This window comes from Eumetopias jubatus, unplaced genomic scaffold, assembly GCF_037043125.1.
Source record: "Eumetopias jubatus isolate StellerSeaLion01/CBP00866 unplaced genomic scaffold, mEumJub1_p1.0 scaffold_15, whole genome shotgun sequence".
Lineage (NCBI taxonomy): Eukaryota > Metazoa > Chordata > Mammalia > Carnivora > Otariidae > Eumetopias > Eumetopias jubatus.
Window position 1 is genome coordinate 1,729,469 of NW_028274821.1, and position 144,179 is coordinate 1,873,647.

Here is a 144,179-nt window from a genome sequence, read left to right on the forward strand (position 1 = left end):
AAGTTGAACCTGTATCATAAAAACAGGGAGTCACAGTCCCTGAATTGGGCCAGATCTAGAGCTCCTTGAATGAAGGGAAGGGTGGGTTCCTTTGAGGAAGAACACTGGTATACTGCCAAAATGTATGTTAGTTGTTCTCCCAGCCTTTCCCAAAGGAACCCATAGCCTTTACCAGAGTGTCTGTGCACTGGGGAAAAGGGAATAATAATAATAGACCCTTTGGTGACTGCTGGGCACTGGATCTGAAATGACACCAATTCCAGGAGATTCAATGTCACTGGTGTCCACCAGTCAAAATAGGGGCTTATGGGGTTAACATGATAGATAAATGGAGTTCTAGTTCATATCCCTCTCACAGTGGGGCTAGTGGGTCCCCAAATGCATTCTGTGGTTATTTCCCCAGTTCCAGAATGCATAATTGGAATAAATAGACTAGTAACTGACGAATTCCCACATTGATTCTCTGACCTGTGGAGTAAGGGCTACCATGGTGGGAAAGGCCAAGTGGAAGCCACTAGAACTGCCTCTACTTAGAAAAATAGTAAAGTAAAAGTAGCACTGAATTCCTGGAGGGATTGAAGAGATTAGTGCTACATCAAGGACTGGGAAGATGCAGGGGTAGTGATTCACACCACATTTCCACTCAGGTGACAATACCTTGAAGGAATGAGACAAGATGCTTCAGAAGGCTGAATATACTCTGAATGGGCACTCAGTATATGGTGCTCTTATCCCATAGCCAGGATTCACAGGTCTGGGAATCAAGGGGTGGAATTGGGAGTGGCCACTCATAACTATCCCTACTAAGATGCTAACAATATTTTTGCTTCCTGTACCCATAGTCTTATACTCTGCTAGCCTAGAAGTCTTAGTTCCAAAGGCAGGAATGCTTCCACTAGGAGACGCAATAATGATTTTATCGAACTGGGAGTTAAGACTGTCATCTGGCCATTTTGGACTCCTTCTGCCTCTGAATCAACAGGCAGAGAAAGGAGTTGCTATGCTGGCTGGGCTGATTGATTTTGACTACCTAGAGAAGCTGAACCCTACTCCACAATGGAGGTAAGAAAGAGTAGGTCTGGAACAGAGGAGATTCCTTAAGGTGCCTTAGTATTGCCATGCCCTGTGGTTAAAGTCAATGGAAAAGTGCAACAGTGCAATCTAGGCAGGACTGCTACTGGCTCAAGCCCTTCAGGAATGAAGGTTAGGGTCACCCCACCAGGCAAAGAACCATGACCAGCTGAGATGTTTGCTGAGGGCAAAGAGACTATGGAATAGGTAGTGCACAAAGGTAGTTATTAATACCAGCTACAACCATGTGAGCAGTTACAGAAATGAAGACTGTAATTGCCATGAATGTTTCTACCTTATTTTGTTATGAACATGTTTGTGTGCTGTGTGTAAGCATGTGTGTGTGCACATAATACAGTATACTTTGTTTTTGTCACTCTCTTATCCCCTTATCATGCAATGTAAGATGCATTGACTTTACATTATAGTATTTAAATACTGTTAATTTTACATTATGGCATTTCTTAAAAATTTTTATTATGTTATGTTAGTCACCATACAATACATCATTAGTTTTTGATGTGGTGATCCACGATCCATTGTTTTCGTATAATACCCAGTGCTCCATGCAATACGTGCCCTCCTTAATACCCACCACCGGGCCCACCCCCCATCCCCCCACCCCCTCCCCTCTAAAACCCTGTTTGTTTCTCAGAGTCCATAGTCTCTCATGGTTCATCTCTCCCTCTGATTTCCCTCCCTTCATTTTTCCCTTCCTTCTCCTAATGTCCTCCCTGATATTCCTGATGTTCCACAAATAAGTGAAACCATCTGATAATTGCCTTTCTCTGCTTGACTTATTTCACTTAGCATCATCTCCTCCAGTCCCATCCATGTTGATGTAAAAGTTGGGTATTCATCCTTTCTGATGGCTGAGTTATATTCCTGGCTTATATATTCCATTGTATATATGGACCACATCTTCTTTATCCATTCATCTGTTGAAGGGCATCTTGGCTCTTTCCACAGTTTGGCTATTGCGGATTTTGCTGCTATGAACACTGGGGTGCACTGGGGGCCCTTCTTTCCACTACATCTGTGTCTTTGGGGTAAATACCTAGTAGTGCAATTTCTGGGTCATAGGGTAGCTCTATATTTAATTTTTTGAGGCACCTCCACCTTGTTTTCCAAAGTGGCCATACCAACTTGCATTCCCACCAGCAGTGTAAGAGGGTTCCCCTTTCTCCACAACCTCCCCAACATTTGTTGTTTCTTGCCCTGTCCATTTGCCATTCTAACTGGTGTAAGGTGGTATCTCAGTGTGGTTTTGATTTGAATTTCCCTGATGGCTAATGATGATGAACATTTTTTCATGTGTCTGTTATCCATCCATTCGTATGTCTTCTTCAGAGAAGTGTCTGTGTCTTCTGCCCATTTTTTGACTTATTTGTTTTTGGGGTGTTGAGTTTGAGAAGTTCTTTATAGATCTTGGATACCAGCCCTTTATCTGTAGTGTCATTTGCAAATATCTTCTTCCATTCTGTGGGTTGCCTCTTTGTTTTGTTGACTGTTTCCTTTGCTGTGCAGAAGCTTTTTATCTTGATGAAGTCCCAAAAGTTCATTTTCGCTTTTGTTTCACTAGCTTTTGGAGATGTATCTTAAAAGAAGTTCCTGTGGGCGATGTCCAAGAGGTTACTGCCTATGTTCTCCTCTAGGATTTTGATGGATTCCTGTCTCACATTGAGGTCTTTCATCCACTTTGAGTTTATCTTTGTGAATGGTGTTAGAGAATGGCTGAGTTTCATTCTTCTGCATGTGGCTGTCCAATTTTCCCAGCACCATTTATTGAAGAGACTGTCTTTTTTCCATTGCATGTTTTTTCCTGCTTTGTCAAAAATTATTTGACCATATAGTTGAGAAGCCATATCTGCATTCTCTATTCTGTTCCATTGGTCTGTATGTCTGTTTTTGTGCCAGTACCACGCTGTCCTGGTGATCACAGCTTTGTAATATAGCTTGAAATCAGGCAACGTGATGCCCCCAGCTTTGTTTTTCTTTTTCAACATTTCCTTGGCGATTCGGGGTCTTTTCCGACTCCATAAAATTTTAGGATTGTTTGTTCAAGCACTTTGAAAAATGTCATTGGAATTTTAATCGGGATGGCATTGAAGGTATAGATGGCTCTGGGTAGCATAGACATTTTAACAATGTCTATTCTTCCAATCCATGAGCATGGAATGTTTTTTCCATCTTTTTGTGTCTTCTTCAATTTCTTTCATGAGTGTTCTGTAGTTCCTAGACTATAGATCCTTTACCTCTTTGGTTAGGTTTATTCCGAGGTATCTTATGGTTTTTGGTGCTATTGTAAATGGAATCGTTTCTGTAATTTCTCTTTCTACCGTTGCGTTGTTAGTGTATAAGAAAGCAACTGTTTTCTGTGCATTGATTTTGTATCCTGCCACATTACTGAATTGCTGTATGAGTTCTAGTAATTTGAGGGTGGAGTCTTTTTGTTTTCCACATCAAGTATCATGTCGTCTGCAAAAAGAGAGAGTTTGACTTCTTCTTTGCCAATTTGAATACCTTTTATTTCTTTTTGTTGTCTGATTGCTGTTGCCAGGACTTCTAGTACTATGTTGAACAATAGTGGCAAGAGTGGGCATCTTTGACGTGTTCCTGATCTTAAGGGAAAGGCTTTCAGCTTTTCCCCATTGAGGTTGATATTCGCTGTGGGTTTTTCATAGATGGATTTTATGAACTTGAGGAATGTTCCCTCTATCCCTATACTCTGAAGAGTTTTAATCAGGAAAGGATGTTGTATTTTGTCAAATGCTTTTTCTGCAGAAAAAAACATTATGGTATTTAAGTTATAGGATATCAAGGAGAACAGTGAACATTATTTAAGGTCTTTGCATCATTTTCTGGAAAAAGGGTTAGTGTCTTCATTTGTATTCAGGATAACTGTATGCTGGGGGAAGTATGACCATATTATTTCATATTTATGCATGTCTGAGATATAAATTTTCTAAATATTGTTATTTTGATAACCCAAAGCTGTTTTGCTACTTCTGGGCTCTTGTCCTCTCCAAGTTATACAGTGAAACCCATGGAATATAGGAAGAAACTCATTATTGGTTCCTCCCTCACAGTCCTCACTTCCTCCACTCCTTCCTGAACTATAGTTTTCTTCACCACATGGTCCCACTATGTTACTGCTGCCACCAAAATGTCCACTCTTCCTTGGACAAGAGTTATAAGGTTGTTAGTTATATTCAAAATCATTGTAATTTCCACTTGCATAATTTCTTCCTACATTGTTGTCAAAACCACCTCTGTAGCCCCCACCCTGTTTCCACAGCCTGTATCTCCACCACTGTATCTTCATTCTTCTCCTTCATAACCATGCTGCCTCCAAAAATGCCACCTCCAAATCCTCTTCCATACCCATTATAGCCATCTCCAAATCCATGTCTTCTTCCATACCCATGAGAACCTCTTCTAATCTTGCCTCCTGATCCACTGCCTCTGCATTAATCCTTCGCAGCAAAATACCTTCCTCTGCCACTCCTAGAACTTTTGATTCCCGGCATTTCTTGCCTGCACGAAGACTTTCTTATTTCTGACCACAGATGGTATGGTATTTCCACAGTACAATTTTATCCACAGGATCATGATCATCAAAAGTAATAAAACCAATGCCTCTCTTCTTTCCAGACTGCCTATCAGTAATGATCTCAAATGGTATCAAGTTTTCCATATTCCTTGCATAGTTTCTTAGGTGATGTTCCTTAGTATCTTCTTTAATTCCACCACAGGTAGCTTCTTCATAGTTACATGAGCACCAGGTCTTCCAGATTTCTCTTGCTACAGTACATTTTGACTCAACCACTCTCCCATCAATCGAATGAGATCTTGCAGCCATGATAGCACCAACCTCTGTCATGTATGAAAAAGTTACAAAACCCAATACTCTTGAGCTCTTTCATGAGGGATTTCTTATTACCACACAGTCTGTAAATTTTCCCCATGGCTTGCAGTAGTTCCTCAGACTTTCTTCTGTGGTTTCAAAACTTAAGCCACCACTAAAGAAGTTCCAGAAATGTCCCTTCTCTTTCTCCATAGCAGACTCAGTAACTTCAGCTGGACTTCAGCCAGAGAGATGAGAGAGACCTCTGCCTATGAGCATGGGCACACTTATCCTGGTGCTGCTGTCTGGAAGCCTTCTTTTCTTGTCTCTGCTTTGGTGTAATTCATACAAAAGCCTTCCATACCACAAGATAGTTTTCAAAATCGTTTATACTTCATCATGTTATGTCTTTGATTTCTTTTTACATTTGTTTTGTGAGCTAGCTTACCTTCCCACAAATAACTATTTTCTCAAGCATTTCAAACTGATTTGAAACCATTCTCTCTCACTTTTCTTCTCTTTCTGCTTCTCCCATCCTGGTTGCTTTACTGACTTTCCCTTTAGTTCTGTTCTGTTGACTTGCACCATCATCACACTGATTATTTTAGTTTTAGATTAAAAAGCTAATAATACAGGAAATTAAGCTTTATTGTTTATCACCACTGTACTGATGAATATAGTCACCTAGATAAATATTAGAATTACTTTTGGTGTTGAAAAGTATGCAAATGCTATTTTAATTGGATCATATTAAGTGTACAACTCACTTTATGGAGACCATGAATTTAGGCTTCTTTAAAATTTTATTTATATAAGACTGTGTAATTCTGCATACGTAATTCATGCAAAAATGAAAGCGACTTTTAAGATTTCTGAGATGTATGTTTTCTCCCCCAAATTTAATATAAAAATTATCTCTATTAAGCATTCAGGCCTAATTTTGCCCCACTATTGAGGCAAAACCCTTTTGAGTAGTTTTCCTCCATGCCATGTGAATTATGAAGATTTTTCAGTCTGTCTGGTGGAAACAGGCACTATTCCTGGCCTGTGTGAGCTCACAGTATTTCCTTCTAATCCTGTCCAGTGGTTCTTTCCTCTGGGTTGCACAGGCCTTTGTTGCTCAGCAATCAGCTGATACTTGAGGGGGAAGATCCTCCACTTGGGTTTCCCTTCTCTGGCTTATGACCTGAACTTTTTCTCCATCCGGGGAAGTTCAAGGGCTTACCTGGTTTATTACTCATCTCTCAAGGTTCACTGCTCTTCATTGTCTTATATCCAATGTCTTCAAACCCATCTCCTTTTAATATTTATTATAGGCAGGAGGCTAAATCTGGTTCCTGTTACTTCATTTTGAGCCAAGGCTAATAGGAATTTGAAAACACTTGTCAAATTCCTAGAAAAACAGTGTGTGTCTCTTTATAAAGGCCTTGATGTTTCTGAGCTCTCTATTCTGTTACATCTAAACTGTGATTTTTGTACTAAAATAATTTTAGTTTTAATTTTTACAGCTTTAAGTGTTTTCACATTTACTTTGTAAAAATTAATAAAAGGAAACCTGGTTTAGCGTGGAGTCAAGAGGACAGCAGGGAGCACTCTCACACTCTCCCACATTACCACTCATGGTCAGTTGCAGACCTAACAGGAAAAGATGCACCTTGTAAATGAACACCACTAGCTACTACTTTACTAACCCAGCAGGAAGAAGGAAGATTTCTTCTGCCGGGCAACAGGTCAGCCAATGACAGACTCTCACCGCTCAGCCAATGAAAAGCCAATACACTTTCAGCTCCCCATTTACTCCAGTGGACTTTTAGTTTACAACAACCCCTCCCAAATTCCCCTTTCCTCTATAAAAGAACCTTTCAATCCTTTGATTTCTGCATTTGCCTATGGTTTGCCACAGCTTTCTTGTCCCAGGTTGCAATCATCTGCTGTTCCCAAATAAACCTATATTTTACTGGTAAAATAACCGGTAATTTTATTTCTAAGGTTAACATTACTTGTGATCAGAAACGAGATCCAGCAAAGACCCTCAATTACACCAAGGCTAGTGAGCAAACAGGTGCTGGTGCCCACAGAGCCAACTGGGCTCACTGGGTCCTGCTGACCATTTAGTTTGAGAGTAAATTTTCTCCTGGGTTTTGAGCTCTGCTCTCTTTGTGTTCCAGCTCTCCAGGCTTTATTCAGGATCTGTTTTAAGGCTTTGTTTTTTTCCAAGAGTACCCATTTAGCCTCTAGTCTGGCTCAGTTTTGGAATTGGACTGTTCTTACTGGAACCATGCTGGCCTTTGGTTTGATTCCTCCTGGAGCCAGGCTGTTCCTGTTGAAACTGTGTTGTTTTGGTATTTTTCTTTATGTTCTAGAGAAAAACCTCTAAGAAATGGCATCTCAGTCATCAAAATACTTTGATGGTCCCCCCGCCACACACATATATTGGGACTCCAGAGGATTTTATGTTTAAAAAGACTATAGTCCTTCCTCATGTGCACTGACTTAACCAAAAGTAATTTTTTAATTTTTTTTATTTGAGCATAGTTGACACACTCTGTTACATTAATTTCAGGTGTACAACAATTTGATTTAAAAAGTTTATACATTATGCTATATTCACAAGTGTAGCTACCATCTGTCACCATACATCACTATCACAATATTACTATATTCCTTATGCTGTACCTTTTATTCCCATGATTTATTCATTCCATAATTGGAAGCCTTTATGTCCAACTCCCCTTCACCCATTTTGGCAATCACTTCACCCTCTTTCTCTCTGGAAACCATCAGTTTCTTCTCTGTATTTATAGTTCTAATTCTGCTTTTTGTTTATTCATTTTTTTAAGATTCCATATATGAGTGAAATCATACGGTGTTTGTCTTTCTCAGTCTGACTTATTTCATTTAGTATAATACTCTTAAGGTCCACCCATGTTGTTGTGAATGGCACAATCTCATCTTTTTTATGGCTGTGTAACATTCCATTGTGTGTGTGTATGTATGTGTGTATGTATATATACCATATCTTCCTCATCCATTTATCTATCGGTGGACTCAGGTTGCTTCTGTAACTTGGCTGTTGTTGATAACACTGCAACAAACATAGAGATGAATGTATCTTTTCAAGTTAGTGTTTTAATTTTTGTTGGGTGAACACCCAATAGTGGAATTATTGGATCATATAGTATTTCTATTTTTAACTTTTTGTGGAACCTCTGTACTGTTTTCCACAGTGGCTGTACCAGTTTATATTCTTACCAACAGTGAATGAGGATTCCTTTTTCTCTACATCCTTGCCAGTACTTGTTATTTCTTGTCTTTTTTATTTTAGCCATTCTGACAGATGTGAGGTGATATCTCATTATGGTTTTGATTGGCATTTCCATGATGATTAGTGATGTTGAGCATCCTTTTGTGTGCCTTTTGGCCATATATATGTCTTCTTTGGAAAAATGCCTATTCAGGACATTTATTTATTATTTATTAAATGGATTGTTTTTTTTGGTGTTGAGTTATATAAGTTCTTTATATATTTTGGATATTAACCCATTATCAGATATATCATTTGCAAATATCTTCTCTCTTTCAGTAGGTTACCTTTTTGTTAGTGGTTTCCTTTGCTATGCAAAACCTTTTTATTTTTTTATTTTTAAATTTTATTTTATTGTTATATTAGTCACCATACATCATTAGTTTTTGATGTAGGGATCCCATATTCATTGTTTTCATAGAACACCCAGTGCTCCATGCAGTGCGTGCCCTCCTTAATACCCATCACCAGGCTAACCCATCCCCCTACCCCCTCCCCTCTAGAACCCTCAGTTTGTTTCTCAGAGTCCATAGTCTCTCATGGTTCATCTCTCCCTCCGATTTCCCTCCCTTCATTTTCCCCTTCCTTCTCCTAATGTCCTCCCTGCTATTCCTGATGTTCCACAAATAAGTGAAACCATATAATTGACTTTCTCTGCTTGACTTATTTCACTTAGCATCATCTCCTCCAGTCCCATCCATGTTGATGTAAAAGTTGGGTATTCGTCCTTTCTGATGGCTGAGTAATATTCCATTGTATATATGGACCACATCTTCTTTATCCATTCATCTGCTGAAGGGCATCTCGGCTCTTTCCGCAGTTTGGCTATTGTGGACATTGCTGCTGTGAACATTGGGGTGCAAGTCCCTTCTTTTACTACCTCTGTGTCTTTGGGGTAAATACCCAGGAGTGCAATTGCTGAGTCATAGGGTAGCTCTATTTTTAATTTTTTGAGGCACCTCCACACTGTTTTCCAAAGTGGCTGTACCAATTGCATTCCCACCAACAGCGTAAGAGGGTTCCCCTTTCTCCACAACCTCTCCAACATTTGTTGTTTCTTGCCTTGTAAATTTTTGCGATTCTAACTGGTGTAAGGTGGTATCTCAGTGTGGTTTTGATTTGAAAACCTTTTTATTTTGATACAGCCCCAATAGTTTATTTTGGCTTTTGTTTTCCTTGCCTTGGGAGACATGTCTAGAAAGTACAGATTTCCCAGAATTGAAGCAGACAACATCTGACCAGACAGCTTTTCCATGATGTCTGGACCAGGCCAGTATATCTTCTTCTCACTGTTGTTTCTTCTCTCTTTTGTAGGAAGACAAATGCCCCTTTCTGCTTTATCCAAGTCCTTGTGAAAGGGGGACATCTCTTCTTATTGTGTTGTTTTTTTTTTTTTTAAAGAAACCTCATTATGATCCCAGGACAAGTAAATTTTCACTTGTGTTCTTCCAAGGGTTAGAAGGTTCAGAATTCACAAAAGTCTTCTTTCTTCTGAACTATTAACTGACTTTGAATTCTTCTCCAAATTCATGATCTCTGAATTTACAGGCTTATAAGCTGTATTATCAATAGCAGATTTGGTCCCAAACTGTTCTTTTGAGATAACAACACTGTTTTAGAATGTCTTTGAAGTTGTGCTGTTTTTGCAAAAAGTAATCAGCTGTTGTTTCATATTTATATCTGCACTGTATCTTCCCAAATGTACTTGGTTAATTCTTTCAGTGTGCTCTTGCAGTATCCACTAGTCAGCTTTTGTGGTTGCCTTTTTTTTTTTAAGATTTTTATTTATTCATCTGACAGAGAGAGAGAGAGAGTGAGAGAGAGAGAGCACAAGCTCTCTCAGGGGGAGCGCCTCTCAGGGGGAGCTGCAGGCAGAGGGAGAAGCAGGCTCTCTGCTAAGGAGCGCGACTCAGGGTTCTATCCCAGGACCCCAGGATCATGAGCTGAGCTGAAGGCAGACGCTTAATTGACTGAGCCACTCAGGCACCCCATTGTGGTTGCTTTAAGCAGAAACTTCCAGGAGGTATACATGATCCCAGGTTTGCCTTCATGAGAACCATTCTCCCCTAAGTTGGAATAAAGGCCAATAGGTTTTTTAGTTGGCTACTTTCAGACCTAGATTCCTGGTTTAGAACCATTGTACAATTTGGAATTGTTATGTTACTTCTGTTGTATATAATTAAGTTTCATATTTTGTTGCCTGGTCAAACTTAAAAAAACCCTTCATGTACCCAAAAAAGCAATGCTGGCTCAATGCTTCAAGATGATCTCCAACACTTGTGATTTTTTAAAAAAAGAGTTTATTTATTTATTTGACAGAGAGAGACACAGTGAGAGAGGGAACAGGAGCAGGTGGAGTGAGAGAGGGAGAAGCAGGCTTCTTGCTGAGCAGGGAGCCTGATGCCAGAACCCTGGGATCATAACCCGAGCCAAAGGCCGACGCTTTAACAACTGAGCCACCCAGGTGCCCCGTACACTTATGATCTTGAGAAGATAATGGACTTCAGGTTAGAGTACCTGTGAGTTCTCTCTCCTAACCTTCTTTGTTAATCAAATGTGGCCTTAAGTGGTTTCCAACTGCTATGCATTTTCCCTCTGATGTAGGTTGTCATAGCCTATGGGAAACATTTTTCCTGGCACGGAGGGACAAAACCACTAAACATAAAAAACCTGACTCTTGATCAGCAGTGCTTTTGAAGAAAGATCTTGATTGAAAAGGGGAAAGGTGAAAATAAAAGGAAACCTCATTTAGAATGGAGCCAAAAAAAGAAGAAGAATGGAGCCGCGAGGCCGGCAGGGGGAGCTCTCAATTCCTATCACTCTTGGACAGTTGCAGACCCAATAGGAAAAGATAGGCCTTGGGATACTACTTTACGACCCCGGGAGGAGGGAGGTAGTTTTCCTCCTCTCCCCCACTGCCCTGCAGCAGCCCAGCCAATGAGAAGCCACTACACTTCCAGCTCCCGGTTCTCTGCAATGCCCCTCCCAAAGCCTCCTTTCTTTGTTAAAAGAACTTGCTCTTCTTCGCTCCTGAACTTGTTGATGGTTTTGCCAAAACCTGCTTGTCTGGGATTGCAATTCTCTATTTCTCAATGAAGCTGTTTTTGCTGTTAAAATAACTGGCAGTGTTATGTTATTAGTAGGCTCCACCCACAGCAGGGAGCCCAGCGCTGGGCTTGAACTCACAGGCTGAGATCAAGAGTCCCACACTTAACTGGGCCACGCAGGCGCCCCTGGCAGTTTTATTTTTAAGGTTAACAAGTTTTTCCTCACTTTCCTCTAATTATTATTTTTTTAAATTAACTTCAGTATCTTTAAAAAAAGAACAATACCAGTACCTTTGGCATTTTTTTAGAAGTTCGTTAATTTTGCACTGTTATTTAAACGTAAACACAGGGCTGAATCTGAAGGATGGAGGACAAGTACACATCCAGGTAACCATTTTTTTTATTAAACAAAAAATACAAGGGCCCTATAAATTAAAACGATTTTCTGCTCACCTGAGTCACCCTTCTCTTGTACGGGAAAGTCAGTTTGATTTTACTTGCCTGATTCTTCACAATTTCTGCAGAAGCCCAAGGGACTGTAGTTGAAGGGGCCAATGGAGTGCGGCGGGCAACTACCACATGGGGTCGCCCAAGGCCCAGCGCAGGCGGGAGGTGTCAGCGCAAGCGCGCTGCGCTCTGTGGCATTGTGGGTATTGAAGACCCTCGCCCAGCGCACTGTGGGTAGCGCAGTCCGGCGCCCCGGGGCACTGTGGGTAGTGTTGCCCCGCGCCCGCCGGAGTGGCTGGTCGCTGGTGACAGTCCTTGCGCTTTTGGTGAGCAGTCCGCCGCGGAGGGGAGCGGGGCGGGGGGCGCGGCGGAGGCGAGCGGGGTTGGTTCGCTGTGGCCGCGGGTTCCCGGAGGGGTCTGGTTTTTCCGGCGGGGCTGTGGCGGGAGCTCGGCGCGCTCTGCGCGGTGGGGCTGGGGTCTCGGCGTCGGTCCCGGAGCGGCACGCGGCGAGGCGGGCGCCGCTTGGCCCCACGCGCCCAGGTCTTGGCGGGGAAGACCGGCCTCGGGCGAACAGCCAGCTTTGCCTCAGTGGCGGGAGCAGCCGGGGCGAGGGACTCGGGTCAGTGGCCTCAGGCCCGCGGACCCCGGAGGGCGCCGAAGGGCGCGGCGAAGTCAGACCTCCCCGGGTTGCGTGCGGCGTCGTTGGGTCCACACGCGCGCCTGCGGTCTGCCGCCTCGACCGGGCGGGCCCTTCCCGGAGCTTGCGGCGGCGCGAGTGCAGTGCAGTCCGCCGGGCGGGGCACGGGCTGCGGGCTGAAGCCCTGAATTACCGGCGGTGGGAGAGGCGATGGAGGGGAAGACCTACGCGCTTAAGGCCTTACTTTTAACTCTCCTTACGAAAATGAAACCCCCGCGTACCCAGAAGTCGCCGTGAGGTTCGTGGGTTCATCACTCACATTCACCCGTGATCAGTGGGAACCCTGCCTGTCCTTTCTCCCCCAGTCGGCTACCCCGAGCGGACATGCCTCTGTCCAAGGGGCCGGTGCCGGGCCTGCCGTGGGAGACACCCCCTCCCCCTCGGCCAGGGGGCCCCCCGCATTGTCCCATTGGGAGAGTTCAAATCCCGCCCTGCCCCCTTCTCACGGACTCGTCCTGAGCAAGGTACTGACCCTCCTGGAGCTGGTGTGGGCATGGAAAGAGTTCAAACTTGTGTCTGACCCGTACCAAGTGACGAATAACGTTCCTGTGTGTGTTTACTGAGCCCCATGGGCATGTAGAGGATTAATACACTGGGTGTCAGCCTGAATTCAGCGCAGGTTTGCACTAAAATCCCACCCTGACTGTTCGTGAGGAGGTCCGTCCCTTCCCTGCCTGGTTCTGATGCCTTCGTGCAGTGGCACCCAGCTGCAGCCTTGCAAGTTTCCAGCCTGTCTTCTGGGCGGGAGAGACTGCCGAGGTGGGAACTGCTTCTGGTGTGTGCCCAGGTGGGCCCGGGAGCAATCTGCCCTCGCCCACCACACCCAAGGAGAACTGCCCGTTACGGAGGGGAGAACTCTTAAGGGCCTGGCAGCCCATCTCAGGTGGGCACCACCTCCTTGTGTTCTTGTGGTGTCAACCTCGCTGTGTGTGTAATATTCCCTGTGGGGCTCAGAGCTGCGGATGGATTCCCAGGAAGCCTGGCCTATTCTTGAAAGGACACATTCCTGCACAGGTGTCCTCCTGGGGCACGTTTCTCTGCCTTCATTCAGCTTTTCAACCTCTCCATACATTCACTCTGTATTCTCAGGGCCTCGGCAGTGCTGGCAAAACAAAGATGGGGAGAAATGCTGGTTTGAGAACAGTAGTCTTGTATTGGCCACATTTTTATTTCCTCAGCCATCTTGCACATTAGGTGGTAGAATTTTCATTTTGTAGAACGGTAAATGGTGCAGAAGGGGATTAAATGACTTTTACCTTGGAGCTAGCTGTTCTTCTTTCACTTTCAAAGTTGATGAAAATTTAAAAAGAGGTGCTCTATTTTTAAAGATTGTCTCATACATCTAATGCTGATTAAAAAAACATTCATTTCCTCCTGATCCTTGGTCTCAGCCCCTAAGGACATTAACAGGAATCAGACCATCCAGTGTTTGCAGTCGGCATATCCCCACCCTTTAGAGTTTTTTCTACTTTCCTTATTTTGAGGGGTGTGGAGGGAGATGGGGTTATTCAATTTAAAATTTATTGTGGAAATTTTACAAATAGAGCCACATGTAGCAAGAATATTGAAAGAACATCTCTGTACCCCCTCACTTGGCTTCAGCAATTGTCACCATTCTGCTCTTCGTCTTCCTTTTTGGCTTTCTCTGCTGAAGTATTTTGCAGCAAATCCCAGATATCATTTTACTTGTGGATACTTCAGTATGCATCTCTTATGAATAAAGAATTTTTAAAAATATTTTTATTAGAATTTTTTATTATAATTAACATGCAATGTTAATATTAGTTCATGTACAATATATTGACTCAACAATTCTATACATTACTCATTGCTTACCACGATAAGTGTAGTCACCAAATGTCACTATACAATGTTATTACAATATCATTGACTATATTCCCTATGCTGTACTTTTCGTCTCTGTGACTTATTTATTTTAAAACTGGAAGTTTGTACCTCTTTTTTTTTTTAAGATTTCATTTATTTATTAGAGAGAGAACCAGAGAGAGAACACAAGAGGGGGGAGGGTCAGAGGGAGAAGCAGACTTCCTGCTGAGCAGGGAGCCCGATGTGGGACTCGATCCTGGGACTCCAAGGTCATAACCTGAGCCAAAGGCAGTTGCTTAACCAACTGAGCCACCCAGGCCCCAAGTTTGTACCTCTTAATCCCTTTTTTCTATTTTGCCCATATATCCAACACCTCCACTCTGACAGCCACCATTTTGTTCTCTCTATTTAGGAGTTTTGTTTTTTGTTTGTTCTTCATTCATCTATTGATGGAGACTCAGGTTGCTTTCATATGTTCACTATTGTAGATAAAGCTGTAATAAACATAAGGATCCATGTATCTTTTTGAATTGGCATTTTCATTTTCTTTGGGTAAATACCCAGTAGTGAAATAACTGGATCATATGGTAGTTCTATTTTTAAGTTTCCTAGGAAACTCCATACTATTTTACACAGTGGTTGTACCAATGTGTCATTTTACATTCCCACCAAGTGTGTGAAGGTTCTTTTTTCATCATACCCTTGACAACACTTGTTATTTATTGTCTTTTTAATACTAGCCATTCTGAATGGTGTGAAGTGATATTTCATTGTAGTTTTAATTTGCATTTCCCTGATGATGAGTGATGTTGAGCATCTTTTCATGTGTCTGTTGCCATCTGTATGTCTTCTTTGGAAAAATGTCTATTCAGGTCTTCTGCCAATTTTAAAAAATGTTTTTTGGTGTTGTATAAATTCTTTATATATTTTGGATATTAACCACTTATTGGAGATATAATTTGCAAATATCTTCTCCCATTCAGTAGAGGTTTTCTTTTTGTTTTGTTGATGGTTTCCTATACTGAGCAGAAGCTTTTTATTTTGATGTGGTCTGAATAGTTTATTACTGCTTTTGTTTCTTTTGCCTGAGGAGGCATATATTTTTTTAAGATTTTATTTATTTATTTGTCAGAGGGAGAGCTCAAGGAGGGGGAGCGGCAGGCAGAGGGAGAAGCAGGCTCACCGCTGAGCAAGGAGCCCAGTGCGGGACTTGATCCCAGGACCCTGGGATCATGACCTGAGCCAAAGGCAGACACTTAACCAACTGAGCCACCCAGGCCTCCCTGAGGAGGCATATTTAGGAAAATGCTGTGACAGTTGATGTCAAAGAAATTACTGACTATTTTCTTTTAGGAATTTTATAGTTTCAGGTTTCACATTTAGGTGTTTAATCCATTTTGAGGCCTTTTCTCTTTTTTAAATTCTAGTACAGTTAACATCAGTGTTATATTAGTTTCAGGTGTACAGTGTAGTGATTCAGCAATTCTATACATTACTCAGTGCTGATCAGGATAAGTGTATTGTTAACCCTCTTCACGTATTTCACCCAGCTCCCCACCCACCTCTTCTCTGGTAATCATCACTTTGTTCTCTATAGTTAAGAGTCTGCTTTATGGTCTCTTTTTTCCTTTGTTCATTTGTTTCTTAAATTCCACATACAAGTGAAATCATATGGTATATGTCTTTTTCTGACTGACTTATTTCACTTAGCATTATACTCTCTAGATCCATTCATGTTGTAAATGACAAGATTTCATTCTTTTTTATGGCTAAGTAATTCCATTTTCGTGTGTGTATCAAATCTTCTTTATCCATTCATCTATCATTGGATAATTAGGTTGCTTCCATATCTTTGCTATTGTAAATAATGCTGCAGTAAACATAGGGGTACATATATCTGTTCAAGTTAGTGTTTTTATATTCTTTGGGTAAATACCAAATAGTGAAATTACTGTTCTGTTTTTATTTTTTTGAGGGACCTCCATATTGTTTTCCACAGTGGCTGCACCAGTTTGCATTCCCACTAACAGTACAAGAGGGTTCCTTTTTTCCCACATCCTCTTCAATACTTGTTGTTTTCTGTATTTTTTATTTTAGCCATTCTGACAGGTGTGGGGTGGTATTTCGTTGTGGTTTTGATTTGTATTTCCCTGATGATCAGTGATGTCGAGCATCTTTTCGTGTGTCTGTTGTCTTTGGAGAAATGTCTGTTCTTCTGCCTATTTTTAATTGGATAATTTGGGGTTTTTTTGGTGGTATTGTATAAGTTCTTTATATATTTTGCATTCTAAGCCTTTATTGCATATGTCACTTGCCAATATATTCCCATCCAGTAGGTTGTCTTTTAAGTTTATTCATTGTTTCCTTTGCTGTGCAGAAGCTTTTTATTTTGATGTAGTCCTAATAGTTTATTTTTGTTTTTGTTTCCCTTGTGTCAGGAGACAGATCCAGAAAAATGTTGCTCTGGCTGATGCCAGAGAAATTACTGCCGGTGCTCTCTTACAGGATTTTTCGGTTTCAGGTCTCACATTTAGGTTCTTAATCCATTTTGAGTTTATTTTGTGTATGGTGTAAGAGAGTGGTCCTGTAGGATTCTTTCATGTGTAGCTGGCATTTTCCCAACACCATTTGTTGAAGAGACTTTTTCCATTGGATATTCTTTCCTGCTTTGTCGAAGATAATTGACCATTAGTCATGGGTTTATTTCTGGTTGTTCTTTTCTGTTCTGTTGATCTATGTGTCTGTCTTTGTGCCAGTACAATGCTGTTTTGATTACTACAGCTTTGTAGTACATCTTGAAATCTGGGATTGTGATACCTCCATTTTTGTTCTTAAGATTGCTTTGGCTATTTCTGGGTAATTTTTTTTTGTTTTTTTGTTTTTTTGTGTGGTTCCGTACAAATTTTAGGATTATTCTAGTTCTGTGAAAAAAAGCTCTTGGTATTTTCATAGGCATTGCATTAAATCTGTAGATTGCTTTGGGTAGTGTGGACATTTTAACAATGATTGTTCTTCTGATCAGTGAGCATGGAATATATTCCCATTTGTGTCATCTTCAGTTTCATCAGTGTTTTATAGTTGTCAGAGTACAGGCTTTTTACCTCCTTAGTTTAGTTTATTCTTTAGGTTTTATTATTTTTCTGGCAATTGTAAATGGGATTGTTTTCTTAATTTCTCTTTCTGTTACTTTGTTATTAGTGTATAGCAATGCAATGCAACGGATTTCTGTATATTGATTTTGTAACCTGTAACCATATTGAATTCACTTATCAGTACTATTAGTGGTTTGTTTGTTTATTTATTTATTTATTTATTTATTAAAATTTTTTTGTGGAGTCTTTAGGGTTTTCTATATATAGTCTCGTGTCATCTGCAAGTAGTGCAGGTTTTACTTCTTCCTTACCAATTTGGATGCCTATTATTTCTTGTCCAATTGCTGTGGCTAGGACTTTCAGTATCATGTTGAATAAAAGTGGTGAGGGTAGACATCCTTGTCTTATTTTTTATCTTAGGGGAAAAGCTTTCAGTTTTTCACTATTAAGTATGATGTTAGCTGTGGGTTTTTCATATATGGCCTTTATTATGCTGAGGTATGTTCCCTCTGAACCTGTATTGATCAGGGTTTTTATCATGAATGGATGTCGTTCTTTGTCAGATGCTTTTTTTTTTTTTTTTTGCATCTGTTGAGATGATCGTATGGTTTTTGTGCTTTCTCTTGATGTGATTGATTTGTGAATACTGAACCACCTCTGCAGCCCAGGAATAAATCCCACTTAATTATTGTGAATGATTTTTGTAATGTATTGTTGGATTTGGTTTGCTAATATTTTTTGAGAGTTTTTGCATCTATGTTCATTAGAGATACTGGTCTCCAGTTCTCTTTTTTGGTGGGGGGGGTGTGTTTATCTGGTTTTGGTATCAGGGTAAATTTGGCCTCAAAAATGATTTTGGAAGCTTCCTTCCTCTTCTATTTTTTGGAATAGTTTGAGAAGAATAGTTATTTACTGTCCTTTAAATGTTTGGTAGAATTCGGTCCTGGACTTTTGTTGGTTGGAAGGTTTTTAATTAGTGATTCAGTTTCACTGTTGGTAATCACAATGTTCAAATTTTCTATTTCTTCATGCTTCAGTTTTGGGAGGCTATATGTTTCTAGGAATTTGTCCAGTTCTTCTGGGTTGTCCAATTTCTTGGCAAATGATTTTTCATAATATTCTCTTTTAATCCTAATTTCTGTGGTGTCAGTTCTTTCTCTCTTTCTGATTTTATTTGAGTCTACTCTGCTTTTTTTTTTTTTTTTTTTTTTTGAGCAGTCTACTTTTTATCAACTTTATTGACTTTTTTTTTCAAGGAACCAGATGCTGGTTTCATTGATCTGTCCTATTGGGTTTTTGCTTGTTTGGTTTGGTTTTGTAGCTTCTATTTCATTTATTTCTGCTCTAATCTTTATTATTTCTTTACTTCTACAGGCTTTGGGTTTTGTTTGTTCTTTTTCTAGCTCCTTTAGGTGTAAGATAAGGTTTGTTTACTTGAGATTTTTCTTGCTTCTTGAAGTAGGCCTATATTGCTATGTAATTCCCTCTTAGGACCACCTTTGCTGTTTCCCAAAGTTTGAACCATTGTGTTTTTATTTTCACTTATTTCCATTTATTTTTTTATTTCTTCTTTGATTTCCTGGTGGACCCATTCATTATTTAGTAGCATGTTATTTAACCTCCATGTATTTGTGCTCGTTCCAGATTTTTTCTTGTGGTTGATTTCTAGTTTCATAGCGTTGTGGTCTGAAAAGATGCATGGTATGATTTTGATCTTCTTGAATTTGTTGAGACTTGTTTTGTGGCCTAACGTGATTTCTTTTGGAGACTGTTCCATGTGCACTTGAAAAGAATGTGTATTCTGTTTTAGGTTGGAGTGTTCTGAATATATCTGCTAGAGCCATCTGGCCAAATGTGTCATTCAAAGCCACTGATTCCTTATTGATTTTCTGTTTGGATGATCTATCTGTTGATATAGGTGGGGTGTTAAGGTCCCCTACTGTTATTTTATTACTATTGATTATTTTCTTTATGTTTATTATTAGCTGCTTTATGTATTTGGGTGCTCCCATGTGGGGGTCACAAATATTTAAAATTATTATATCTTTTTGTTGGATTGTTCCTTTTATGATTATATAGTGTCCAATCTATTTTCTCCAGTTTATATATTGCTACTCTGGCTCTCTTATTTCCATTTGCATAATAAGTGCCTTTCCATCCCTTAACTTTCAGTCTCCATGTGTCTTTGGTTCTGAAGTGAGGCTCTGTGGACAACATATAGATGGGTCTTGCTTTTTTATCCATAATGGCACCCTGTGTCTTTTGATTGTTATATTTAGCGCATTTACATTCAAGGTGATTATTATTAAGTATGTATTTATTGCCATTTTGTTACTTTTACGGTGTTTTTGTGGTGCTTATCTGTTCCTTTTTTCTTTTTGTCTCTTACCAGTTTGTTGGCTTTCTTTAGTGATATACTTGGATTACTTTCTCTTTGTTTTTTGTTTATCTGTTATTTGCTTTTCATTTGTGATTACTATTAGGCTTATAGATAATATCTTATGTATATGGCAGTTTATTTTGTTTATTTTTATTATGTTCAATTATTCAACTTATAATACATCATTAGTTTTTGATGTAAGTTGATGGTCACTTAAGTTTGAGCCCATTCTTTTTTCCTCTTCCTGCCATGTTTTAGGTATATGGTGTCATACCTTACATCCTTTTATTTTGTGAATCCCTTGACTGATTTTTTAAAAATATTTATTTATTTATTTTGAGAGAGTGAGAATGAGAGAGAGAGAGTACATGAGAGCGGGGAGGGTTAGAGGGAGAAGCAGGCCCCTCGCCGAGCAGGGAGCCTGATGCAGGACTCGATCCTGGGACTCCAGGATCATGACCTGAGCCAAAGGCAGTTGCTTAACCAAATGAGCCACCCAGGTGCCCATTGACTGATGTTTTTTAAATATTTTATTTTTATTTATTTGAGAGAGAGTGAGAGAGATTGTGCCAGTGGGGGGAGGAGCAGAGGGAGAGGGACAGGCAGACTCTGCACTGAGTGCAAGATCCGATGCAGGACCCAATCTCATGACCTGAGCTGAAATCAAGAGTTGGATGCTCAACCAACTGAGCCACCCAGGTGCCCCTCTCTTGGCTGATTTTTATAAATATACTTAATTTTTACTGCTTTTGTGCTTCCTGCTTTTCTCACTTCTGCTTATGGTCTTTTGTTTTCACTCATAAAGTCCCCTTTAACATTTCTTGTAGGGCTGGTTTAGTGGTCATGAATTTCTTTAACTTTTGTTTGGTAAACTCTTTAAAATATATATTTTTTTAATTTGATTTATTTTTGAGAGAGAATGACGGAGAGAGAGAAAATGAGAGGGGTGAGGGTCAGAGGAAGAAGCAGACTCTCTGCTAAGCAGGGAGCCCAATGCAGGACTTGATCCCGGGACTCCAGGATCATGACCTGAGCTGAAGGCAGTCGCTTAACCAACTGAGCCACCCAGGCGCCTCTGTCCGGTAAACTCTTTATTGCTCCTTATTCTGAATGATAACCTTGCTAGATAGAGTATTCTTAGTTGCCGATTTTTTCCTTTTAGCACTTTGAACATAACATGCCACTGTCTCTGGCCTCAGAGTTTCTGCTGAAAAATCAGCTGATAGCCTTATGGGGTTTCCTTATATGTAACTGTTTTCTTTTTTCTTGATGCTTTAAAATTCTCTATCACTGCTTTTTGCCATTTTAATTACTATGTGTTTTGGTGTGGACCTCCTTGGGTTTATTTTGTGGGAAATTCTCTGTGCCTCCTGGATCTGGATTTCTGTTTCCTCCCCCAGATTCAGGAAGTTTTCAGCCATTATTTCTTCAAATAAATTTCTGCTCCCTTTTCTCTCTCTTCTTCTGGGATCCCTATAATGCAAATGTTACTACTCTTGATGGTGCTGCTGAGTTTTCTAAGTCTGTTTTCATTTTTTTATCACTATTTTTTCTCTTTCCTGTTCAGCTTGATTGCTTTCCATCCCTCTGTCCTCTAGGTCATTGATTTATTCTTCTGCTTCCTCTAGTCTACTATTTATTCCCTCTGGTGTATTTTTAATTTCAGTTATTAAGTTCTTCATCTCTGATTAGTTTTTTTTATGTTTTCTATCTCTGTTAAGGGTCTCATTGAGGTCCTCCAATCTTTTCTCAAGGCCAGTGAGTATTTTTATGACCATTACTTTAAATTCTCTATGAGGCATATTACTTATTACCATTTAGGTTAGCTCTTTTGCTGTGATTTTTTTCTGTTCTTTCATGTGGGACATATTCCTTTGTCTCTTCATTTTGTCTAACTCTTGTCTGTTTCTCTGTGTTAGGAAACTCAGCTATGTTTTCTGGTTTTGAAAGTCATGGCCTTATTTTTTTTTTTAAGATTTTATTTATTAGAGAGAGAGCACATGTTATTATTAGCTGCTTTATGTATTTAGGTGCTCCCATGTTGGGTCACAAATATTTAAAATTATATCTTTTTGTTGGATTGTTCCCTTTATGATTATATAGTGTCCAGTCTATTTTGTCCAATTTGTATATTGCTACTCTGGCTCTCTTATTTCTGTTTGCATAATAAGTGCCTTTCCATCCCTTAACTTTCAGTCTGCATGTGTCTTTCATTCTGAAATGAGGCTCTTGTAGACAACATATAGATGGGTCTTGCTTTTGTCCAAATTATATATTGCTACTCTGGCTCAGAGCAGCAGAGGGAGAGGGAGAGGCAGGCTTTCTGCTGAGCAGGGAGCCTGATGTGGGGCTCCATCCCAAGACCCTGGGATCATGACCTGAGCTGAAGGCAGACACTTAACTGACTGAGCCACCCAGGTGCCCCAGCAATTGATTTTTGTATATTAACCTTGTATCCTACAGCTTTGGTATACCCATTTGTTAGTGTCAGAAATTTCTTGTTGAATCTTTGGTATTTTCTAAATTAGTCAATCGGGTCATCTGCAGACAAAGATGGTATTGTTTCTTCCTTCCCAATCTGTGTACCTTTTATTTCTTTTCTTATCTTCTTATATTAACTAGTACTTCCAGTGTGATGTTCAAAGGAGAGGTGAGAGGGGACATCCTTGCTTTGTTCTTGTTCTTCAGGGTCAGCATCTGCTTTCTCAGCACTAAGCAGGGTATATGAGTGGTAGCTTTTCCACTCTTTGTTTAAGCACACCCACAGTTATCTGCAGAGGCTGTCAGCACAGCTTGTTCCTAACCTGAGCCTGACAAAATTAATGTTACTTCTTTACTGTTCTCTAACATCCAGCCAGTGTTCTTATTTCCTGGATTGCTCAAAACTGCTAAAACAGTGTCCACACGTTGCATTTGGTTGCTGGGTCTCTAAAGCCCCTTTTTATTCCACAAGTGCGCTCTCTTTTTTTATGCTGTTAACTTATTGAAAGTTTCACATTTTAAAATGATTACACATATGTCATTTCACCCCTCAGTACTTCACCATTTCTTAATAATAACTTGTTTTCCCCATGTGCAGAATATCATGATCACAGCTAACAGTGTTCACAATAGTTCTGTAACACCCAGTTCATCTTGAATTGTCCTTTGTAATCCCCAAAATACTTTCTAGTTCATTTGTGCGAAGTGTATACTCACATCTGAAGAATGGTTATCTAGTCTTTGTGTTAAGGAAAGTCTCCCCTCTTTTTTATTTTGTATTTATTTATTTGACAGAGACACAGCGAGAGAGGGAACACAAGCAGGGGGGAGTGGGAGAGGGAAAAGCAGGCTTCCTGTGGAGCAGGGAGCCCGATGTGGGGCTCGATCCCAGGACCCTGGGATCATGATCTGAGCCGAAGGCAGATGCTTAACGACTGAGCCACCCAGGTGCCCTTGAAAGTCTCCCTTCTTAATTTCTTCATGACATTGGCTTGTCGAAGACCTGTGCCATTTGCTGACTGCGCCTTAAATCTCAAGTCACATTTAAAATCTTGGGAACTCAGTCTTGGACATTTAAGTGATGGGGCAGCCACAATGATGGCACCCACCCTGCTTCAACCCCTCCCCCCCAAAATCTACATTCTTTTGGAGACCTGTAGCACTCTTTCTGTTTGGATTTCCTGGGACTTGTCCTTTGGCTTCAGGGCAGATGTGGATGGGGAGTTTCTGTTTCCCTCTGAGAGGTGACTTTGGCTCTCAGTGTGAGTGCCCTCCTTTGGGTACTCTGAGGCCCTTTCCCTCTTAATAGAGTCCCCACAGTGAGAAAAGTCTCATCTACCCTCAGGGGGCTGAAGGCTTCAATTTTTAACTGGGGATTGAGACAGCCTGTTGCTGATCTGGCTCTGGGGGCCTTTTTTTTTTTTTGGACACTGGTTAAGAATGGGCAGCTCTGATGCCCCCTGCAACCTGCCTTCCTTATCTCCACTCACCCATGCTGTACTGGGAGGCTAATGGAAGGGTACTTCTCCCAAGCGCCCCCCTTACTTCTGTTCTCTTTCCCCAGCTCTGCCCTACAACTTGACTCTTCTCTAGGAAGAGCACGCAGCTGACCAGGAATATGGCCCCAGGGCTCCTGACAACCAGGGATGAGGTGAGTCCTTAAGTTTTTTCCTAGCTCTTGCAGGATGGACTCATTGCCTTTCCTTGTCCTAGAGCTGCCCTCGTGGTGTTAGGTCATATCTAGCCCTGAGTTTGGAGGTGTGGCCCATTTTACCTAGAGTCTTTTCTTAGACTCCTCTGTTCCATTCATGACTTAGGCATTCACCAAGTAGTGAACTGTAGTCAACACAGTTAAAATACAAATACAGGACATTCATGCTTATGTGCCCAGTAATTCCCCAAGGCCTAAAAAAGTGAAGGAAGGCTTTTAGGAGAAAGCTCTTTACAGAGCTGCCTGAGCTGCCCCTGATGGACTTGGGAAGTTGAAGAACTTCCAGTAGGAGTGTGACAGGAAGTCTAGTGCATCTCAGAAACTGGGTGACTGGCAGGCTGTCCCTCACCATATGGAAAGCTTGGAGCAGCCAGTGGCCTTTGGTCACATCAGTTTTCTCTGTGTAGTGGTGAGGATGCTGACCTGTTGTCTGCTTGTGTGTAACTTGTGGATACATTTAGTTTGGCCAGTCCTGAGCTGTATATATATATTTAAGATTATATTTTACTTGAGAGACAGAGCGAGCGAGAGAAAGCACAGAAGGAAAGGGAGAAGCAGACTCCCTGCTGAGCAGAGAGCCCAACACAGGGCTCGAAGGCAGATGCTTAACTGAATGAGCCACCCAGGCGCCCCCTGTACTTTATATTTAAATGAGTTTTCCACACTTAGAAATTGGAAGATTATGTCTGAAGGTCTGGATTGCCAACTTCTCTGAGAATAGGCTGAGGAGTCTGATTCACTCACTTATTATTTTCCTGGCCCCTGAAGGCTTTGCTTTCACCTGCTCTGAGCCTGGATGGACAGTTCAGCCAGAATCTGGAAAGCTAGGTTGAGGACTGTGGGCTTGAACTTGGGAGTAAACTGGATTTTGAAGGATTTATGAGAAGGATTTGCCATGTTGAAATCAAGGATTAGGAAATAAACAGTATAGCTGATCCTTGAACAACATGGATTTGAACTGTGTGGGTCCATTTATGTGTGGATTTTTTTTCAGTAAATATGGGACAGTACTATAAATGTATTTTCCTCATGAATTTCTTAATAATACCTTTTTTCTCTAGCTTTATTTTAAGAATATAGTGTGTAATACATAGCATACAAAATATATGTTCACTGACTTTATGTTATCAGTGAAGTTTCTGGTTAATTGTGGGCTATTAAGTTTTTGGGGAGTGAAAAGTTATACACAGATTTTTGACTGTATGGTGGGTTGGCAGCCCTAACCCCTGTGTTGATCAAAGGTCAGCTGTAACTGAGTGAATATATGTCCTAAAGGAAAGATTTTCTAATCCCTAAGATTAGGCAGGATGTGAGTTTTACATAATTGGATAAAATTAACATTTACTAACCACCTAAATACATCCCAGGTGGGATACTTTTGTGTTGCTTATATCAGTTACACAAAATAGTGTCGGTTATATTCAGTTTTTGATTGCCTGTCATATCAAGTGTAGAATTTTTTTACAAGAAGATCTGAACTTGATCTTAATACTGGGCTCATATGGTGGATATTTGTCTCTTACTGTACAAGTTAAAAATGATTGGTTATCAGAATCATTGAGAGCTGTGTGTCCCTCAGTTGTCAAATATTTTATACCTTTGAGGGAAAATGTTTATGTAGTGCATGCAATTCAGAGTGTTCCTTAGGTAAGAGAGAAAACTTTTGTATGTTTCACTTTACCATTTATGATGTTAATAGAGCAGCATTCTTGGCCAAAATGTAATGTAGCACTGGCTCACTTTTTCTGTCCCTACTCTGCCACTTCCTGTGCGATCCTTAGCACACCCTGTATCTCATCCTGTCTGTGACGAGTATCTCTCAATATATATTTTTTTCTTTTATTCATTTCCTTGTGAAAAATTGATGTGAGGGCCTAAGTATCTGAGGGGCTTAGTTTTTTAAGATGAAGTTTCCATACCTGGAAGAGTGTCAGGCATCCAAACCTACTTGTTTCATAAAGGGACCATGGTGTGAACTTTTTTTGTTTGTTTTTTCTTTTTAGAGGAGGGGCAGAGGGAGAGGGAGAGAGAGAATCTTAAGCAGGCTCTACACCCAGCATGGAGCCTGATGTGGGGCTCAGTCCCACAACCCTGAGATCATGACCTGAGCTGAAATCAAGAGTTGGATGCTTAACCAACTGAGCCACACAGGAGCCCCATACAAATACAATCTTAACTTTTTTTTTTTTTTTAAGATCTTGTTTATTTATTTGACAGTGAGAGAGGGAACTCAAGCAGGGGGAGTGGGAGAGGGAGAAGCAGGCTTCCTGAGCAGGGAGCCTGATGCGGGGCTTGATTCCAGGACCCTGGGATCATGACCTGAGCTCAAGGCAGACGCTTAATGACTGAGCCACCCAGGTGCCCCTTAACTTTTTTTGAAAGAATGAAAGAACAAAGGGGTTTCTTTGTTTTGCTCTTTGTTATTTGAAGCATAGAAATTACATGTTTTAGGAATCTTTAAATTGCATTTCCATATACTTTGATATATGTCTTTTTTTTTTTTTTTTTTACCTTGGTATGTATCTGATCTGAATTATATAAAACCTTTTGACCTATATTTTAATTGAATATGTTGTTGACCATATATACACATGGTATTTAGGCATGTCGAAGGGGTTTGGCCTGATATAAAAGAAACTGGAATATGCTTTAGGGTTGTGACATAAATCAGGACTGGACCTAGAGGTTGTTAACTAGTAAGAAATTAGCACTTTTTCATTATTAATCTTAAAAAATCATTTTGAATGTCTGCTGTGTGAAGGTCAACAATGATATCCACAGCACAGCCTCCACTCTTACAAGACTCCCAACTTATTTAGGTGTTTACCTATCATTGGAATTAAACATTTAAAAGTTCCTTTATTGAGATATAATTCACATCCAATAAAATTCACCATTTTAAAGTGTACAGTTTGTAGATTTCAGTGTATTCACTGCAACCCTCGCCACTGTCTAATTCCATAATGTTTTTGTAACCCCCAAAGAAACCCCCCGCCCATTAGGAGTCACTCTCTTTTCTCCCCTCTCCTAACCTCTGGTGAGTGCTCATCTATATTCTGTCTCTATAAATTTGGTTATTCTGGGTATTTCATATAAATGGAATCATATAATATGTGGTTTTTGTGTTTGTTTTCTTTCACTTAGCATAATATTTTCAAGGTTCATTCATGTTGTAGCCCAAATCAATAACATTTCATTCCTCTCCATGGTCGAATAGCATTCTATTGTATGGATATATGACATTTTGTTTTTTCATTCATCAATTGATGGACATTTCATTTATTCCTGTTATTGGAACTTAATTAATATCTTTGGTCTATGCACATTTTTGATAGATTTTAATGATAAAATTGTATTAAAACTAGTGACTACCCCAGTGTCAGATCTTTAAAGATGAAGAAACCCAGGAATCCATCAAAATCCTAGAGGAGAACATAGGCAGTAACTTCTTCGACATTGACCACAGAAACTTCTTTCAAGACATGTCTCTAAAGACAAGGGAAACAAAAGCAAAAATGAACTTTTGGGACTTCATCAAGATAAAAAGCTTCTGCACAGCAAAGGAAACAGTCAATAAAACTAAGAGGCAACCTACAGAATGAGAGAATATATTTGTAAATAACATTTCAGATAAAGGGCTGGTATCCAAAATCTATAAAGAGCTTATCAAACTCAACACCTAAAAAACAAATAATCCAGTCAAGAAATGGGCAGAAGAAATGAACAGACACTTCTCCAAAGAAGACATACAAATGGCTAACAGACACATGAAAAAATATTCAACATCACTAGCCATCGGGGAAATACAAATCAAAACCACAATGAGATACCACCTTACACCAGTTAGAATGGCAAAAATTAACAAAAGAGGAAACAACAAATGTTGGCGAGGATGTGGAGAAAGGGGAACTCTCTTACACTGTTGGTGGGAATGCAAGTTGGTACAGCCACTCTGGAACAGTGTGGAGGTGCCTCAAAAAATTAAAAATAGAGCTACCATATGACCCAGCAATTGCACTACTAGGTATTTACACCGAAGATACAGATGTAGTGAAAAGAAGGTGCATCTGCACAGCAAGGTCCACAATAGCCCAAATGTGGAAGGAGCCGAGATGTCCTTCAACAGATGAATGGATAAAGAAGAGGGGGTTCATATATATAATGGAATATTACTCAGCCAGCAGAAAAGATGAATACCTATCATTTGCATTGACATGGATGGAACTGGAGGGGATTATGCTTAAGTGAAATAAGTCAAGCAGAGAAAGACAATTATCATATGGTTTCACTCAGATGTGGAACATAAGGAATAGTGCAGAGGACCACAGGGGAAGGGAGGGAAAACTGAATGGGAAGAAATCAGAGAGGGAGACAAACCATGAGAGACTCTGGATTCGGGGAAACAAACTGAGGGTTTCAGAAGGGAGAGGGGGGTGAAGGGAGGGGGTAACCGGGTGATGGGTATTAAGAAGGGCACGTGTTGTGATGAGCACTGGGTGTTATATGCAATGTTAATGAATCATTGAACACTACATCAAAAAGTAATGATGTACTTTATCTTGGCTAACTGAACATAATAATAAAAAAAAGATGAAGACACCACCTACATTCACATTCGAATCTGTGACTCTTTGCAGGTTAAAAACATTCACGGATTTTCACTATCCCATCCCACTATTTCTCATTTGTTACGAATTTAACTTGTTCCCAATGTTTGAGAAACTATTTCTTTGTTTTTGTTTTGTTTTGTTTAGATTTATTTATTTGAGAGAGAGAGGGCATGAGAGAGAATACCCAAGCAGGGGGAGGGGCAGCAGGAGAGGGAGAGACTCTCAAGCAGGCTCCCCACTGAGTGCAGAGCCTGATGTGGGGCTCAATCCCACAACTCTGAGATCACGGCCGAGCTGAAATCAAGAGTGGGATACCCAACCAACTGAGCCACCCTGGTGCCCCTTGAGAACCTATTTCTGTGGGAAATCTTGTTCATGAAATGATTTTTAGTCTGACAGTTCTTCTCACCACAAAATATGACCAAGTGAGAAGACATGAGTATTTTAAATTGTATAAGCTACAGCTCTGTAGTAGAGCATCTCTGTTCTTTTTGTCTGCTTTCAAAACCATCCACAGGATACTACAACACCTCTGCTTTCTGTTCTACCACTAGCTACCTTTCTCTCCTGCCAGGTGCTTCTCACCCACATCATGGACTTCTCCCTTCTCTTTCTCTGCTCATGGCATCTGTGTTCCCTGCCTCCCTACATTCTTCATTTATATTCTTGGCCCTCTACTCTTTTCTTGATTATTCTGAATCTTAGCCATCTTTCAAATTTTATTTTTCTTTGATATATAATTCACATACCATAATTCACCCTGTGGATGAAATGATCAGATAAGGACTTTAAAGTCTCTGTTTTAACTATGCTCAGTGTGGAAAAGGAAAATGTTGTAATATCAGATAAAATGAACTTCAAGACAAAGGGAAAGAAAACCATTTCAGAATGATAGAAGAGTCACTTTAGTAGGAAGACATAGCAGTAATGTATGTATGTGTCTATTAATAAAGCTTTAAAGTAATTGACAGAATAAAGTGAGAAAACGGCAATTATACTATTACAGGTAATTTAATCCCCTCTGAACAACTGATAGAACAAGTAGGTAAAAAGTCAGTAAAGACATATATGATCTAAAGAAAACTAGCAACTATATCATCTTGATCAAGAGTTATAGAACACTGTACTGTGCAACTGCAGAATATACATTTTTTTCAAGTATGTTCAGCAAGATAGCCTTAGTGAATTTGAAGGGGTTTAAAGATACAGCTTATATTCTGTGATTCCAGTCAAATTAGAAACCAATAATAAGTTATCTAAGTAAGTCTCAAATATTCAGAAACTAAACAACACACTTCTTCACTGATCCTTACATCAAAGAAGAAATTGCACTGTGACATCAAAATGATGGAGTAAGGGAAATACATGGTTCTGTGCCTGCCACAAAACAACTAATGAGCTGCTAAAATCTGCCAGAATTACCTTTTGTCAAACTTTGGAACCTAGTCAAAAGTGGAAAATTTGGTGAAGAAAGAAACTCCTACTTTATGGCAGAAGAGTGCTGCAGCATTTTAAGCTGCCTATCAACTATATTAAATACACACAAAGAGCTAAAGGAAACCATGAACATGGAACTAAAGGAAGTAGGCCAACAATGTTTGAAGAGAGAGAATATCAGTGAAGAGATTATAAAAAGGAGTCATACAGAACTTCTGGAGCTGTAAAGTACAACTGAAGTGAAAAACTTGGTATGGGGGTTTCACAGCATATTTAGGTATAGGCAAAACAGAGTCAGTGAATTTGAAAATACTTCAACTGAGATTATCCACTCTGAAGAGCAGAAAAAAAAGAACATTGAAAAATGCACAGAACTTAAGAGACCTGTGAGACACCGACGGATGTACTTACATATACATAGTGGGAATTGCAGAGGGAAAGGAGGGAGAGAAAAATTTAAGAAATATCCAGAAACTCCTCAAATATGATTTTAACCCCCCCCCCATAAATCTATATGTCAAAGGAGCTAAGTAAACTCCAAGCAGGATAAACTCAAAAAGATCCACACCCAGACATGTAGTCAAAATTATCAAACCCCTACACCAAGACAGAATTTTGAAAGCAGCAAGAAGATATTTGTTATCTACAAGGAAGGAATCCTCAATCAGATTAAGAGCTGATGGAGACCACAAGTCAGCAGGATGACATATATAAGGTCTTGGAAGAAAAAGTCAACTAAGATTTCTGTATCCAGCAAATTATCCTTCAAGAATGAAGGAGAAATTAAGAGGTTTCCACACTAAAAAAACGGAGAGAGCTCATTAACAGTAGACCTGCTCTACAAAAAAGGCTTCAGTCTGAAATGAAAGGACACTAGACAGTAACTCTAAACTGTAAGAAAGAAAAGTGAACACTAGAGCACTCAGCATGGAGTCTGCTTGAGGTTCTCTCTCTCTTCCTCTTCTCCTCCCTCCACTTGCATGCATGCTCTCCCTTTCTCTAAAATAAATAAATCTTTTAAAAAAATCATAATGAGGGTGCCTGGGTGGCTCAGTTGGTTAAGCGACTGCCTTCAGCTCAGGTCATGATCCCGGAGTCCTGGGATCAAGTCCGGCATTGGGCTCCCTGCTCGGCAGGGAGTCTGCTTCTCCCTCTAGCCCTACCCCTTCTTTCTTTCTCTTTCTCAAATAAATAAATAAATAATCTTTAAAAAGATAGTAAATAAAAATAAAAAATCATAATGAGGTATTACTTTGCACCAGATTGGCTTTTATAAAAATTAACAAGTGTCATGCACTATTGGTGGGAATGAAAACAGCCACTGTGGAAAACAGTACGGAGACTCCTCAAAAAGGTAAAAACAGAACTACCACACAGTCCATCAATTCCACTTCTAGTATTTATCCATATAAAACAAAAACACCCATTCAAAGGGATATATGCACCCTTCTGTTCATTGCACCATTATTTACAAAAGCCAAGGTATGAAGGCACCTTAAGTGCCCATCAATAGATGAATGGATAAAGAAGTGTACACACACACACACACACACACACACACACACTGGAATATTAGCCATAAAGAAAAGAGTGAGATCTTGCTGTTTGTGGCAACATGAATGAGGTGACCTAGAGGGTATTATGCCAAGTGAAATAAGTTAAAGACAAATACTGTACAATTTTACTTATATGTGGAATCTGAAAAACAAACACAACAAAACAGAAACAGGCTCATGGATACAGGAAACTATTAGTTACCCAAGTGGGGAGGAGCTGAGGAGTGGGCCAAAGAGGTGAAGGGGGTATTAAGAGGTACAAATTTCCAATTATAAAATAAGTCACAGGGATGCAATCTATAGCAGAGGGAATATAATCAGCAATACTGTAATAACTTTGGTGACAGATGGTAACTAGGTATTGGGATATATTTGTAATGTATAAAAATATTGAATCACTATGATGTACACCTGAAACTAAGAGGATACTGCATGCCAATTATATTTCAATTTTAAAAAAGTTATAAAAGATTAAGAAGGATATCATATGTTGAAAACAGGTTTACTATGGAGAGAAGATATAACAATTATAAATATGTACATACCTAACAGTATAGTACCAACATACATGGAGTAAAAATGGGCAGAATCGAAGAGAAAAACTTGTTCTACAATAATGGGTATAGACTTCAATACCCAACTTTCTATAATGGATAGAGCAGCCAGACAGGAGAGCAAACTTGAACTACACTATATATCAGCTGCAACTAATACACACACACACACACACACACACACACACACACACACACACACACACACACACCACTGCCCAACAACAGCAAAATATATATTTCACCCAAGTGTGCTTAAAACATTTTCTAGCATAGACCATATATTAGGCCACAAGTAAGTCTTAATGAATTTGAAATGATTGAAATGATACAAAGTAACTTCTGATCACAGTGGAATGAACTAGAACAGCAAAAGGAACTCCAGAAAATTCACACATATGTGGAAATTAAGTAGCACACTCAAACAGCCATTCTATCAAAGAAGAAAAATCACAAGAGAAAATATAAAATACATTGAGACAAATGGAAGTGAAAACTAGACATACTAAAATTATGGGATACAGTAAAAGCAATGCTTAGAGGGAATTTCATAGCTATAGATGCATCATGTAAAAAATAGATCTAAAATCAGCAACCTAATTACACAATTTAAGAAGAGCAAACAACCAAGCTAGAAGAAGGAAGGAAATAATAAAGGTTAGACCAAAGATGAGATAAAATAGAGAACAGAAAAATGATAGAGAAGTCAACAAAACTTAAAGCTGGTTCCTTAAAAAGATCAACAAAATTGACAAACCCTTATCTAGATTAACAAAAAACTCAAATTACTAAAATCAGAAATGAACTTGGAGACATTACTGTCCTTTTTTTTTTTAAAGTAAGAAGGGTTATAAGGGAATGCTTGCATAAGAGAATAGCTGTATGCCAACAAATTGGCTACCCAAGGTGAAATGGATAAATTTCTAGAAATGCACAATCTATCTAAACTGACTCAGGAAAGAACAAATTCTTAATAGACCTAGAAATACTGTAGATATTAAATCAATAATAAAAAAAAAAAACCCTCCCAACATAGAACAGCTCACAACCAGATGGATTTACTTGTTAATTCTACCAAACATATAAAGAAGAGTTAACAAAATCTTTCTCTATTCCGAAATATTAAAGAAGACACTTCCTAACTCATTCTATGAGGACAGCATTACTTTGATACCAGAGGTCCCAGACAAAAACACTGCAAGAAAAGAAAACTATAGGCTAATATCCCTTATGAGCACAGATGCAAAAAGCTTCACCAAAATATGTCCAAAGCTAATTTAGCGTATTAAAAGGGTTGTACTTCTTAAGCAAGTGAGGTTTACTCCCAGAATGCAAGAATGTTTCAACATATTAAAATCAATTCTGTAACATACCACATTAGGAGAATGCAGGATGAAACCATATGATTATCTCAACCAATGCAGAAAAAGCATGTGACAAAACTGAACCCCCTTTCATGAAAAAACACTCAGCAAACTAGGAATAGAAGGGAACTTCCCAACATGATTAAGGTCATATATGAAAAATGCAGACTAACGTGAGGGTTAGTGGTGAAAGAATGGATGCTTTTTTTCTGAAGAACATGAAATCTGAGATAAGAATGTCAGCTTTTGCCACTTCTGTTCAACACAGTACTGGTAGTTCTACCTAAGATAATTAGGCAGAAAAAGAAAAGACATCCTATTGGAAAAGAAGTAAAATGATCTCTTTACTGAAGACATTCTCTCATATCCATAAAACCTTAAAATCCACACACATAAAAAAAGTCAGAGCTAAGAAATAAATTTAGCAAAGTTGAAGGATACAAAATCAACCTAGAAAAAGTCAGTTTTATTTCAGTATATTTTCAAAAACTATCCAAACAGGAAATATATATATTTTTAAGTTCTAATAAAATAAAATCCAAAGGATAAATTCCAATAAAAATTCCAATTTATAATAGCATCTAAAAGAATAAAACACTCAGCAATGAATTAACCAAGGAGGCAAAAGACTTGTTCACTGACAACTATAAAATACTCCGGAAATTAAAGAAGACCTAAGTATATGGAAAGACTTTGCATGCTTATGGACTGGAAGACAGTATTGCTAAGATGACAGTACTACCCAAAGTGATCTATAGATTCAAATCAATCCCCATCAAAATACCTTTCATACCTTTTTTTTTTCTTTTTTTACAGAAATAGAAGAGACTATCCTAAAATTCATTCGGAATATCACAGGATCTTGAGTCTTACAAAACAACAAGTTTGGAGGAATCACACTGCTTGATTTCAATACTTAGTACCAAGCTACAAACAGTGGCAAAATAGGTTCTCACTGACATAAGGATAAATATATAGATCAATGGAATAGAACTGAGAGCCTGAGAAGAAAGCCTCACATATATGGTCAGTTGATTTTTGACAGGGGTGCCAAGACCATTCAACTGGAAAAGGATAGTCCATACAATGGTGCTTGGACAACTGGACACCCACACTAAAAGAACGTGTGAAATAAATTAAAAATTAGGAAGTCTGAAGAAATAAGAGATACAGTGAATAAGTATATGGAAATTTCAGAACTGAAAAATACATACCTGAAAGATAAAACTCAGTAGGTGGGCTTGCTAGCAGATTAGAGGTAACAGAAAAATCAGTGAACTAGAAAATAGAACAATAGAAATTAGCCAATCTGCACAACAGGGAGAAAATATACTGGGAAAAAATAATGAACAGAGCCTCAAAAACTGTGGGAATATAACAAAATATCTAACATTTGTGTCACTGTAGTTCTGGAAAAAGAAGTGAAGGTAGGCAGAGGCTGAAAAAATATTAGAAGAATTAATGGCTGAAAACTTCCCAAATTTGGCAACAGATGTAAACCTACAGATTCAAAAAGCTTGAACATCGGCCAAACATGACAAACCCAAAATGAAGGAAACATCTTGAAAGCAGCCAAAGAAAATGCATTTCTTATAAGGAAAAAGCTATTGGAATGGTAGTAGATGTCTCATCAAAAACCACAGAAGTTAGATGGAAGTGGTGTGATGTTCTTTAGGTGCTGGAAGAAAGGAACTGTCAATCCCAAGTCCTGTACCAAATGAAAATATCTTTCAGGAATGAAGGGAAAATCTGGACATTCTCAGATGGAGGAAAACAATTTGTCTCCAGGAGCGTGGATAGAGGCAATTTTATAAGCAAGGAAACAATAAAAGAGGGAACCTTGGAGCATTTGTGTGCAGTAAAGAGTTAACATAACAGGCTTGAGACTGCTATTCTTAGGAAATCCTGCTTGGGCTGACATTGGGATCTTGCATTTCTGGAGGGTTAGCACCATTCTCAGAACTGATAAGAATGGTTCACTGTGCCTAAAAGTATGCAAACCGTAGGGTTTGTGCTGAAAGTGCCTGTGTGACCAGTCCCCACTAAAAAAGTTTGGCACTGAGCCTCTAATGAGCTTCCTTGTTAGACAACATTTAACACACGTTATCACAAGGTCTTGGTGGAGGAGTTAAGTGGGTCATGTGTTACTCTCCTGGGAGAGGATTCTTGGAAGCTTGTACCTGGTTTCCTTTGGACTTTGTCTCTTGTACCATTTCTCTTTTGCTTTGTATCCCTTTGTACCCATGTGTACAACTATATGATGAGTCTTACAAGTCCTAGTGAATATCAAACCTGGGGGTGGTCTTGGGGACCCCTGACACAATCAAGAAGAAAGAAAACATAGGAAAAATAGGGGTAAATATAGGAGGCACTCCTCTTACACATGAATTTTCCAAACTAATTTTGATGGTTGAAACAAAAATTATTACACAGTCTGATGTGATTCTAAATATGGAGAAAGGAACTACTTAAAATTACCAGAAGGGCAAGAAGATGTAATGGGAGGTGAAGTTTCTATACTTCATTAAGCTGGAAAATGAAGATACCAGTAGACTGATTAGTTATAATGTAGCTCCTAGAGTAACCACTAAAAATGCTGTACACACCCAGAAATCCCCAAAATGTGGAGGTGTGGGAAAACCAGAGATAAAGGAATAAACTGGACCACCCTGCCCTAGGACCTCGCTGCCCTAGGCGTGGGGGGTGGGTGTCTTTTTTATGATAATCACCTATGACCAACAAAGAATAACCAGACCCTAAAAAAAAAGTAAGCTATTGAAGGTGTTATCACTAGTCCTTGCTCAATGGTGGTATCAGTAGAAATGTTCAAAGGATTTAAGTTCCCTGGTTAGCTTTCCATAAAAGATTAAGCCTAAAGGCCCTTGTTGGGAACCCTGTCAGGACCCCTCTCACTCTTGAGAGCTTTTTGTATATCTTCATTTAATAAACTTCTATCGCTTTACACACACACACACACACACACACACACACACACAAATGCTATACAAAGAAATACACAGAAAGCACTGGATAAATCAAAATAGAATTCTAAAAAAAAAGTCCAAGTAACCCAAAAGAAGTCAGTAAAAGAAAACGAAGCAAGAAGAAAATGATCTAAAGACACCAACCAAAAGAGACAGACTGGCATAGTAGACTAAGAAAAAAAAGAAAAAAAAAACCCCTATATTCTGTCTAAATGAAACTTAAGATATTATCACATAGGCAAGTTAAAAGGATAAAAAGAAACATGCAAACATTAATCAAAGGAAAGGTGGAGTAGCTTTATTAAATCAAGTAAGGTAGATTTGAGAGCAAGGAAAGTTACCAGACACAGAATGATAAAAGGGTCAATTCCAGGAAGACAGTGATCCTTCATATATATGCATCACATAACAGTTTCACCAATGTGAAGAGAAAACTCAAAGAAGAAATAGACAAATCAACTGGGAGACTTCAACACCCATCTCACAATGATGGAAATACTAGACCCCAAATCAGTAAGTTTGTCATTACTATGAACCACAGAATCTAATCTTTACAGAACACTTTACCCAACAATAGCAGAATACATATTCTTTTCAGATGCTCACAAAAACATACACCAAGATAGACATATCCTGAGCCATAAAACATAAGAATTTATTTACCTTAACAAATGTAAAGAACTGATACAGGTGTGTTCTCTGACCACAGTGAAATCAAAATTGAAATCAGTAAGAGAAAGTTGACAGAAAAGTCTATAACACTTACAAATTAACTACACGCTTTTAAATAATACATGCATCAAAAATGAAGTTTCAAGGGAAATAAAAACATACATGAAAGAGAATGGAGAGGAAAATACAATATATCAAAGTATGTGGAATACAGCAAAAGCAGTCCTGAGAGGAAAACCTGTGGCACTGAACATGTGTGTTAGAAAAGAGGAGTCTCAAGTCAATAAGCTTCCACCTCAGGAACCTAGAAAAATAAGAGCAAAATAAACCCAGAGGAAGCAAATAGAAGGAAATAATAGTGATAAAAGCAGAAATCAGTGAAACTGAAAATAAATAGAATAGAGAAAATCAGTTAAAGAGCTACTCTTCTGAAAACAATAACACTGAAACAACCCCTAACAATACTAAGAAAAAAAAGCAGACACAAATCACCATATCAAGAATGAAACAAAGGGACACCTGGGTGGCTCAGCTGATTAAGCGTCTGCCTTTGGCTCAGGTCATGATCCCGGAGTCCTAGGATCGAGTCCCGTGTTGGGCTCCCTGCTCAGCAGGGAGTCTGCTTCTCCCCCATCTCATGCTCTCTCTTTCTCTCAAATAAATAAAATCTTAAAAAAGAATGAAACAAAGGCTATCACTACATACTCTGAAACCACCAAAAGAATATTCACCTGTAAATCTCACAACTTAGACAAAATGAACTGCTTCCTTGAAAAACACAAACTACCAAAACCCACCCAATTTGGAATAATTTGAACAGCTCTGTAACTATCAAGGAAGTCTACTTTGCAATCTAAAAATTCCTACAGAAGAACTCTATGGGCCCAGGTGTTTTTACTGTGGAATTCTGCCAAATCTTTAAAGAAGACTTAACACCAGTGCTACATGATTTCCTCCAGAAAATAGAAGAGTAAACACTTCCCAATTCATTCTATGGAGAAGGTATTAGGTTGATATCAAAATAATTATGTGCTATTACCAAGTACAATTTACTTTAGGAATGCAAGACTAGTTCCATATTTGAAACTTAGTGTAATCCACCATATTAACAGATTAAAAAGAAAAACCACATGATTGTATCATTTGATGTAATAAAAGCATTTATTTCAGAGAATTCAATAACCATGGTGGAAAAAAAAAAGTCTTAGAACAAAAGGAATTCAGGGGAACTCTATTTGAGTAGGGACATCTACCAAAAAAAATCTATATCTAACATTTTTTTTTCCTCAGTAAGACCTTTCTTGGCCACTTATCTAACATTTTTTTTTTATTGTTGATGTATACATAACATAAAATTTACTGTTTTAACCAATTTTAAATGTACACTTCAGTGGTAATAATCACACTGTTGTGAAACCGTCCCCATCTTCCATCTCCAGCACTGTTTCATCTTTGCAAACTGGAACTCTGTCCATTAAAAACTGACTCATTCCCCACTCCTCCCAACTCTTGGTAACCTCTGTTTTACTTTGTCTCTAAGGTCTGTGTACCAGCTATAAGTGAAATCAAACACTCTTTGTCCTGTGACTGGCATATTTCAATTAGATAATATTTTCAAGGCTAATTCTCGATGTAGAATATATCAGAATTTCCTTGCTTTTTATGGCTGAATATATGCTACTGTATGCATATAGCACATTTTCTTTTATCTGTTGAGGGACATTTGAGCTATTGTGAATAATGCCATTAAGGACTTTGGTGTACAAGTATAAAGTGGTAGATATAGCTGGGAGTGGAATTGCTGGGTCATAGGGTCAGCTGTACGTTTAATGTTTGAGGAGCTGCTGGACTCTTCCACAGAAACAACACCATTTTACATTTCCCACCAAAAATGCACAAAGGTTCCAGTGTCTCCCCACACCCTGCCAGAACTTGTTCTTTCCCTTTCCTTTGGTAATACCTATCCCAGTGGGTATGGCACGGCATCTCATTGTGGAATAGTATTCTTAATGCTGTGAGACATAACACTTTCCTCCTATGTGAAGAATAAAGCAAGGATGTCTGCTTTCACCACTCATTCTTTAGTATGCTAGAAGTAATGTAATAAAGCAAGAAGAGGAAAGAGAAAGCATACAGATTTATATAAGGGAAGAAATAAATCTGTTCCTATATGCAGATGCCATGCTTGTCTATGTAGAAAATCTCAAGGAATCTAGGAGGGAAAAAAATCATAGAACTAAGTGAGTTCAGCCAGGCTGCAGGATTAAGGTAAACATAGAGACAGTTGTATCTCTATGTCCTAGCAATGAACACAGTATCGCTGAAATTAAAAATATAATACCATTAGAAGTACTTAAAGAAGTTCTTAGGTGTCAATCTAAAAAAAAAATATGGATTTTTTTTTTTAAAGATTTTATTTATTTGAGAGAATGAGATAGAGCACGAGAGGGGAGAGGGTCAGAGGGAGAAGCAGATTCCCCGCTGAGCAGGGAGCCCAATGCGGGACTCGATCCCAGGACTTCAGGATCATGACCTGAGCTGAAGGCAGTCGCTTAAACTACTGAGCCACCCAGGTGCCCAAACATACATGGATTTGTATGCTGAAAACCACAAAATGCTGATGAAAGAAATTAGAGAACATCTCAGTAAATGGAGAGACATACCATGTTCGTGGATTTGAAGAGTCAACATAGTAAAGATGTTAGGTCTCCTCAAATTGATATAAAGGTTTAATGCAAATCTTATCAAAATTCCAACAAGGTTTTTTTGTTAGATATAAAGATTCTAAAATTTATATGGAAAGGACATGTCTTAGAATAGCTAAAATAACCTTTAAAATGAACAATAATGTGGGAGGAATCGGTCTAGCTGATTTCAAGACTTACTCTATAGGTAATCAAAACTGTGTTTTTGACAGCATCATAGACATAAGATCAAGAGAAGAAAGGAGAGGACCGCCAATTAGACCCATGAGCAATGTGAAAAGGGGATTAATAGTCTTGAACACATGGCACTAGAGTTTGGGTTAAAAGCAGGATCCGTGAATCTCACCAGAGTGCCCCACACCAGCATTCTTCCTGATTTGGCCCTGGTTAGTGGCTTAGGTTAGGTTGACTAGTGCATGTGGCTGGCTTCTGGGTGAACCGGAATGTGTTTGTGTTTCAGGCATTAATGGCCTTCAGGGACGTGGCTGTGGCCTTCACTCAGAAGGAGTGGAAGTTACTGAGTCCTGCTCAGAGGACCCTGTATCGGGATGTAATGCTGGAGAACTACAGCCACTTGGTGTCACTGGGTAAGGACGGCTTGTCTCAGGTGTCAGACTGCCTGTGGGCACCTTAAGATTTTATGTAACAGCCACCATGCTTTTGGCTCAGAAAGAAAAATAGTATTTTCTCTATATCCCCAGAGAATGTGTGGATTCTGTAGAGCTGAAAGAGTGAAGGTGTATTTGGGAGGGTCTGACACTGAATTGCCAGGCCTTTTCTGAGGCTGGGTCCCTCCTCCAAAGTGGTTTTACCTCAAATGTGGGAATACTAGTATGCACTTAACCGCAGAGGAGAATTAGTGTACTGCCTTTAGATCCGGGATTCCCCCCTTGCTTTAGTCATCATTTCTCAGCACTCAGCCTTTGCGCACCCCCCTGCTTCCCTGCCCCCTTGTGGGTTATTGCATTCGCCTGTTGACTGAGTTCTGCCACAGCCTCTTAAACCACTAACCCAGGGTCCCCTTGGTTTCTTTCCCTGTGAGTAGGAATTGCCTTTTCCAAACCCAAACTCATCACACAGCTGGAGCAAGGGGATGAGCCCTGGAGAGAGGAGAGTGAATGTCTTCCGGACCTTTGTCCAGGTGAGTGGGAAGCAGTGGGCAGACGAGGAGACTGGGCAGTGAGGCGCTCAGCAGATGAGGAAGGAGAGCCCATGAACTTCTGGGAGGGCTTTTCTCCAGGCCTTCCTTCCATGCCATCCCGCTCACCCAGAGAGGGCTTCCCTGGCAGCCTCATTCCACTCTCCACTGGTATCTCTTTTCCAGCACCTTTTCTAGTTCTCTGATCTCCCTGTTCTTGGGCTTTTGTTGGTTGGCCTCATATTCTGCATAGCATTTGCCCTCGGAGACTAAGTCCGCTGCCCTTGAGAGACACTGTCCAGTTTCTGTTCTTAACCTGGTAACTTCTTAGTGCAGCGGTTCTACCCCATAAATCCCCATAACCTTGTTTCTTTTATGATGAATTATTTAAGATTACAACAGGATGTGTAGAACTGTATGATGAGTGCCTGTTGTGTACCTTCCCTGTGGTCTAAGAAACAGACCTAAGACCAGAAAACAGTCCCTGCCCCTTCCCTGGTGTGTCCTGCTTCCCCACCGTACCCGAGAATCCAGCTTCTGCATTAGCTTATTCTCATTGTGCCTCCATCCTTTTTTCCCATCCGATGGTTCCTTCAACCATATAGTGTTGTTTTGCATGTTTATAAATTTCCTTGTATATAGTATTGTAATGTACACATCCTTCTGGAAAATGCTTTTTTACCGACTTTATGTGAGAATCATGTTAAAATGTGTAGATTTAGTTTATACTTTTAAAAACTTATACTGATTCCATTATATGAATATTTCTATTTCAATGCAGTTGAATTATCAGTTCCCTTCTTTTGGACATTTATTTCCAATTTTTGGTTATTAAATGATGCCACTATATATTCTTGTTACTTCCGTGGAAACAAGGGCAAGTTTCTCCAGGATGCATACCTAGGAGCACAGTAGCTGGTCGTTAGGCACGGGTAGCCTAGAGGTTCTTGTTCCACATCCTCACCAATACTAGGTATTGTCGTACCTCGTTTTCCACTCATCTCTTCCCTTTGCAGTGAAACCTCAGAGGGGCTTTGCTTTTCAGGGAGCAGGAGTATCTTTTCCTATGTTGTTTGGCCATTGGTATTAACTCTTTGGTGATTTGCCTGTTCAAAGAGTTGCCCTGCTTTTCATTTGGGTTGTTTCTGTTACTGATTGTAGAAATTCCATATAAATTCAGGGAACATTCACATCTTTAATGCAATGGGAATTAATTTTATGTGAATGTCTAGAGGTAAGAATACAAAATTTTTTTTCCTGATTTATCTTTTTTATTCTTTTATTTTTAACATTCCTGGCATTTTATTTTGTTTCTAAATACAACCATGTATCTGGACTTGTGCTTTATACCTAACTCAGTGCTTTTGTCTTTAAGGGGAACTATTATATGAGCTATAATTATGGTGTAACATAAAAATATGGTATAAGGTATTACAGTGTAATAGTTAAGGGATAATTATGAGATATATTATCAAAATATAATAGACTACACATATTTATTTGAGAGAAAGAGAGAACGAGAGAGAGTGAACATGAACAGGGGTGAAGGGGGGCAGAGAGAGCAGCAGACTCCCCGCTGAGCAGGGAGCCTGATGTGGGGCTTGTCCCAGGACCTTGGGATCATGACCTGAGCCAAAGGCAGACGCTTAACTAAGCCACCCAGGCACCCCTAGACTACACATATTTAAAGCATAAAATGTATAAAGTTTTGATATATGTACACCACTATGAAACCATTGCCACAATCCAAATACCAAGCATACCTGTAACCCCGAAGTTTCCTTGTGCCTTATTATAATCCCTGTCTCCTGTCCGTCCCTGTCTTACGCGCCTCTCCTCCTCCTCCCTATACCCAGGTAACCACTGATCTGCTTTCTATCATTATAGATTTGTTCACATTTTCTAGAATTAATATAAATTGAACAATACAGAATATATACCAGATTCTTTCACTCAACGTAGTTATTTTGAATTTCATCCATAATGTGGTGTATATCATAGTTCATTTCTTTTTATTGCTGAATAGTATTCCATTATATAGATACCACAATTTAACAATTCATCTATTGAAAGACATTTGAGTAGTCTCCAGTTTTGACAAATACAAGTAAAATAAGTGTGAACACTCATGACAAGTCTTTCATTACTTTTGGATAAATACTTAGGACTGGAAAGGCTGGGTTGTAGGATACAGTGTATATTTAGCTTTTTACAGAACTCAAAAACTGTTTTCCAAACTGGCTATACCATTCACATTCCCACCAGCAGGGTATGAGGGTTCCAGATGCTCCACATCTTTTTCAAAACTTGGTATTGTTACTTTAATTTTGGGCATTCACATAGCTGTGTAGTGGCATCTGTGTTTTCCTTGACATTTACCTAGTGATTGATGATGTTGAGAATCTTTTCATGGGCTTTTTAGCATCTGTATATATCTTTGGAGAAATGTATTCTTGAATCATTTGCCTATGTAACAATTTGGTTTGTTTTTTTTTTTTATGACGTTATGTTAGTCACCATACAATACATCATTAGTTTTTGATGTACTGATCCACGATTCATTGTTTTCGTATAACACCCAGTGCTCCATGCAGTACGTACCCTCCTTAATACCCATCACCAGGCTAACCCATTCCTCCACCCCTGTCGCCTCTAAAACCCTGTTTGTTTCTCAGAGTCCATAGTCTCTCACGGTTCATCTCTCCCTCCGATTTCCCCCCCTTCATTTTTCCCTTCCTTCTCCTAATGTCCTCCATGCTGTTCCTTATGTTTCACAGATAAGTGAAACCATATGATAATTGACTTTCTCTGCTTGACTTATTTCACTTAGCATCATCTCCTACAGTCCCATCCATGTTGATGTAAAAGTTGGGTATTCATCCTTTCTGATGACTGAGTAATATTCCATTGTATACATGGACCACATCTTCTTTATCCGTTCATCTGTAGAAAGGCATCTTGACTCTTTCCACAGTTTGGCCACTGTGGACATTCCTGCTATGAACATTGGGGTGCATATGGCCCTTCTTTTCACTACATCTGTGTCTATGGGGTAAATACCTAGTACTGCAATTGCTGGGTCATAGGGTGGCTCTATATTTAATTTTTTGAGGCACCTCCACCCTGTTTTCCAAAGTGGCTGTACCAACTTGCATTCCCACCAGCAGTGTAAGAGGGTTCCCCTTTCTCCACAACCTCACCAACTTCTGTTGTTTCTTGCCTTGTCAGTTTTTGCCACTCTAACTGGTGTAAGGTGGTATCTCAGTGTGGTTTGGATTTGAATTTCCCTGATGACTAATGATGATGAACATTTTTTTCATGTGTCTGTTAGCCATTTGTATGTCTTCTTCGGAGAAGTGTCTGTTCATGTCTTCTGCCCATTTTTTGACTTGACTTTTTGTTTTTTCGGTGTTGCGTTTGAGAAATTTTTTATAGATCTTGGATACCAGCCCTTTATCTGAGGTGTCATTTGCAAATATCTTCTTCCATTCTGTGCATTGCCAATTTGTTTTGTTGATGGTTTCCTTTGCTTTGCAGAAGCTTTTTATCTTGATGAAGTTCCAAAAGTTCATTTTTGCTTTTGTTTCACTAATCTTTGGAGATGAATTTTGAAAGAAGTTGCTGTGGGCGATGTCAAAGAGGTTACTGCCTATGTTCTCCTCTAGGATTTTGATGGATTCCTGTCTCACATTGAGGTCTTTCGTCCATTTTGAGCTTATCTTTGTGTATGGTGTTAGAGAATGGTCGAGCTTTATTCTTCTATATATAGCTGTCCAATTTTCCCAGCACTGTTTATTGAAGAGACTTTTTTCCATTGCATATTTTTTCCTGCTTTGTCGAAGATTATCTGACCATGGAATTGAGGGTCCATATCTAGGCTCTCTATTATGTTCCATTGTGTATATGTCTGTTTTTGTGCCAGTACCATGCTGTCTTGGTGATCACTGTTTTGTAATATAGCTTGAAATCGGGCAAGGTCATGCCTCCAGCTTTTACTTTTTCAGGATTTCCTTGGCAATTCGGGGTCTTTTCTGATTCCATACAAATTTTAGGATTGTTTGTTTCAGCACTTTGAAAAATGTCATTGTAATTTTGATCGGGATGGTATTAAAGGTATAGATTGCTCTGGGTAGCATAGACATTTTAACAATGTTTATTCTTCTGATCCATGAGCATGGAATATTTTTCCATCTTTTTGTGTCTTCTTCAGTTTCTTTCATGAGTGCTCTGTATTTCCTAGAGTATAGATCCTAACCTCTTTGGTAAGGTTTATTCCCAGGTTATCTCATGGTTTTTGGTGCTATTGTAAATGGAATCGTTTCTCTAATTTCTCTTTCTACAGTTGCATTGTTACTGTATAAAAAAGCGACTGACTTCTGTGCATTGATTTTGTATCCTGCCACATTACTGAATTGCTGTATGAGTTCTAGTAATTTGGGGGTGGAGTCTTTTGGGTTTTCCACCTCAAGTATCATGTCATCTGCGAAGAGAGAGAGTTTGGCAAAGGCCAATCTGAATACCTTTTATTTCTTTTTGTTGTCTGATTGCTGTTGCTAGGACTTCTAGTACTATGTTGAACAACAGTGGTGAGAGTGGGCATCCTTGATGTGTTCCTGATCTTAAGGGAAAGGCTCTCATCTTTTCCCCATTGAGGATGATATTCGCTGTGGGTTCTTCATAGCTGGGTTTTATGAACTTGAGAAATGTTCCCTCTATCCCTATACTCTGAAGAGTTTTAGTCAGGAAAGGATGCTGTATTTTGTCAAATGATTTTCTGCATCTATTGAGAGGACCATATGGTTCTTCTCTGTCCTCATTAATGTGTTCTATCACATTGACTGATTTGCGAATGTTGAACCACCCTTGCATCCCGGGGATAAATCCCACTTGGTCATGGTGGATGATCCTTTTAATGTATTGTTGGACCCTATTAGCTAGGATTTTGTTGAGGATTTTGGAATCCATATTCATCAGGGATATCGGTCTGAAATTCTCCTTTTTGATGGGGTCTTTGCCTGGTTTGGGGATTAAGTAATGCTGGCCTCACCGAATGAGTCTGGAAGGTTTCCTTCTGTTACTGTTTTTTAAAACAGCTTCAGGAGAATAGGTATTATTTCTTCTTTGAATGTTTGGTAGAGTTCCCCAGGGAATCTCTCAGGCCCTGGACTCTTGTTTTTTGGGAGGTTTTTGATCACTGCTTCAATCTCGTTACTGGTTATTGGCCTATTCAGGTTGTCAATTTCTTCCTGTTTCAGTCTTGGCAGCTTATAGGTTTCCAAGAAGGCCTCCATTTCATCCAGATTGCTCAGTTTATTGGCATATAGTTGTTGATAAGAATTTCTAATAATTGTTTCTATTTCCTTGGTGTTAGTCGTGATCTCTCCCCTTTCATTCGTAATTTTATTAATTTGGGTCCTTTTTTCTCTTGGATGAGTCTGGCCAGTGGTTTATCGATCTTACTAATTCTTTCAAAGAACCAACTTCTAGTTTCATTGATCTGATCTTTGTTTCTAATTCATTGATCTCTGCTCTAATTTTAATTATTTCTCTTCTAATGCATGGCTTAGGCATCGTTTGTTGCTTTTTCTCTAGTTCTTTAAGGTGGAGAGTTAGTTGGTGAATTCGGGATTTTTCTATTTTTTTGAGTGAGGCTTGGATGGCTATGTATTTCCCCCTTAGGACCGCCTTTGCAGTATCCCATAGGTTTTGGACCGATGTATTTTCGTTCTCGTTGGTTTGCATGAATTATTTAAGTTCTTCTTTGATTTCCTGGTTGACCCAGACATTCTTGAGCAGGGTGGTCTTTAGCTTCCAAGTGTTTGAATTTCTTCCAGATTTTTTCTTGTGGTTGAGTTCCAGTTTTAAAGCATTGTGGCCTGAGAAAATGCAGGGAATAATCTCAGTCTTTTGGTATTGGTTGAGATTTGTGACCCAGTATGTGGTCTGTTCTGGAGAAAGTTCCATACGCACTCGAGAAGAATGAGTATTCTGTTGTTTTAGAGTGGAATGTTCTGTATATATCTGTGAGGTCCATTGGGTCCAGTGTGTCATTCAAAACTCGTTTCTTTGTTGATTTTCTGCTTAGATGATCTGTCTGTTGCTGAGAGTGGAGTATTGAGGTCTCCTACAATTAACGTATTGTTATCAATGTGACTCTTTATTTTGGTTAACAGTTGGCTTATGTAGATGGCTGCTCCCATGTTGGGGGCATAGATATTTACAGTTGTTAGATCTTCTTGATGGATAGACCCTTTAAGAACAATATAGTGTCCTTCTGTGTCTCTAACTACACTCTTTAGCTTAAAATCTAATTTGTCTAATATAAGAATTGTTACCCCAGCTTTCTCTTGAGGTCCGTTGGCATGGAAGATGGATCTCCATCCCTTCACTTTCAGTCTGGATGTATCTTTAGGTTCAAAATGAGTCTCTTGTAGACAGCATATGGATGGGTCCTGTCTTTTTATCCAGTCTGCAACCCTGTGCCCTTTTATGGGAGCATTTAGGCAGTTCACGTTGAGAGTGATTATTGAAAGATATGAATTTGTCATCATGTTGCCTGTGAAGACCTTGTTTTTATAGATTGTCCCTGTATATTTTTGTTGTATATCACTTTTCGGATCTTTCTTTTATAGAACCCCCCCTTAATATTTCTTGCAGGGCCGGCTTAGTGGTCACATATTCTTTCAGTTTCTGCAGGTCTTGGAAGCTCTGCCTCTCTCCATCCATTTTAAATGACAGCCTTGCCAGATAAAGTATTCTTGGCTGCATGTTCTTCTCGTTTAGTACCCTGAATATGTCTTGCCAGGCCTTTCTGGCTTGCCAGGTCTCTGTGGATAGGTCTGACGTTATTCTGATGTTCCTCCCTCTCTACGTAAGGAATCTCTTCCTTCTAACTGCCCTTAAGATGGCTTCCTTGGTTCTAAGATTTGCAGGTTTTACTATTACATGCCAGGGTGTAGGCCTGTTTTCCTTGATCTTTGGAAGGGTCCTCTCTGCCTCTAGGACATGAATGTTTCATTCCCCAGATTAGGGAAGTTCTCAGCTACGATTTGCTCAGATATATCTTCTAGTCCTCTCTCTCTCTCTCTCCACCCCGTCAGGGATTCCAATAATTCTGACATTGGAATGTTCCATGGTGTCACTTACTTCTCTGATTCTATTTTCATGGATTTTGAGTTGTTTCTCCCTGGCCTCTCTTCCTTTCTTCTCTTTTAATTGGTCTTCTAGATCACTAATTCTTTCTTCTACCTCGCTTACCCTAGCTGTTAGATTATCTAGTTTAGATTGGATCTCATTGATAGCATGTTTAGGTTCTGCCAATTCAGCTTTCATTTCTGCCCTTAGAGACTCTATGTTGCCATTAATCGATTTCTGCATTCTTGCTATTGTCTGCAGAATTGCTATCCTGAATTCCATCTCTGACATCTTGATTCTATCTGTATCCTTTTGTAAATCTGTGGCAGAGGTCTGAGTCTCTGAGTCCTTTCTATTTTGGGGATTCCTCCTCCTAGTCATTCTTTTGAGGGGTGGTTGAGGGAATGTACAGAGTCCAAATTATTGACCACAACCCAAGCAAGATGCACCTGTTTTATAGGGACCTTAGGGTTGTCAGCCTCTTGTTCTCTCAGCCTGTCTTCTGGGGGAGGGGCCTGCCATGCTGTTACTCAGGCAACCCTTTTTGGGCAGAGTTGCCCTGCCTGCTGTGGCAGGTGATGGGCTCAGTGAAAACCAGTTTTTTGGGACTTTTGTTCTTTGGAGGCTTTCCGTGGTGGCTTTCCACATCTCTTCTGAGAGAGCAGAAGAGATCGTTTCCAACCCTCTGCCTCAGAGCAGAGAGATGACAGTCTGTTCCTCAGTGAGCTCTCCAGGCCACACTATCTCCTTTTCTGTTTGTGCTGCTCTAAACTGTAGCGTCCTGGATTGTGCGCCCCTCAGCAGCGCTCCCAGTCCTCGCCTCCAGGTTGGGGCACGTCTCTGCCCTTTGTGCTTTTAAAACCGCCAGCTGCCCCCAGTTTGCCTGTGTGGCCCCGCTGCTCTGGGTTTCAATCCGGGGGTCTGCCCAAAGTCCTTTCCCTGCCACTGCCAATCTGCGAGTCTGCCCTGTCCCCAGCACGGGAGGCTATCACCTCCCGGTGGTGTGGGGTCCCCACAGCTCCCTCCTCCTGCCGTTTATCATCTGATATGTGCCCGCAGAATCATGACTTCCCACTTCATGCCTCAAAAACACCCCCCTGCGATATTCTGTTTATAGAGATCCAGATATATCTTCTTACATCTCAGGCTGATTTCGTAGGTGTTCAGAGTGGTCTGGTAGATATCCAGCTCAATTTTGGAGACCAGTTGGAATAGGGTCCCCTACTCCTCCGCCATTGTTTCCTCCCCCCCATTCTTTTAATAGTGTCTTTCAAAGAGGAATTCTTAATTTTGATGAAAGCTAATATTCAGTTTTTTATCTAATGAATTGTACTTTTGGTAGTGTATTTAAGAAATCTTTGACCTAAGTTGAAACAGACTTTCATATATTTTTTTCTTTTAGAAGTGTTATAATTTTTGTTTTATATTTACCTCTATAATCTATTTTGAGTAAATTTTTATACTTAGTACCGGCTCTGGATTTAAGTATATTTGTTTGTTTTTGCATACAGATGCTCAAATTTTCCAGCACCGTTTATTGAAAAGGCAACCTATTCTTTACTGAATTGCCTGTTTACCCTTGTGGTAAATTAGTTGACCAGATGTATATGGGGTCTATATTTGGACTCTCTCTTTTTTAAATTGGCTCCATGCCCATTGTGGAACGCAATATGGGGCTTGAATTCACAACCCTGAAATCAAGACCTGAGCTGAGATCAAGAATTGGACACTTAGGGGTGCCTCGGTGGCTCAGTCTTAAGCATCTGCCTTCGGCTCAGGTCATGATCCCAGGGTCCTGGGATCAAGCCCCGCATCGGGCTCCCTGTTCAGCAGGGAGCCTGCTTCTCCCTCTCCCACTGCCACTGTTTGTATTCCCTCTCTCACTGTGTCTCTCTGTCAAATAAATAAATAAAGTCTTAAAAAAACAAAAACAAAAAAAGAATGGGACACTTAAATGACTAAGCTACCCAGGCATCCCTGGACTTTTTCCCCCCACTCCTTTCTCTGTCTGTCTTGATGCCACTACTACATAGTCTTGAATTAATGTAGCCTTATAAGTCCGGAGCTCAGTATAAATCAACATTTTTTCCCTTTTCAATTTGTTTTTATTATTCTAGATTCTTTGCATTTCCATATGGATTTTAGAGTCAGCAATTTTCACAAAAAAGAAAGCCTACTGGGATTTTGATTTGCATTGAGTTAAATCTACCTCATCTTGTGATAATTTACATGTAATTAATACTTATTACTCAACATGTGAATACAGTATATGTCTCCATTTTTATGGGACTTCTTTTTGTCAGCCTTGTTTTATAATTTTTAGTACACAGGTCTTACACATGTCTTGTCAGATTTATCCCTCTCTGTTTCATATTTTTGATACTATTTAATCTATTTTACTCTTTAAATTTTTTATTGTTATGTTAATCACCATACATTACATCATTAGTTCTTGATGTAGTGTTCCATGATTCATTGTTTGTGCATAACACCCAGTACTCCACGCAGAACATGCCCTCTTTAATACCCATCACCAGGCTAACCCATCCCCCCACCCCCTCCCCTCTAGAACCCTCAGTTTGTTTTTCAGAGTCCATCGTCTCTCATGGTTTGTCTCCCCCTCCAGTTTCCCCACCTTCATTCTTCCCCTCCTGCTATCTTCTTTTTTTTTTTTCTTAACATATATTGCATTATTTGTTTCAGAGGTACAGATCTGTGATTCAGCAGTCTTGCACAATTCACAGCACTCACCATGGCACATACCCTCCCCAATGTCAATCACCCAGCCACCCCATCCCTCCCACCCCCCACCCCCACTCCAGCAACCCTCAGTTTGTTTCCTGAGATTAAGAATTCCTCATATCAGTGAGGTCATATGATCCATGTCTTTCTCTGACTTATTTCACTCAGCATAACACCCTCCAGTTCCATCCACATCGCTGCAAATGGCAAGCTCTCATTCCTTTTGATGGCTGCATAATATTCCATTGTGTATATATACCACATCTTCTTTATCCATTCATCTGTCGATGGACATCTTGGCTCTTTCCACAGTTTGGCTATTGTGGACATTGCTGCTATAAACATCAGGGTGCACATACCCCTTCGGATCCCTACCTTTGTATCTTTGGGATAAATACCCAGGAGTGCAATTGCTGGGTCGTATGGTACCTCTATTTTCAACTTTTTGAAGAACCTCCATACTGTTTTCCAGAGTGGCTGCACCAGCTTGCATTCCCACCAACAGTGTAGGAGGGTTCCCATTTCTCCACATCCCCACCAACATCTGTCGTTTCCTGACTTGTTAATTTTAGCCGTTCTGACTGGTGTGAGGTATCTCATTGAGGTTTTGATTTGGATTTCCCTGATGCTGAGCAATGTTGAGCACTTTTCCATGTTTCTGTTGGCATTTTGGATTTCTTCTTTGGAAAAAAGTCTGTTCATGTCTTCTGCCCATTTCTTGATTGGATCATTTGTTCTTTGGGTGTTGAGTTTGATAAGTTCTTTATAGATTTTGGATACTAGCCCTTTATCTGATGTCATTTGAAAATATTTTCTCCCATTCTGTCGGTTGTCTTGGTTTTGTGGACTGTTTCTTTTGCTGTGCAAAAGCTTTTTATTTTGATGAAATCCCAATAGTTCATTTTTGCCCTTGCTTCCCCTGCCTTTGGCAATGTTTCTAGGAAGAAGTTGCTGCGGCTGAGGTCGAAGAGGTTGCTGCCTGTGTTCTCCTTTAGGATTTTGATGGACTCCTGTCTAACATTTAGGTCTTTCAACCATTTGGAGTCTATTTTTGTGTGTGGTGTAAGGAAATGGTCCAGTTTCATTCTTCTGCATGTGGCTGTCCAATTTTCCTAACACCATTTGTTGAAGAGACTGTCTTTTTTCCATTGGACATTCTTTCCTGTTTTGTTAAAGATTAGTTGACCATAGAGTTGAGGGTCCATTTCTGGGCTCTCTATTCTCTTCCATTGATCTATGTGTCTGTTTTTGTGCACCATACTGTCTTGATGATGACAGCTTTGTAATAGAGCTGGAAATCCAGAATTGTGATGCTGCCAGCTTTGCTTTTCTTTTTCAACATTCCTCTGGTTATTCGGGGTCTTTTCTGGTTCCATACAAATTTTAGGATTATTTGTTCCATTTCTTTGAAAAAAGTGGATGGTATTTTGATGGGGATTGCATTGAATGTGTAGATTGCTCTAGGTAGCATTGACATCTTCACAATGTTTGTTCTTCCAATCCATGAGCATGGAATGTTTTTCCATTTTTTTGTGTCTTCCTCAATTTCTTTCATGAGTATTTTATAGTTTTCTGAGTACAGATCCTTTGCCTCTTTGGTTAGATTGATTCCTTGGTATCTTACGGTTTTGGGTACAACTGTAAATGGGATCGACTCCTTAATTTCTCTCTCTTCTGTCTTGGTGGTGGTGTATAGGAATGCCACTGATTTCTGTGCATTGATTTTATATCCTGCCACTTTACTGAATTGCTGTATGAGTTCTAGCAGTTTTGGGGTGGAGTCTTTTGGGTTTTCCACATACAGTATCATATCATCTGCAAAGAATGAGAGTTTGACTTCCTCTTTGCTGATTTGGATGCCTTTGATTTCTTTTTGTTGTCTGATTGCTGTGGCTAGGACTTCTAATAATATGTTGAATAGCAGTGGTGAGAGTGGACATCCCTGCCGTGTTCCTGACCTTAGGGGAAAAGCTCTCAGTTTTTCCCCATTGAGAATGATATTCGCTGTAGGTTTTTCCTAGATGGCTTTTATGATATTGAGGTATGTGCCCTCTATCCCTATACTCTGAAGAGTTTTGATCAAGAAAGGATGCTGTACTTTGTCAAATGCTTTTTCTGCATCTATTGAGAGGATCATATGATTCTTGTTCTTTCGTTAATGTATTGTATCATGTTGATTGATTTGCGGATGTTGAACCAGTCTTGCAGCCCAGGGATAAATCCCACTTGATCATGGTGGATAATCCTTTTAATGTACTGTTGGATCCTACTGGCTAGTATTTTGGTGAGAATTTTTGCATCCATGTTCATCAAGGATATTGGTCTGCTGGTTTTGGGATCAAGGTAATGGTGGCCTCATAAAACGAGTTTGGAAGTTTTCCTTCCATTTCTATTTTTTGGAATAGTTTCAGAATAATAGGAATTAATTCTTCTTTAAATGTTTGGTAGAATTCCCCTGGGAAGCCATCTGGCCCTGGGCTTTTGTTTGTTGGGAGATTTTTGATGACTGCTTCAATTTCCTTAGTGGTTATAGGTCTGTTCAGGATTTCTATTTCTTCCTGGTTCAGTTTTGGTAGTTGATAAATCTCTAGGAATGCATCCATTTCTTCCAGGTTATCTAATTTGCTGGCATAGAGTTGCTCATAATATATTCTTCTAATTGTTTCTATTTCTTTGGTGTTGGTTTGTGATCTCTCCTCTTTCATTCATGATTTTGTTGATTTGGGTTATTTCTCTTTTCTTTTTGATCAGTCTGGCCAGGGGTTTATCAATCTTGTTAATTCTTTCAAAGAACCAGCTCCTAGTTTCGTTGATCTGTTCTACTGTTCTTTTGGTTTCTATTTCATTGATTTCTGCTCTGATCTTTATTATTTCTCTTCTGCTGGGTTTAGGCTTTATTTGCTGTTATTTCTCTAGCTCCTTTAGGTGTAGGGTTAGGTTGTGTATTTGAGACCTTTCTTATTTCTTGAGAATGGCTTGTATTGCTATATACTTTCCTCTTAGGACTGCCTTTGCTGCATCTCAAAGATTTTGAACAGTTTTGGTTTCATTTTCATTGGTTTCCATGAATTTTTTAAATTCTTCTTTAATTTCCTGGTTGACCCATTCCTTCTTTAGTAGGATGCTGTTTATTTTTTAAAAATTTTTAAAGATTCTATTTATTTATTTGAGAGAGAGAGAGTGAGAGAGAGCATGAGAGGGGAGAGGGTCAGAGGGAGAAGCAGAGTCCCCGCTGAGTGGGGAGCCCAACATGGGACTCAATCCCAGGACTCCAGGATCACGGCCTGAGCCGAAGGCAGTCGCTCAACCAAGTGAGCCACCCAGGCACCCGTAGGATGCTCTTTAGCCTCCATGTGTTTGAGTTCTTTCCGACTTTCCTCTTGTGATTGAGTTCTAGTTTCAAAGCATTGTGGTCTGAAAATATGCAGGGAATGATCCCAATCTTTTCGTACTGGTTTGAGACCTGATTTGCAACCTAGGATGTGATCTATTCTAGAGAATGTTCCATGGGTACTAGAGAAGAATGTGTATTCCGTTGCTTTGGGATGGAATGTTCTGAATATGTCTGTGAAGTCCATTTGGTCCAGTGTGTCATTTAAAGTCTTTATTTCCTTGTTGATCTTTTGCTTAGATGATCTGTCCATTTCAGTCAGGGGGGTGTTAAAGTCCCCCACTATTATTGTATTGTTGTCAATGTGTTTCTTTGCTTTTGTTATTAATTGCCTTATATAATTGGCTGCTCCCACGTTAGGGGCATAGATATTTACAATTGTTAGATCTTCTTGTTGGATAGACCCTTTAAGTAGGATATAGTGTCCTTCCTCATCTCTTATTACAGTCTTTGTTTTAAAATCTAATTTGTCTGATATAAGGATTGCCACCCCGGCTTTCTTTTGGTGTCCATTAGCATGGTAAATGGTTTTCCACCCCCTCACTTTCAATCTGGGGGTGTCTTTGGGTCTAAAATGAGTCTCTTGCAGACAGCGTATCGATGGGTCTTGTTTTTTAATCCAATCTGATAGCCTGTGTCTTTTGACTGGGGCATTGAGCCCATTTACATTCAGGGTAACTATTGAAAGGTATGAATTTAGTGCCATTGTATTGCCTGTAAGGTGACTGTTACTGTATGTTGTCTGTGTTCCTTTCTGATCTTTGCTGCTTTTAGGCTCTCTCTTTGCTTAGAGGACCCCTTTCAATATTTCTTGGAGGGCTGGTTTCGTGTTTGCAAATTCCTTTAGTTTTTGTTTGTCCTGGAAGCTTTTTATCTCTCCTTCTATTTTCAATGACAGCCTAGCTGGATATAGTATTCTTGGCTGCATATTTTTCTCGTTTAGTGCTCTGAATATATCATGCTTGCCCTTTCTGGCCTCCCAGGTCTCTGTGGATAGGTCTGTTGCCAATCTAATGTTTCTACCATTGTAGGGTTCATATCTCTTCTCCTGAGCTGCTTTCAGGATTTTCTTTGTCTCTGAGACTCGTAAGTTTTACTATTAGATGTAGTGGTGTTGACCTATTTTTATTGATTTCGAGAGGGGTTCTCTGTGCCTCCTGGATTTAGATGCCTGTTTCCTTCCCTTAATTAGGGGAAGGAAACAGGCATCTATTCCCTCTGCTATAATTTTCTCCAATATACCTTCTGCCCCTCTCTCTCTTTCTTCTTCTCCTGGGATCCCAATTATTCTAATATTGTTTCATCTTATGGTATTGCTTATCTCTCGAATTCTGCCCTCGTGATCCAGTAGTTGTTTATCTCTCTTTTTCTCAGCTTCTTTATTTTCCATCATTTGGCCTTCTATATCGCTGATTCTCTCTTCTGCCTCATTTATCCTAGCAGCTAGTGCCCCCATTTTTTATTGCACCTCATTAATAGCCTTTTTGATTTCGACTTGGTTAGATTTTAGTTCTTTTGTTTCTCCAGAAAGGGTTTCTCTAATAACTTCCATGCTTTTTTCAAGCCCAGCTAGTATTTTAAAATAATGATTCTGAACTCTAGGTCGGACATCGGCCTAATGTCCGTATTGAGTAGGTCCCTGGCAGACGGTACTACCTCTTGTTTTTTTTGTTGAGGTGATTTTTTCCGTCTTGTCATTTTGTCCAGAGAAGAATAGATGAATGAGAGAACAAAATGCTAACAGAGTAACAATGTCCCCAGAAAATATACTCTAAAGAAATCAGAAAAGACCTGAAACCAGGGGTAAAGGGAAAGAAAGAAAAAAGAAAAAGAAAAAGAAACAAAAACAGAACAAAACAAACAGAATATGATCAAATATGATCAGGATGGTACATAGATCAGTGCCACACACTAGATTTTGGGTGTATTTTGGTCTGTTAGAAGAAAGTGCTTCCCAAAATTTTAAAGAAAGAAAAACTTATATATGTACAAAAATAAGGGTTGATACGATGAAGGGATGGAATGTGACTGTAAAGATGAAAATTATAACAAATTTTATAAGAATTGATAAGAAGTTTGAAAAAAAAGAAGAGGATTTAAAAAGGGAGAGAATGTGATCAGGCAGGAGACTAGAACAAAGCCATACACTAGAGATTTAGGGTATATTTTGATCTGTTAGAAGAAACTGTATCTCAAAATTTGAAAGAGAACAACTTATATATATATGCCAAAAATAAGGGTAACTACTATGAAGGGATAAAATATGACTGTAAAAATGAAAAATAAAAGTTTTTTTAAAAAGGGATTGATAAGATGGTTGAAAAAGGGAAAAAGAAAAATTCCAAAAAAAAAAACAGTTAAAAAAAACTAACTTTGAAAGACTAAAGAATCACGGTAAAAAATGCGCAGTATTCCCCTAGCGCTGGAGTTCTACCGTTCTCATTGATCAGTAAACTTGGTCTTGGCTGGTGGTTCTTGCTGATCTTCTGGGGGAGGGCCCTGTTGCCGTGGTTCCCAAAGGTCTTTGCTGGAGGCGGAATTGCCCCGCCCTTGCCGGTCCAGGCTAAGTAATCTGCTCCGGTTTGCTCTCAGGAGCTTTTGTTCCCTGCAAACTTTTCCCTACAGAGTTTTGGGAGGACAAGAGTGAAAATGGCGGCCTCCCAGTCTTTGTCCCGGAGGAGCCAAGAACTTGGGCCCCGCTCCTCAGTATGCCCCCAAAGAAAAGCAGTCAATCACTCCCGTCTCCCTGATCTCTGGCTGCACTCCGTGCTCCCCCAGCCTGTAACCGAGCATTTCTGTCTCTGACACCGCACTCCATGTGGAGTCTCCAAACCCAGCAGATCCCTGCGGTGCACTCCTGTGCCACTCTGCGAGGGTTCCACCCCCCCCCCCCGCTTAGCCACTGGAGTGATGTCCCTCAGCGGAGCCGACTTCTAAAAGTTCCGATTTTGTGCTCCGCGGCTCTAGCACTTGCCAGAAGCGGCCGACGGAGGCCCCTCCCCCGCCGTCTATCCTCCCAAATATCGCCTCAGATTCACTTCTCCGCACGTCCTACCTTCCAGAAAGTGGTCGCTTCTCTGTTCAGAGAGTTGTTGCTACTCTCCTCTTCGATCTCCTGTTGAGTTCGTAGGTGTTCAGAATGGTTTGATCCCTATCCAGCTGAATGCCTGAGACCAGACGAAATCCAGGTCTCCTACTCCTTCGCCATCTTGCTCCGCCTTTATTTAATCTATTTTAAAAGTCAGTTTTTAACTGTTGAAAGTACAGAGAAATAAAATTAACTTGTGGATAATGATCTCATATCTGGTAAACTTGCAAAACTTACTTTTTAGCCCTAGTAGCTTTTTTGGTAAGTCCTATAGCATTTTCTATATAGATGATCATGTTATTTGTGAATAAGTTTTACTTCTTTACGTTCAGTATATCTTTAATTTCTTTTTCTTGCCTCATTGCACAGGCGAGACCATCCAGTGCAATGATGAATTTAAATGGTGAGAGTGGACATCCTTTCCCTGTTCCTGATGTTTTGGGGAGTGCTTTCTCCTAAGTGTAAGTTTTATAGCTGCCCTTTATGAGCACAACAAATTTTTATTCCTTGTTTGTTGAGAATTTTTATTGGGAATGAATGTAGGATTTTGTCAAATGTTTTTTGGGCATCTTTTGAGGTGATCATATGTGGGGTCTTTTTAGTCTTTCATTTCTTTAAAGTTTTTTATTGTAATTTTAGTTAACATACAGTGTTATATTAGTTTCAGGTGTACAATGTAGTGATTCAGCAATTCCATACTTCACCCTGTACTCATCTCAGCAAGTGCAACTTTTTTTTTAATGTTTCAAGTTTTATTTAAATTCTAGCTAGTTAACATATAGTGTAAGACTGGTTTCATCACTTACATACAACACCCAGTGTTTATCACAAGTGCCTTCCTTAACACCTATCACCCATTTCGCCCATTTCCTACCCACCTCCCCTCCAGCAGCCCTGTTTGTTCTCTATTGTGAAGAGTCTCTTATGGTTTGCTTCCCCTTTTTTCCTTCCTCCCCTGTGTCCATCTGTTTTGATTCTTAAATTCCATATATGAGGTAAATGACATTTTTTTGTTGTTGTTAAAACAGCCTTTTATTTTTGTTAACACAATGCACTGACCTTATTCAGATTTCACCAGTTTTACCTTCACTCTTTTGTGTGTGTGGAGCATATATTTAGTTCTGTGAAACGTTATGCCATATACATTCCTGTAACTGCCACTATATTCAAAGACACAGAACTGTTACCTCACAGGCATGCCCTGTGCTGCTCTTGTACAGTCATCCCAGCCCCCCCCGGCCTCCTCCCCCGTCTTCCTCTGCCAACCACTAATCTGTTCTGTGTCTCTGCGATTTTTGTTACTTCAAGAATGTTACATAAAAGAAGTCATATAGGATGTTAAATTTGGGGATTGCCTTTTCAGTGTAGTTCTCTTGAGATCCACCCAAACTTAGTATGCACCAATACTTCATTCCTTTTATTGATGAGTAGTATTCCATAGTATGAAAGTACCTCAGTTTGTTAAACCATTCACCCACTGAAGGACATTTGGATTGTTTAGTTTTTGGCTATTATAGATGAAGGTGCTTTGAACATTTCCATACAGGTTTTTGTGTGAATATAATGTCTTCTTTCTGGGATAAATGCTCAAGAGTGCAGTTGCTGAGTCACATGGTAAATAAATGTTTAGTTTTGTAAAAAAGTGCAATACCCATGGGCACACCATTTAAGTTCCCACTAGCAATGTCTGAGTGATCGTTTCTCCACCTTCTTGCCCGCATCTGGTATCAGCACTACTTTTTATTTTGGCCATTCCAGCAGATCTCTAGCAATATCTCCTTGGTTAGTAAGAGTGATGAGTTTAGTGTAAGCAGTTCCTCTCAGGGAGAGCTGGATAGCTGAGCATATCTGAGTAAGAGCTCTGTATCAAGGCTTTGCTCTTCTTGGAAAAGAGACTGGTATTCTCCATATGGGTAGGTAAAGACCTTATAAGGCCCTGGTCATGGGTGGCTATTGCTGTCATTTTGTTAGGTCTTCATGGCATGTCCTTGCATCTCTGTTCATTCTCTTTAGACACCCTCTATCCCTCAAGAGTGGTTGATAGGTGTTAGTGTGTCTTAAGATCTGGTCTGACCACTGAATGGACCTGGCAAAGACAGTCTAACAAGTGAGAGGGAAGGGACGAGACAAGTCTCCTTCTGGATTGGCTCATGTCGGTGGCTGGCAGGCAGGGACCCATGGACTCAGGTCTAGGGTGTCCACCTAAGCATCTTCAGATACCACATTTTAAGAGGGCAATCCCTAGCATTTCATCTCAGCTAATCAGAGCCATGAAAAGTGGTTGACCCCGGGAGCGGTGGGTAGATGTGTATCATCATTACCAAGAGTACTGTATTTCTTCTGTTTAGGTGGAATTTATTTATGGGAAATGCGAAATCTTAAGTTTGCTAGTGCATGAGTACAATGTGTACATCTCTACAACCCAAACTTTATCAAACAACAGATTACTACAATCCCAGATAGCTCCCTTCTGACCCATCCCAGTAAACCCCCCACCCTATCCCTCAGAGGTGTCACTGGTTTTATTTTATCATAGATTAATTTTTCCCACTGTACAATTTTGCATGAATGGAATTATACATACTCTTTTGTGTAGGCTTCTTTCAGTATAAAGTTTCTGAGCTTCATCCATGCTGTTGCATACATCAGTCGTCTTTTCCTTTTCATTTATTTTTTAAAGATGTTATTTATTTATTTGACAGAGCTAGCGAGAGCAGGAACACAAGCAGGGGGAGTGGGAGAGGGAGAAGCAGGCTTCCCGCTGAGCAGGGAGCCCGATGCAGGGCTCAATCCCAGGACCCTGGGATCATGACCAGAGCTGAAGGCAGATGCTGAACAACTGAGCCACCCAGGTGCCCCAGTTTTTTCCTTTTTAATGCTGAGTGGCATCCCATCACGTAAATATACAACTGTTTATCCATTCTCTTTGGTAGACACCTCAATGGCTTCTAGTCCTTAGTTATTGTGAAAAAGTTGTTATTGGTATTCTTATGCTAGGTTTTTTGTTTTGATAAACCTATGTTTTCATTTCCTTTAGATGAATACCTAGAGTAAGTTTGGGTGTATAGCTTCCTAGTGTTGCTGTAACAAATTACCACAAACTGAGAGGCTTAAACAAAAGAAATCTATTGTCTCACAGTTCAGAAGACGGGAGTTCAAAATCAACCTGTTGGCAGGGTTGGTTCCTTCCGGAGGTTCTGAGGGAGATCTGTCCCTCACCTCTTTCCTGGCTTCTGGTGTTTGCTGGCAATCCTCAGCATTCCTTGGCTTGTTGCTGTGTCACTCTAGTCTGTGTCATTCTTCCTTCTACGTATCTCTGTATCCAAGTCTCTCTCTCTCCTTGTAAGGATGCCAGTTGTTGAAGTAAGACTCACCCTAATTTAGTATGACCTCATCTTAACTTGATCAATCTGCAAACACCTGATTTCAAAATAAGTGCATATTCACATGTTCCACGTAGACCTGAATTTTGTTGGGATACCATTCAACCTGATACACTGGGTCACAAGGCTACAGTATATGTAGTTTTATGAGAAGTGACCATTTCCCAAAGTGGTTGTACCGTTTTTTACTTACATGAACATATGAGAAGAGAGTTCCTGTTGTCTCACATCCTGACAGTTTTCATCAGATCTGTGATGGATATGTAGTGCTATCTCATGGGGGCTTTAATTTCAATTTCCCTGATGGTTAAGTGTTGAGCACTTTTGCTTTTTGATCATTCATATATATATCATATACCTTACTTTGTGAAATAGCCATTCAAATCTTCCAGTTTCCAATTTATTGCATTTTTAAAATTGTTGAGCTCTGGGAGTTCTTTATTAATTCTGGACACCAGTCCTTTGTCATATGTACATTTTGCAAAAATTTTCTTAGTCTGAAGCTCTTCTGTTCATTTTTTTAAGTTAATTTTGATGAGCAGATCTTTAATTTTGAGGAAGTCTAATTTTTCTTTTAAATTTTTATTGTCATGAAGATAATCTATATTTTCTAAATGCTGTATAGTTTTAGCTTTTACATTTAAGTCTGTGATCCATCTTGAAGTAACTTTTGTGTACAGTGCGAGGCAGGGATCAAGGTTTTTCTCATTCATATAGATACCCAGTGGCTCTAGCATCATTTGCTGAAAAGACTTGCCTTCCCCTCCTTAAAATTGCTTTGTTGACAATCCAGTGACTGGCTAAGGGTGGGTCTGTTTTACACTTTCAGTTTTATTTCTTCCATTAATAGGCCTATCCTTAACCACACTATTACTGTGGGACCATCAGAAGTCTTTAAGTCAGGTACTGTAAGTTTTGCTTTTTAAAGATTGCTTTGGGTAATGTAGGTCCTCTTGTATTTCCACTTAAATTTTAGGATCAGCTTCTCTTAAAAAAAAAAAAGGGAAAGAAAGGGAAAGGAAAAAGAAGGGAAAGGAGGCAGCAAGGGAGGGATGAAGGAAAAACGGAGGGAGAAAGAACACCTGGGTAGTGTTTACTATTGAAATTTTACTGTACCTATAGATAATTTATATCTTATCAAGTCTTATAACCCACTCTCTAGATCTTTTAAAATTCTTTTCAGCAAAATAAAAATGTGTGTGCTAATAGGGACATTTATAGCCTGAAGTGCTTATATTAGAAGAAAGGTCTATGACCAGTGACTTAAGCTTTTTACCTTAAGAAGTCACATAGATGGCATATTGTGAAAGTTGTCCCATCTCCAGGGATTGTAATTAATGTTGAAAACATCTCCCTTTTACTTGTGCACCAATGTCTCAGAATTCTGAAACTTGTTTGAAAGCAGTGAAATGCCCAGCATGCCTTCTCTCAAGGGCCAGTGTCTAAGACCATTCACTTAACCCACAGCTATACTTTTCATTCCTCAACAGCAGCTTCAGAAGGAAAATTTTCTTTAAGGAACCATTAGGCATTGATTGTTTTTTCTCTTTCTTTTGTAAAGTTTTGAGTTCATGTACAATTACTGAAGTATTTAGTGGTCTAAAAAGTCAGCACAAGAGCAGTTGGAGATTTTAACAGAGTTTATGAACTGCTTAATTTTCTTTTACATCCTAAAAAATGTTATGATTAACCATTCTGTTGATAAAATTTTTTTTATTTTTTAAAGAGGAAGAGACAAAAAGAGAGGATGGGGGAGGAGCAGAGGGAGAGTGAGAACCTTAAGGAGGCTCCACGCCCAGCACGGAGCCTGATGAGGCGCTTGATCTCAAAACTCTGAGATCATGACCTGAGTTGGACGTTTAACCAACTGAGCCACCCAGGCACCCCTGTAAAATTTTATTTTTATTTCTTTTATTCTAGAACTTCTGCGTGTTTGAAATCATGTTAAATTTCAGATTCCCAAAGTGGACATTGTAATTCTAAATAGCTTTTAGTTAAAATTTGCCACATTACTAGATAGGCATGAAAATTATGATAAAAGAAAAAAATTATGATGAATGAATAAGTGATGCTAACTGTATTTAAATCAGCCACCATATTTAATAGGGAAGACACACAGAAGTGCTTCCTCCATACTGAAAGCTTTATCACCCAGTGGGGATATAAGCAAGCCAAGGAGAAGGCAGATGGAACACTCTGGTAAGTTATGCCATCCCCTTCTTGTAGGAAAAAAAATCACTAAAGAAATCTGTAATAAGTTACATAGTTATTTTTATTTAAATTCCATTTAGTTATCACAATGTTATATTAGTTTCAGGTGTACAATCAAGTGATTCAGTAATTCCATATATCATCCTGTGCTTATCACAAGTGCCCTCCTTAATCTCCAACACCCATTTAACCCCATCCCCCCACTTACCTCCCCTCTGGGACCATCAGTTTGTTCTCTATAGTTAAGAGTCTGTTTCTTGGTTTGTCTCTTTTTTTCCTTTGCTCATTTGTTTTATTAAAGTCCACATATGAGTGAAATCACATTGGTATTTGTCTTTTTCTGACTATGACTTATTTCACTTAGCATTATACTCTCTAGCTCCATCCATGTCATTGCAAATGACAAGATATCATTCTTGGTGGACGAATAATATCCCATTGTGTGTATGTCTATATACATATAACATCACATAACAACGTATATATACATAAACACATATATACACATACACATACATTTAACATCTTCTTTATCCATTCATCTATCAGTGAGCACCTTGGCTGTTTCCATAATTTGGCTGTTGTAAATGCTGCTGCTGTAAACATTGAGGTACATGTATCCCTCTGAATCAGTATTTTTGTATTCTTTGGGTAAATACCTAGTGGTGCAATTGCTGGATCATATGGTAATTCTGTTTTTCAATTTTGAGGAACTTCCATACTGTTTTCCACAGTGGCTGCACCAATTTGTATTCCCACCAAACAGTGCTAGAAGGTTGGTTCCTTTTTCTCCACATCCTTGCCAACACCTGTTGTTTCTTGGGTTTTGATTTTAGCCATTCTGACAGGTATGAGTGATATCTCATCATGGTTTTGATTCGCATTTCCCTGATGATCAGTGATGGTGAGCATCTTTTCATCTTTTGGTCATCTGGATGTCTTCTTTGGAGAAATGTCTGTTCATGTCTTCTGCCCATTTTTAATTGGATTGTTTTTTGGGTGTTGAGTTTTGTAAGCTCCTTATATATTTTGGATACTAACCCTTTACTGCATAGGTCACTTGCCAATATATATCCCCATTCAGTAGGTTGCCTTTTAGGTTTTTTTTTTTTTTTTATTGTTTCCTTTGCTGTGCAGAAGCTTTTTATTTTGATGGTGTCCCAATAATTTAGTTTTGCTTTTATTTCCCTTGCCTCAGGAGACATTTCTAGGAAAATGCTGCTACAGCTAATGTCAGAGACATTACTGCCTGTGCTGTCTTCTAGGATTTTTTATGGTTTCAGGTCTCACCTTTAGGTCTTTAATCCATTTTGAGTTTATTTTCGTGTATGGTATAAGAAAGTGGTCTAGTTTCATTCTTTTGCATGTAGCTGACCAGTTTTCCCAACACCATTTGTTGAAGAGAATATTCCATTGTATATTCTTTCCTGCATTATCACAGATTAACTGACCATAATTGTGGGTTTGTTTCTGGGTTCTGTATTCTCTTTCATTGATCTATATGTCTGTTTCTCTGCCAGTACCATACTATTTTGATTACTGCAACTTTTGTAATATAACTTCAAGTCTGGAAGTATGATACCTCCAACTTTGTTTTTCTTTTCCAAACTGCTTTGTCAATTTGGGGTCTTGTGGTGCCATATAAATTTCAGGATTGTTTGTGAAAAATGCTATTGGTATTTGATAGGGATTGCATTAAATGTATAGACATTTTTAATAATGTTCTTCCAATCTAGGAGTATAGAATCTTTCCATTTCCTTGCGTTGTCTTATCTTTCATTGGTGTTTATGGGTTTCACCTATTTCGTTAGGTATGTTCCTAGGTATCTTACTATTTGGGGAGCAATTGTAAATGGGATTTTTTAATTTCTCTTTCTGTTGCTTTATTATCGGTGTATAGAAATGCAACAGATTTCTCCACATTGATATCGTATCCTGCAACTTTACTGAATTTGGGTGGAGTCCTTAGGGTTTTCTATGTACAGTCTCATGTCATCTGGAAGTAGTGAAATTTTTACTTCTTCCTTACCAATTTAGATTCTTTTTATCTCTATACTGTCACTTGCTGTAGCTAGTACATCCAATATGTATAAAAGTGGGGAGAGTGGACATCCTTGTCTTGTTCCTGACCTTAGGGGGAAAGCAGTCAAGTTTTTTCCCCATTGAGCATGATGTTAGCTCATATATGTTTTTCTTATATGGCCTTCATTATGTTGAAGTATGTTCCCTCTAACCCTTTGTTGAGGGTTTTTCTTATGAATGCTATACAAATGCTTTTTCTGAGTCTACAGAAATGATCATACAGTTTTTATACTTTCTCATTGATGTGATGTATCACACATTGATTGATTTGCAAATATTGAATCACCCTTGCATCTCAGGAATAAATCCCACTTGATCGTGGTGAATGATTTTTTTAATTTTATTTTGTTAGTCACCATACATCATTAGCTTTTTTTTTTTAGACTTTATTCATTTATTTGACAGAGAGAGACACAGTGAGAGAGGGAGGACAAGCAGGGGGAGCGGGAGAGGGAGAAGCAGGCTTCCCGCTGAGCAGGGAGCCCGATGCGGGGCTCAATCACAGGACCTGAGCCGAAGGCAGACGCTTAACCACTGAGCCACCCAGGCGCCTCAATACCTCATTTGTTTTTGATGTGGTGATCCACAATACATTGTTTTCGTATAACACGCAGTGCTCCATGCAGTACGTGTCCTCCTTAAAACCCATCACCAGGCTAGCCAATCCCCCTCCCCCCTCCCCTGTAAAACCCTGTTTGTTTCTCAGAGTCCATAGTCCCTCATGGTTCATCTCTCCCTCCGATTCCCCCCCTTCATTTTTCCCTTCCTTCTCCTAATGTCCTCCATGCTGTTCCTTATGTTCCACAAATAAGTGAAACCGTATGATAATTGACTTTCTCTGCTTGACTTATTTCACTTAGCATAATCTCCTCCAGTCCCATCCATGTTGATGTAAAAGTTGGGTATTCATCCTTTCTGATGGCTGAGTAATATTCCATTGTATATATGGACCACATCTTCTTTATCCATTCACCTGTTGAAGGGCATCTCGGCTCTTTCCACAGTTTGGCTATTGTGGACACTGCTGCTATGAACATTGGGGTGCATATGGCCCTTCTTTTCACTACACCTGTGTCTTTGGGGTAAATAACCAGGAGTGCAATTCCTGGGTCATAGGGTAGCTCTAGTTTTATATTTTTGAGGCATCTCCACACTGTTTTCCAAAGTGGCTGTACCAACTTGCATTCCCACCAACAGTGTAAGAGGGTTCCCCTTTCTCCACAACCTCTCCAACATTTGTTGTTTCTTTCACTGTCCATTTTTGCCATTCTAACTGGTGTAAGGTGGTATATCAATGTGGTTTGGATTTGAATTTCCCTGATGGCTAATAATGAACATTTTTTCATGTCTGTTAGCCATTTGTATGTCTTCTTCAGAGAAGTGACTGTTCATGTCTTCTGCCCATTTTTTGACTTGATTATTTGTTTTTTGGGTGTTGAGTTTGAGAAATGCTTTATAGATCTTGGATACCAGCCCTTTGTCTGTAGTGTCATTTGCAAATATCTTCTCCCATTCTGTGGGTCACCTCTTTGTTTCGTTGACGGTTTCCTTTGCTGTGCAGAAGCCTTTTATCTTGATGAAGTCCCAGAAGTTCATTTTTGCTTTTGTTTCACTAATCTTTGGAGATGAATCTTGAAAGAAGTTGCTGTGGGCGATGTCAAAGAGGTTACTGCCTATGTTCTCCTCTAGGATTTTGTTGGATTCCTGTCTCACATTGAGGTCTTTCATCCATTTTGAGTTTATCTTTGTGTGTGGTGTTAGAGAATGGTTGAGTTTCATTCTTCTGCATGTGGCTGTCCAATTTTCCCAGCACCATTTATTGAAGAGACTGTCTTTTTTCCATTGCATGTTTTTTTCCTGCTTTGTCAAAAATTATTTGACCATTGAGTTGAGGAGCCATATCTGGGTTCTCTGTTCTGTTCCATTGGTCTATATGTCTGTTTTTGTGCCAGTACCATGCTGTCTTGGTGATGACAGCTTTGTAATATAGCTTGAAATCGGGCAACGTGATGCCCCCAGCTTTGTTTTTCTTTTTCAACATTTCCTTGACGATTCGGGGTCTTTTCTGATTCCATAAAATTTTAGGATTGTTTGTTCCAGCACTCTGAAAAATGTCATTGGAATTTTGATCGGGATGGCACTGAAGGTATAGATGGCTCTGAGTAGCATAGACATTTTAACAAATGTTTATTCTTCCGATCCATGAGCATGGAATGTTTTTCCATCTTTTTGTGTCTTCTTCAGTTTCTTTCATGAGTGTTCTGTAGTTCCTAGAGTATAGATCCTTTACCTCTTTGGTTAGGTTTATTCCGAGGTATCTTACGGTTTTTGGTACTATTGTAAATGGAATTGTTTCTCTAATTTCTCTTTCTACAGTTGTGTTGTTAGTGGATAAGAAAGCAACTGGGGGCACCTGGGTGGCTCAGTTGGTTAAGTGACTGCCTTTGGCTAAGGTCATGATCCTGGAGTCCCGGGATCGAGTCCCGCATTGGGCTCCTTGCTTAGCGGGGAGTCTGCTTCTCCCTCTGACCCTCTTCCCTCTCATGCTTTCTATCTCTTATTCTCTCTCAAATAAATAAAATCTTTAAAAAAAATGCATTGATTTTGTATCCTGCCACAGTACTGAATTGCTGTATGAGTTCTAGTAATTTGGGGGTGGAGTCTTTTGGGTTTTCAACATCAAGTATCATGTTATCTGCGAAGAGAGAGAGTTTGACTTCTTTGCCAATCTGAATACCTTTTATTTCTTTTTCTTGTCTGATTGCTGTTGCTAGGACTTCTAGTACTATGTTGAACAATAGTGGAGAGAGTGGGCATTCTTGACGTGTTCCTGATCTTAAGGGAAAGGCTCTCATCTTTTCCCCATTGAGGATGATAATCGTTGTGGGTTCTTCATAGATGGATTTTATGAACTTGAGAAATGTTCCCTCTATCCCTATACTCTGAAGCGTTTTAATCAGGAAAGGATGTTGTATTTTGTCAAATGCTTTTTCTGCATCAATTGAGAGGACCATATGGTTCTTCTCCCTCCTCTTATTAATGTGTTCTATCACATTGATTGATTTGCAAATGTTGAACCACCCTTGCACCCTGGGGATAAATCCCACTTGGTTCTGGTGGATGATCCTTTTAATGTATTGTTGAATCCTATTAACTAGGATTTTGTTGAGGATATTTGAATTCATATTCATCAGGGGTATCCGTCTGAAATTCTCCTTTTTGATGGGGTCTTTGCCTGGTTTGGGGATGAAGGTAATGCTGGCCTCATAGAATGATTCTGGAAGGTTTCCTTCTGTTTCTATTTTTTGAAACAGCTTCAGGAGAATAGGTATTATTTCTCCTTTGAATGTTTGGTAGAATTTTCCAGGGAAGGGGTGGCTGGGTGGCTCGCTCGGTTAAATGGCTGCCTCTGGCTCAGGTCATAATCCCAGGGTCCTGGGATCAAGCCCCGCATCGGGCTCCCTGCTCGGTGGGGAGCCTGCTTCTCCCTCTCCCTCTGCCTGCCTCTCTGCCTACTTGTTCTCTCTGCCAAATAAATTAAAATAAAAAAAATTTTTTTCCAGGGAATCCCTCCGGCCCTGGACTCTTGTTTTTTGGGAGGTTTTTGATCACTGCTTCAATCTCGTTACTGGTTATTGGCCTATTCAGGTTGTCAATTTCTTCCTGTTTCAGTCTTGGCAGCTTATAGGTTTCCAGGAAGGCCTCCATTTCATCCAGATTGCTCAGTTTGGGCATAGAGTTGTTAAGAATTTCTAATAATTTTTTCTATTTCCTTGATGTTAATCGTGATCTCTCCCCTTTCATTCGTAATTGTATTAATTTGGGTCCTTTCTCTTTTCTTTTGGATAAGTCTGACAAGTGGCTTTTCGATCTTATTCTTTCAAAGGACCAACATCTAGTTACGTTGATCTGATCGACCGTGTTTCTGGTTTCTAATTCATTGATCTCTGCTCTAATCTTAATTATTTCTCTTCTAATGCATGGCTTAGGCATCGTTTGTTGCTTCTTCTCTAGTTCTTTAAGGTGTAGAGTTAGTTGGTGAATTTGGGATTTTTCTATTTTTTTGAGTGAGGCTTGGATGGCTATGTATTTCCCCCTTAGGACCGCCTTTGCAGTATCCCATAGGTTTTGGACCTATGTGTTTTCGTTCTCATTGATTTCTGTGAATTGTTTAAGTTCTTCTTTGATTTCCTGGTTGACCCAAACATTCTTGAGCAGACAAGTGTTTGAATTTCTGCCAAATTTTTTCTTGTGATTGAGTTCCAGTTTTAAAGCATTGTTGTCTGAGAATATGCAGGAAATAATCTCAATATTTTTGTATCGGTTGAGACCTGCCTGATTTGTGACCCAGTATGGGGTCTATTCTGGAGAAAGTTCCATGTGCGCTCAAGAAGAATGAGTATTCTGTTGTTTTAGGGTGGAATGTTCTGTAAATACCTATGAGGTCCATCGGGTCCAGTGTGTCATTCAAAATTCGTTTCTTTGATATTCTGCTTAGATGATCTGTTGCTGAGAGTATTGAGGTCTCCTATAATTAACATGTTGTTATCAATATGACTCTTTATTTTGGTTAATAGTTGGCTTATGTAGATGGCTGCACCCATGTTGGGGGCATAGATATTTACAATTATTGTTAGATCTTCTTGTTGGATAGACCCTTTAAGAACGATATAGTGTTCTTCTGTGTCTCTAACTACAGACTTTAGTTTAAAATCTAATTTGTCTGATATAAGAATTGCTACCCCAGCTTTCTTTTGGGGTCCGTTGGCATGGAAAATGGACCTCCATCCCTTCACTTTCAGTCTGGATGTATCTTTAGGTTCAAAATGAGTCTCTTGAAGACAGAATATGGATGGGTCCTGTCTTTTTATCCAGTCTGCAACCCTGTGCCGCTTTATGGGAGCATTTAAACCATTCAGGTTGAAAGTGATCATTGAAAGACATGAATTTATTGTCATCATGTTGCCTGTGAAGTCCTTGTTTCTATAGATTGTCTCTGTAAACTTCTGTTCTCTATCACTCTTGGGGTCTTTCTCCTTTTATAGAACCCCCCCCCTTAATATTTCTTGCAGGGCCGGCTTAGTGGTCACATATTCTTTCAGTTTCTGCCGGTCTTGGAAGCTCTGCATCTCTCCATCCATTCTAAATGACAGCCTTGCCAGATAAAGTATTCTTGGCTGCATGTTCTTCTTGTTTAGTACCCTAAATATGTCTTGCCAGGCCCTTTTGGCCTGCCTGGTCTCTGTGGATAGGTCTGACGTTATTCTGATGTTCCTCCCTCATGCCGGTGTGTAGGCCTGTTTTCCTTGATCTTGGGAGTGGTCCTCTCTGCCTCTAGGATGCAAATGTTTGTTTCATTCCCAGATTAGGGAAGTTCTCAGCTTGATTGGCTCAAATACATCTTCTAGTCCTCTCTCTCTCTCCACTCCCTCCGGGATTCCAATTATTCTGATATTGGAACGCTTCATGGTGTCACTTATTTCTCTGATTCTATTTTCATGGATTCTGAGTTGTTTTTCCCTGGCCTGCTCTCTTCCCTTTTTATCTATTATATTGTCTTGTGAATGTTGAACCATATGGTCGCTTATTCGTTCTTCTGCCTCACTTACCCTAGCTGTTAGATTATCTAGATTGGATTGGATCTCAATGGTAGTATTTTTTTAAGTTCTGTCAGTTCAGCTTTCATTTCTGCCCTTAGAGACTCTATGTTGCCATTAATTGATTTCTCCATTCTTGCTATTGTCTTCACAATTGCTACCCTGAATTCCATCTCTGACATCTTGGTTATATCTGCATCCATTTGTAAATCTGCAGCATAAGTCATGATCTCTGAGTCTTTTCTGTTTCGGAGGTTTCTCCTCCTAGTCATTCTGTCGATTGGTAGTTGAGGGAAGGTATAGAGTCCAAATTATTGACCAGAACCCAAGCAAGATGCACCTGTTTTATAGGGACCTAAGGGTTGCTAGCTTCTTGTTTTCCCAGCCTGTCTTCTGGGGGAGGTACCTGCCGCCCTGTTACTCAGCCAACCCTGTTTGGGCGGAGTTGCCCTGCCCCCCTGTGGTGTGGTATGGACTCAGTGGGAATCAGTTTTTTGGGGCTTTTGTTCTCTGGGTGGCTTTCCCTGGCGGCTCTCCGCGTCTCCTCCGTGAGTCAGAGCAGAAGAGACCGTTTCCAACCCTCTGCCTCAGAGCAGAGAGATTGCAGTCTGTTCTTCAGTGAGCTCTCCAGGCCACACTGTCTCCGTTTCTGTCCCTGCTGCTATAAACTGCAGTCCTGGGTTGTGCGCCCCTCAGCGCTCCCAGTCCTGCCTCCAGTTCGGGGCACGTCTCTGCGCTTTGTGCTTCTAAAACCGCCAGCCGCTCCCAGTTCGCACACGCGACCCCGCCGCTCTGGGTTTCCGTTCCGGGGGCTGCCCTAAAGTCCTTTCCGTGCTGCTACCAGTCTGCGAGTCTGTGCCCCGTCCCCAGTGATGGAGGCTGTCACTTACCAGCAGTGTAGGATCCCCATGGCCAGGCTCCCTCCCGCTGCCATTTATCCTCCGATATCTGCCCGTGGAATCACGGCTCCCCGCTTGGTACCTCGAAACCAACCACTTGCGATATTCTGTTTGTAGAGATCCAGATCTTCTTACATCTCAGGCTGATTTCATGAGTTCTCAGAGTGGTCTCAGCTCAAATACGGGGACCAGTTTAAATAGGGTCCCCCTACTCCTCCGCCATCTTTTCTTCCCCATCGTGAATGACTTTTTAAATGTACTGTTGGATTCTCTTTGCTAGTATTTTGTGAAGGATTTTTATATCTATGTTAATCAAAGATACTGACCTGTAGTTCCCTTTTGTGATGGTTTCTTTATCTGGTTTTGGTATCAGGCTGGCCTCATGAATGAATTTGAGAAGAATAGGTTAAAGTATTGTTTTTAATAGATTTTATTTATTTGACAGAGCAGCAGGCAGAGGGAGAGGGAGAAACAGGCTCCCCGCTGAGTATGGAGCCCAACGCGGGTCTCCATTCCAGGACCCTGGGATCATGACCCAAGCCGAAGGCAGATGCTTAACCAACTGAGCCACCCAGCTGCCCCAAGGTTAACTATTCTTCAGATCTTTGGTAGAGGGGAACCTTGGTGGCTGAGTTGGTTAAATCTTGATCTCGGGGTCCTGGGATCAAACCCTGTCTTGGGCTCTCTGCTCAGTGGGGAGTCTGCTTTTCCTTCTCCCTCCATGCTCTCTCTCTCAAATAATCTCTAAAAAAAAAATCTTTGGTAGAATTCAACAGCGAAGCTATCTGGTCATGGACTTTTGTTTGTTGAAGTTTTTTGGTTACTAATTCAATCTCCTTACTGCTAACTGGTTTCTTCAAATTTTCTATTTCTTCCTGCTTCAGTTTTGGTAGGTTTTATGTTCCTAGGAATTTATCCATTTCTTCTAAGTTGTCTAATTTGTTGGCATACAGTTTTTCATAATACTCTTTAATAACTATTTCTGTGATGGTTGTTATTTCTCCTCTTTCATTTCTAATTTTGAGTTTGTTTTGCTTTTTGATGAGTCTGACTAGGGGTTTGTCAATTTTCTTGATGTTTTCGAAGAACCAGCTCATTTATTTCTGCTCTAACCTTTATTATTTCCTTCCCTTTGCTGGTTTTGGGTGGTGTTTTGTTCTTTTTCTAGCTCTGGTAAGGTTAGGTTGTTTGAGATTTTTCTTGCTTCTTCAGGTAGGCCTGTATTGCATATACTTTCCTCTTAGAACAGCTTTTGCTGCATGCCCAAAGGTTTTGGACCATTGTTTTCATATACTTTTTGATTTATTCTTTGATGTCTCAGTGGACCCATTCATTGTTTAGTAGCATGTTATTTAACCTCATGTATCTGTGGTCTTTCCAGATTTTTTCTTATGGTTGATTTCTAGTTTCATAGTGTTATGGTCAGAAAAGATGCACGGGATTACTTCAGTCTTTGAATTTGTTGAGGCTTGTTTTGTGGCCTAATATATGATCTGTTCTGGAGAATGTTCCATGTGCACTTGAAAAGAATGTGTATTGTTTTAGAATGGAATGTTCTGAATATATGTTAAATCCATCTGTTCCCATTTGCCAATCAAAGCCACTGTTTCCTTGTTGCTTTTGTTTGGATGATCTGTCCATTGATGTAAGTGGGGTGTTAAAGGCCCCTACTATTATTGTATTACTATCAAGTAGTTCCTTTATGTTTGTTCTTAACTCTTTTACATATTTGGGTGCTGCCATGTTGGGTACATAAGCATTTACAATTGTTATATCTTCTTGTTGGATTGTCTCCTTTACTATTACATAGTATCCTTCTTTGTCTCTTAGTCTATTTTGTCTGATGTAAGTACTGGTACCCACCTTTCTTTTGACATCCATTTGCATGATCTCCTTCCCCTCAAGACTTTCAATCTTCATGTGTCTTTAGGTCTGAAATGAGTCTCTGGTAGGCAGCTTACAGATTTTTTTTTAATTACTCTGTCACACTATGTCTTTTGAGTGGAGCATTTAGTACATTTACACTGAAAGTAATTGATCTGTATGGCCATTTTGTTACCTGTTTTGTGGTTGTATTTGTAGTTTTTCCCTGATTCCTCTCTTTCTTTCATGGTTTGTTGGTTTTCTTTAGTGATAAGCAGGATTCTTCATGTTTTGCTTATCTATTACTGTTGACTTGTGTTTACCATTTGATTTATATATAACATCTTCTGCACACAGCAGTATTTTATGCTGATGGTCATTCAATATTGCATTCGTTCTTTACTCCCCTCCCCTCCATGTTTTAGGTATATGCCCCTCCTAGTTTACATCCTTTTATTTTACTGATCCCTTGACTGACATTTACAGAAATACTTTTACTGCTTTTGTGTTTTTTCACACCCTAACTTATCATCTTTCCTTTCCACTGAAGTGTTCCCTTTAATATTTCTTCTACAGCTGGCTTCGTGGTCACAGACTACTGTAGTTTTCCTCTGGAAAAACTCTCTCTCCTATTTAGATAGGAGAGATAAAAGATAAAACTTTATATCCAGCAAAGCCATCATTCAGAATAGGAGAGAGAAAGTATTTTTGGCTGCAAAAGTTTCCCTTTCAGCACTTTGAATATATCATGCCACTTCCTTCTGGCCTGCAAAAATCTAATAGCCTTATGGGCTTTCCCTGTGTATATAGGTCTTTCTTTTGCAACCTTAAAAATCTTGACCAGTATTTCTTGACATTTTAATTACTGTATGTCTTGGTGTGGACCTCCTTGGGTTGATTTTGTTGAGGGATCTCTGTGCCTCCTGAAACAATTTCTTTTTCCCTCCCCAGATTTAGGAAATTTTCAGCTATAATTTCTTTTCCCCCCTTTATCTTCTTCTGGGATCCCAGTAGATGCAAATGTTACTATGCTTGACAGAGTCACTGAGGTCCCTAAGTCTGTTCTCCATGCAGTATTTGTCATCTGCTTAGCTTGACTGCTTTACATTACTCTATCCTCCAGGTCACTAATACATTCCTCTCCTTCCTGTAGCCTACTATTTATTCTATCCCTTGTATTTTTAGTTTCATTTATTGAGTTCTCAGGGGTCTCGCTGATGTCCTTCATTCTTAAGTCCAGTGAGTATCTTTATGATGATTACTTTAAATTCTCTATATCAGGCTAACTACTTCTGTTTTGTTTAGGTCTCCTGCTGTTTTTGTCATGGTCTTTCCTTTGGGACATACTCCCCCTGCCACCTCATTTTGTGTGTGTGTGTGTGTGTGTTAGGAAACTCAGCTACATCTCCTCTTGAAAGTAGTGGTCCTATGAAGAAGTCCTGTAGTGACCCTGCAGTGTTCCCTGTTCACCAGGACCTGGTGCTTTAGAGGTGTCTCCTGTGTGTGTTGCCTGCATCTTGCTATTGTGTTGGAGTAGCTTTTCCTTTCAGTCCAGACTCTGCACTGACTCTGCCTACTGCTATCTGTGGTGAGACCCAGATAGGCTGGCTCTGAAGGGGAGTGACCATAGGAGGGCTCAGGGGTAGGATGGTGGTGGTAACAAAATTTGCACTGGGGAATCTGGCCTAGGACTAGTGACTCAGTGTGGTAATCGCCAGGGGCATGGTGTACGTTAGCAGCAGTGGCCTGGGGTAACTCAAGCAGCTGAGGTGGCCATCGAGGGACACATGGCAGCTGGGAGTCTATGGTGGCTGGGCATGGCATGGACAATGTCAGCAAAATTTGCACTGGGCCACTAGTCCTCGGCCAACCCCCCCAAAGCAAGGTGGCAGCCAGGGATAAAGTGCACAGGAACAGCAGCGGCTTCAGGTGTGCAGCGACGGAGCAGGGCACGCAGGAGCTGCTAGTCCTCATCCAGTCCCCCAAAGAAATGCAGCGGCCACAGAGGCACAGCGCATTCACGGAATTTTTGCTAAGCCCAGGCCTGAGGCCAGCCAGCTTGGCATGGGCAAGTCCTCAGGAGAATACAGGGGTGTGGTACACTGCTAGCAGGTTAGGTAGCCAGTGTCTGTGTAGCCCCGCGTCCCACAGGTGGCCCCCTGTGCTGGGAGGTGGGGGAGGAAAATGGCACCTGCCAGCTCCTTTGTTCCCAGAGAAGTCCCCCAACATGCTCCAAAATCCGTATAAACAGATATCCCTCCCGTTGTGCAAGTTGTCGCTTCTGTGTTGCCTCTCCTTGGGCTGCTGTCACTTTAGGGGCAGGCTCTGGCTATCGCGTGCCTAGCACTGAGGTGGCTGACTTTCAAAGCTCCAAATCCCACTGGTTATACAAACTCACGGGATTCAGCCCCTCTGGTTTTCAAGGCCAGACATTATGGGGATTTGCTTGCTCTGTGGGGGCTCTATGGTGCTTTCTCCTTTCCATGACCACGGTTCCATGCTTCCAACCACTGTTTCTGCCCTTCATAACCTCTCAAATGTGAGTCGTGGAGTTTGTTTTGCCAAGTCTTCAGATCACTCTCCAGTTTACGGACTTGGATATGAGTGATAATCTAGTTGTAAACATGGGACTGGGTGAGCTTAGGGTCCTCTCATTCTACCGTCTTGCACTGCCTCCCCATGAGTCACCTAGTTTCTCAGTGGAAGCATATATTTGTGGATAATGTTTGCATTAGCTTTGACTGGCTTGCAGAAAACTGTATTGGGGGGAAAATGTGTAACTCTAATGGCAGCAGTTTATAGGGTCAGGCTGCCTATGATGCTTTCTTGCTGGGCCGGTGGGCTGGTAGTTGGAGCTGGCTCATCAGGCGTGTCTTCTGTGTTGCAATAAGATATGCATTAATGTGTCAGCGAGGGATGGAAGGTAGGTACGTAAAGGATATCTTGGTTGCGGGAACAGCTGAGGAATGACTGTTGGGCAGGTGGAACCAACCCTTCACAAGGTACCTGTGGTGATTCTGACCACCATTTTCTCTCCAGCAGAGCCAGGGACAGAATTCCGGCCATGTGGCCATTCCTGCCCAGTGACCTTTTCCAGTACCCAGTTCTTCGGACAGTATGTGCTGTGTGGTCACCTTCCTCAGATCTTCCCAAGCTCATACGCAGGAAGCCCCATCCCAGTGGAAGCTCCAAACTGCTCAAGTGAACAAGCAGACGGAGACACAGAGGGGAGACTCCGGCTGAGTGGGGTTTCCAGGGTGCTCTTCAGACCCCCTCAGGGCCGGCCAGTAGACTGGGTGGAAGGCAACAGAGCTGGGCATCCTGAGGAGGCAGGCCTCACAGCATCTGAGGCAGCCATGTATGGAAAATACAGACTGGGACTTGGTACCAAATCTAGCTTCTTGAGCCTCCAGAAGCATCATGTATGCCCTGAATGTGGCAGAAGCTTCTGTCAGAAGTCAGACCTCACCAAGCACCGGAGGACACACTCAGGGGAGAAGCCTTACAGCTGTAGGGAGTGTGGGCGAGGCTTTGGCCGCAAGTCCTCCCTCACCATCCACCAGAGGAAACACTCGGGGGAGAAGCCTTATGTGTGCCGGGAGTGTGGGCGCCACTTTAGGTACACGTCCTCACTTACCAACCACAAGAGGATACACTCTGGGGAGAGGCCCTTTGAATGTCAGGAATGTGGGCGAGGTTTTCGCCAAAAGATTGCCCTCATCCTGCATCAGAGGACACACTTGGAGGAGAAGCCCTTTGTGTGTCCTGAATGTGGGAGAGGCTTCTGCCAGAAGGCATCGCTCCTCCAACATCGCAGCTCACATTCGGGTGAAAGGCCCTTCTTGTGCCTCGAGTGTGGGCGTGGCTTCAGGCAGCAGGCACTACTCCTCAGTCATCAAGTCACGCACTCAGGGGAAAAGCCTTATGTCTGTGCTGAGTGTGGGCATGGCTTTCGCCAGAAGGTCACCCTTGTCAGACACCAGAGGACGCACACAGGAGAGAAGCCTTACCTGTGCCCAGAGTGTGGGCGTGGCTTTAGCCAGAAGGTCTCCCTCATGGGACACCAGAGGACGCACACAGGGGAGAAGCCTTACCTGTGCCCGGAGTGTGGGCGTGGCTTTGGTCAAAAGGTCACCCTCATCAGACACCAGAGGACGCACACAGGGGAGAAGCCTTATCTGTGCCCGGAGTGTGGACGCACCTTTGGCTTCAAGTCACTCCTCACCAGACACCAGAGGACACACTTAGAGGAGGCAGCTGATGTGTATGGAGTATGTGAGCAAGGACTTGGCCAGAAGTCTCACTTCACCTCTGACCAGAGGTCACACTTGGTGGGGAAGCCATGTGTGTGCAGTGAATGTGGGCGAGGCTTCGGCTTCAGGTCAGCCCTTATCAGACACCAGCGCACCCACTCAGGAGAGAAGCCGTATGTGTGCAGGGAATGCGGCCGAGCCTTTAGCCAGAAGTCTCACCTTCACAGACACAGGAGGACCAAGTCTGGCCATCGCCTCCCACCTCAAGAGCTGCTCTCCTGACCTTTCCTTTCCTCTTGAGGCAGAAAGCACTAGGAGATGTTCTACTTTCCTCAAACGCAGTGGAGGAAAAAATGTGTTCTTTCAGTGATTGGAAGATAGTTGATTTATGGTTTAGTTTATGTGCTAGCAATGTGTTTTAATTTGCTAGGGCTGCCATAACAAAACACCACAAACTTGATGGCCAAAGAACAATTTTCTCACAGTTCTTGGGACCAGAAATCCAAGATCAGTGTGTGCACTTTGGTTTCTACTGAAGCCTTTCTCCTCCATTGGCAGATGCCTACATCCTTACTGTGTCCTCACCTGGCCTTTGTGCACATCTTCTAAGGACAACAGCCTTACTGGGTCAGGGCCCCACTCTTGTCACCGAACAAGGTCACACTGTGGGTTCTGGCTTCAACATAGGAATTTGGAACAACATAGGAATTTGGAACACATATGGCTGTGACCATAACAGCCTCCTGGACCCCCAAAATTCATGTTCTCACATCCACAGCATGTTCTTAACAGCTCCCAAAGTGTTGACCCATTCCAGCATTGACTGTCCAAAATCTCAAGTAAATCAAAATATGGGTGAGGCTAGGGGTATGTTTCACCCTGAGGCAAAGTTCCTCTCCATCTGTGAACCAGACAAGTTACCACAGATGTAGAATTTGCGTTCCCTTTCCACAAGGGGAAACAAGAAAAGATTGATGGGTCCCAAACATATCTGTGACCTAGCAAGCAAATTCTATTAGGTTTTAAAGGCTTGAGAATGTCTGGTAGGATGCTTTGCCCTCTGGTCCTGCTGGGGTGGCAGCAGCAGGCTGACAGCAGTATGCAACCCCTTGAGACCATGGAGGCATTACCCTCCAGGCCCACCACGGGAATGTCAGACCAACTGATCTGTTTCACTGTCAGGGTCACTGTTTCCTCCTCTTGGTGAGTAGCATCACAGAAGTCTGACAGCCGGCCTTTGCTGTGTCCCGTCTGTACCATCCTTAGTACAGCCTTGTAGTTACCACTGAGCATCAACTGGTTCCAAACTAATCTCTTTATCAAATGACTGTCCAACACCACCACTGGTATTCTCTCCAGAACAGGCTTTCTCATTTTCACAATATGGATAGGCTAAGAATTCTCTAAATCTTCAAGTTCTGGCTCCTTTTTGCTAAACAGTTCCTTCAATTTATCTCCCTCCTCACATATTTCTAGGAGGAGCAACAAGAAACAGGTATACCTTTCAACACCTTGCTTAGAAACCTCCTCAGCTAAGAATTCGTCACTTCTGTCGACTAAGATTTTGATTCTGTCGACTAAGATTTTGATCCTCCACTAAACAATGGAACACAACCCAGCCACATTCTTTGCTGCTTTATAATCAGGATTGACTTTCCTTTAGTTTCCAATAACGTTCCACATTTCTGAGGCCACAGCAGAATCACTTCTAATTCCTCTTCCTACCATAGTCTCCTTGAGGCAACCCTGGCTTTCTCCAGCAAGCACCTCTAAACTCGTCCACCCTCTACCCACCACCCAGTTCCAAAACCACCTCCATAGTTTTTCATATTTATAGTAACACACCACTCAGTACCAAAACTGTATTCTTTTACCAGGGCTGCCATAACAAAAGCAGAGACTGGAAGTCCAAGATCACCCTGACCTACTGAACTCTGCCTGCTGGCTGGCAGGTGGCACCTTCTCACATGGCCATTCCCCTACACACATGCCAGACAGCAAGTAAGTGCTGGTGTCCCTTACTCTTGTAGGATCAGGGCTCCACCCTTACAACATAGTGTAACTTTCAATACTTCCTTAGGTCCTGAACCAAATACTGTCACATTAGGAAAGGGCTTCACCATGGACTTTTTTGGGGGAAAATTTAGTTCATAACACTGCCCTCTGGACCCCCCAGATTCCTACCTGGCTCTCAACTCCTGCCATAAAGGGTCCTGATCTCTTCTTTCTCAGGAGTGCAAAGCCAGCAGGAAGCACTGGGCAGTGCTGCGCTTTCCTGAAGTGGAACGCAGGAAGCATGCTGGTCCCCTCTTAGTGGCCAGGGGTGTGTGTGTTGGGGGGGTTGTTGGACACACCTGCTTTGTAAGCCCTCCTCCACACCCAGGTCTGTTTAATAAACTGCTTCCTTACAAAGCTGAACCTGATCATATACCTCATTCCTTCAGCTGTCAAGAACCCCATGGTCCTGAACCTCAGGAGACATGGAGGGTCACTGTCTATTTGTTCTGAACTGTGGCCCTGTGTGGGGGGAGGGCTTTCATCATCACCCTTTCTTAGGTCCTCCAACAATGCCAGTGGGGGCATCTTCCTGCACCCCCAGCCCTGCATCCTGTTAGCCACACCCATGTACCAGTAATCCAGCCGGAGGACTTGGGGCTTTTCTTCCATGACCCTCCCTAGTCCTCCAGTCAGAGGAGCTACAGCACCTGTCTTTATATGCAGTCCAAAGTACTGTCCCTTCAGCCTGCCTCTCGCTCTCAGATCCCCAGAGCCTGACAAGTGTCCAGCCCAGGATAGGCCTTGTCCTTTTGCCTTGGGCACAGTAATGGTCCCCACCAAGTCCTTTTCCCCAGGCCCAGAGGTTTTTCCTGGCTTAAAATCCAGAGGCAATAAAAGATTAATACACAAAAAATTAAAAAAACCCAAAATTTTACATGTCAAAAAATATCAAAAGTAATACCAAAAGACAAATTTCATTCCTTCTGGAAGGAAAATCTAACAACATATTTCACAAATAAAGGGTTAATATCCCCATCTTATAAGAATTTTCAAAAATCAAAAGACCAGAAATGCCACAGAAAGTGGGCAAGAGACATGATCAGGAGTAAGTATACAAATAAGTGCAGTCTGCTGCTTACTGGAGAATGCCAAGGGCCAACTGGTAACTACATTTTTTTTTCTCCTAATATCTTATTATCATAGTGTTTTTATCAAAGCTATGAAATTAACTTTAGGACAGCACTATTAGGAACTATTCAGATTTTTCCATTATTGTCCTTTTTGTGATCTAGGATCCAGTCTAGGATCCCATATTGCATTTATTCTCATGTCTCTTTAGTCTCCTCCAATCTGACGGTTCCTCTGTCATCCATGACCTGGACACTTAAAAGAGAGCTGGTCAAATATTTTATAGAACCTCAGAGTTTGGGATTATCTGATATTTTCTCATGACTGGATTTGCATTATAGATTTCCTAGAATACCACAGAAGTGAAATATCCTTACTATATCATATCAAAGGCTACATGATACCAACAAGACTTATTCATGGTGATGTAACCTTGGTCACTTTGTAAAAGTGGTGGCCGCCAGGACTCTCCACTGTAAACTTACCATTTCTCTTTCCATACCCCATTCGTTGGAAGTAATCTAAGTCCAGTTCATACTCCAAGAGAAGGGAATTATGCTCTCTCTCCTGGAGAACGCACCTTGTAATAGTGCTGCTTACATCCCCCACCCCACAGAACAGAGTGGCAGTGTTTTATGGCTCCCAAACTAGCAAAAGACAGCCCAGGTAGGTCCATTCCTCCCTGGATGGAACAGAAGTCCTGCTGACAACACCAGGTGAGCCCAGCAGCAGGGAATGATTAAGGGAAATGCTTTCTTTTCTCACAGGGTTGAGATTCCCCTCCCCAACCTAGACCCAACATACCCAGGGAGGGTCGGTCCTGCCACAGAAACACCTGTTCCAGGAAGTACTCTTTATCTCTAGAGACCTGAGATTCCCCATCTAGATGCAAGACACATAGCTGGGTGGCACCAGCAAGGACATCCCTGCTAAACTGCCCAGCCCAAGAAGAGAGCCATCTCCCTTACTGGCAGACAAAAGGTTGTCAGGAGGCACTGGAAATGGGGATCCTGACACATTAACAGCTCAACCTGTGAAGCTTTTGCTTCCCTTTTGGGCCAGAGCATCCCTTCCCCTATCTACAGACACCAAGCAGCCTGTTTTTGGAGAACTCCTACACTCCCAACACCAGCAGGAAAAAGTGAAAGGAAAGTGGTATCAAATAAGCCAAGTAGACCTAAAAAGCACTGCAAGAGCTCTGAAAGCTATACTGTCACTGGATCAAACAGAACCCACAAAAATAGGCTGCGATCTGGGAGCTAACCTAAAAACAGGGTGACTGCATGCTAAAATCAAAGGTTTAAATATGACCCAGAGTCTCTTAACAGCTCAATGTGCAGAATGCAATAGAAAGTTACTCATCACACCAAAAACCAGGAAATCACAACTTAAATGAGAAAAGACAATCAACTCACACCAACACTGAGATAAGTTTGATGCTAGAACTATTTGACAGGGATATTAAAGCAGCCATCATAAAAATGCTTCGAGCAATCACAAGTTCTCTTGAAACAAATGAAAAAAGTACAAGATCTCAACAAAAAACAAAAACAATAACAACAACAAAAAACAAGTTACACCAAAGTTCAAATGGAAATTACAGAACTAAAAAATAGAGAAATTTAAAAGCTCATTGGATGGGCTTAATGGTGAGTTGATATGACAGAAAATGTAATTGTAGAATTTGAAGACAGATTAAAAGAATTTAGCAAATCTGAACAATGGAGAAGACTGAAAAAAAAAAAATCTTTGCGACAAGACAAAAAAAGCTAACATTTGTGTCGAGTCCCAGAAAATGAGAAAGGAAGTAGGACTGAGAAAATACTTGAAGAAATATTTTGAAGAAATGACCAGAAACATCCCATTATTTGGCAAGAAACATAAATATGCAGATTCAAGAATCCAGGTGAACACATAAATCCGAAAACATCCATACTAAGACATAATTAAAATTCTGAAATCTAAGAACAAAACAAAAAAACCTTGAAAGCAACCCCAGAGAAATGTCTCATTACCCATAGGGGGACACCAATTCAAATGACAGATTTCTCATGAAATTATGGCAGTCACAAGGACATAGCACAGCATTTTTTTTCCAAGTGCTGAAAGAAGACTGTTAACTGCAGACTGAATATCTGCGAAAACCATCCTTCAAAAATGAAGGCAATTTAACACATTCCCAGATGAAAGAAGACTGTAAGAATTTGTTGTTAGCAGACCTGACCTTAAAAAATGGCTAAAAGGAAGTTCTTCAAACAGAAAAAATAATAAATACTGGAGCATCAGCAAGAAAAAAACACCATGAAAATAGCACAAATATGACTACATAAAACAGGCCCTCCTTCTACCACATTTTTAAAATTACACGTGATGATTGAAGCAAAAGTTATAATATCACCTCATACTCAAGACAACGATGTTTAAAAGTGGGAAAAGGGCCCTAAACAAAAATAACATTTTCACACTTCACTCCAAATGGTAATATACTGATAGACTGTGATAAGGACTTATGTGTATTGTAATACCCAGAGCAACCACTAAGAAAACTATACAAAGAGATACACTAAAATACATGAAGAATGAATCCAAATGGAATCTTATCAAATAACCCACAGAAAAGAGAAACAGAAAAATGAGACCTAGAGGAAACAAATTTAAATTCAGTAATAAAATGGCGAACTTAAGCCCTAACACATCAGTAATTACTTTAATTACCTTAAGCCTGGTTCTAATTACACCGATCAGAAGACAAAGATTGTGAGGGTGGATTTAAAAAAAAAACAACTCCCCAACTGTACACTTTATTAAATTCAGTGACATAGGTAGATTGAAAGTAAAAAGGGTGGGAAAATATACACCATGCAATCATTAATTTTAAAAAGCGTAAGTTCCCATATTAATATCAAATACAATAGACTTCACAGCAAAGAAACTGACCAGAGACAAAGAGGGGTGTTATATAATAATATAGGAATCAATGCACCAGGATGGTATAACAATCCTAACTGTGAATGAACCAAATAACAAATATGCATGAAGCAAAAACTGATAGAGCTGAAACAGGTTTTGAGAAAGTTCGTCATTATTGTTGAGTTCTCAGCAACTGAGAACTACAGAACAAAAATCAGCAAGGATGTAGTAGACCTGAATACTATAATCAAGCACCAGGATCTGACATATGTATCACTCCACCCAAAAACAACAGAATATTTTGTTTTTCAAACACCAGTGGAATATTCACCAAGACAGTCCATATTCTGGACCAAAAAACACACCTCAACAAATTTCAAAGAATTAAAAGAGTATATTCTTTAACTACAATTGAATCAAACTAGACGTAAATAACAGACAACAGAAAAATTTACAAAGACTCTGAAATTTAACAACATAGTACTAAACCATGGGTCAAACAGGAAGTTGTCGCAAAGGAAATAATTAAAAAATGTATTCCATTGAATGAAAATGAAATACAACATCTCAGTCTGTGGGATGCAGCTAACACCATGAGAAGGAAACATAGCACTAAATACATCATACATACCAAAATGTTTCAAACCAGTAACTGAAATTTATACCTGAAGAAACTTGAGAAGTAGAACCCAAAGGAAGCAAATGGATAGAGATAATAAAGAGCAAAGATCAATGTAGTTCATACAGAAAAATAGATAAATCAAGGGAATAAAATGCTGGTTCTCTAAAAAGTAAAATAAACTTGACTAACTTCTTGTAAGAATGACAAAAATTAGAGCAAAAACACAAATTATCAAAATCAGGAATGAAATGGGCTATCACTACAGATCTGGGAGCCATCAAAAGGGTGGTAAGGGAGTGCTGTGAACAGTTTTACTTCAGAATTCTCTATCTTTGAAGAAGTCGACCAATTCCTCAAAAACCACACCCGAAAACTTTAGATCAACTAGAGCGCTTACATAACCACTAAGAAAACTGAATTCATAATTCTTTTTACACATGGTTGGGTTCTATTTGCTAATTTTGAGGATTTTTGCATGCATCTTCATGAGAGATACCGGTCTGTAGTTTTATACTCTTACATTTTCTTTGCTTTTGCTATTAGGGTAGTACTGGCCTCATAAAATAAGTTAGGAAATGTTCCCTCCTCTTTTCTGGAAGAGACTATATTAACACTGTTATTAATAATCCTTCTTCAAATGTTCAGTAAAATATTCCAGTGAAACCATCTGGGCCTGGAGATTTCTTTTTCAGGAACTTTTAAGATCTACTACTGCTCTTGTGCTGAATAACTTTTCAGATCAGTAAGTAGTACTTCAATAATTGTACATAAACTCAAAACTTTACCAAAAAAAGGGAAAAAAATGCTTAGGCCTCATAAGCACCACATTTCCAATAAAGTGCAGTGGCCTTAGCTATATCTCCTAGGGCTAGAGCTGAAAGCCACAAGGGAAGTTTGTGTGGTGGTGTGTTTTGGGGGATCAGAACAGAAAATGGGCCTTTCTTATTCCAAGCAACTGTGGTGCTGCTTCTGTTCCATGTGGGAACAAAAAACTCCAATCACCTTCTTTTTTAAAAATGGTAGAAAGATGGGACACGATTTTTTTTTGTATTAAATCCACACAATCTTTTGGAGGCTCTGAAGGCCTGGCCTATGGTTGGCCCAGCGGAGCATAGAATGAAGGGTCTATCTCTTCAGTCTGTGTAAGAAGATTCTGGTTTCCTCAGCAAACCACTACTTACTCACTCTTGGGTCTCCTGGAAGGGATAGGGTTTTGCAATCAGCACCATCCCCTCTCTGGTCTCCTGGCTCCATTCCAGAAGGAACCAGACTGAAATGTGCTAATAACTCTCAGAAGAATTGGTCCAGGAAGAGAAGAGGCAGCACAAATGGACACATGACTCAGGATATCGGAGGCCATGTTTTCTGTGTACATGCCTGCAAGCCAAGCACATGACTCATATTTATTCTATCCGTGGGACAGATATTTGTCATCCTTGAAATTGGTAATAATTTCTACCATTTAGGGTTTTGTGGGGGTTGGTTGGTTTGTTTTTAAAGAAATAAGTGACATAACATGTAGAATGTTCAGAGTACAGAGGAAAATATTAGAAACTCCCATTTCCAACTTCAGCTCTTCTATCACAACTTCTAAAGTAATCAGGATCCCTGAAACAGGACACATTGTACTAACATATATGCCCACTCCCCAGCACAGGAATTCTAGAAAATCATAAAATTTTAATGTATATGGCTTATCTTGAAAAATGAAAATAATCAAAAGATGAACAAAAATACAAAATGAACATCTGGGGGCTGATGTTAACATTTCCTAGACCAAAATACAATAAAGTTACAAATAAGAAAAAGCCTCTTACACTTAGAAAACTAAACAAAATTCTATTAATTCATGTATCAAGGAATGAAATCATAGTGGAAGCCTAATAACATTTATAACTTTATAACAATGTACCCAATATATATCATAAATAGAGAACTAAAATGTTAAAATCAATAGCCAAGATACCACTATTTGACACTAATATTGGAAGTAAATGAGCATTTCACTCAGAAAGTTGGAAAAATAACAAGTAAATGCTCAAGGAAAAAGAACATAAAAAACAAAAGTATTTAATGGCACAAACTAAATGAAACAGAAAGCAAAGAAACTTCAGTGTATTAGAGTTCTCCAGAAAAACAGAACCAATAGGTGTGTGTGTGTGTGTTTATTAAGGAATTGGCTCATATGATTAAGGGGCTGACAGATCTGAATCTGCAGGACAAGCCAGCAGGCTGAAAACCCAGTGAAAAGTATGCTTGGAAGCACAAATAAACAACAAAATACAGAGATAAATTCAGATATGAAGAACAAACTCATGATTCCCAGAGGGGAAAATAGGCAAAAAAAAAAAAAAAAAAAAAAGGCCAAGTAAGCATACTTAGGGCATAGTTTCTTATCTAGGAAACCTCAGATTTTGGTGTTATGGCCTTGAACTCACTGGATGAGGCTTACCCACACTTCTAAGAGTAATTTCTACTTAAAGTCAACTGATGGTAGATGTTTTAACTAAAACTACAAAATGCCTTCACAGAAATACCTAGATGTGTGTTTGATTATATAAGTAGGTACTATAGTCTAGCCAAGTTAACACATAGAATTATCCATCACAGCCCACCCTTTGTCAACTTGACACCTACATACATCTCTTTAAACCATACTTATTCTCCAAATAAAGATGACAAAATCATACTTCTGCCTAATGTGATACAACTTTGTAGGGAAATGCTAGTTCATTTTTGGTTGTACAGAGTTCACTGGTCATGTAGTTGTAGCTGGTATTTATATCTAGCTTATTCTACTACCCATTCTGTATTCTCTTTGCCCTCAGTAAGCCCCTCAGCTCATGGTTCTTTGCCAGATGAGGTGTCCCAAACTTTCATTTCTCAGTGGGCCATTAGTAGTTCTGCCTGATTTGTAATTTTCCATTGACTTTAATCACAGGACATGAGAGATGTTCTAGGGTATCTCCCATGTTCTGGACACTCTCCTTCCTTAACTCCACTGTGTAGTAGCAGCCCAATTTCTCCTTAATATTCAGGACCAATCACCCCCACCACTACAGTGATCTCTTTTTTGCCTATTGAGAGGCATGAGGATCTGAAAGTGGCTGGGGGAGACGGAATCTCCATTTTCAGGTCAATAGAATTATTGTTGTCTCCTGGTAGAAGCAAAATTTTTGCTAGAGGATCTCTATGGCAAACAGTGAGTAGAGCTACTCCCATTCCCACCCCTTGATTCCTGGACCAGTGAATCCTGACTGTGGGAAAAACAACACTATATACTGAAGGCAGATTTAGAGCATATACACCTGCTAAGAGTACACTGCACCCACCCTGCAAAGTACTGCCACCTAGGCTGGCACTGTAAATGAATTTTCAAAAGGCCAGTTCACTTCAGGCAACTACTTCAGGATTGTGGGGAAATGGTAGGACCAGTGAATTCCATGCGTTAGCCCATTCACACTCTTTATCTGCTGTGAAGTGAGTTCTTTGACCAGAAGCAATGCCGTATGGAATACCATGAGGGTGGATAAGACATTCTGTGAATCCACATATGGTAGTTTTGGCAAAAGCAATGCACACACCGAAGACAAAACCATATCTAATAGACTAAGTGTCTATTCTCGTAGAAACAAAGCACCAATCCTTCCATGATGGGAGACAGGCTTTGCAGTCCTCTGGTTTCCACAGGATTATGTTACTGTTTTGTTTGAGTAACTCTATGGGCTATCAGGGAACTGAAACCTACTTCTCATGAATAAGGCACTGTACCTAGTCTCTGATAAGGAGGGTTGTTAGACAAAGAAGAGTGGAGAGAACTTGCCAGTATGTCATCTGAAGTCCTGATGGCTTCAAATATCAAGGCACATAATGCTGAATTTTATTCAAAGAAATTATAGCCAAAATCTTCCCAAATCTAGTGAAGGAAATGGACATCCAAATCGAGGAAGCTTAACAGAATCAAGTTAGAGGAATCCAAAGACCTGCACACCAAGAAGCATTATAATCAAATTGTCAAAAGACAAAGGATTTTAAAAACAAGAAAAAAGCGACTTCATGAATAGGGTCCCCCATAAGATTCTGAGCAGGTTTTTCAGTGGAAACCTTGCAGGCCAGAAGGTAGTGGGACAATACACTCAAAGCACTCAAAGAAAAAAACTGCCAACCAAGAACACTGTATGTGGCAAAACTATCCTTCAAAAGCAAGGGAGAGACAAGGATTTTCCAGATAAACAAAAGCTGAAGTTGTTCATTCACCCCTAGACCTTTCTTACAAGAAACGCTAAAGGGAATTCTTCAAGTTGAAAGGAAAGCATGCTAAACAGCAACAGTAGAGCAAATAAAGGTATTATACTCACTGGTCAAGGTAAATATGCAGAAAAATACAGACTACTGAAATACTGTAGTAGTGGTGAGAAAAATCAATCTAATATAGAATAGACAAAAATAAAAATATATAAATATGTTGAGATTCACAATATAAAAAGATGCAAATTTTGACATCAATAACTTACCGTGTATAGGAAAAGAAGTAAACGTATAAAGCTTTTGTATACAACGTTCTATCAAAACTAAACCTAAAGGGAGGAGTTAAGATGGCAGAGTAGGGAGACTCTGAGCTTGCCTTATCCCTCAAACACAGCTAGATCAACAGGAAACTATTTTGAACTAGGAATACAATCTGAGGATTAAGAAAACAGTCTACACAACTGGAGGGAAAGAACATGGCAGATGTGAGGTTCAGAGTGGTGAATTGGGGAAGAGAAAAGTCGCAAGGCAGCGAAGGGGAGGGAACCCTTTTTGTGGAGCAAAGTCAAGGAGAGAGCAGAAGAGAGTGCAGCACATAGGGTTTGCACAATAAGCCACAGTGAGGGGATCCCCTGGGTCACACTAGGAGAGAAGCTCCCCTTCCTGGAGCACATTTGGAAGAGTGTAATTTGCCTCTCCAAAGATAAAAAGCCAGTTGGGAGCCACTGAGTGGAGTTTAAAAGCAGGGAAAGAGGTGTGCAGAGAGATCAGATAACCTAGTAGCAGCTTTTCACTATGAGCCACAATAGATTTAAGCCACCATGTGCACACCGAGTGGCTGCTTTTCTGGGACAGAACTGACAGAGAGCAGTGACACATGCAGACTGCAGATAACCTGGTTACAGAGTTTCACTGTGTGCCACAACAGACTCAAGCTGCTGTGCGACTGCTCTTCCAGAACAGAACAGAGTAGGGGACTGAGGCATGCGCAGACAGCAGATAACTCGGTCACAGCTTTTTGCTGTTCATCACAATAGACTCTAGCCACCATGTGCGCACTGTGCAACTGCTTTTCTGGGACAGGATGGTGCCAGGTGTGCCACAAGGCTCTCCTTCAGAGGAGGGAAATGGATCCATACATTGTCAGGCACTATAAAATTTAGAGTTTTGAATCCTAGCCATTGGCCAGAGATAATATACAGCAGATCTGTGGTGCCAGACATGCTGACAACCCAGGCACAGACAGGTTAAGGACAGAGATCTGACAAAAGCCCGGGACACAGGAGACTATTCACTTTTCCATGAGGACCTCCTGAAGAATGGCAGCCACAAATTGCCCTCCCTGGGGACAAGAGGGTGGGGTGACGCCATCTTCCTCCTTCATCACCTCTCCCTCTGCCTGCCCACCAGCACAATTAGACTTCAAAGGGAAGCATAGCACCTCCAGTGGAGGCTGGACTTGCTTACACCAAACCCTGCCCCCCTGCACCTGGCAGGGTCATCTTTACAAGGGCAACACTATTTACGAGCCAGCCCAGAAGAAGTGTCCCTCATAAGACCAACACAGGCCCCTGCCATGTACCAAGTCTACTGATTAAAGAGTGCTACAAAGTGTGTGAGCTTCAGTTTTGGTGGAAATAGGACCAGGCTTGCTTTCATTTTCTTTTTCATTTTTTAAAGTTTTTCATTTTTTTTAAATTTACTTTTTAACCTTTTATTATATATATGTACATTTTTCTTTTTTACTTTTTTGGTATCAGGCTTATAATTTCCTATTCACTTCTTGGTTTGTTTCCTTCTCTTATTATTTGGATCAGGCTTTTGATTTTTCTTCTCTCCTTACTCTTTCACCTTCTTTCTTATTCTTTAGAATCAGGCCTATAGTTTTTTGTTTCTTCACTTTTTTGTTCCTTTTCCTTTTCTCTGGTCTTGGATCAGGTTTTTTTTTTTTTTCTTTTCCAAGCTTATCTTAACAAATAAATTAAAGCAAACCTAGTTAATGGTCCAAACACTCCCCAGGCAAGGAGGAACTCTGTAGAGGATGGACCACTGGGAAAGAGCAGCCAAAACTCAACAGCAGAGTGCACACAGCATACACCAGAAACACTTTCTGAAGTGCCAAGCCCTGGACAGTGTATGACCTCTTTTTAATATAGCATTACTTTGAGGTGCAGGAAACATAACAAGCTTTCATAACACTCAAAATATAGAAACTTAGCCAAAATGACAGGAAGGAGGAATTCTCCCCAAAACAAAGGTCAGGAAGATATCACAGCCACGGACTTGCTCAAAGCAGATATAAGCAATATATCTGAACAAAACGCAGATCAATAGTTACAAGAGTACTAGCTGGACTTGAAAAAAAAGCACAGAAGACAGCAGAGAAACACTTGCTGCAGGGATAAATGATGTAAAAACTAGTCAGGCTGATGTAAAAAATGCTATAACTCAGATGCAAAACAGACTGGATATAATCACTGCAAGGATTGGAGAAGCAGAGGAGATGATGACATAGAAGAAAAAAATTATGGAAAATAATGAAGCTAAAAAGAAGAGAAAAAGAAAACGATTAGATCATGAAGGCAGACTTAGGGAACTCAGCAATTCCATAAACCAAAATGATATCTGTATCACAGGAGTCCCAGAAGAAGAGGAGTGGGAAAAGGGGGCAGAAGGCTTGTTTGAACAAATTATAGCTGAGAATTTCCCTAATCTAGGGAAGGAAATAGGCATTCAAGTCGAAGAGGCATAGAGAACTCCCCTCAAAATCAACAAAAACAGGTCAACACCAAGACATATTGTAATGAAACTTACAAAATGCAAAGATAAAGAAAGAATCCTGAAAGCAGCTCAGGAGAAAAAATCCTTAACCTACAAGAGTAGGCACAAAAGGCTGGCAGGAGACCTGTCCACAGAGACCTGGCAAGCCAGAAAGGACTGGCATGATATGTTCACTGTGCTAAATGGGAAAAATATACAGCCAACGATACTTTATCTATAAAGCTGTCATTCAGAATAGAAAAAGAATTTCCAGGACAAACAAAAACTAAAGGAATTTGTGAACACTAAACCAGCCCAGCAAGAATATTAAAGGGGACCCTTTGAGCAGAGAGAGAGACGAAAAGTAACAAAGACTAGAAAGGAACAGAGACAATATACAGGAACAGCGACTTTACAGGTACTACATGTAATACAATGGCATTCAATTCATATCTTTCAGTATTCACTCTGAATGTAAATGGACTAACTGATCCAATCAAAAGACATAGGGTACCAGAATGAATTAAAAAAAAAAAAAAAAGACCCATAGATAATTTGCCTATGAGAGACTCATTTAGACCCTAAGACACCTCCGGATTGAAAGTGAGGGGGTAGAGAACAATTAATCATGCCAATGGATATCAAAAGAAAGCTGGAGTACCCATCCTTATATCAGACAAACTAGATTTTAAACCAAAAACTGTAATAAGAGGTGAAAAAGGACACTATATCATAATAAAAGGATCTATCCAGTAAGAAGACCTAACAATTGTAGCCTTTTTCCAGCTGAGCCCCAGCATGGCTGCCCCCAGGGCTGCAGGTCGGGAAGCCTCCACGTTCTCGTTTCCCTGACAGCCCTGGCTTCTATGCTCTCCCTTCCCCTCCCCAGGCCACCCGAGCAGACATGTTCGCCAAGGCCTTTCGGGTCAAGTCCAACACGGCCATCAAGGGGTCGGACAGGAGAAAGCTGCGGGCTGATGTGACCACTGCTTTCCCCACTCTTGGAACAGATCAGGTCTCTGTCTTAGTACCTGGAAAGGAAGAGCTCAACATTGTGAAGTTGTATGCTCACAGAGGGGATGCAGTGACTGTGTACGTATGTGGTGGTAACCCCATCCTATATGAACTGGAGAAAAATCTATATCCAACAGTATACGCCTTGTGGTCCTATCCTGACCTTCTCCCAACATTCACAACATGGCCTCTGGTGCTCGAAAAACTGGTCGGGGGAGCAGGTCTGCTGAGAAAATTTACGAAATTATCTTCATGCCAAAAGATAGTTGTTTAAGGAAATCCAGGAGGCCCACAGCAAGAAAACTAGCCTCTTTACTTAGGAAAAGGAAAATATACAGGCAATATAATCCATAACTAAATGATTGACAATTTCAGGACTGGACTGGTTCACTCTAACTGAACTGTTTCTCTAGCTACTTCTGACTGTTAGAGCTGCAGGCTTTAGAGAATTGTTCACCTGCAGATGCTCATAGAGTTCTATGAGAATACATTTAGGTTCTGTATAAACTATATAGAATAAGGAAAACATTCAAAGAATTTTGAAAAGCAGTACATTTAGCCCATTAATAAAACTGGAATAATATAACCACACCAGGTAAAGAAATATTTTAAAATGAAAAAAGTGCTGCCTGTACTTAGAAGGAGCACAGGAAATAGTTTAATTCCTTCCATTTCCAAAGGTGGATTTATTTTTATAATTATACTGATAGTTTTAATTTTGCTTCAAAATGTATGTAACATATTTGACACTTAATATTACACACTAAGACAGTATGTGTATGTTTGTGTTACTAAGAACATTTTCACATTTTATCTCTCTCCCACTTTGTTTCAGCCAACTCAGTCAAAGCAATAAACATTTTTCAGTGTTTAAAAAAAAAAAAGACCTAACAATTGTAAATATTTATGCCCCTAACTTGGGAGCAGCCAAATATATAAACCACTAGTAACAAAATTAAAGAAACTCAGTGATAATAATACAATAATAGTAGGGGACTTTAACACCCCACTCACAGCAATGGACAGATCATCTAAGCAGAAAATCAACAAGGAAATGAGGGCTTTGAATGACCCACTGGACCAGATGGACTTCACAGATATATACAGAGCATTTCATCCTAAAGCACCAGAATACGCATTCTTCTCGAGTACACATGGAATCTTGTCCAGAACAGATCACATACTGCGTCACAAATCAGGTCTCAGCCAGCACAAAAAGACTGAGATTATAATATGCATATCTTTAAACCACGGTTTGTTAAATTTTGAAGTCAACCACAAGAAAAAATTTGGAAGGACCACAACCACATGGAGGTTAAAGAGCATCTTACTAAATGAATGTGTCAATCAGGAAATTAAAGAATAATTTAAAAAAATACATGGAAGCAAATGAAAATGAAAACATGACAGTTCAAAACCTTTGGGATGTAGCAAAGGCGGTCCTAAGAGGGAAGTATATGGCAATACAGGCCTTCCTCAAGAAATAAGAAACATCTCAAATATACAAGTTAACCTTATACCTAAAAGAGCTGGAGAAAACACAGCAAATTAACCTAAATCAAGCAAGAGAAGAGAAACAACAAAGATTAGAGCAGAAATCAATGAGATAGAAATAAAAAAAAAAAAAAAACCAGAACAGATAATAAACTAGGAGCTGGTTTTCTGAAAGAATTAAGATCGATAAACCCTAGCCAGACTTACCAAAAAGAAAAGAGGACCCAAATAAATAAAATCACTTGAAAGAGATCACAACCCAAAGATATATAAGCAATTGTAAGAACATATTATGAGCAACTATATGCCAACAAACTAGGCAATCTGGAAGAAATGGATGCATTCCTAGAGACATATAAACTACCAAAACTGAGACAGGAAGAAATAGAAAATCTGAACAGACCCATAACCAGCAAGGCAATTGAAGCAGTAATCAAAAACCTCCCAAAGAGAGTCTAGGGCCAGATGGCTTCCTAGAGGAATTCTACTAAATATCTAAAGAAGAGTTAGTACCTATTCTTCTGAAATTGTTCCCAAAAAACAGAAGTGGAAGGAAAACTTTCAAACTCATTACCTTGGTCCCAAAACCAGACAAAAGACTCCAACAAAAAGAATTACAAACCAATATCCCTGCTGAACATGGATGTCAAAATACCCACCAAGATACTACTCAATAGGATCCAACAGTACACTAAAAGGATTATTCACCACAACCAAGTGGGATTTATCCCTGGGCTGCAAGGGTGGTTCAACATTCACAAATCAATCTGATACACCACATTAATAAAAGAAAGGACAAGAACCATATGATCCTCTCAATAGATGCAGAAAAAAATCATTTGACAAAATATAGCATCCTTTCTTGATAAAAATTCTCCACAGTGTAGGGATAGAAGGAACATACCTCAATATCAAAAAAGCTATATATGAAGACCCATAGTGCCTATCATCTTCAACAGGAAAAACTGAAGAGCTTTTCCCCTAAGGTCAGGAACATGACAGGGATGTCCACTCCCACCACTGTTGTTCAACATAGTACTGGATATACCAGCCTCAGCAGTCAGACAACAAAAAAGAAATAAAAGGCATCCAAATCAGCAAAGAAGTCAAACTTTCACTCTTCACAGATGACAAGATACTCTACGTAGAAAACCCGAATGACTCCACAAAAAAATTGCTAGAACTAATACAGGAATTCAGCAAAGTGGCAGGATATAAAAATCAATGGACAAAAGTGAGCTTCATTTCTATACACCAACGACAAAGCCACAGAAAAAGAAATCAAGGAATCGATCCCATTAACAACTGCACCAAAAACCATAAGAGACCTAGGAATAAACCTAACCAAAGAGGGAAAGAATGTGTACTCTGAACACTACAGAACACTTATGAAAGAAATTGAGGAAGACACACAGAAATCCACGCTCATGGATTGGAAGAACAAGTATTGTTAAAATGTCTGTGCTACCCAACACAATCTACACATTCAATGCAATCCGTATCAAAAAGTCACCAGCATTTTTCACAAATCTGGAATGAACAATTCTAAAATTTGTATGGAACCAGAAAACACCCTAAATAGCCTAAGTAATGTTGAAAAGGAAAACCAAAGCTGGAGGCATCACAATTCCAGACTTTGAGCTGTACTACAAGGCTGTAATCATCAAGACAGTATGGTACTGGCACAAAAACAACACATAAATCAATGGAACAGAACAAAGAACTCAGAATTGGGACCCTCAACTCTATGGTCAACTAATCTTCAACAAAGCAGGAAAGAATATCCAACGGAAAAAAAGTCTCTTCAACAAATGATGTTTGGAAAATTGGACATCCAGAAGAATGCAACTATACCATTTTCTTACACCATGCCAAAGAATGAAACTACCATTTTCTTACCATACACAAAAATAAAACTCAAAATGGATGAAAGACCTAACTCTAAGACAGAAATCCATCAAAATCCTAGACGAGAACACAGGCAGCAATCTCTGTGACCTCGGCCACAGCAACTTCTTGCTAGACATGTCTCCAAAGGCAAGGGAAACAAAGGCAAAAATGAACTATTGGGACTTCATCAGGATAAGAAACTTTTGCACAGCAAAGGAAACAGTCAACAAAACTAAAAGTCAACCTACGGGAGAGAGAGTCCAAGATGGCAGAGGAGTAGGAGACCTTAATTTCGTCTGGTCCCAGGAATTCAGCTAAATAGCTACCAAATCATTCTGAACACCCGCAAACTCAAGCAGATATCCAAGAAGAGAATAGCTGCAACTCTACAAATAGAAAAGTGACCGCTTTCTGCAAGGTAAGAGGTGCGGAGAAGTGAATCCGAGGTGAGATGTCGGAAGATAAACCATGGGGGGAGGGAGCCCCTGTCAGCCAGCTATCAGAAAATGATATAGCAGCAGAAAACAAAATCAGAACTTTTAGAAGTCAGTTCCGGTGAGGGACATCCCTGCCTGAAAGGCACTCAGGTGGTGAAGCAGGGCGGAATCCTAAGTGGGAGAGTGTGGTGTCAGGATCCTCAGGGTCATAGGAAGACCGGGGGAGCCTGGATGTGGCAGAGTTCTCAGGCATCAGAGCGGGGAAAGCCGGCTGCAATCAGCGAGCCCAGGAGTGGGCTCTCAGCTTGGGGTTGCCATAAACTGCGAACCAAGGCACGGTCAGGCAACTGCTCTCTGAGCAGGGGCCCAACAAGCAGCAGAACCAGCGAGAACCCCCTTCCTTCCCTGGGAGGAGTGGTGCAGGTATGCACCGCAGGAGTCTGCAGGGTTTGGAGACTTGAAATGGGGTCGCGTACCTGAGATATACTCAGTCACAGGCTGAGTTAGCACAGAGTGCAGACAGAGACCAGGCAGACAGGAGTGATCTTTTTCCTGAGGGTGCACCGAGGAGTGGGGCCCCGAGCTTTTGGTTCCAGGGCTGGAGATTGGGAGGTCGCCATTTTCATTCTCATCCTCTAAAGCGGAGTGGAAAGCCTTCAGAGAACAAAAGCCATATAGAGCAATCTGGAACAGATTACTTAGCCTGGCCCCCTGGCAAGGGCGGTGCAATTCTGCCCAGGAAAAACACAAGAAAATCAACGCAACAGGCCCCTCCCCCAGATCAGCAAGAACATCCAGCTAAAACCAAGTTTACCGATCACTGAGAACTGCAAAACTTCAGCACTAGAGGAATATAGCATATAGAACTCATGGTTTTTCCCCATGATTCTTTTTTTTCCCCAAGATTTTATTCATTTGACAGAGACACAGAGCACAAATAAGAGGAGTGTCAGGCAGAGAGCGAGGGAGAAGCAGGCTCCCCACTGAACAGGGAGCAAGATGCAGGGCTCGATCCCAGGACTCCAGGGATCATGACCTGAGCCAAAGACAGACACATAATCAACTTATCACCAAGACGCCCCAATAGTTCTTTAATCTTTCAATTTTAATTTTCTCTTTCCTTTTTCAACCAACTTCTTATTTTATCAACTTTTTAAAAAATCTTTAATTTTCATTGTTACAGTTACATTCTATCCTTTCATTGTATATGATTTATATTGTGTGTATATATATGTGTTTCTAGTGTATGGCTCTGTTCTCTTCACCTGTCTGATCATATTCTCCTTTTATCTTTTCCTTTTTGTTTTGTTAAAGTCTTTGTTAATTTTCATCTTTACAGTTACAATCTATCCTTTCAATGTATTTAATTTTATTTTTGTATATATGTATATATGTGTGTGTGTGTATATATATATATATATATGTAAGTTTTTCTTTCTTTACAATTTTGAGATACAGTATCTTCTAATAAACTGACCAAAATACACTCAGGACATAATGTATTGCCCTGGTCTGTTCACCTGTTTATATTCCTTCTTTTTTCTCTTTTAATTTTCATTTTTGCAGTTACATTCTATTCTTTTATTGTATTTAAATTTTTGTACATATATGTTTTCCTTTACAATTTTGGGATCTAGTTTTCTAACAAATGGACCAAAATACACAGAGGATCCAGTGTATTGCTCTATTCTGTTCACCTGTCTGATTTTATATATATATATTTTTTTGGGGGGGGAGGGGTTTCGGGTCTCTTCTGATTTGCTTCTTGTATATTTCTCTGGGGTCATTGTTGCCATTTTAGTATTTTGTTCTCTCCTTCACTGAGTCTTTGGACAGAATGACAAGACAGAAAAACTCACCTCAAAAAAGAGAATAAGAGGCAGTACTGACTGCCAGGGACATAACCAGTATGGATATAAGATGTTGGAACTACAGTTCAGAATAACAATTATGAATATACTAGCTGCGCTTGAAAAAACGATAAACATAAAGGCATCCTGTGTTCACAGATTGATGTAACATTCATAATATGTCAGTATTGCCTACTAAATGCAATCTCTTTCAACACTGTACAGATTAAATGCAATCTCTTTCAACATTCCAATTTTTTCAGAAAGAGAAAAATCCACCCAAAAATTCATATGGAATTTAATAGACTTAAACTGTCAAAACCAAATGACCTTGAAAAGAAACAAAGTTTGAGGTTTCAAACTTTTTTATTTCAAACTTACTACAAAACTGTAGTGGTTAAAATATCTTAGTACTGGCATAAACACAGGCATATAGACAATGAAATAGAATAGAAACCCAGAAATAAATCCTTACATATACCACCAAATTTTTTTAAAGTTTTAATTTAAATTCCAGTTACTTCAGTGTAATATTAGTTTCAGGTGTAGAATTTAGCAGTTGGACACTTACATGCAACTACTACTACTTAACCAAAGACTACAAAAATACAAATTCAAAGGGATCATGCCCCCTGATGTTTACCGCAGCATTCTCAACAACAGCCAAATTATGGAAAAAGCCCAAATGTCCCTCGACTGATGAATGGATATAGAAGATGTTGGTATATATTTATACACACACACACACACACACACACACACACACACAGGAATATTAGACATAAAAAATAAGGAAATCTTGCCATTTGCTGTGACATGGATGGAGCTAGAGAGTATTATACTAACCAAATGACTTTTAACAAGAGTGCCAAGACCATACAATCAGGAATTGTATGAATATCAGAGTCAAAAGAATGAAGTTGGACGGTTACCTTATACCACATAAAAATTAACTCAAAATGGATCAAAGAACTTAAATGTGAGAACTGTAACTATAAAACTCTTAGAAGAAAATGTTGGGGAAAAAACTTCATGATGTGGGACTTATCAATCACTTCTTGGATATAACACAAAAGTGGAAACAATAAAAGAAATAGATAAACTGGATCAATCACAATTAAAAACTTCATCAAAGAATACAATAAGCACAGTGAAAAGGAAACCTGCTGAATGGGAGAAAATGTTTGCAAGTCAAATATCTGATAAAGACTTAATAACAGTATATATAAAGAACGGCTCCGTCTCAACAACATGAAAAAAACCTTTAAAATTTGAGCTAACGATTTCAACAAACTTTCTCCAAAAAAGATATATATATGATCAATAAGCACCTGAGAAGATGCTCAACATCAGTAGTTACTGGAGGAATGCAAATCAAAGCTACAAAATACCACCTCATACCCACTAGATGGCTACCATAAAAAAGAAAAAAATAACAAGCAAATACCAAGTATTGGCAAAGACAGAGAAACTGAAAAACCTGTGCACTGTTGGTGGGAATGTAAAATGGGGCACACACTATGAAAAATAGTGTGGTGGTTCCTCAAAAAATTAAAAATAGAATTTCCATATTATCCCTTAATTCTACTTCCCATTATATACCCAAAATAATTGAAATTAGAGACATGAAGAATCATTTTTTCACTCATGTTCATAGCAGAATTATTTGCTATAGCCAAAAGGTGAAAGAAACCCAAGTGTCCACTGATGGATGAATTGATAAATAAAATATGGTATATACATGCGAGTTAATATTCTTCTTTTTAAAAAAGGGAATTCTGGCACATGCTACAACATGGATTAACCTCAAGGCATTATGCTAAGTAAAGTAGGTCAGTTGCAAAAGGACATATACAAATATGATTCCACTCAATATAAAGTACATTGAGTAATTAAATTCATAGATACAAAAAATAGAATGGTGTGTGCTGGGGCTTTGGGGGTGGGGGAAATGTGGAATTATTGTTCAATAATTACAGATTTTCAGTTTTGCAAGAAAAAAGTTCTGTGGATGATAGTGGTAACAGTAGCACAGCAATGTACATATACTTAATGCCACTGACTTGTGCTTTTAAAAATGGTTAAAATTATATATTTAATGTGTATTTTACCAGAATTTTTTAAGGGAAACTGAGACATATTCACATAAAGAAAAACTAAAGAAGTTCATCACTAGTAGGTCTGCTCAACAAGAAATGTTATAAAAGATAAAGAGAAGTGGCAATCCTTTAGCTAGATGGACCAAGAAAAAGAGACAAGGCTCAAATTAATAAGTTCAGAAATGAATATGGAGACATTGCCACTTACCTTCCAGAAAGAAAAAGGATTTTAGGAGAATCCTATGAACCGTTTTATGCCAACAAATTGTATAACTTAGATGACATCAACAACTTCCTAGAAAAAGAATACCAAAACTGACCCAAAGAAATAGAAAATCTAAACAGACCTATATCAAGTGAAGGGATGCAATCTGTAATCAAAAACCCCCAACAAAGAAAAGCTCAGAACTAAAGGGCTTTACTAATGAATTCTACCAAACATTTATGGAATTATCACCAATCCTCAAACTCTTCCAAAAAATCAAAGAAGAGGGAACATTCCATGATGTCAATATTACACTGGCATCAAAGCCACATAAAGATATCACAGGAAACATAGATATTATTTCCCTATTTCTCACACACAGATGCAAATATCCTCAAAAAGATACTTGCTAACCAAATCTAGCAGCATATTAAGAGGATTATCCATCATGATGAATTGAGATTTATCACAGGAATGGAAAGATGTTTCAAGATATGAAAATTAATCAGTATAACATATGACATTAATAGAATGAAGGAAAAAATAAACATGGCTTTTCCATGTCTTTTGTGGCTAATTGCTGAAGTGCCAGCTGGCACAGCCAAAATGAATTCCAATCCTTTTCTGACTTCTGACCAGAGCAAGCACCGTAACAGGCATCTCAATGCAAGACTATGTCTTCCCCTCTTCCAAAGAGCTGAGACAAAGTACGACATTTGATCCATGCCCATCTGAAAGGATGATAAAGTACAGATTGCGTGAGGACACTACAAAGGTCAGCAAATTGGCAAAGTAGTCCAAGTTTACAGGAAGAAATACATCAGCTACGCTGAACAAGTACAGTGAGAGAAGGCCAATGGCACAACCATCCATGTGGGCATTCACCCTCACAAGGTGGTTACCACTAGATTAAAACTAGACAAAGACCACAAAAAGATCCTTGAAGGTAAAGCCAAATCTCGCCATGTAGAAAAGGAAAAGGGCAAATATAAGGAAGAAATAATTGAGAGGATGCAGAAATAAAGTAATCATATATATGACTTTAAATAAAAACTGTTAAAAATGAAAAATAAAGACATGATTGTCTCAGTTGATACAAAAAATTTTGAAATCTATCATTCTTTTATATATATAAAATATACACATACATATATGTAAAACACAGACACACATATAGGAAAAAGATAATCTAAGTAGGAACTGAAGGTCATGTCCTAAATAAGATAAAGAGTACAAAAGGGGCGCCTCGGTGGCTCAGTCGTTAAGCGTCTGCCTTCAGCTCAGGTCATGATCCCAGGGTCCTGGGATTGAGCCCCGCATCGGGCTCCCTGCTCAGCGGGAAGCCTGCTTCTCTCTCTCCCACTCCCCCTGCTTGTGCTTTCTCTCTCACTGTGTCTCTTTCTGTCAAATAAATAAATAAAATCTTTAAAAAAATAAAAAGAGTACAAAAAACCCACAGCTAACATTATATTCAGTGGTGAAAGGATGGATGGATGCTTGCTTTTGCCTCTCCTATTCAGCATTGTACTGGGAGTTCTAGCCAGAGTAGGCAAGAAAAAGACATAAAACACATCCAAATTGGAAATGAAGAAGTACAGTTCTCTGTTTGCAGGTGACATGATCCTATATATAGAAAAGCCTAAAGAACTCACAAAACACTATCTGAGCTAATTAACAAATTCAGCAAAGTTGCAAGATATTAGATCAGCGCAAAAATCAGTTGTTTCCTATAACCTAGCAGTGACCAATCAGAAAATAAAATTTAGAAAAATCATCTACTTACAACAGCATCTAAAAGAATATAATGGAATATTACTGAACCATCAGAAAAGATGAATACCTACCATTTGCATCAACATGGATGGAACTGGAGGGGATTATGCTAAGTGAAATAAGTCAAGCAGAGAAAGACAATTATCATATGGTTTTACTCAGATGTGGAACAAAAGGAATAGTGCAGAGGACCACAGGGGAAGGGAGGGAAAACTGAAGGGGGAGAAATCAGAGAGGGAGACAAACCATGAGAGACTCTGGACTCGGGTAAATAAACTGAGGGTTACAGAAGGGAGAGGGGTGAAGGGATGGGGTAACCCGCGTGACGGGTATTAAGAAGGGCATGTGATGAGCACTGGGTGTTATACACAACTAATGAATCACTGAACACTATATCAAAAACTAATGTACTATATGTTGGCTAACTGAACATAATAAAAAAACAAAAGAATAAAATACTTAGGAATAAATTTAACCAAGGAGATGCCAGACTTGTACACTGTAAACTATAAACCACCAGTAGCTGAATGGATAAGCAAAATGTTGAGTATTTATCCAATCATATGTCTTTCAACCATAACAGGAACTAAACAAGGAGGGACAGCAGATGGCAGACTAGGCAGGCACTACCCCATTCTTACACAAAACAATAACTACCCACAAATAAAAACAGATCTGGGAAAGTGCCAGAATAAAATTAAGCAGCTGCAGCAACCTAGTGGAGCACAAAATCCATGGATGTACACAAAGGAAAGTGAAGGAAGCATTCTACCTGTGTCACTCCATCCCCTAGCCCAGCGGTTTGGTGCCCAGTGTGATCTGCAACCCCCCTCTACAGGCCAAAGGACAGCAGGAGGACCCCAACAGCCTTCATCACTGAGGACATCAGCAGCCCTTGCCATTCACCACCAGGGTCTAGTGCAGACTTCACTGATGCTGACCCTAACCGACAGAGCTGCCCAGGGTCCATGCCACTGTGCTCCTCTGGAGCAGAAGCCAATGCTGTGAACCCCCTCCCCCATGGCTGTACAACTACCATGCATTCTCATGCCCCAGACCCCGGTGTTACTATCTAATGTTGTCCATGCCTTGGATCCTGGTGCCAAGAGAGATCCCTTAAACTGCGACATCCTTATGTAGAGGAAAGGGAGAGCAGAACCCCAGCAGCCCTCGCTACTCCCATGGAAATCGTCAGTCTTTGATGATGCTGACTGAGCTAACAAAGCTGCCCATATTCAATACCACTGTGTCCCCTTAGAGCCAGGGTCATTGTTGTGCCACCCTAAAGCTGAAGCTGCCACACCCAACTCAGACAGAGCGCTCATACCCACCCACATGTGAAAGTCTTTCCCAACCAAAGCCAGTCTACGAAGCCTGGAAGAGTGACTGGTCCTTCAAATGTGTAGACATCAACACAAGGAAACATAAAAAAAAAAAAAAAAAAATCAAGGAAATATGATACCACCAAAGGAACAACTTTGAAGTAACCTGAAAGAAAGTAGGTATCTATGAACTGCCTGCAAATACTTTAATTTTTAAAAAGAATCTCAGCAAGAAAGGGTCCAAGATAGTGATGTAGGAAGACCCTGAACTCACCTCCTCCATGGACATACCAAATATACACCTATTTATAGAGCAATTCCTTTGGAAAAACTGAGGACTGACTGAACAGCCTGTTCACAACAAAAAACAGAAAGGCCCTACAGAGAATGGCAGCCATGAAAGTGCACACAGTCTACACAGGGGAATACTATACAAGTACATTCCTACAACTTCAGGAGAAGTAGCTGTTCTAATTTATAGAAGCAAAGAAAGCCAAGAAAGAGGAGACAGAGGAATATGCTGCAAATGAAAGAAAAGACAAAACCTCAGGAAAATAGCTAAGTGAAATGATGGAGATAAGTAATCTACCTGATAAAAACTCAAAGTAAGGGTGGGCGCCTGGGTGGCTCAGTTGCTTAAGCCTCTGCCTTCGGCTCAGGTCACGGTCCCAGGGTTCTAGGATCAAGCCCTGCATCGCTTCTCCCTCTCCTGCTCCCTGTTTGTGCGCGCTCTCTATGTCAAATGGATGAATAAAGTCTTTAAAAAAAATTCAAAGTAAAATTCATGAAGATGCTCACCAGACTGGAGCAAATAGTGGATGAATTCAGGGAGAACTTCAACAGGGAGATAGAAAATGTAACTGGGTGATATATGCAACTGATGAATTACTGAACATTACATCTGAAACGATGTACTGTATGTTGGCTAATTCAATTTAAATTTTAAAAAAAGAACTAATCGTGGTTGAAGAACACAATAACTGAAATGAAAAATACAACAGAGGGAATCAACAGTAGATTACGGGATGCAGAAGTGCAGAGCAGCCACCTGGAAGACAGGGAAAGAGAAGCCCCAGCATAACAGCAAAAAGAAAAAAGAATTTAAAGAAAATGAGGGTAAGTTCATGGATCTCTTGGACAACATTAAGCAAGAAAACATTAAGATTACAGGGATCCCAGAACGAAAAGAGAGAAAGCAGAAAATTATTTGAAGAAAGAATAGCTGAAAACTTCCCTAACTAGGGAAGGAGACAGACATCTAGGTTTAGGATACAAAGAGAGTTCAATTCCAAACAAGATGAACCAAATGATGTCCATGGCACAACACATAATAATATGGCAAAATTAAAGATAAAGAGAGACTTTTAAAAACAGCAAAAGCAAAGCAACTTGTTATGTATAAGGGAAACCCCATAAAGCTATCAGCTGTGTATTCAGCAGAAACACAAAGAAGTACCATGGTACACTCAAAGTGCTGAGAGGGAAAAACATATAACCAAGAATAGCTGGCAAAGTTATCATTCATAATTAAAGAGATCAAAAGTTTCTCAGACAAAAAAAGTTAGAATTCATCGCCATTAAACTGGCCTTACAAGAAATTTTAAGGGGACTTTAAGTGGAAAGAAAATACCACAATTAGAAGAAAATCATGAAAGGAAAAATTTCATTAGTAAAAGCAAACACACAGTAAAGGTAGTAGGCAATCATTTATAAAGCTGGTATGAAGGTTAAAATACAAAAATTCCAAAATCAACTACATCTTAAAAATCACAAAGTAAAAAGATGTAAAATATGACATTATATATATAAAATGAGGAGAAAGTAAAAACGAAGTTATTTTAGAGTATGTTCAAACTTAAATGACCATCAACCTACAATAGACTGTTCTATTCCTTTTTGTTGTTGTTGTTAAGATTTTATTTATTTGAGAGAGAGAGAGAGCACAAGCAGGGGGAATAGCAGAGGGAAAGGGAGAAGCAGACTCCACATGGAGCAGGGAGCCCGATGCGGGGCTCGATCCCAGGACCCTGGGATCATGACCTGAGCTGAAGGCAGACGCTTAACGACTGAGCCACCCAGGCGCTCCTAGATTGCTCTATTCTTAAGATGTTATATATGAACCCCAAAGTAACCACGAACCCAAAACCTAGATACACACAAAAAATAAAAAGCCAAGCATATTACTAAAGAAAGTCAATCACAAGGAAAGAGAGCAAAAGAAGGAACAGAGAAGAGCTACAAAACAACCAGAAAACAGTTAACAAAATGGCAGTAAGTACATACCTATCAATAATTACTTTGAATTGAAACGGTCTAAATGCGGGGGAGGGGGAGAAGATGGCAGAGGAGAAGGGGACTTTGATTCAACAGGTCCCCTGAATTTAGCCGGATATCTACCAGACAATTCTGAACACCCACAATGTCAGCCTGAGATGTAAAATGTAGGAATAATATCTGGATATATATTCCAGATATATATATCCAGAAATACGTATCTAGAAGCAGAAAATCCTCGGTTTCGAGGTATGAAGGATGGAGTTGTGATTCTGCGGGCTGATATCGGAAGGTAAACAGAAGGCGGAGGGACCTGACATACCTGGCACCTGGAAAGTAATATAACACTGGACTGCAAAAACGTCCTGTGCGGGGCACTGCAATAACTTGCAGAGCAGTACTGGCAGAAGGGGAAGGGCCTGGTAACAGTGCTCACTCAGGATCCAGGAGCTAAGGGGGCACGTAGGAGCAGACCCGGGGCAGACTCCGACCCAGGACGGGGACCGGTCACAGTTTTACAAGCACAAAGGGCAGAGACAACCGGGGGCCTAAGTCAACCACTGAGAGGGCTGCTGGGGGCATGCACTGCCTGTGGGAGGCTGCGGGTTTTTGGCAGGCGCTTACAAAAAGGGAGACTCTGTGTTCTGGAGGGTTGAGAAAGGAGCACACTGTGGTTTCCCTGCCCTGGGGCGGAGGTCTGGGTGTGGACATTTTCCTTCGCCCTGACCCTCCGAAAAGGTGAAAAGGCAGAAAAGCTGCCAGAGAACAAAAGCCCCCAAAACCGGTTTCCACAGAGACCAGACCCCACATAAGGGGCAGGGCAACTCAGCCCAAGTAGGGTGGCCTGAAAAACAGCACAGCAGGCCCCTCCCCCAGAAGACAAGCGGACGACAACCCTAGGGTCCCCATAAAGCCATAAAACCCCAACACCAGGGGAAAATAGTATACTGAGCTCCAGATGTTACCTTACAGCTGGTTTATTTCTCAGATACAACTTTTTTTTTTTTTTTTAAGATTTTACTTATTTGACAGAGAGACACAGTGAGAGAGGGAACACAAGCAGGGGGAGTGGGAGAGGGAGCAGCAGACTCCCCACTGAGCAGGGAGCTGGACACAGGGCTCGATCCCAGGACCCAGAGATCATGACCTGAGCCGAAGGCAGACGCTTAACTGACTGAGCCAACTAGGTGCCCCAGTTTTTTTTTTTTTTATTCTTTCTCATGTTTCTTTTTTCTACCTTTTTCTCATTTCAACCAGATGTTTAATATAACATATTTCATAGCTTTTTAATTTGTACTTTTTCACACCTATATTTTTTTTCCTTTTATGTTTCTTGTTTTTTCTTTTTACCTTTTTCTCACTTCATCTAGATGTTTAATATAACTTTTCACAGTACCTTTTTAACTTGAACTTTTTCACACACACACATACACGCACATCTATTTTAATAGCTAAAAGCTTCAGTGTAGTCCTTTTTTCCCTATTCAATACTACCTTTATACGTGTACCAGTTTTATTTTCCCTGGAACTCTGGGAAGTAGTGTCCTCTATGAAAGAGAACGAAATACACCCAGGAAGTACTGAAACACCCTACCTTGCCCACACTGAGATTATAGCCCCCTCTCCTCACCTCTTTTTAAAAACTTTTAATTTAAAAAAAAATTTTAATTTCATAAATTTTATTCTCGGGTTTCATTTTGGCTTTTTTTTGGTGGTGGCTTCCGAACACTCGATTTTCCCAGGGTGCATCTTTCCTGGATTGTGGTTGATATTTAGGACTCTCTACACTCCCTCAACACTCCCCTAGAAGGAGGAACCCCCAACAAAGGAAAGAATCAGAGCCTGTGGCCTCTGCCACAGAACTAATGGATATGGATATAACCAAGATGGCAGAGATAGACTTCAGAGTAACAATTATCAAGGCAATATCTAGGCTTGAGAAAAATATTAATGACAGTATAGAATCTCTAAGGGCAGAAATGAGATCGAATCAGGCCAAATTCAAAAATGCTATGAATGAAATGCAGTCGAAACTGGATACTCTGACTGCCAGGGTAAACGAGGCAGAAGAACAAATTAGTGAGCTAGAGGAAGATGACAGAAAAGAAGGAAACCGAAGTGGCATGGGAAAACAAATTAAAACCCAAGGAATCAAACTGAGACAGATTAGTGACTCAACAAAACGTTCTAATATCAGAATTACTGGGATCCTTGAAGGGGTGGAGAGAAAGAGAGGTCTAGAAAATATATCTGAGCAAATCATAGCTGAGAACATCCCTAATGTGGGGAAGGAAACAAGCATTCGTATCCAAGAGGCAGAGAGGACCTCTCCCAAGATCAATGAGAACAGACTAAAACCACAACATATAATAGTACAATTTGCAAATCTTAGATCCAAGGAAACAATCTTGAAAGTGGTGAGGGGGAAGAGATTTCTTACATCGTCCAGAGGGAGGAACATTAAAATAACGTCAGACCTGTCCACAGAGACCTGGCAAGCCAGAAAGGGCTGGCAAGACATATTCAGGGTACTAAATGAGAAGAACATGCAGCCAAGGTTACTTTATCCAGCAAGGCTGTCATTCAGAATGGATGGAGAAACAAGGAGCTTCCAAGACAGGCAGAAACTGAAAGAATACATGACCACCAAGCCAGCCCTGCAAGAAATGATTTGTATTTCTCTGATGGCTAGTGATGTTGAACATTTTTTTCATGTGTCTGTTGGTTTTATGTATGTCTTTGGAGAAATGTCTGTGTCTTCTGCCCATTTCTTGACTGGATTATTTGTTTTATGGGTGTTGAGTTTGATAAGCTCTTTATAGATATTGGATACCAGCCCTTTATCTGATATGTCATCGGCAGATATCTTCTCCCATTCTATGGGTTGCCTCTTAGTTTTATTGACTATTTCCTTTGCTGTGCAGAAGCTTTTTATCTTGATGAAATCCCAAAAGTTCATTTTTGCCTTTGTTTCTCTTGCCTTTAGAGGCGTGTCTAGCAAGAATTTGCTGTGGCCAATGTTGAAGATGTTACTGCCATATGTTCTCCTCTAGGATTGTGATGGTTCCCATTTCTTTTCTTTTTTTCCTTTTCAACTAGTTTCTTATTTTATCAATTCTTTAAGTCTTTTTTTAACTTTCGTTTTTACCTTTATATTTTATAGATATATTCTTCATTTTTGGCTTCCTTTCACTCTATTCAATTTTACTTTTGTATATATATATATATATATATATATATATATATAAGTTTTGCCTTCTTTACAATTTCGGGATTTAGTATCTCCTAACACAAAGACCAAAATACACTCACAACCAAGTGGATCACCCTGTTTTGTCCACCCTCCTCTCAGATTATATTCTCTCTTCCTGCCCCTCCCTTGTTCCCCCCCCTACACGCTTTTTTTTTCTTTTTTGGTTTCTGACCTTTTTGGATTTGTCGGGTGTGTATCTTGCTTGGGTCATGGCTGATATTTTTGATTCTGTTCATGCGTTCATCCATTCTTCTCTGAGCAAAATGACTAGCAGGAGGAATTCACAACAACAGAAAGACCCGGAGGTAATACTCTCTGCCACAGATCTATTGATATGGATAGAAGTAAATGTCAGAGCTGGAATTCAAGATAACAATGATAAAGTTACTAACTGGGTTTGAAAAAAACCATAAAAGAAACTAGAGAATCTCTTAGTGCAGAAATGAGATCTAATCAGGCCAAAATTAAAAATGCTCTGAGATGCAGCCTAAATTGGATGCTATAATAGCTAGGGTAGGTGAGGCAGAAGAGAGAGTAACGACATAGAAGACAAGTTGATGGAAAGTAAGGAAGCTGAGGTAAACAGAGAAAAACAACTAACTGACCATGAGGGGAGGCTACCAGAAATCAGCAATGCCATTAAATGAAGCAATATCAGAATTACTGTGGTGCCTCAGGGACATGAAAAAGAAAGAGGGCCAGAAGGAATATTTGAGCAAACCATAGATGACAACTTCCTTAATCTGCGGAAGTAAAGAGGCATTTATGTCCAAGAGGTAGAGAGGACCCCTCCCAAAATCAGTAAAAATAGATCACCACCCTGACATATAAGAGTGAAGCTTGCAAATCTTAGAGCCAAGGAAGCTATCCTGAGAGGAGCTAGGAGTAAGAGATTTCTTATGTATAGAGAAGGAACATCACAGTAACATCAGACCTATCCACGGAGACCAGGCAGGCCAGAAAGGGGTGGCATGATATATTCCGGGTACTAAATGAGAAAAACATGCAGCCAAGAATACTTTATCCAGCAAGTCCTTCAGAATGAAGGAGAGATAAAGAGCTACCAGGACAGACAGAAACTGAAAGAATATGGGACCACCAAGTCAGTCCTGCGAGAAATATTAAGGGCAATCCTTTAAGTGAGGAAAAACCTCCAAACTCTTTCTATGAGGCCAGCATCACCTTAATCCCAAAACCAAAGACCCAAACAAAAAGGAGAATTACAGACCAATATCCCTGAAGAACACGGATGCCAAAATACTCACCAAAATACTATCCAATAGGATCCAACAGTATATTAAAAGGATTATTCACCATGACCAAGTGGGATTTATTCCTGGGCTGCAAGGGTGTTCAACATTCACAAATCAATGTGATGTACTACATTAATAAAAGAGCCCATATGATCTTCTCAACAGATGCAGAAACAGCACTTGACAAAATACAGCGTTTCTTGATAAAAACTCTCCACAGTGTAGTGATAGAGGGTACATACCTCAATACCATAAAAGCCATCTACATAAAGCCCACAGGGAATATCATTCCAATAGGAAAATCTGAGAGCTTTTCCCTTAAGGTCAGGCATATGACAGGGATGCCCACCCTCGCCACTATTGCTCAACACAGTACTAGAAGTCCTAGCCTCAGCAATCAGACAACAAAAAGAAATAAAAGACATTCAAATTGGCAAAGAAGTCAAACTCTCTCTCTTTGCAGATGACATGGTACTTTATGTGGAAAACCCAAAAGACCCCGCCCCCAAATTACTAGAACTCATACAGCAATTCGGTAATGTGGCAGGATACAAAATCAATGCACAGAAATCAGCTGCTTTCTTATACACTAACAACGCAACTGTAGAAAGAGAAATTAGAGAATCGATTCCATTTACAACAGCACCAAAAACCATAAGATACCTCAGACTAAATCTAACCAAAGAGGTAAAGGATCTGTACTCTAAAAAACACAGGACACTTAAGAAAGAAATTGAGGAAGACACAAAGAGATGGAAAAACATTCCATGCTCATGTATTAGAAGAATAAGTATTGTAAAAACGTCTATGCTACCCAGAGCAGTCTACACATTCAATGCAATCGCTATCAAAATAGCATTGACATTTTTCACAAAGCTGGAACAAACAATACTAAAATTTGTATGGAACCTGAAAAGACCCAGAATACCCAGAGGAATGTTGAAAAACAAATCCAAAGCGGGGGGCATCACAATTCTGGATTTCAAGCTACATTAAAAAGCTGTGACCATCAAGACAGGATGCTACTGGCACAAAAATAGACACATAGACCAACGGAACAGAATACAGACCCCAGAAATGGACCCTCAACTCTATGGTAAACTAATCTTTGACAAAGAGGAAAGAATATCCAATGGAAAAAGAACAGTCTCTTCAATAAATGGTGCTGGGAAAATTGGACAGCCACATGCAGAAGAATGAAAGTGGACCATTTTCTTACACCCTACACAAAAATAGACTCAAAATGGGTGAAAGACCTACATATGAAACAGGAATCCATCAAAATCCTAGAGGAGAAGATATGGCAGTAACATCTTCGACCTTGGCCTCAGCAAGTTCTTGCCAGACATGTCTCTAAAGGCAAGGGAAACAGAGGCAAAAATGAACTTTTGGGACTTCATCAAGATAAAAAGCTTCTGCACGGCAAGGAAATAGTCAACAAAACTAAGAGGCAACCCACGGAATGGGAGAAGATATCTGCAGATGACATATCAGACAAAGGGCTGGTATCCAATATTTATAAAGAGCTTATCAAACTCGACACCCATAAAACAAATAATCCAGTCAAGAAATGGGCAGAAGACACAAACAGACATTTCTCCAAAGAAGACATACAAATGGCCAACAGACAAATGAAAAAATGCTCAACATCACTTGTCATCAGGGAAATACAAATCAAAAGCACAATGAGATACCACCTTACTTACACCAGTAACAATGGCAAAAATTAACAAGATGGGATACTACAAATATTGGTGAAGATGCAGAGAAAGGGGAACCCTCTTACGCTCTTGGTGGGAATGCAAGCTGGTACAGCCACTCTGGAAAACAGCATGGAGGTTCCTCACAAAGTTAAAAATAGAGCTACCCTATGACCAGCGATTGCACTACTGGGTATTTACCCAAAGATACAGATGTAGTGAAAAGGAGGGGCACATGCACTCCAATGTTCATAGCAGCAATGTCCACAATAGCCCAACTGTGGAAGGAGCTGAGATGCCCTTCAACAGATGAATGGAGAGGAGGGCAGGAAAAGATGGCGGAGGAGTAGGAGACCCTATTCCAACCGGTCCCCTGAACTGAGCTGGATATTTACCAGACCGCTCTGAACAGCCATGAGATCAGCCTGAGATGTAAGAAGATATATCTGGATCTCTACAGACAGAATACCGCAGGCGGTTCGTTTCAAGGTATGAAGCAGGAAGCTGGATTCCCCGGGCAGATATTGGAAGATAAAACGGTAGGGGGAGGGCAGCTGTGGGGATCCCCACGGCTCCTGCCCCCCCGGTGAGCGAAAGCCTCCCGGCCTCGGGACACGGCACAGACTCGCAGACCGGTAGAGTGGGGGAAGGACTTTTAGGGCAGCCCCCCGACAGAAACCTGGAGCGCAGGGCTGCACGTGCAAACTGGGGGCGGCTGGCGGGTCTAGAAGCAAAAAGGGCAGAGACTTGCCCCCGTGCCCCGACCTGGAGGTGAGGACTGGGAACCCTGCTGAGGGGCGCACAACCCAGACGCTGCAGTTTATAGCAGCACAGACAAAAACGGAGATAGTGTGGCCTGGAGAGTTCACTGAAGAACAGACTGCGATCTCTCTGCTCTGAGGCAGAGGGTCGGAAACGATCTCTTCGGCTCTGACTCTCAGGAGAGACGCGGAAAGCCACCACGGAAAGCTGCCAGAGAACAAAAGTCCCAAAAAACCGGTTTTCACTGAGCCTATCCCCCGCCACAGGGGACAGGGAAACTCTGCCCAAACAGGGTTGCCTGAGTAACAGTGGGGCAGGCCGCTCCTCCAGAAGACAGGCTGGGAGAACAAGAGGCCGACAACCCTAAGGTCCCTATAGAACAGGTGCATCTACTTGAGCTGTGGTCGATAATTTGGACTCTGAAATACCCTCAACCACCCCTCAACAGAATGACTAGGAGGAGGAACCCCCACATAGGAAAGACTAAGAGACTGTGACTTCTGCCACAGATTTACAAATGGATACAGATATAACCAAGATGTTGGAAATGGACTTCAGGGTAACAGTTATGAAGACAATAGCTAGAATGGAGAAATCGATTAATGGCAACATAGAATCTCTAAGGGCAGAAATGAAAGCCACTCTAATTTAGATAATCTAACAGCTAGGGTAAGCGAGGCAGAAGAAAGAATTAGTAATCTAGAAGACCAGGTGATAGAAAAGAAGGAAAAAGAGAAGACAAGGGAGAAACCACTCAAAATCTATGAAAACAGAATTAGAGAAATAAGTGACACCATGAAACGTTCCAATGTCAGAATTACTGGGATCCCTGAGGGGGTGGAGAGAGAGAGAGAGGACTAGAAGATATATTTGAGCAAATCGTAGCTGGGAATGTCCCTAATCTGGGGAATGAAACAAACATTCGTGTCCTAGAGACAGAGAGGACCTCTCCCAAGATCAAGGAAAACAGGCCAATGCCCCAGCATGTAACAGTAAAACTCAAAAATCATAGAACCAAGGAAACCATCTTCAGGGCAGTTAGGGGGAAGAGACTCCTTACATACAGAGGGAGGAACATCACAATAACGTCAGACCTATCCATAGAGACCTGGCAAGCCAGAAAGGACTGGCAAGACATATCCAGGGTACTAAATGAGAAGAACATGCAGCCAAGAATACTTTATCTGGCAAGGCTGTCATTTAGAATGGAGGGAGAGAGGCAGAGCTTCCAAGACCGGCAGAAGCTGAAAGAATATGTGACCACTAAGCCAGCCCTACAAGAAATATTAAGGGGGGGTTCTATAAAAGGAGAAAGACCCCAAGAGTGATAGAGAACAGAAGTTTACAGAGACAATCTATAGAAACAAGGACTTCACAGGCAACATGATGACAATAAATTCATCTTTCAATGATCACTTTCAACGTGAATGGTTTAAATGCTCCCAAAAAGCGGCACAGGGTTGCAGACTGGATAAAAAGACAGGACCCATCCATATTCTGTCTTCAAGAGACTCATTTTGAACCTAAAGATACATCCAGACTGAAAGTGAAGGGATGGAGGTCCATCTTCCATGCCAACGGACCCCAAAAGAAAGCTGGGGTAGCAATTCTTATGTCAGACAAATTAGATTTTAAGCTAAAGAGTGTACTTAGAGACACAGAAGGACACTATATCATTCTTAAAGGGTCTATCCAGGAAGAAGATCTAGCAATTGTAAATATCTACGCCCCCAACATGGGAGCAGCCATCTACATAAGCCAACTGTTAACCAAAATACAGTCATATTGATAACAATACGTTACCTGTAGAAGACCTCAATACTCCACTCTCAGCAACAGACAGATCATCTAAGCAGAGAATCAACAAGGAAACAAGACCTTTGAATGACACACAGGACCTGATGGACCTCAGAGATGTATACAGAACATTCCACCCTAAAACAACAGAGTACTCACTCTTCTCGAGCGCACATGGAACTTTCTCCAGAATAGACCACATAGTGGGTCACAAATCAGGTCTCAAACGATACCAAAAGCCTGAGATTATTCCCTGCATCTTCTCAGACCATAATGCTTTAAAACTGGAACTCATTCACAAGAAAAAATCTGGAAGAAATTCAAACACTTGGAAGCTAAAGACCACCCTGTTCAAGAATGTCTGGGTGAACCAGGAAATCAAAGAAGAACTTAAATAATTCATGCAAACCAATGAGAACGAAAACACATTGGACCAAAACCCATGGGATACTGCAAAGGCGGTCCTAAGGGGGAAATACATAGCCATCCAAGCCTCACTCAAAAAAATAGAAAAATCCCGAATTCACCAAGTCTCCACCTCAAAGAACTAGAGAAAAAGCAACAAACGATGCCTAAGCCATGCATTAGAAGAGAAATAATTAAAATTAGAGCAGAGATCAATGAATTAGAAACCAGAAACACAGATCAGATCAACGAAACTAGAAATTGGTTCTTTGAAAGAATAAGATCGATAAACCACTGGCCAGACTCATCCAAGAGAAAAAAGGACCCAAATTAATAAAATTACGAATGAAAGGGGAGAGATCACGACTAACACCAAGGAAATAGAAACAATTATTAGAAATTCTTATCAACAACTATATGCCAATAAACTGAGCAATCTGGATGAAATGGAGGCCTTCCTGGAAACCTATAAGCTGCCAAGACTGAAACAGGAAGAAATTGACAACCTGAATAGGCCAATAACCAGTAACGAGATTGAAGCAGTGATCAAAAACCTCCCAAAAAACAAAAGTCCAGGGCCTGAGGGATTCCCTGAGGAACTCTACCAAACATTCAAAGAAGAAATAATACCTATTCTACTGAATCTGTTTCAAAAAACAGAAACAGAAGGAAAACTTCCAGACTCATTCTGTGAGGCCAGCATTACCTTCATCCCCAACCAGGCAAAGACCCCATGAAAAAGGAGAATTTCAGACCGATATCCCTGATAAATATGGATTCCAGAATCCTCAACAAAATCCTAGCTAATAGGATCCGACAATACATTAAAAGGATCATCCACTACGAACAAGTGGGATTTATCCCCAGGATGCAAGGGTGCTTCAACATATGCAAATCAATCAATGTGATAGAACACATTAATAAGAGGAGGGAGAAAAACCATATGGTCCTCTCAACTGATGCAGAAAAAAGCATGTGACAAAATACAACATCCTCTCCTAATTAAAATGCTTCAGAGTATAGGGATAGGGGGAACATTCCTTAAGTTCATAAAATCCATCTATGAAAAACCCACAGCGAATAACATCCTCAATGGAGAAAAGCTAAGACCCATTCCCGTAAGATCAGGAACACGTCAAGAATGCCCACTCTCTCCACTATTGTTCAACATACTACTAGAAGTCCTAGCAACAGCAATCAGACAACAAAAAGAAATAAAAGGTATTCAGATTGGCAAAGAAGAAGTCAAACTCTCTCTTTTCGCAGACGACATGATACTTGACGTGGAAAACCAAAAGACTCCACCCCCAAATTACTAGAACTCATACAGCAATTCAGTAATGTGGCAGGACACAAAATCAATGCACAGAAAACAGTTGCTTTCTTATCCAATAACAACGCAACTGTAGAAAGAGAAATTACAGAAACGATTCCATTTACAATAGCACCAAAAACCATAAGATACCTCGGAATAAACCTAACCAAAGAGGTAAAGGATCTATACTCTAGGAACTATAGAACACTCATGAAAGAAATTGCAGAAGACACAAAAAGATGGAAAAACATTCCATGCTCATGGATCGGAAGAAAACACATAGTTAAAATGTCTATGCTACCCAGAGCCATCTATACCTTCAATGCCATCCCGATCAAAATTCCAATGACATTTTTCAGAGTGCTGGAACAAACAATCCTGAAATTTGTATGGAATCAGAAAAGACCCCGAATCGCCAAGGAAATGTTGAAAAAGAAAAACAAAGCTGGGGGCACCACGTTGCCCGATTTCAAGCTATATTACAATGCTGTGATCACCAAGACAGCATGGTACTGGCACAAAAACAGACATATGGACCAACGGAACAGAATAGAGAGCCCAGATATGGACCCTCAACTGTATGGTCAAATAGTTTTTGACAAAGCAGGAAAATACATGCAATGGAAAAAAGACAGTCTCTTCAATAAATGGTGCTGGGAAAATTGGACAGCCACATGCAGAAGAATGAAACTCGACCACTCTCTAACACCATACACAAAGATAAATTCAAAATGCATGAAACACCTCAAGGTGAGTCAGGAATCCATCAAAATCCTAGAGGAGAACACAGGCAGTAACCTCTTTGACATCGCCCACAGCAACTTCTTTCAAGATACATCTCCAAAGGCTAGTGAAACAAAACCAAAAATGAACTTTTGGGACTTCAAGATAAAAAGCTTCTGCACAGCAAAGGAAACCGTCAACAAAACAAAGAGGCAACCCACAGAATGGGAGAAGAAGATATTTGCAAATGACATTACAGACAAAGGGCTGATATCCCAGATCTATAAAGAACTTCTCAAACTCAACACCCAAAAAACAAATAATCAAGTCAAAAAATGGGCAGAAGACATGAACAGACACTTCTCAAAAGAAGACATACAAATGGCTAACAGACTCATGAAAAAAATGTTCATCATCATTAGCTCTCAGGGAATTCAAATCAAAACCACATTGAGATCGAAGAGGTGGCTGCCTGTGTTCTCCTCTAGGATTTTGATGGACTCCTGTCTCACATTTAGGTCTTTCATCCATTTTGAGTCTATTTTTGCGTGTGGTGTAAGGAAATGGTTCAGTTACATTCTTCTGCATGTGGCTGTCCAATTTTCCGAACACCATTTGTTGAAGAGACTGTCTTTTTTCCACCGGACATTCTTTCCTGCTTTGTCGAAGATTAGTTGACCAGAGAGTTGAGGGTCCATTTCTGGGCTCTCTCTTGTGTTTCACTGATCTATGTTATACGCAAACCATGAATCACAAAACACTACACAAAAACTAATGATGTAATGTATGGTGATTAACATAACATGATAAAATAAAATTTAAAAAAACACATTGAGATACCACCTTATACCAGTTAGAATGGTAAAAATTGACAAGGCAAGAAACAACCAATGTTGGGGAGGTTGTGGAGAAAGGGGAACCTCCTTACACTGTTGGTGGGGATGCAATTGGTACAGCCACTTTGGAAAACAGTGTGGAGGTGCCTCGAAAAATTAAAAATAGAGCTACCCTACGACCCAGCAATTGCACTCCTGGGTATTTACTCCAAAGACACAGATGCAGTGAAAAGAAGGGCCATATGCACCCCAATGTTCACAGCAGCAATGTCTGCAATAGCCAAACTGTGGAAAGAGCTGAGATGCCCTTCAACAGATGAATGGATAAAGAAGATGTGGTCCATATATACAATGGAATATAACTCAGCCATCAGAAAGGATGAATCCCCAACTTTTATTATCAACATGGATGGGACTGGAGGAGATGATGCTCGGTGAAATAAGTCAAACAGAGGGGCGCCTGGGTGGCTCAGTCGTTGGGCATCTGCCTTCGGCTCGGGACGTGATCCCAGGGTCCTGGGATCGAGCGTCCATTGGGCTCCCTGTTCTGCAGGAAGCCTGCTTCTCCCTCTCCCACTCCCCCTGCTTGTGTTCCCTCTCTCGCTGTGTCTCTCTCTGTCAAATAAACAAAATCTTTAAAAAAAAAAAAAAACCATTGGGACTACATCAAAATAAAAATCTTGTGTGCAGCAAAGGAAACAATCAACAAAACTAAAAGAAAACCTACTGAATGAAAAAAAAGGTATCTGCAAATGACGTATGTGGTAAGGGCTTAGTATCCAAAATACATAAAGGATTTATACAGCTCAACACCAAAAAAACAAATAATCCAAATTAAAAATGGGAAGAAGACATGAACAGACATTTCTCCTAAGACATACAGATGGTCAACAGACACATGAAAAGACACTCAACATCACTCATCATCAAATGCAAATCAAAAGCACGATGACCTATCACTTCACACCTGTCAGAATGGCTAAAATCAAAATCACAAGACAAAACAAGTGTTGGCAGTGATGTGGAGAAAAAGGAACTCTCATGTACTGTTGGAAGAAATGCAAACCGGTACAGCCACTGTGGAAGACAATAGGGAGGTTCTTCAAAAAATTAAAAATAAAGCTACCCTAGATGGCTGCCACATCTATTCTCACCCCAGCAGACATCTAGGGTTTTATTCTCTGAAGAGGTTTCTGTATTGCAGGATACCAGGCACATACCCTAACCCTAACCATCTGGAGAAGTCTCTGAACTGTAAAATACAAGACATATATCCTAACCCTAATCTGAACCTTAACACTAATCCTAATCCACAAAAGCTAATCCTAACCCTAATCCTAACCCATAACCCCTAATCCCTAACCCTTAACACTAAACCCTAACTTAAACACTAAGCCTAACACTCCGGAGAGGCCTCTGAACTTCAGGATACCAGGCACATACCCTAACTCCTAACCCCTAACCAATAACCCCTAATGGCTAACCCTGACTGAAACCCTAACCATCACCTCAGCAGAACTCTGGGGTTTTATTCTCTAGAGAAGTCTCTGACCTGCAGAATACCAGGCACATACCCTATCCCTAGTCCTAACTCTAATCCTAGATATGAGAAAGTGGCTTTTGGAACACATGATAAAGAAAGCTGAGAATCAGCCTAGTTATCCTGGAGAAGACCCCAAACATTTAAGAATTGGTAGTATTTCTGGAAATGCATGTGAAAGTAGAGATAAAAACAGAAGGACCAATTCAATATCTATTTAAAGAATTCTTAGGGTCCCTAATCCCCTCCTTGCCTCAGCTTTGTAGATGGCTGCCTTGTCTATTCTCACCCAAGCAGAATTCTGGGGTTTTAATCTCTGTAGAAATCTCTGAACAGCAAAATACCAGGCTCATACTATAACCCTAACCCTAAACTTAACTTTAACCCTAAACATAACCCTAACCCTAAACCTAACCCTAACCTCAGGAGAAGTCTCTCAACTGAAAAATAACAGGCACATATTTGAATTATAATCCTAACAGTAACCCTAAATCTGAGAAAATGGTTTCCAGAACACTAAAATAAGAAAAAATGAGGAAAAAATTGAACTACCCTATGATGCAGTAATTCCACTACTGGGTATTTACCCACAAAATATAAAAACACTAATTCAAAGCAATACATGCACTCCAGTGTTTATAGCAGCACTATCTACAATAGCCAAATTATGGAAGCAACCAGTGTCCATTGATAGATGAACAGAAAGAAGATGTATCTACATATAATGTAATATTACACAGCCATAAAAAAGAATGAAATCTTGCCATTTGAAACAACATGGATGATCTAGAGTGTATAATGCTAAGTGAAATAAGTCAGAGAAAGACAAACACCACATGATTTCACTCATATGTGGAATTTAAGAAACAAAATGAATGAATAAACGGGGAGAAAGAGATAAGCCAATAAACAGACTCTTAACTATACAGAACTGATGGTGGGTGGGAGCATGGGTGAAATAGGTGATGGGGATTTGGAGTACGCTTATCTTGATGAGTACTGACTAATATGTGGAACTTGTGAATCACTATATTGTACACCTGAAATGAATACAACACTGTATAAGATAATTTAAAATTTTCTGTTTTAAGCCAAAGAAAGAACAAGAAAAAATGTAAAGTCTGAGAACTTTCCAACCTAAGGAGAGATCTGGACATACAAGTTCATGAAGCTAATAGGTCATACCAAAATAACAATCCAAAATGATCTCAAAGATGCATTATAACAAAACTGTCTAAAATCAAAGGGAAAGAATTTTAAAAGCATTAAGAGAAAAAGAACCTTCACATATAAAGGAACCCCATAAAGTGAGATCAGTGGATTTCTCAACAGAAACCCTACAGGCCAGGAGAGAGTGAGATGATAAATTCAAAGTGCAGAAAGAAAAAAACCTGCCAAACAAGAATACTTTACCCAGCAAAGATGTCTTTCAGAAGTGAAGAAGAGATAGTTTCTCCAAAAAACAAAAGCTGAGGGCATTGATCTAAACTGGACCTGTTTCATAAGAAATGCTGAAAGTTCTTTTTTTAAAAGATGTACGTATATATGTATGTATTTGAGTGAGAGAGAGAGAGGAAGAGGGAGGGAGGGAAGGAGGAAGGGAGGGAGAGAGCATGAATGAGAAGGGCAGAGGGAGAGACAGAATCTCAAGCAGATTCCATGCTGAGCATGGAGACTGACACAGGGCTCGATCCCATAACCCTGAGATCATGACCTGAGCTAAAACCAAGAGTCGGACGCTTAACTGACTGCACCACCTAGGCACCCCAAAAAGTTCTTAAAAGTTGAAAGGAAATGTTACTAATTGATAAAATGAAAATGTATAAAAATATAAAACATACTGGTAAAGGTAAGTATACAGACAAATTTAGAATAAAGTAATAATGTAGTATGGTGTTGTGAAAATAACTCTAGGACAAAGGTTAAAGAATAAACCTATTCCTTAAAAGATTTTATTTATTTGAGAGAGATAGCAGAGAGAGAGAACAAGCAGGTGTAGGGGGCAGAGGGAGAGGGAGAGAAGACTTCCCCACTGATCAGAGAGCCTGATGTGGAGCTTGATCCCAAGACACTGGGATCATGACCTGAGCCAAAGGCAGACACTTAACTGACTAAGCCACCCAGGCTCCACTAAAGAATAAAACTATTAAAAATAACAATAGCTAAAATGATTTGTTAATGAATATCTAATACAAGAAGATGCAATTTTTTGACACCAAAAACATAAAATGTGGTGAGATGAGTAAAAGGGTAGAGTTTTTGTATGCAATTGAAATTAAGTTGTTATCAGCTTAAAATAGACTGTTATATCTCTAAGATATTTAGGTAAGCCTCATGGTAACCAAAAAGAAAAATCTGTAGATACACAAAAAACGAGGAGAAGAGCATTAAAGTATACATTATGGAAAATCATCAGTTTACAAGAAAAGACAGCAAGAGATGAACAGGGAGCTGTAAAACAGCCAGAATGCAATTAATAAGATGGCATTAGTAATTCCTTACCTATCAGTAGCTACTCTAAATATAAATGGATCAACTTCTTCAATCAAAAGGCATAGCAGATGAATTTAAAAAAGACACCCCCCCCAAAAAAAGACCCAGCAATATGCTGCCTACAGGAGATTCATTTCAGCTTCAAGGACACACAAAGACTGAAAGTGGAGGGATGGGAAAAAATAATCCATGAATAGCTATACTTAGATATATAGACTTTAACTCAAACACTATAATAAAAGCCTGCTTCTTCCTCTCCCACTCCCCCTGCTTGTGTCCCCTCTCTCACTGTGTCTCTGTCAAATAAATAAAATCTTTAAAAAAAAAAAGGAGTCAATTCATCAAGAGAATGTAATAATCATAAATTTACATACACCCAACATCAGAACACCTAAATATATTAAGCAAATACTAACATATTGGAAGGGAGAAATAGACCACAATAAAATAATAGCACAGAACTTCAATACCCCTTTCAACAATGGATAAATCAGACAAAAAAAAAATCAATAAGGAGACACTAAACTTAAGCCATACTTCAGACCAAATGGACCTAACAGATGTATACAGAATATTCCATTCAACAGCTGTTGGGATGAGCATTGGGGGTTACATGCAACTAATGAATCACTGAACACTACAACAAAAACATATGATGTACTATATGTTGGCTAACTGAACATAATGGAAAAAAAATAAAGAATACACATTCTTCTAAAGTGCACATGGAATATTTTCGAGGATAGACATGCTGGTTCACAAAAGAGGTCTACTTAATAAACTGATAAAGACTGAACTCATACTAAGCATCTTTTCTGACTACAATGTTATGAAACTAGAAATCAGTAACAGGAGGAAAACTCACAAATGTGTGGAAATTAAACACACTCCTGAAAAACCAATGGGTCAAAGAAGAAATCAAAAGGAAACCAAAATATCTTGAAACATACGAAAATGAAAACACAACATACAAAAACTTAAAGGATACAGCAGAAGCAGTTCTAAGAGGAAAGGTTATAATGATAAAATGTCTACGTTAAGAACAAAGATCCCAAATAACCTAATTTCACACCTGAAGAAACTAGAAAAACTATGCCCAAAGTTAGAAAAAGGAAGGAAAAAGCAATGACCAGAACAACAATAAATAGAGTCCAGAAAAACAATAGAAAAGCCCAGGGAAAGTAAGAGCTGATTTTTGAAAGGATAAAAAAAACTGAAAACCCTTTAGTAGACTAAGAAAAAAGGAGAGAAAACTCAAAAATCAGAAATTAAAGAGAAGATATTACAACTGATACCACAGAAATACAAAGGATCACAAGAGACTACTAGGAACTACTATACACCAACAAACTGTATATCCTAGAAGAAACAGATAAATTCCTACAAACATACAACCACCCAAGACTGAATCATAAAGACACAGAAAATCCGAACAGACTAATAACAAGTAAGGAGATTGAACCAGTAATATAAAACCTCCCAAAAAAGAAAATCCCAGGACAAAGGGTTTCCCAAGAAACCCTTTGGTAGAATTTCCCAATTCTACCAAACATTTAAATAAGAATTAATGGTGACTAACATAACATACGAAAACAATGAACCATGGATCACCACATCAAAAAGTAATGATGTACTGTATAGTGACTAACATAAATAAAATAAAAGAATTAAATGTGAATCCTTCTCAAACTCTTCCAAAAAACTGAAGAGGAGGGAACACTCCCAAACTCATAAGACCAGCATTACCCTGATACCCAAACCAGATTAAAACACTACAAGAAAAGAAGATTTCAGACCAATTATCTCTGATGGATATAGGTGAAAATTTCTCAAAATACTAGCAAACCAAATTTAACAGCATATTACAAGGGTCATACCACGATCAAAGGGGATTTATCCCTGGGATGCAAGGCTGGCTCAGCATATGAAAATCAATAAAGGCAATACACCACATTGATAAAATCATATGATCTTCTCAACAGATGCAGAAAGAGCACTGACAGAACAAAACATCCTTTTATGTTAAAAACTATTCACAAAGGCGCCTGGGTAGCTCAGTCATTAAGCATCTGCCTTCAGCTCAGGTCATGATCTCAGGGTCCTGGGATTGAGTCCTACCATCAGGCTCCCTGCTCAACGGGAAGCTTGCTTCTCCCTCACCCTCTGCCCCTCCACCTCACTCATCTTCTTTCTCGCTCTCTCGCTCTCTCTCAAACAAAATCATTTAAAAAAACTACTCACGAATTGGGTATAGAAGGAATAAAGGCCATTTATGACAAACCCATAGCTAACACCATACTCAATGATGAATACTGAAAGCTTTCCTCTAAGATCAAGAAGACAAGAATGTCTACTCTCCCCACTTCTATTCAATATAGTATTGGAAATCCTAGCCAGAGCAATTAGACAAAATAAGAAATAAAAGGCATGCAGATCAGAAGGAAGAAGTAAAACTGTCTATGTTTGTAGACGATATGATCTTATATATAGATAATCCCAAAGACCCCACCAACAAACTGTATTGATAAATTCAGTAAAGCTGCAGGATACAAAAAATTAACATTCAGAAATAGTTATGCTTCTATACACTAGCAACCAAATATCTGAAAAAGGAATTTAAAAAGAATTTCACTTGCAATAGCATCAACACAATAAAATGCATAAGAATAAATTTAACCAAAGGGGTGAAAGATCTATACACTTAAGACAATAAGATTTTGATGAAACAAATGGAAAGATACCTGATGTTCATGGATCAAGAGAATTAACATTAAAATATCCACACTACCCAAGGCCATTGTATTTTCAAAGTAAACCCTATCAAAATCCCAATGGCATTTTTCACAGAAATAGAAAAAAAAATCCTAAAATTTGTATGAAGAAAAGACTACAAATAGCCCATGCAATATGGACAAAGAACAAAGCTGGAGGTATCAAACTTCCTCATTTCCAGCTTTATTACAAAGCTACAATAATCAAAACCGTATGGTACTGGCATAAAAAAGACACACAGACTAACAGAACAGAGGAGACATCCCAGAAATAAATCCATGAATATACAGTCAACTAATATTTGACAAGGGAGCCAAGATTACTCAATGGGGGAAGGATAGTCTCTTCAATAAACAGTGTTGGAAAAACTGGATAATCACATGCAGAAGAATCAAGTTGGATCCCTACTTTACACCAATCACAAAAATTAACTAGAAATAGATTAAAGATTTAAATGTAAGATCTAAAACTGTAAAGTTCTGAGAAGAAACCACAGGGAAAAATAATCTTGACATTAGTTCTAGCAACAAGTTTTTGAATATAACACCAAAACCAGCAACAAAATCATAAGGTAAAAAATGGACAACATCAAACTAAACGTTTCTGCATTAGCAAAGAAACATTCAACTAAATGAAAAGAGAACCTACAGTGACGAGTTAGTACCCAAAATATATAAGAAATTCATACAACTAAGTAACGCCCCCAAACAATCAAATTAAAAATGGTCAAAGGACCCAAATACACAGTTTTAAAAAAACATGTGAATGACTCACAGGTATATGAAAAGATGCTCAACATCAATAATCATCAGTGAAATGAAAATCAAAAACATACTGAAAAGTGATGGGTATTAAGGAGGGCACTTGTTATAATGAGCACTGGGTGTTATATGTACATAATGAAACACTAAATTCTACTCCTGAAACCAATATTGCATTATATGTTAGCCAACTAGAATTTAAATAAAAATTTGAAGAAGAAAAAAACCCACACTGAGATATCACCTCATACCTGTTAGAACGGCTATCATCAAAAAGACAAAAGATAACAAATGGAGAATAGGGAACCCTTGTGCACTACTGGTGGGAATGTACATTGGTACAGCCACTACGGGGAATAATATGAATATTCCTCAAAAATTTTTTTTAAAAATAGCACTAACATATTATCCAGCAATCCCACTTCTGGGTATATATCCAAAGAAAATGAAATCACTTCATCAAAAAGATATCTCCACTCTCATATTCACTGCAGCATTATTCTCAATAGCCAAGATATGGAAACAACCTAAGTGCCCATCAACAGATACATGGATAAATACACACACACACATACACACACACACACGAATATTATTCAGCCATGAAAGAGAAAGAAATCCTGCCATTTACAATATGGATAGACTTTGAGGGCACTATACTAAGTGAAGTAAGTCAGAGAAAGACAAATATTATATGATTTCACTTATACATGGAATGTAAAAAAGCTAAACTCATGGAAACAGGGCAGAATGGCAGCGGTTGCCAGAAGCCAGAGAGTGGGGAAAACAGGACAATGATGGCCAAAGATGTAACCTTTCATTTATAAGACAAGTAAGTTCTGGGAATCTAATTTACAGCACAGTGCCTATCATTAATGATATTATGTAGCTAAGAAGACCTTAAATGGTTTAATTATTAAAAAATGATGTGAAGTGATGGAGGTGTTAATGAATCTTCTTGTGACAATCATTTTACAATATGTAAGTGCACCGAATCATCACACTGTACATCTTAATGTTATATGTCAATTATACTTCAATAGAGATGGAAAAAATCAGCAGCCTACTTCTGAATCAGCACTGTTGCCTTAGATGATCAGATTCATTCCCAGCACAGTCTAGTGTTGGAAACCTCTGCCTTGTATGTTAGCCCATTATTCTAGTAACTCCTGGGGTCCCCAGCCCAGAAGCTAGGCATGTAGATCTCAGGAAAAAGACAGATGAGATCAATCCTCCTGAGGAAGGCATGAAGTAGGGAATTACAGCCCTTGCAGACCTATACCATACCACCCTTAAGATACCGTAATAAATTTAGTTGGAATGCCAGGGCAGTATACAGAGGACACAGCACAAAGTGGCAGCAGCCTAAGTACAACTCAGGCAGAACCTGCTGTGTAGTAATTATCAGTTGGGAAGCTGAGAGCAGTGCAGAGGTAAGCCCCCTCCACTGAACACTGAGTCATGCTGTTGGTTGTGCAAATTGTTCTAAAATCATGCCCAGGATTTAATTTATGGAGGTGCCATAATTTATGGAGCACCAATGCCATTGAAAGCAGCATTCATTACTTGCATCTCCCCAAACAGGAGGGCGCAGCACGCCATGCATGGCCCTGGGGAAGCACCAGGTTTGGGCAGGAGGCAGAAACAGGAATAAGGAGGAAGCCTATGCCAGATTCTTTACTGGAGTGTCCACAGGAAAGGCAAGGCAGGGCAGAATAAACAGTTTAGGACTGCCTGGTTTGAATAGTTCTGGTGGGTTTTAGGCTATAGGGGTCGTCTCTCGTTGCCTGGTGCCTAACCCTGGGATGATTTAGGTCAGGAGGACTATTGGTTTAGTGTGTGAGAATCAGGTAAAGGGGGTAGTTGGGGCTACAGGATGACATGAATGTTGAAGGAGTGTCCATCTGCACCCATCTGCATAAGGAGAAGCCAAAAATCACTAACATTAATGGGGGATATTCTTTGGCCCTAAAGAACGGACCAACCAATTAGGAGCGATGCAGTGATTCAAAATGACCAGGCACACATACAAGGGCCTATAGTCACAGATGCCCTGCTCACAATTCATGTAGACTCCATACACATACCCACTGATGCCTGAATATCCTTGCTTCACACACACCACACCCATACACACCAGTGGTAAATCCTGGTAAATGCTTCATAAAATGCTCTTTAGGGGTAGGTGGTAAAGCATTAATTTGTGGCATTTAACAATTTACCTGGTGTTAATATTCTCAGCATGACTAATTCAACCATAAGTCACAGAACTGGGAAGAAATATGCACAATTAACTAGCCCAAGCTACTACAGCCCAGTTCCAGTACAACCTATCCCCTTTCATATGAACATGTGCACACAACCCACTTGTACCCCAAGTAATACCCTGAACATACAAACAGAACCACACTACAGATCTCCAGAATACATCTCAGAATGTACAATCTTTCATACACCTAAACACATACATACAGTTGCTACCGGCACCCTGAATACACATATAAACCTCCTCTTACTAGGTTTTTACAGACAAAATCCTACATACCTCAGATACTCACATGCTGCGCCTACAACTATATACACACATGCCCAAATACAAACACAAATAACTAACATGCTACCCACAAGTTTACAGTCAATACCCTAAAAGGACAGGCTCTCAAAAAATACCACATATACAGTTGTTTCATGAACCACCCAAAAATATTCCCACAATCTCAAAGCTCTAAAATGCACATACTTTACAATTCCTGAACACATACCCAACCTACACAGACTGTTTCCAAATACACACACTGAACCGTCCACATCTTGTAGAATACACATCCCATAAGCCACCAATGAACCCAAATACATACACAGCCACAAAAAACCTAACTTACCAAATTCATAGAATACCCCACAAACACTGAAAGCATGCATATAAGAAACCCCACCAAGTTCTTCAACCAAAACATTCCAGAAGTTACAGAAGTGGATCCCTGAACCACTAACATACACACTCACAAACTAACCATGAATATACATACACCCTTCACACTCAGATGCACACAAAACACCAACAATCCTTGTACCCTACACTCATGACCCCCACACACCCATGAACACACACACACACAACACACACACTCCCAATCTCTAAACAGACATTATACATCTATACCAAAACACTATACATCATCCTCACATTTCTAGAATACAACATTACCACCACAGTCCCCAGACATTCCCAAAAATGTACAAAATCCCTAGCATTCTCCAAAGGAAATCACTTTGACTATTCCTGACAACCACAAACCCTATGAATAAACTTATATAATTCACCCATGTGCTGGTAAATGTAAACATAAACCAGTATACACTCCAACACAAGGAAACATCTCTAGCACATCATATATAAATACATGTAAAACCCTTTCAAGTCCCAATTTAAAAAGGTCTCAAACTTCCACATTCCTAAATGATCACAAACCATCTTTACACACCCCCAGTACATGCAAATACAATTCTCCAACTCCCCTGTATAAACATACAATCCCATTACTGTATCTGTATAAAAGTACTTCCAAATATGTACTAATAACACCCTATTAAAAAACGCACATACCATAAAAATATTCATCCAATCTGCCATGCTCCATGAATACAGACATACACATTTCTCACAAGCCCCAAATATTCCCCAAATTACCCAGCATGCTTCAAATATGAAAACATACCACCTTATACCCCCAAATACACATGAAGCTTCACATTACTCAGATACACATAATCGCTCTCAAAGACTCAATGAAATAACTCCACCATCTTCCAGAATACAGATTAAACCCCCACCATACAACCCATTCATCTGCACATATGTGACATACCACCAATCCTATAAAATAGTCACAGACCTGCCCTTACACCCCCAGATATGTGCTCACAACTCCTGAAAATCACCAAAAGAAATGCATGTAACTAGACAGCATGCCCTGAATGCACAGAGGATCCATCCACGTTTCAAAATGTCAACCTTAAAAATAAAACAGCCATTTTACCAGCAGAATGACTTTATTCAGGAACAGCAGAGGAAGTGCAATTTGGAACATTCGAACTATGGCAAACTGTGGGCAAGTCCAGAGAACAAGAGAGGGGCTTGTTTTTATAGAGGAAAGAAGTAAGCTGGGAGGAGTGGTTTTGAATCAAAGTTCACTGGAGAAGATCAAAAGTTCAGGGTGGTGGCAGATTTTCATCCGCTGGGCTGCTGCTGGGCAAGGAGAAAATCTGCTGGAGTAGTCAAGAATGCTTTTTCCTACTGGGTCTGCTGATGGGAGTGAGTGGTAGTGCCTGAGAGCTCAACAGGTCCCTATTAAATAGAGTTTCCTTTATTCATTTTCATAGAAAATATTTAAACAGACCCTACACCAAAAATAATACACTCTCCCCAACATTGCCAATATGAACAAGCAGCTAACCCTTCCAAACCCGTCATTACACACAAATTGCCAACATTCAGGGGGCTAACATCTATACATAAACATTCCCAAAGTCCTAACTCACAAACGCATTACCCAAACACCTTGAGTAAGCCTGAATTACAACTCAAACCCTCCAAGTAAACTTAACCCCACCTACTCTCAGAAACACACACTCAGGACTTCCCCTTAGCCCCAAATATCCACAAAGACCTCACCAACTCACACATGAGGATATCCTAGCCAGATTCCCACCAACTCTATAAAAATACAAATAAAGGGCGCCTGGGTGGCTCAGTCATTAAGCGTCTGCCTTCGGCTCAGGTTATGATCCCAGGGTCCTGGGACCGAGCCCCGCATCGGGCTCCCTGCTCCGCGGGAAGCCTGCTTCTCCCTCTCCCACTCCCCCTGCTTGTGTTCCCTCTCTCGCTGTGTCTCTGTCAAATAAATAAATAAAAATCTTAAAAAAACCCACAAAACACAAACCTCAAACTAGGAATTCACGTAAACACATTCCGAGCAGACTCTCAAATATGACACGCACAAAACCACCCACTGCCATGAAGTCCTACAATCCACGGGAACCGCAAAGGCATAAACCACACCACATTTCCTGATACATATCGCTACCCACAAGCCCCCCATCTCCAAAAACAAGCGCAAAACTGAACATCCTTAAACACTGAATCTCAACCCAAGAACACACAGATATACACCTTGCTCCACAAACACACCCACACAGTCCTTTCACTCCCAAAGAATACAACCGTAAGTCCCAAATGAACACACAATAGTGTGCCTGCAAAGGCTTAACAATCAGAACCAGCTCTCCCAAAACAAGTTTAACGGAGGCAAACACACACACACTTAAAGTGCAGCACATAATTTACCAATGATTACACAACTACAACACTGCGTTGTAAATTCCATATACCTAATGGGTACCTACAGCCGTCCTTTGATTTTGCTTCGCTGGGGCATCAGCCCCACCTGTGCTCCACTCCCCTCGCGGATCCACACCGTCACACTGGGCACCACGACCGCTCCTCACCGCCGGCCCGCTCCACGCACCAGGCCCCGGGACACGGAGGGGACCGGAGGGACACCTGGACCCCAGACCTGTGGGACCCCAGACCTGTGGGACCCCAGACCTGTGGGACCCCAGTACCCTAGACCTGCGAGCGCGGATCCAAGACCCCCGGGCCCTGGCCCCTGAGCGCGGACCCGAAACCCCGGGGGCCACCGGCACCCCAGACCACCAAGCACGAACCCCAAACGCCCTAGCGTGGACCCCAGACCCGCGGGTCCCCGGTACCCCAGACCCCCGAGCACGGACCACAGACCTGAGGGTCTCCCGTACCCCAGACGCCCGAGCGAAGACGCCAGACCCGCGGACCGCCCAGACCCCAGATCCCCGAACGTGGACCCCAGACCCCCGAGCACGGACGCCAGACCAGCAGACCGGCCACACCCCAGACCCGCGGCCTCACCGGGACCTCGCAGCAAACTCGCCAGAACCTGCCTCACCGCCCCGGGGTGGAAGCGCGCACACCGCGAACCGCCCATAGCCTACAGCCAGAGCCGAGCAGCGACCGTCCACACGTCCAGCCCCCTGGGGAAGTAAAGAGGCATTTATGTCCAAGAGGTAGAGAGGACCCCTCCCAAAATCAGTAAAAATAGATCACCACCCTGACATATAAGAGTGAAGCTTGCAAATCTTAGAGCCAAGGAAGCTATCCTGAGAGGAGCTAGGAGTAAGAGATTTCTTACGTATAGAGAAAGAACATCACAGTAACATCAGACCTCTCCACGGAGACCGGGCAGGCCAGAAAGGGGTGGCATGATATATTCCGGGTACTAAATGAGAAAAACATGCAGCCAAGAATACTTTATCCAGCAAGTCCTTCAGAATGAAGGAGAGATAAAGAGCTACCAGGACAGACAGAAACTGAAAGAATATGGGACCACCAAGTCAGTCCTGCGAGAAATATTAAGGGCAATCCTTTAAGTGAGGAAAAACCTCCAAACTCTTTCTATGAGGCCAGCATTACCTTGATCCCAAAACCAAAGACCCAAACAAAAAGGAGAATTATAGACCAATATCCCCGAAGAACACGGATGCCAAAATACTCACCAAAATACTATCCAATAGGATCCAACAGTATATTAAAAGGATTATTCACCATGACCAAGCGGGATTTATTCCTGGGCTGCAAGGGTGTTCAACATTCACAAATCAATGTGATGTACTACATTAATAAAAGAGCCCATATGATCTTCTCAACAGATGCAGAAACAGCACTTGACAAAATACAGCGTTTCTTGATAAAAACTCTCCACAGTGTAGTGATAGAGGGTACATACCTCAATACCATAAAAGCCATCTACATAAAGCCCACAGGGAATATCATTCCAATAGGAAAATCTGAGAGCTTTTCCCTTAAGGTCAGGCATATGACAGGGATGCCCACCCTCGCCACTATTGCTCAACACGGTACTAGAAGTCCTAGCCTCAGCAATCAGACAACAAAAAGAAATAAAAGACATTCAAATTGGCAAAGAAGTCAAACTCTCTCTCTTTGCAGATGACATGGTACTTTATGTGGAAAACCCAAAAGACCCCGCCCCCAAATTACTAGAACTCATACAGCAATTCGGTAATGTGGCAGGATACAAAATCAACGCACAGAAATCAGCTGCTTTCTTATACACTAACAACGCAACTGTAGAAAGAGAAATTAGAGAATCGATTCCATTTACAACAGCACCAAAAACCATAAGATACCTCAGACTAAATCTAACCAAAGAGGTAAAGGATCTGTACTCTAAAAAACACAGGACACTTAAGAAAGAAATTGAGGAAGACACAAAGAGATGGAAAAACATTCCATGCTCATGTATTAGAAGAATAAGTATTGTAAAAACGTCTATGCTACCCAGAGCAGTCTACACATTCAATGCAATCGCTATCAAAATAGCATTGACATTTTTCACAGAGCTGGAACAAACAATACTAAAATTTGTATGGAACCAGAAAAGACCCAGAATACCCAGAGGAATGTTGAAAAACAAATCCAAAGCGGGGGGCATCACAATTCTGGACTTCAAGCTACATTAAAAAGCTGTGACCATCAAGACAGCATGCTACTGGCACAAAAATAGACACATAGACCAACGGAACAGAATACAGACCCCAGAAATGGACCCTCAACTCTATGGTAAACTAATCTTTGACAAAGAGGAAAGAATATCCAATGGAAAAAGAACAGTCTCTTCAATAAATGGTGCTGGGAAAATTGGACAGCCATGTGCAGAAGAATGAAAGTGGACCATTTTCTTACACCCTACACAAAAATTGACTCAAAATGGGTGAAAGACCTACATATGAAACAGGAATCCATCAAAATCCTAGAGGAGAACATATGGCAGTAACATCTTCGACCTGGGCCTCAGCAAGTTCTTGCTAGACATGTCTCTAAAGGCAAGGGAAACAGAGGCAAAAATGAACTTTTGGGACTTCATCAAGATAAAAAGCTTCTGCACGGCAAAGGAAATAGTCAACAAAACTAAGAGGCAACCCACGGAATGGGAGAAGATATCTGCAGATGACATATCAGATAAAGGGCTGGTATCCAATATTTATAAAGAGCTTATCAAACTCAACACCCATAAAACAAATAATCCAGTCAAGAAATGGGCAGAAGACACAAACAGACATTTCTCCAAAGAAGACATACAAATGGCCAACAGACAAATGAAAAAATGCTCAACATCACTTGTCATCAGGGAAATACAAATCAAAAGCACAATGAGATACCACCTTACTTACACCAGTAACAATGGCAAAAATTAACAAGATGGGATACTACAAATATTGGTGAAGATGTGGAGAAAGGGGAACCCTCTTACACTCTTGGTGGGAATGCAAGCTGGTACAGCCACTCTGGAAAACAGTATGGAGGTTCCTCACAAAGTTAAAAATAGAGCTACCCTATGACCAGCGATTGCACTACTGGGTATTTACCCAAAGATACAGATGTAGTGAAAAGGAGGGGCACATGCACTCCAATGTTCATAGCAGCAATGTCCACAACAGCCAAACTGTGGAAGGAGCTGAGATGCCCTTCAACAGATGAATGGAGAGGAGGGCAGGAAAAGATGGCGGAGGAGTAGGGGACCCTAATCCAACCGGTCCCCTGAACTGAGCTGGATATTTACCAGACCACTCTGAACACCCATGAGATCAGCCTGAGATGTAAGAAGATATATCTGGATCTCTACAGACAGAATACTGCAGGCGGTTGGTTTTAAGGTATGAAGCAGGAAGCTGGATTCCCCGGGCAGATATTGGAAGATAAAACGGTAGGGGGAGGGCAGCTGTGGGGATCCCCACGGCTCCTGCCCCCCCGGTGAGCGAAAGCCTCCCGGCCTGGGGACACGGCACAGACTCGCAGACCGGTAGAGTTGGGGAAGGACTTTAGGGCAGCCCCCCCCCGACAGAAACCTGGAGCGGGGCTGCACGTGCAAACTGGGGGCGGCTGGCGGGTCTAGAAGCAAAAAGGGCAGAGACTTGCCCCCGTGCCCCGACCTGGAGGTGAGGACTGGGAACCCTGCTGAGGGGCGCACAACCCAGACGCTGCAGTTTATAGCAGCACAGACAAAAACGGAGATAGTGTGGCCTGGAGAGTTCACTGAAGAACAGACTGCGATCTCTCTGCTCTGAGGCAGAGGGTCGGAAACGATTTCTTCGGCTCTGACTCTCAGGAGAGACGCGGAAAGCCACCACGGAAAGCTGCCAGAGAACAAAAGTCCCAAAAAACTGGTTTTCACTGAGCCTATCCCCTGCCACAGGGGGCAGGGAAACTCTGCCCAAACAGGGTTGCCTGAGTAACAGTGGGGCAGGCCGCTCCTCCAGAAGACAGGCTGGGAGAACAAGAGGCCGACAACCCTAAGGTCCCTATAGAACAGGTGCATCTACTTGAGCTGTGGTCGATAATTTGGACTCTGAAATACCCTCAACCACCCCTCAACAGAATGACTAGGAGGAGGAACCCCCACATAGGAAAGACTAAGAGACTGTGACTTCTGCCACAGATTTACAAATGGATACAGATATAACCAAGATGTTGGAAATGGACTTCAGGGTAACAGTTATGAAGACAATAGCTAGAATGGAGAAATCGATTAATGGCAACATAGAATCTCTAAGGGCAGAAATGAAAGCCACTCTAATTTAGATAATCTAACAGCTAGGGTAAGCGAGGCAGAAGAAAGAATTAGTAATCTACAAGACCAGGTGATAGAAAAGAAGGAAAAAGAGAAGACAAGGGAGAAACCACTCAAAATCTATGAAAACAGAATTAGAGAAATAAGTGACACCATGAAATGTTCCAATGTCAGAATTACTGGGATCCCTGAGGGGGTGGAGAGAGAGAGAGAGGACTAGAAGATATATTTGAGCAAATCGTAGCTGTGAATGTCCCTAATCTGGGGAATGAAACAAACATTCACGTCCTAGAGACAGAGAGGACCCCTCCCAAGATCAAGGAAAACAGGCCAATGCCCCAGCATGTAACAGTAAAACTCAAAAATCATAGAACCAAGGAAACCATCTTAAGGGCAGTTAGGGGGAAGAGACTCCTTACGTACAGAGGGAGGAACATCACAATAACGTCACACCTATCCCCAGAGACCTGGCAAGCCAGAAAGGCCTGGCAAGACATATCCAGTGTACTAAACAAGAAGAACATGCAGCCAAGAATACTTTATCTGGCAAGGCTGTCATTTAGAATGGAGGGAGAGAGGCAGAGCTTCCAAGACCGGCAGAAGCTGAAAGAATAAGTGACCACTAAGCCAGCCCTACAAGAAATATTAAGCGGGGGGTTCTATAAAAGGAGAAAGACCCCAAGAGTGATAGAGAACAGAAGTTTACAGAGACAATCTATAGAAACAAGGACTTCACAGGCAACATGATGACAATAAATTCATATCTTTCAATGATCACTTTCAACGTGAATGGTTTAAATGCTCCCATAAAGCGGCACAGGGTTGCAGACTGGATAAAAAGACAGGACCCATCCATATTCTGTCTTCAAGAGACTCATTCTGAACCTAAAGATACATCCGACTGAAAGTGAAGGGATGGAGGTCCATCTTCCATGCCAACAGACCCCAAAAGAAAGCTGGGGTAGCAATTCTTATGTCAGACAAATTAGATTTTAAGCTAAAGAGTGTAGTTAGAGACACAGAAGGACACTATATCGTTCTTAAAGGGTCTATCCAGGAAGAAGATCTAGCAATTGTAAATATCTACGCCCCCAACATGGGAGCAGCCATCTACATAAGCCAACTGTTAACCAAAATAAAGAGTCATATTGATAACAATACGTTAACTGCAGGAGACCTCAATACTCCACTCTCAGCAACATTTACAATAGCACCAAAAACCATAAGATACAACAGACAGATCATCTAAGCAGAGAATCAACAAGGAAACAAGCCCTTTGAATGACACACAGGACCCGATGGACCTCAGAGATGTATACAGAACATTCCACCCTAAAACAACAGAGTACTCATTCTTCTCGAGCGCACATGGAACTTTCTCCAGAATAGACCACATACTGGGTCACAAATCAGGTCTCAAACGATACCAAAAGCCTGAGATTATTCCCTGCATCTTCTCAGACCATAATGCTTTAAAACTGGAACTCAATCACAAAAAAAATCTGGAAGAAATTCAAACACTTGGAAGCTAAAGACCACCCTGCTCAAGAATGTCTGGGTCAACCAGGAAATCAAAGAAGAACTTAAATAATTCATGCAAACCAATGAGAACGAAAACACATCGGTCCAAAACCCATGGGATACTGCAAAGGCAGTGCTAAGGGGGAAATACATAGCCATCCAAGCCTCACTCAAAAAAATAGAAAAATCCAGAATTCACCAACTCTCCACCTCAAAGAACTAGAGAAAAAGCAACAAACGATGTCTAAGCCATGCATTAGAAGAGAAATAATTAAAATTAGAGCAGAGATCAATGAATTAGAAACCAGAAACACAGATCAGATCAATGAAACTAGAAATTGGTTCTTTGAAAGAATTAATAAGATCGATAAACCACTGGCCAGACTCATCCAAGAAAAAAAAGGACCCAAGTTAATAAAATTACGAATGAAAGGGGAGAGATCACGACTAACACCAAGGAAATAGAAACAATTATTAGAAATTCTTATCAACAACTATATGCCAATAAACTGAGCAATCTGGATGAAATGGAGGCCTTCCTGGAAACCTATAAGCTGCCAAGACTGAAACAGGAAGAAATTGACAACCTGAATAGGCCAATAACCAGTAATGAGATTGAAGCAGTGATCAAAAACCTCCCAAAAAACAAGAGTCCAGGGCCTGAGGGATTCCCTGGGGAACTCTACCAAACATTCAAAGAAGAAATAATACCTATTCTACTGAATCTGTTTCAAAAAACAGAAACAGAAGGAAAACTTCCAGACTCATTCTGTGAGGCCAGTATTACCTTCATCCCCAAACCAGGCAAAGACCCCATCAAAAAGGAGAATTTCAGACCGATATCCCTGATGAATATGGATTCCAAAATCCTCAACAAAATCCTAGCTAATAGGATCCAACAATACATTAAAAGGATCATCCACCACGACCAAGTGGGATTTATCCCCAGGATGCAAGGGTGCTTCGACATATGCAAATCAATCAATGTGATAGAACACATTAATAAGAGGAGGGAGAAAAACCATATGGTCCTCTCAACTGATGCAGAAAAAGCATGTGACAAAATACAACATCCTCTCCTAATTAAAATGCTTCAGAGTATAGGGATGGGGGAACATTCCTTAAGTTCATAAAATCCATCTATGAAAAACCTACAGCGAATAACATCCTCAATGGGGAAAAGCTACGAGCCTTTCCCTTAAGATCAGGAACACGTCAAGAATGCCCACTCTCTCCACTATTGTTCAACATAGTACTAGAAGTCCTAGCAATAGCAATCAGACAACAAAAAGAAAGAAAAGGTATTCAGATTGGCAAAGAAGAAGTCAAACTCTCTCTTTTCGCAGACGACATGATACTTGACGTGGAAAACCAAAAGACTCCACCCCCAAATTACTAGAACTCATACAGCAATTCAGTAATGTGGCAGGACACAAAATCAATGCACAGAAAACAGTTGCTTTCTTATCCACTAACAACGCAACTGTAGAAAGAGAAATTACAGAAACGATTCCATTTACAATAGCACCAAAAACCATAAGATACCTCGGAATAAACCTAACCAAAGAGGTAAAGGATCTATACTCTAGGAACTACAGAACACTCATGAAAGAAATTGCAGAAGACACAAAAAGATGGAAAAACATTCCATGCTCATGGATCGGAAGAAAACACATTGTTAAAATGTCTATGCTACCCAGAGCCATCTATACCTCCAATGCCATCCCGATTAAAATTCCAATGACATTTTTCAGAGTGCTGGAACAAACAATCCTAAAATTTGTATGGAATCAGAAAAGACCCCGAATCGCCAAGGAAATGTTGAAAAAGAAAAACAAAGCTGGGGGCATCACGTTGCCTGATTTCAAGCTATATTACAAAGCTGTGATCACCAAGACAGCATGCCACTGGCACAAAAACAGACATAAAGACCAATGGAACAGAATAGAGAGCCCAGATATGGACCCTCAACTGTATGGTCAAATAGTTTTTGACAAAGCAGGAAAATACATGCAATGGAAAAAAGACAGTCTCTTCAATAAATGGTGCTGGGAAAATTGGACAGCCACATGCAGAAGAATGAAACTCGACCATTCTCTAACACCATACACAAAGCTAAACTAAAAATGCATGAAAGACCTCAATGTGAGTCAAGAATCCATCAAAATCCTAGAGGAGAACACAGGCAGTAACCTCTTTGACATCGCCCACAGCAACTTCTTTCAAGATACATCTCCAAAGGCTAGTGAAACAAAAGCAAAAATGAACTTCTGGGACTTCATCAAGATAAAAAGCTTCTGCACAGCAAAGGAAACCGTCAATGAAACAAAGAGGCAACCCACAGAATGGGAGAAGATATTTGCAAATGACACTACAGATAAAGGGCTGGTATCCAAGATCTATAAAGAACTTCTCAAACTCAACACCCAAAAAACAAATAATCAAGTCAAAAACTGGAAAGAAGACATAAACAGACACTTCTCTGAAGAAGACATACAAATGGATGGCTAACAGACACATGAAAAAATGTTCATCATCATTAGCCATCCGGGAAATTCAAATCAAAACCACACTGAGATACCACCTTACACCAGTTAGAATGGCAAAATGGACAGCGCAAGAAACAACAAATGTTGGAGAGGTTGTGGAGAAAGGGGAACCCTCTTACACTGTTGGTGGGAATGCAAGTTGGTACAGCCACTTTGGAAAACAGTGTGGAGATGCCTCAAAAATTTAAAACTAGAGCTGCCCTGTGACCCAGCAAATGCAATCCTGGATATTTACCCCAAAGACACAGATGTAGTAAAAGAAGGGCCATATGCACCTCAGTGTTCATAGCAGCAACATCTGCAATAGCAAAACTGTAGAAAGAGCAGAGATGCCCTTCCACAGATGAATGGATAAAGAAGATGTGGCCCATATATACAATGGAATATTACTCAGCCATCAGAAAGGATGAATACCCAACTTTTGCATCAACATGGATGGGACTGGAAGAGATGATGCTCAGTGAAATAAGTCAAGCAGGGAAAGTCAATTATCATACGGTTTCACTTATTTGTGGAACATAAGGAACAGCGTAGAGGACATTAGGAGGAGGAAGGGAAAAATTACGGGGGGGGGGAATCGGAGGGAGACACGAACCATGAGAGACTACGGACTCTGAGAAACAAACAGGGTTTTAGAGGGGAGGGGGTTGGGGGGATGGGTTAGCCCGGTGATGGGTAATAATGAGGGCACATATTGCATGGAGCACTGGGTGTTCTATGAAAACAATGGATCGTGGATCACCACATCAAAAACTAATGATGTACTGTATGGTGACTGACATAAGAAAATTAAAAAAAAAAAAAAAAGACAGTCTCTTCAATAAATGGTGCTGGGAAAATTGGACAGCCATATACAGAAGAATGAAACTCGACCATTCCTAACAGCATACACAAAGATAAACTCAAAATGGATGAAAGACCTCAATGTGAGACAGGGATCCATCAAAATCCTAGAGGAGAACATAGGCAGTAACCTCTTACACATCGCCCACAGCAACTTCTTTCAAGATACATCTCCAAAGGCTAGTGAAACAAAAGCAAAAATGAACTTTTGGGACTTCATCAAGATAAAAAGCTTCTGCACAGCAAAGGAAACCGTCAACAAAACAAAGAGGCAACCCACAGAATGGGAGAAGAAGATATTTGCAAATGACATTACAGACAAAGGGCTGATATCCCAGATCTATAAAGAACTTCTCAAACTCAACACCCAAAAAACAAATAATCAAGTCAAAAAATGGAAAGAAGACATGAACAGACACTTCTCAAAAGAAGACATACAAATGGCTAACAGACTCATGAAAAAAATGTTCATCATCATTAGCTCTCAGGGAATTCAAATCAAAACCACATTGAGATCGAAGAGGTGGCTGCCTGTGTTCTCCTCTAGGATTTTGATGGACTCCTGTCTCACATTTAGGTCTTTCATCCATTTTGAGTCTATTTTTGTGTGTGGTGTAAGGAAATGGTTCAGTTACATTCTTCTGCATGTGGCTGTCCAATTTTCCGAACACCATTTGTTGAAGAGACTGTCTTTTTTCCACCGGACATTCTTTCCTGCTTTGTCGAAGATTAGTTGACCAGAGAGTTGAGGGTCCATTTCTGGGCTCTCTCTTGTGTTTCACTGATCTATGTTATACGCAAACCATGAATCACAAAACACTACACAAAAACTAATGATGTAATGTATGGTGATTAACATAACATGATAAAATAAAATTTAAAAAAACACATTGAGATACCACCTTATACCAGTTAGAATGGTAAAAATTGACAAGGCAAGAAACAACCAATGTTGGGGAGGTTGTGGAGAAAGGGGAACCTCCTTACACTGTTGGTGGGGATGCAATTGGTACAGCCACTTTGGAAAACAGTGTGGAGGTGCCTTGAAAAATTAAAAATAGAGCTACCCTACGACCCAGCAATTGCACTCCTGGGTATTTACTCCAAAGACACAGATGCAGTGAAAAGAAGGGCCATATGCACCCCAATGTTCACAGCAGCAATGTCTGCAATAGCCAAACTGTGGAAAGAGCTGAGATGCCCTTCAACAGATGAATGGATAAAGAAGATGTGGTCCATATATACAATGGAATATAACTCAGCCATCAGAAAGGATGAATCCCCAACTTTTATATCAACATGGATGGGACTGGAGGAGATGATGCTCAGTGAAATAAGTCAAGCAGAGGGGCGCCTGGGTGGCTCAGTCGTTGGGCATCTGCCTTCGGCTCGGGTCGTGATCCCGGGTCCTGGGATCGAGCCTCCATTGGGCTCCCTGTTCTGCAGGAAGCCTGCTTCTCCCTCTCCCACTCCCCCGGCTCGTGTTCCCTCTCTCGCTGTGTCTCTCTCTGTCAAATAAATAAATAAAATGTTAAGGAAATAAAAGGAAAAAGAAAAGTCAAGCAGAGAAAGTCAATTATCATATGGTTTCACTTATATGTGGAACATAAGGAATAGCAGGGAGGACATCAGAAGGAAGGGAACAACAAAGGGGGGGATCAGAGGGGTGATGAACCATGAGAGACTATGAACTCCGAGAAACAAACTGAGGGTTCTAGAGGGGAGGGGGTGGGGGGACGGGTTAGCCCCGTGATGGGTATTAAGGAGGGCACGCACTGCATGGAGCACTGGGTGGTATATGAAAACAATGAATCGTGGAACACTACATCAAAAACTAATGATGTATTGTATGGTGACTAACATAATACACTTAAAAAGAAAATGAAACAGATGAGTGGAGAAAGAAGATGTGGTTCATTTATACAGTGGAATATTACTCAGCCATCAGAAATGATGAATACCTACCATTTGCACTGACATGGATGGAACTGGAGGGTATTAAGCTTAAGTGAAATAAGTCAAGCAGAGAAACACAATTATATGGTTTCACTGATATGTGGAATAGAAGAAAGAGTGCAGAGCATCATAAGGGAAGGGAGGGAAAACTGAATGTAAAGAAATCAGAGAGGGAGACAAACCATGAGAGACTCTTGGCTCTGGGAAACAAACTGAGGGTTGCTGAGGGGAAGGTGGGTGGGGGGATGGGGTAACTGGGTGATGGGCATTAGAGAGGCTATGTGATGTGATGAGCACTGGGTGTTACGTGCAACTGATGAATTATTGAACACTACATCTGAAACTAGTAATGTATTATATGTTGGTTTATTAAATTTAAATTAAAACAAAGTATAAAAAAATAAAGTGACCTACAGATTCAATAAAATCCCCCCCCTTTTTTTTACTAGGGAGAAAGAGAGGGAGAGGAAGGCAAAGGGAGAAGGAGACAGAGACTCTTAAGCAGGCTCCACGCCCAGCACAGAGCCTGACGTGGCATGGGGCTTGATCTCATGAGCCTAAGATCATGACCTGAGCCAAAATCAAGAATCAGATGCTCAACCAATTGAGCCACCCAGGCATCCCAATAGAATCCCTATTAAAATCCCAATGGAATTCTTTACAGAAATAGAAAAAACAAACCCAAACTTCATATGGAACCACAAAAGATCCTGAATAGCCAAAACAATTTTGAACAAGAACAAAGCTGGAGGCATCACACTTCCTGATTTCAAAATATATTATAAAGCTACAACATATTAGTACTGGCATATGGACCTATAGATCAATGGAACCAACAGCGCAGAAATAAATCCATCTATAGTGTGATCTTCAAGAAGGATTCCAAGAACTCACAATGGGGAAAGGATGACCTCTAATAATGATGATGGGCAAAAAGGAGCACTACATGCTTAACAGTGAAACTGGTCCCTTAACTTCTTCTACAAAACTCAATTTGAAATGAATAAAAAAGACTTAAGACCTGAAACTGATAAAAACATAGGAATAACATTTCTTGACATGAGTCTGGGCAATAATTTTGGATCTGACACCAAAAGCAATGGCAACCAAAACGTCAAAATAGACAAGTGGATTTGCATCAACTAACCAGCTTCTGCACCGCAAAGGAAACCATCAACGAATGAAAAGGCAACCTATGGAATGGGAGACAATATTTGTAAACTACATATCTGTTAAGGGGTTAATATCCGAAAACATATGAGGAACTCCTCCAACTCAAGAGCAAAATAATAAATAACAAAAAAAAATCAACAAAGTACTTGTATAGACCTTTTTCCAAAGAAGACCTACAAATGGCCAACAGATAATATGAAAAGTTGCTCAATATTACTAAGTGTTAGGGAAATGCAAATTAAAACCACAATGACATATCACCTCACACCTGTTAGAATGGTTGGGGTATTTCGCACTGCTCATTCTGCTACTGGGATGTATTTTGCATCCTCACGGCCTGGCATCCAGATGCACTGATAAAGGTTATGCTTAGTTTGTTGGGATGGGTTAACCAGTATGATTGATATTCTGGCACATACAAGGTGCTTGGTCATAACTGCTCACCTCTGAGCATCAATTTCATCACCTGAAAAGTGAAACAATACTGTACCCACCTAGGGAGGCTTTTATGGATTTGGCAAGCATGAATATGAAAGCATTCCACATAGTGCCTAGAAACTCGGTGCAGTGATGACACAAATTTACATTTTCAGTGGAGCCTGATGAACACAGCTGAGCACTCAATCTGGGTCTGTTCTTCCTTTAACAGTTCAGGACACCAAGAGTTTTGGCTGTCAACATCTGGATCATGGGAAACATGCTGCATTCTAATTTATAACATTTATAATTTTACACCCACTTTATTTTAATCTATATGCTATGCCGGCTTCGTTACATTTGAACTATGAGCCGAAGGAGTTTAGTTCTTTCCTGAGCAACATTTGTGTTTGGAACTTTGCAGGGTGCCATGTGTCCTGTGTTACCTATGTTAATTTGTTCTACCTCCCAGTGATATGAGATGACGGTGATCAGGCCTGGGGTGTGCCCTGGAAGGAGGTAATGAAGACTCAGTTTTCCCATCCTTAAGGGACATGTGTGCCACTAGGCAGCAGGTTCATAGGTCCCGTTGACCGAGTGGACTGTGCAGTTCGTTCACTCATGGATGGCCTGAGTCTTTCATGTGCCAATGGTCACCAGTTGCCAGGGATACAATACTGGCTAAGACCCTGACCAGCTTCCCACTTTAGCCTTGAGAGAGACAGAGAGCAACACTACAGGACAATGAAGCAGGATGAAGGCCAAGAGAGTAACAGGGCAGATCTCAGTCAGGAAGGTGCTCCATAAAGAGCCTCCAAAAGCATTCTAACGGGAGG

The 144,179-nt window shown here is 40.3% G+C and overlaps 1 protein-coding gene and 2 pseudogenes across 4 annotated transcripts; all 3 read left to right on the forward strand.

The window, feature by feature from the left end:
- The first annotated feature begins 11,958 nt into the window (after positions 1–11,958).
- Positions 11,959–84,896, forward strand: ZNF169 (zinc finger protein 169). 4 transcript variants are annotated; one of them, XM_028093065.1, is made up of 5 exons: positions 11,959–12,042; positions 23,758–23,844; positions 40,247–40,373; positions 40,832–40,927; positions 76,354–84,896. In XM_028093065.1, exons 2-5 carry the CDS (start codon positions 23,812–23,814, stop codon positions 77,847–77,849), a joined length of 1,752 nt encoding a protein of 583 aa, XP_027948866.1. In that variant the 5' UTR covers positions 11,959–12,042; positions 23,758–23,811; the 3' UTR covers positions 77,850–84,896. The 4 variants fall into 4 exon arrangements, with proteins under 4 accessions (XP_027948866.1, XP_027948867.1, XP_027948868.1 ...); XM_028093066.1 differs by having other exon boundaries at positions 76,357–84,896; XM_028093067.2 differs by lacking the exons at positions 11,959–12,042; positions 23,758–23,844 and adding an exon at positions 36,520–36,922.
- Positions 84,897–92,137: 7,241 nt separating this feature from the next.
- On the forward strand, positions 92,138–92,521 carry LOC148162355 (eukaryotic translation initiation factor 2D pseudogene; annotated as a pseudogene).
- Positions 92,522–100,827: 8,306 nt separating this feature from the next.
- Positions 100,828–101,245, forward strand: LOC114200774 (ribosomal protein uL24-like pseudogene; annotated as a pseudogene).
- The last annotated feature ends 42,934 nt before the right edge of the window (positions 101,246–144,179 follow it).

Coding starts and splice junctions, on each gene's coding strand:
- ZNF169 (XM_028093065.1), top strand. CDS start 23,812: ATGGCCCCAGGGCTCCTGACAACCAGGGATGAG. Junction 23,845..40,246: donor TCCTGACAACCAGGGATGAG/GTGAGTCCTTAA, acceptor TTTGTGTTTCAG/GCATTAATGGCCTTCAGGGA. Junction 40,374..40,831: donor CAGCCACTTGGTGTCACTGG/GTAAGGACGGCT, acceptor CCCTGTGAGTAG/GAATTGCCTTTTCCAAACCC.